This window comes from Perca fluviatilis, chromosome 6 (assembly GCF_010015445.1).
Source record: "Perca fluviatilis chromosome 6, GENO_Pfluv_1.0, whole genome shotgun sequence".
Taxonomy (NCBI): domain Eukaryota; kingdom Metazoa; phylum Chordata; class Actinopteri; order Perciformes; family Percidae; genus Perca; species Perca fluviatilis.
Genome location: NC_053117.1, coordinates 6,634,305 through 6,750,711, shown reverse-complemented (window position 1 = coordinate 6,750,711; position 116,407 = coordinate 6,634,305). Strand labels below are relative to the sequence as shown.

Below are 116,407 nucleotides of genomic sequence, written 5' to 3'. Positions count from 1 at the left end.
GGGTAAAAGCCACTATAAAAAATATGTAGACTACTTCAATTTAACATTACCCTGTGGGCTTGTGCATTAATGTGCATTTTAAAATGAACACGGATTTAAAAATGTAATCCAGTGGAATTAACTGTTACTAGCTTTTGTGGAAGTTTTGCCTCCTGGCCATGACCATATACTCACACTTTGTAAAAAAAATAAAAAATAAAAGAGACTTGTTCAATAACAAGTAATTCCCCCAAAAGGCTGAAATTAAAACAAAATAGTTACACCATTTAAATGTACACCCCAAATTTTGAAGTAACAGTAGCCTAAACATTTAACTTTGAGCTAGCTAGTTTGCAGCTTTGTTAGCTAACATTAGGTATTTCGCGCTCAGCCTACGTTTTAACATTTCATGTTAGTAGAATTTGTCTCACAATTTATTCTTTTTGTACATGTAAGTATAATTTATATGCTATTAAACTTATAAGTAAGAGGGGGGAGGGGGGGGGGCTGACTTACCAAATGGGGTTCCATGGTGTAACGTTAGCTTAGCTAAAGTTTTAAGTATTTGTTGTGAAGATGAAACTAACGTTAGCAAAGACATGCCCGCTGTGACAGCAGCCAGAGTCAGTTTCTAGGTTAAGGTAAAGTTATTGTCTTCCGTGGAAATAGAAGACTAGCTAAATACAATTGGGCACCGCCTTGTAATGACACAACTGTGTGACACTTAAACGTTCCTGTTTTTCCCTCCACAACTTGACTAATTGCTAAAATATGATGGTAACCTAACGTTACAACATTAAACAGAACAAAAAGGCCTAACCAGTAACAGTGTTGCCGAGGGGGGTGGGGTGGGGGGGTGGGGGGATTTAGCTACATTTAGCTTGATAAACGCAAATTTAGGCAATAACATTGTGAGGCAACAGTACGCGCTCTGCCAGCTCCGCACGTGGTTTAATCAACACTGTGGGGCTCCTCAGTGCATGCCGCCCAGTCAGTGGTGCTAGCTCCCCTCTGCCCAGATGTTAGTCTAAATTCACGTGGTTACCTAAGTAGCCTACAGCCCACACCGATTAAAGCAATCAGATAAAAACTAACAGGCATCCTTAGATTTACATTAAGATACTGCTCATTATCTACAGCAGGATACACAAAACACATTAGGGCTGTGAGTGGTAAGGCCACTGGGATAATTGCGTTAGGTGACAAACACAGCACTTAACCGGGTGTGAATACACACTTTGATTTACATCCACGCGACAGCCTTAAAAGACACTTGCAGAGAGGTTATCGTACGTCAGATGGACACATTATAAGCTCTTAATATTTCTATTTTAGTAAAATCATTAATGAAGTCACCCACAAATAGCCTACCATATATTAACGCATTCCAGCTGTTTGACACGCCTTAACGTTAGCTATGCAGCAGAAACTCTTGTTACTCAGTTCTGCACACAAACACATAACCTACAAAGTGGGTTAATCGACGTAACATCCACGTATGCATAGGAAAAACATTCATAATATTAAAATATAGGCTAATATTCACAATGAAAGGAGAGAACGTAGCCTACCACCCGCGACGAGGTCTTTAAATGCTTCGATATTCCTTTTCACTTCAGCGTTCCACTGCCATTGCAAAATGAAAAATAAATTATTAAAAAAAACACAAAAGTAGGCTACTTACATAGCATAATAAAATAATAATAATAGAGAGCTAAAAATGCGCCAACAAAAACTTTTCCACATATAAAAATACTCGTGCACAAAAGGGCAGAGGGGGTAAAAAGTTGCAGCCTAATGACATAACTCTGGTCTATGTCTGGTCGGGGGTGCTGGAGGTGAAGAGAGAGAGAGAGAGAGAGAGAGAGAGAGAGAAAAAAAAAAAAAAAAAAAAAAAAAAAAAAAAAAAAAAAAAAAAGGTTGTGTCTCTTGGAAGGGTTAAAGTCATCAGTAAATTATGGAGTGGAGTCCTGCCAGTTGGAGCAAGGGGTGGTGGGTGGTGATGGTGGGGGGGACACACGTCATACAATGGGGATGTGGGGGCTTAAAACTGGCCCATGTGATGCTGAGTTGAAGTGGTATTTTTTAGGTCATGAGATGATTTGAAACTGCCCTCAGGATGCCGGGGTGACATTTTGACTGATAGCTTGAATGTCACAAGAGCGATTTCTAATCAGATTCCTGTGATGTCATGCAAGGGTTTTGAAGCCATACTGTTGTGACATCATGAGGGGAAATGAGGATCAGGACCGTTTAGGTCTGAAGAAGCCCTGTATCACTCCTGCACTACATTGGGTCGGTGTGTTCAGATGAAAGGGAGCAGTGGCCCCCGCTGACCGAGTTCAGGTATAGCTCAGCTGCCTTTTATCCCAAGTGAGGGCCAGTCTTGTGCTCCACACCATCCCCAGCTACAGAAAGGGAGTTACGGAGGATAGTGAGGTAGTGAAAAGGATGAAAAATGGATGGCGGTCTAGATAAATAAAATCCCCTATAAATATAACAGTACCTGTGTACATTACATAGGGAAGAACAAGCGATAGAAACCAGTTATTTTAATTTGTGACCAACATTCAGTCATAATCATTAAACATATAAATGAAAAATAGTACAACCATTACTAACAAAAGTAGTATATGGTTGGGAATGGGCACTCCATCATACCTCTGCTTGAATACAAAATCAATTTCCTTTTTTTTTTTAATTCATATTATGAATGTAATCGAGAGTGAGGACCTGGGAAAGACCGAAGGGGATGACAATCTCAAAAATCGTGGCACCACAGAGTATTTAATAGTAGTCTTCCCTCCAAGTCGGCAGTCATTAAATTGTTATTCCACTGACCAAACAGTAGCTTGCCAGCCATCAGCCATAGCTCCATTTTGTTGTCACACTACTGCATATAAGCAGCTTTGTAAGTTACGGTGGCAAATCTAATCTAGATGCAGAAACTCCAAGGGGTCTATGCATAATAACATTTCACGCTGCTTCAATGGAGAACTGTACCGATTGTAATTTACTGTATATGACGGAGTCAGAACGAAAAAGAAACTTCTTTTGTGGTTCCACCCTCATAAGGTATGGCAGCACAATACAGTTGTGAGGATGTTGTATTAAATAACATTTTTTAGATGGGGGTTTCCAAACCACAAGGTTATCTGAGGTTTGTAGCCCGCTCTGTTTGTAGTTCTTGGTCATGAAAACATTGCGTTGTATCTCACTATGACTCCACGTACAATTACAGAAAGTACTAATACATTCCATATCAATAGGATCGCAGCATTACATTAGTCTATGCCTAAAATACTGCAAAAATACACCTCAATATGTTATGACTATTCGTAAACAATGTCGCATCAAAAGCCATTTAAACATTAAGAACTGAAATGAAAAGTAATAATAACTAGAACTGCAAGCAGTTATGACGGGGCCCAAGCCTCCGATGCCATTCGCCTCCGATGCCATTCGCCTCTGATGCCATTCGCCTCCGATGCCAGTCGTCCGCCATGCCCCGGGGAGCCGCGCCAGTTGCCCCCGATGACCCGCGAAGCTGCGCCAATGTGGGACCGGAAGCAGTACGTAGGGGGGGCAAACGTTGGTGAATGTCGAGAGGTTTGATGCACGAGGTCTGCGGTACTCTGCCGTTGCAGTTGTAGTGGTTAACAGTTCATCTCCATGCATATACAGACTACTTTTAACAATTCTCTACTATAAACAAACTTCTTAACCCCCCTGACCACAGGGGACAGCAGAGAGAAATGAGAGAGTGACTTAGAGAGTGGAGGTACCGGCAGGTGTGGTGGTTGAAAGAGCAGGGGAGGTGGTCAGGTTGTCGTAAATGGTGTCATAGGCGCCAATTGATGTTTTCCTCCGAGGGTGCTCACAGGCGCACGTGGTTAAAAAAAAAAAGTAGTCAAAAGTTGTTTGCATTTCAAAACCTTAGGAAATGGACCGGCGACCGACCGTTACCCCGCCTATTAACTTCGATAATAAAGCCGTAAAGTAGGCTTTCAACTCAGGACAGCGCCACTTCTCACAAATACAGATAGGATTGTAGATGAGAAGTTTAACTGACACGTGACCGCGATCAACTTCGTGGGAAATTAAGAATCAATGCCACCGACATAACCAATCACACTTTGACAGACTCTCCACTTAGCACCAACTGCAATGTTTAATTGCACGGTATCAGCTCATATGAATGGTGTTGATTTTGGATTGAAAAAGTGGTAATATTTGTCCACTGTGAAGGTTGTAGAAACTTTGTCAGGTGGGTTAAGAAGTTTTTTTTTTTTAAAAAAAACAAACAAAAAACCAACCAAAAAAAAAAAAAAAAAAAATTTTTTTTTTTTCATTCCCATTGCCAATATTCCATTCCATTAACATTGATTAACAGGGCAAAACACTTTTATATTGATTATAGCGCCCCCTAATGGCCGATCTTCGCCACATTTGGTACAGCGCCTCAGAACGCCATGCCGAACGAGCACCACAAATATTGTATTGATTGCTTTTACTGTGGCAGAGATATTGCAATTGCAAATTTCCCATTGAAATGCATTGAGAAAATTGGCGGGAAAACAAATAAACGTTGCTTATAGCGCCCCCTAAAGGCCGATCTTCGCCAAATTTGGTATAGAGCATCGTATTGGAATGATGAACAAGGATCTCAAGTCATTTGGTGATAACATTTAATTTGTCCGAGATATGATATGATATGTGTGTGGTAGCTAGCTAGGACAATTTGTTTTGTCGTCAAATGCGCATACTTTAACGTAGCAAAATTCCTTCAATAACTTTTTGTCAGGTCCATCTGGAGATGCTAACTACCAGGTTTCGCGGGTTGCAGGTTGCGCGCGACCTAGGGACGAGTTCGAAAAAGTTGTTTTTGCACTTTGCGCGATATTGCGAAAAAACTTTTGCGCTAAAATGGGGTTGGCCTATATCACGTAATTCAGCTTGATTCAAGGAACACGTGGATGTAAAAATTTCTAATGTGCGATGTGTAATGTGGGAGTTAAAGACCAAAAACCATTACAGCGCCACCTAGTGGTCCACATGTGTAATTTTTGGTAGGTGTGGTCCATGGCCCATTATCCATCTACGCTGTAAATTTAAAGTTGTTCACATTAGTGTAAGTGGTATATCTAGAATTGGGTCTCATTGGGTCCCATAGGCCACGCCCACTTCGACGCCTCAGTACCCCACTTTAGGGTTGGCCTCAGGATTGGCCCCTGATGGTACCCTTCAAATTTTGTATAAATCGGATGAGCCGTTCATGAGATATAAACTTTTTGTAGTTGTAGCGCCCCCTAGTGACCAATTTTCGTAAAACGCATGGGGTAACTCCAGAGGTTCATGGCAAAAAAGAATCTAAAGTTTGGGGTTGATAGCATTTAGTTTGGCTGAGATATGGCAAAGTTGGTGTTTTCATAGTTAGCTACACAAATTAGTTTGTGCGTTCTAAAGCCGTAATTTTTTGTAGCAAAAATTCCTTTTATAACTTTTGTCAGGTCCGTCTCGGTTGATGCTAGTTGCCAAGTTTCCGTGCAGATCGGTCCACGGTCTAGGAGGAGTTCGAAAAGTCGTTTTTTGATAAATCGCGATTTTTCACGCATAAAAGTCTAGGCGAAAATGGGCGTGGCCTATATCACGTGATTCAGTTGGATCCAGTGAACGCGAAGATGTATGGTTTTTGAATGTCGGGTGTACGGTGTGGGAGTTATAGGGCCAAACGCGTTTTTGTCTGCTATAGCGCCACCTAGTGGTTGAAATGGGTAAATCTTTGCGCCTGAGGTCCTTGCAGGGATTTGGACCAGTCCTGAAAATTGCAACCCCCCACCATGTACGGTTTAGGCTGCAGTCGGAGTTTTAGGCGGAGAAGAATAATGGAAAACTAGAACTGCAAGCAGTTATGACGGGGCCCAAGCCTCCGATGCCATTCCCCTCCGATGCCATTTCCCTCCGATGCCAGTCATACGTGACACCCCGGGGAGCTGCGCATGTCGCCCCCGATGACCCGCGAAGCTGTGCCAATGCGGGACCCGAAGCATTACGTAGGGGCGGCAAACGTTGGTGAATATCGAGAGGTTTGATGCACGAGGTCTGGGGTACTCTGCCGTTGCAAATGTAGTGGTTAACAGTGTCTCTCCATGCATATACAGAGTAGCTTTAACAATTCTCTACAATAAACAAACTTCTTAACCCCCCTGACCACAGGGGACAGCAGAGAGAAATGAGAGAGTGACTTCGAGGGTGGAGGTACCGGCAGGTGTGGTGGTTGAAAGAGCAGGGGAGGTGGTCAGGTTGTCGTAAATGGTGTCATAGGCGATTGATGTTTTCCTCCGAGGGTGCTCACAGGCGCACGTGGTTCAAAAAAAAAAAAAGTAGTCAAAAGTTGTTTGCATTTCAAAACCTTAGGAAATGGACAGCGGCCGACACGAAGACACGCTCCTATTAACTTGATAATAAAGCCGTAAAGTAGGCTTTCAACTCAGGACAGCGCCACTTCTCACAAATACAGATAGGATTGGAGATGAGAAGTTTAACTGACATGTAACCGCGATCACCTTCGGGGGAAATTAAGAATCAATGCCACCAACATACCCAATCACACTATGACAGACTCTCCACTTAGCACCAACTGCAATGTTTATTTGCACAGTATCAGCGCATATGAATGGTGTTGATTTTTGATTGAAAAAGTGGGAGAAAAGAGTTACATTTTGTCCTATTTTTGTGCATAACCTGTACTATGACGCTGGTTATCAACTAGTTCAGTCAACTCAGGGTTTCCCAATCCAGCGGCACGCGCGTTCACATAAAAGAGGCGGTGTTTGCGCACCACAACCAATCGCAAACATCTACCAGAGCCGCATGTTATATAAGAAGAGCAAATTATAATTCTCCATAAATATGAAGAACACAGACACGGTTTTACAGAGAAAACGCAATACAGTCGCTGCTTCCTAAAACAGGAAGGAAAGCTGGAAAAAAAAATAAATGAATAGCCGACGCTGTAGATGTTTAAATCACAACGCTTATTAATATCACTTCCCCATCAGTCAGGACCAAGATCTGACCATAATTACACTTGTGCTTTCCATAAACTGTCGTTGCTTTAGCCTATTATTTCAGTTGCAACCCTGGCAGTGGGAAGCGATCGTGAGAGCAAATAAAAAATATATAAAAACATAATTCAAACCGATGTGCGCACTGACGACACATGGCTCAAGAAGCCGATATGTAATTCCCTCCCATTAAAATATATAGGCTATATTTCATAAAAATACCAATGTTAACGGGGTTGTTGGTCTCTCAATGTTTAACTTTTATGAGCGCACCCCTCTCTCTCTCTCTCTCTCTCTCTCTCTCTCTCTCTCTGTACCGAGCTCCGCCTGATCTTCTTTAAGAACGGTGACGCCGTTATCAATCGACCTATTGATTGGTCAGTAGGCGGTGCTTTAACACCGGTTGATCTCTGATCTCCAACTTAACCTGCTCCCGACCAGGTTAGGTGTTCAGCATGAGTTACCATGGTGATTGAACCCGATAACAACTGATCCACCTTCGTAGTACAGACAATTCTGCGTTGAGCCTTAAGTTAGCTCGTTAACGCCAAATCCTGCTTCGTAGTACAGGCCTCAGGGGAGCATGCGAAAGCGAAAACCAAAACGTAATGGTAGGAGGTAAACGTCAGTAAATATTGAGAAGTGTGAGCTGCAAGGTCTTTGATACATTCCCATTGCAAATATTCCATTAACTTTGATTGACAGGGCAAAACACTTTTAGGTTGATTATAGCGCCCACTAATGGCTGGTACAGCGCCTCAGAACGCCAAGCCGAACGAGCACCACAAATTTTGTGTTGATTGCTTTTACTGTGGCAGAGATATTGCAATTGCAAATTTTCCATTGAAATGCATTGAGAAAATTGGCGGGAAACAAATAAACGTTGCTTATAGCGCCCCCTAAAGGTCGATCTTCGCCAAATTTGGTACAGAGTATCATCGTCAGATGCTGAACAAGGATCTCAAGTTATTTGCTGATAACATTTAATTTGGCCGAGATATGATATGATATGTGTGTGGTAGCTAGCTAGGACAATTTGTTTTGTCGTCAAATGCACATACTTTAACGTAGCAAAATTCCTTCAATAACTTTTTGTCAGGTCCATCTGGAGATGCTATCTACCAGGTTTCGTGCAGATCGGTCGCACGGCCTAGGACGAGTTCGAAAAAGTTGTTTTTGCACATTGCGCGATATTGCGAAAAAACCTTTGCGCGAAAATGGGGTTGGCCTATATCAGGTAATTCAGCTTGATTCAAGGAACACGTGGATGTAAAGATTTCTAATGTGCGATGTGTAATGTGGGAGTTAATGACCAAAAACCATTACAGCGCCACCTAGTGGTCCACATGTGTAATTTTTGGTAGGTGTGGTCCATGGCCCATTATCCATCTACGCTGTAAATTTAAAGTTGTTCACATTAGTGTAAGTGGTATATCTAGACATGGGTCTCATTGGGTCCCATAGGCCACGCCCACTTCGACGCCTCAGTACCCCACTATAGGGTTGGCCTCAGGATTGGCCCCTGATGGTACCCTTCAAATTTTGTATAAATCGGATGAGCTGTTCATGAGATATAAACTTTTTGTAGTTGTAGCGCACCCTAGTGACCAATTTTCGTAAAACGCATGGGGTACCTCCAGAGGGTCATGCCAAAGAAGAATCTAAAGTTTGGGGTTGATAGCATATATTTTGGCTGAGATATGGCAAAGTTGGTGTTTTCATAGTTAGCTACACAAATTAGTTTGTGCGTTATAAGCGCAATTTTTATTGTACAAAAATTCCTTTTATAACTTTTTGTCAGGTCCTTCTGGGGATGCCAGTTGCCAAGTTTCGTGCAGATCGGTCGCACGGTCTAGGAGGAGTTCGAAAAAGTAGGTTTTTGATAAATCGCGATTTTTCACGCATAAAAGTCTAGGCGGAAATGGGCGTGGCCTATATCACGTGATTCAGATGGATCCAGGGAATGCGTAGATGTATGGTTTTTGAATGTCGGGTGTACGGTGTGGGAGTTATAGGGCCAAACGCGTTTTTGTCTGCTATAGCGCCACCTAGTGGTTGAAATGGGTAAGTCTTTGCGCCTGAGGTCATTGCAGGGTTTTGGACCAGTCCTGAAAATTGCAACCCCCAACCATGTACGGTTTAGGCTGCAGTCGGAGTTTTAGGCGGAGAAGAATAATGGAAAATAATGGATAATGGAAAAAAATAAAAATCCTTAGAAAAACAATAGGGTTCCACGCTCCATTGGAGCTGTGAACCGCGATGCCTTGCATTACGCGGTTCCCATGCCCCCTCGGGCTTGGACCCCTAATAAATGGTAACACTATCTAACTTTACAGTATAATACACATTTAATAATTAGGTTATGACTCAGTTATAACACATCAAATCTTTATTTTTACACCATTGTAACACTCCATTGGAGGCTGTTTAACAAACACACAAACAAAATGCTGTAAACACAAAATGCAAACCTTAAAACATGTCTTCTGAGGTACCGGGCCGTTATACCACAATACATAGTTTAATATTTTGTTTATCTTGAGTTGTTAAAGGAACACGGCGACTTATTGGGACTGTGTCTTATTCACCGTGTCCCCCAGAGTTAGATAAGTCCATACATACCCTTCTCATCTCCGTGTGTGTCGTAACTCTGTCTGACGCCCCCACCGCTAGCCTAGCTTAGCACAGATCCTGGAGGTAACCGGCTCAATTTAGCCTACTGCTCCCAATAAGTGACAAAATAACGCCAACATGTTCCTATTTACATGTTGCGATTTGTATAGTCACAGCGTGTACAAATAACAAGGTCACATGAGACACAGCCGTCTCCACGGGGCTTATCAGGTGCTGCAAGCAAATCACTCCGCCCAAGTAGCAGAAGTAGCAGTGCTTCACCTTTCTGAGAATATAGTTCCCAGTATGTATACGGTTAGAAGATGGTGTGTCTCATGTGACCTTGTTATTTGTACACACTGTGACTATACAAATCACAACATGTAAATTGGAACATGTTGGCGTTATTTTGTCACTTATTGGGAGCAGTAGGCTAAATTGAGCCGGTTACCTCCAGGATCTGTGCTAAGCTAGGCTAGATGGAGCCGGTTACCTCCAGGATCTGTGCTAAGCTAGGCTAGCGCTGGGGGCGTCAGACAGAGTTACGACACGCACGGAGATGAGAAGGGTATGTATGGACTTATCTAACTCTGGGGGATACAGGGAATAAGACAAAGTCCCAATAAGTCGGTGGTGTTCCTTTAAAATAGATATTAAGATGCACATCGTGATGCACTGAGGAATTTTTTTCCGATAATTTAGACCATACAGTGTTAAGCACCAAATTGATACGATCAAAAATATTATTCATGGCCACGTTTCTATATGTTGAGAACAAAAACTGATACTGTTGGGTCATAATGTGGTTAAATGACAAACTCCTGCGGAGTTAAAGCTTTTAATAATTCAATGAAACACTGCTCAAGACATTACTTAAGCAAATGGATCCTCTTGTTTTGTTTAATAAATAATAGTTAAAAGTAGAATAAACCAGGTGAACATGTACCTGAAATTCTCCCGGAAACCTTCATGGTAATAAATAGCTCAAACACTCTCCATCCATCTCACTTGCATTAAAAGGAAAAGTTAGTACCAGCAGATGTGAAAGTGCATGATTGAGGACGGCTCCAGTGTCACATTCTTACACGTCGGCGTGCGGACGCCGGCGCTGCAGGCAAAAATCATCAAATTATTGCAACGAGGAGAAGGAGGAGCACAACAACAGAACAAACAGGAAGGCAAACGGAGGAATGCTTGAAAAGGAACCAGAAAAACTAGAAAGGGGAGGCAGAAGGGCGATGAGAAATACAGCGATAGCAATTTTCATCGGTAGGTCAGACTGATCTCACGAAGTGGCGTATGTATGACACGCCGATTCGTATGCCATTGTTGGCGTGTTATCAAGGCGCATACTGGCTTTTTAGCGTGTTTATCAACGCTGTTTGGCCTCCGTTGACTTACACTACCTTGCGATTGCGTGTGAATTGATGCCGCAGCGAGTAGTATGAAAGGGCGAAAATCTACGTAGGGAGTTTGGTCGGGGTGAAGGATGGGTCAAACAACACAGGACTTTCACCCAGGAGACCGGGGATTGGGTCCCGCGTGTCACGTTTCCTAAACTCAGCAACTAAGTTGCAATGAATAATTTAATAAAGATTCAAGAAAAGTAATGTAGAATCGTGTTCGTTAAAATTGAGGAGCAAGTTTTGTGAAAAAAAAAAAAAGATAATTTTTGCTTTAATTTAGGTTTTCTCGAATAGAGGTACAACTGTCCTACTGATTTAAACAAAAAAACGTACAGTACTGTATAGGCTGTTACAGCATATCCACCTGATCGACTGCCACTAGTTCCTTGACTCAGTTTGGTGTACTTATGTGCTGAAAGACAACTCCGTTGTACACGGAACTTCTGCCGCACTATACAGCTCATGCAATCTCAGTTATCATAAGGGAAGATCTTTTTTGATATACCATTGTTCCAATATCTAATATATCTTGTTTGGGTGACAAACATGCCATGGACAATCAATTACTCAACTTGATGAAGCCTGTATTAACTTAAACTTGCACAAACTTCTCACGTAACTGCTTGGGTTTGGTTTGGGCTGAATATTGAGACCGAATGATGATTGGTGAAAAATGCTGTCAGCAGCACAGCCAAAGAGAAATATAAGTTGAGATGGGTTGGGTTGGGCCTCGGTTGAGCTTGGACAGAGATGGAAATGCTTTATGGTGCGTTCCATTTACGTCGGAAGTCAGAGCTGGGAATGACGTCACACCCGATGTTGACCGCGTTCCAGTAAAAACGAGTCGGAATAACCGTTTTGTTTTTGCTCTAGCCAGGTTAGCCGTTGATAACGCATTACGCTGTTTTTTGTGCATACGGACAGAGTAACAACATGTCCACAAATAGAAAATGGACAGTAGCCTACTGTGTGTACGACTGATTTAGTGAGTCACAAATAAGACAGAAGAGCTTATTAACCGTTGATGCACAGAGCAGCCATGTTGGATTTTGAGGTTGGGGTACTGTGAGGTTCTCAGACTTTCCGACTCGGAAATCCGACTTCAGGGGGACGTTACAGTCAAAATTTCCGACTTGGAACTTCCGACTTCAAATGGAGCGCACCACTATTACTCTTGGTTCAAACTCTTTAGACTCAAAGCTCTGACCAGGTTGCTGGACATTTGACGCTTTTACTTCAACAGAGGGTATTTTATGTGCAATGGTCCATTCTTAACTGCTACATGGAGCCGCCAAATTTGTTAAATCCTGAAATGCATATACTGTACACAGGGAATGTACCAACTCCCCTTTTTTCCCCCATCACAGCACCCATCAGTGTCGTGGTGGTTTGGTCCAGTCGTCACAGAGCAGTAGTCTTTATGTCCGCACCTGGAACTTGCCAGCCTTCGTCATGTATTTGATGCCTTTGAAAGGTTTATACTTCTCACCGTACATGTCCAGTCGATTCACCTTCAGCCCTGTTGCAGGACAAAAATACAGTTTTTCTTTCAATTTAAATTTCTCAATACAAACAAGTCTGATGTGTCACTGGACAAGAGCAAACACTGGTACAACACTGAAACAAATCTGGCTTGAATGTTTGAGGATGGTGGGCGGCTGATTTATGGTGACCTTCCATACAGATTTGATTAGGCTACGACAACTACAGAGACGTCAGCATTAGGTTTCTACACCGCCTCACTTTATATCCACTCTCAGCTCAGTATTACCATTATAGCGCAAAGCATCCTTTTTGTCCTAAAAAGATAAGGCCCGGACACACCAACCCGATAATCGGCCGTCGGACAGTCTGGCGAGGTCGGTGACTCGAGTCTGTTCGGTGTGTTCCGTGCCGTCGTCCGTCGGCCTTCATTTTGGCCGACCTGACTTGCTGGGTCGAAGGGCGGGCAGTCGGACTCAATGACCAATCTGATTGGTGGAGTGCTAACTCAGAAATGGTGAGCGGGATGAGTGACGAACACCTCTCAAAATCTGACGAAAATCTTTTAAACTGACCTTTGTCGATCTGAAATGAAGACAGAGTCAGCAACCGCATGGCCTATTTCTCGCTTAAAATGTTTTCAGAAACACGTTTCAGTGAACCATTTTCGTAAAATACGAGATCGTATTTCGAACAAGCCGCCATTATTACCCACGTGAACGCGTTCGTCATTTCCGGTTTTCAATTTTTGTATTACGTCTCGCACACGCGCAGAACATACGCTCAAGTCGGCGTCGCGTCGGTGTGTTCTGAGGCACTTTTTGGACCTCGGGGAGTCCGAGATGATGTGGAGGGAATCTTTTTCCATCTAAATGACGAGTGACGAAGAGTCTTTGCATTTGTTGAAAAATAGGATGATTAGCACTGTGACTCAAATTCAATGGCAATACATGAAAAGGCACAAACTAATCACACCTGCACATTCCTAAATTGTAGTTTTTAAAAGAAAACACAGAATACTATACTAAATGCATGCTAGTAGTCATACTGCCTTCCGTGTTGTGAAATGAACTAACTCATTCTTAGAAATGCATTTTAAGATATACTGCTTTGAATATTACCTGAAATCCTGTATAGAATAATAAAATGCTAGAAAGTATGTCTATGCTAACTAAGTCACATCACTCTATGAAGATTAACATTAAAGCAAAAACCATATAATAATACATGTGAATACATTCAGTTAACAACAATGAATAAAATGAGTACTTAGGTGTAGGGCTGCACGATGTGAGGAAAATATCTAATTGCGATTATTTTTGACTGATATTACGATTGCGATGTGATCCACGATATTGGGAGGGAATTTTATTTTTGTATCATTATTTTTATTTTCCTAGAAAATATTAAATTTAAACCATTTAAATGATTATAAATGTGATTTTTTTTCAAGGATCTATACAAAACAAAGATTTTTTTCTTTAGTCTGTAGGATACAATTTGTAGGCTGGAGCACCACAATACTTAATTCAGAAGTGTTTGACACATGTTATGCCTTTAACAAACATTGCGCTCCCCCCCTTGCGATATCCCCTCCGCCCCTGTGATTTGGATATAGCAGTAGTTCATATTGCGATTTCTTTAAAATAGCGATTAATTGTGCAGCCCTACTTCTGTGTATCAAAATGTGCTTATAGAGTACAGTCATGGGAGTTGGTGTATTTATTGCATGTGGCACCATCTAGTGGCCAGTGTGCCAATGTGCTCACAGAATGTGACAGTCAGGTGGTTATCAGCTGAGCAGGCTATGTGATGAAAAGCTTCTCTCAAATGTGTGGGGGTTGAGGGCAAATTATTCTCAATGCAAAATATAGAGTGGAAATGATATCCATTAGTTAATGATTAAAATATGGATCTAATTTACTATAACAGCCTGGGAGAGTTTAGTGTGGAATGTAAGCTAGGTGTTAACAGAGAATCTCAATAATGAAAAACTAGAAATCAAGGAATTCCTGGAATGATGCAATCATGACTGCGTGAGGATGTGTGTGTGTGTGTGTGTGTGTGTGTGTGTGTGTGTGTGTGTGTGTGTGTGTGTGTACCTGAGATGGCCATCTGTTGGATCTTTAACTGGATGTTGATGGTGGGGTTCTCGTCAGGTTTGGAGGCCCCGGCCTGCAGGCTCATGGTGCCTTTCAGGCTGGGAAGCTTCTGTGGGTTGATCTTTCCAACATCCCAGCTCAACATCTAGCCCCAAAAAAAACACACAACATTAAGATGGCAATATGAGATCACTGCCACTTGGAGGAAAAAAAAAAGGTCACACCAAAACAAATGGTGGCCTCTTTGATCCTGGAGAGGGTTGGTGGACATTAACATAATTTAGGCTTTTTGAGACCTCTTCACATTATTTTTCATGCACACTTCTCTTCTTCTTACTTTAAAGTGTTCATATTATGCTCATTTTCAGGTTCAGACTTTTATTTAGAGGTTATATCAGAATAGGTTTACATGGTTTAATTTTCAAAAAACACCATATTTTTGTAGTTCTGCACATTACTGCAGCTCCTCTTTTCACCCTGTGTTGAGCTCTCTGTTTTAGCTACAGAGTGAGGCATCTCACTTCTGTACCATCTTTGTTGGGAGTCGCACATGCTCAGTAGCTAGGTAAGGACTACTAGCCAGTCAGAAGCAGAGTATGAGGGCGTGCCACGCTAGCAGCTAGGCGAGCATTATAACGTGTGTTCCAAAGTGACCATGTTTGTCTCTGAAGTAAAGGCTGGACTACAATAGAGCTGTTTGGAGCAGTTTGTGAACAGTGTTTTCTGTTGGAGATGGTAAGTCCCTTTGGGGTGGACTTTGAGCTTTTTCACTTTGTAAACCTATAACGTGCACAAAAAAAAAAAGATATATAACACAAGGAAAGGGGAAAAGCCAAAAAGCATAATATGAGCACTTTAAGGTTTATAAACACGCAAATACACTGTTTCTAAGTACCTTTGTGACTGGGTCAAAGGTGTATGTTCCCTGGGAGGGGTTGAGGTTGGCATTCAGGACGCCACGGGGCAGCTGGCTGCTGACTAGGACCGCCTCCACGGCCTTGCCCATGGTCTGTTTGGGTCCCAGAGTCAAGTCAAAACGTCCCTGCGAGCTTCCCTCTCGGAAGGTGATGTTGTGCTTGATGTACACTGGGATGGCCACCAGGCTGTAGAAGAAGCAGACCAGTGTACAACAGGAATCAAGAGTCATATGAGCCAGTGGAATCATTTTCTCTGTAAATGTTGTTACTGAATTCTTCTTTTTATATATAATTCTCCACTGGCCAAAACCTGACTTTATAAACTTCAGTTTTAGGCAACAATGCCCTTAACAACTTTTTTTTCCCCCACCTTGCCTCCGTAGAAATCAGCAGAACAATATAGACTGATGTTTTGTCTTTCCTTTTATTCCCCTTCCTCACATCAAGTTTCCCATCCATACCCACGCTGAATGGATAAAGGACAATTGAGGTTAAAGCAACTACATGCATCACTACAAACTCCCAGAAAACTGCAGGTCCACGGCAACTCTCAGTTCTTTTAAATCAAGGCTGAAGACCTTTCTTTTTGATGCTGCCTTTCTTTAAATAATTGTTAATTTCTTATACTGCACTGTAACTTTTATTCTTGTATTTTATCTCTTTTTATATTTTTTTTATTGTTTTGAACTGCTCTTTGTTTTATGTAAAGCACTTTGAATTGCCTTGTTGCTGAAATGTTCTATACAAATAAAGCTGCCTTGCATGGCAAAAATATCCAAGGCACTGTCCCAGCTCTCCTCAGGTATCTCGAACCCTAGTTCTTCTGCCAAATTTGCCTGAATTATATCCAGTGACGTATTTCTAGGGGACATAATGATATCAAGCAGGTAGGGAAATTAGACCCTTTTGGATATGTGGAAATTGCTAAATGATATCCAACCCCGTCTTTGGCTGTGATTGTGAAAACATTGAGCTCAGTTTTCGAACGCATTCCTGGATCTGGCTAAATAGTTTTGATGCACTAGCTTAAACTTATTAGCCTGGTCCTAGCAGACTCTGGTAAATTTCATTTGTACAGAGAGTCCGGCTGCTCTCCATTGACAAGTGTTAACTTCCTTGAAGGCGGGTACTCTGTTGAAGTTTAAAACTATTGGATCTGCCATAACCAATCGCTAACGCTTGGTCGTGACGTCGACTTAGCATCGCTAGCGTTCGCCTTATCCAACTCCTTCACCACTAACGGAGCGAGCTGAAAAAGTCCAACTTTTCCCGAACCCCCGTGGGGAGGAGGGCCACAACATCATGGCCACCAACACAACTCAGCAAAGATTGGTCTTGCTCGGGCTTTAACTTCTGGATATTCGGCAGCGTTTCAACAACGGACCGAATGGCTTCGCTCGCATCTTTCTTACGGAACCCTCTACCGAATCTCAACGTCATCGTTCTCATCCACTCCCTCTGTTCACCGATTGGACCGGTTAAAATTTGACCGGAGAAAACCCAAGAATATACCGCAAACCCAGACGGAGTACTGAAGGAAAATGAAAGTTGAACGGAATTACGTAGGAGGTCAGAGCCAGGCTATGAACTTATAAGAAAGGGCACTAAAATCTTTCCAGGTTCCAGGTTTTATTCTGCCAATCAACGGTGTGAAATTTAAATCCACGCAGCCGCTACGCAACTGACACGCAACAGAAATGCCACGCAGCCGGTGTGGAGCCAGCCTAAGATTGAGATAGACCTGCGTGGACTACATTCCACTGGGTCTTTACCACGCTTACGTAAAAGCTTAATGGATGCTTCGGTAAGTGTTTGAGGGAAGGTCTCTTGTTTCAGCGAATACTCAAACATTTCAAGTGGAATGGATGCTAATTTGGAAGAGAATTACCTATAAAACTCGATTGGGATACCATGTGGACCGGGGGCCTTTCCACTCTGCATCTTCTCTTTGGAATTGGTTACCTTTTCTGGGTTTTAAAGGCTGCATTACAGTAAAGTGATGTCATTTTCGGAACTTACCAGACTGTTGTAACTGTTCAATTATTTGCCTTTACCCACTTAGTCATTATATCCACATTACTGATGATTATTTATCTAAAATCTCAGTGTAAATATTTTGTGAAAGCACCAATAGTCAACACTCCAATATCATTGCATTATTGATATCGAGGTATTTGCCCTAGTAGCGGGATTTAAGTTTTTTTAAAGAACGTAGTTATTGTTGAAGTATCTTTTTCGTTGAATTAGTACACTGATTGAGATAATATCCTTCAGACAGAACACATACTGTATATTCGCAACTATTGAAAAAAACAAAAACATGGATAATATGCTTAGAGGTGTTTCAACTTCATGCCACAAACAGATTGAACTGAATGGAAAAACACTGACTTCTGAGAGCTGACGTGGTAGGAGAGCAACCGGAAGTTTCCATCGGGGGGGATGAAGGAGAGGATCCGCTCAGCTTCCCAGCGCTTGAACCGAACACACGGGTGGAAGCTGACATCATCCAGCAGACGAGGATTCTGGGAAAGAGAGGCGGTGGGCCAGGTTGGTTTGGGGGCATGTACATTTTTTTTTTTTTAAACGTGCAAACTCATACTGCAAAGATCCTTTCATTGCTTTTGCTGATGGCTTTTGTATTTCCAACTGTTTGAACAATGTTGACTTATTGTACAAAGTCAAACCCTTTCCAAAGCATTTTGGAGAAAAGCAAAAAAATAACATGATAGAAAACGCTATCAGTGGAGTCCTGTGGGGGCTCTTTACCTCTTTGAGAACATATAGTACTCATACCAGCTATACATGTAATACTTTCTAGATTTGACTTGCGAGGCGTAGAACTCTGGAAAAGAGGAGACTCACCATGAAAGAGAGAGTGAGGTCGGGCATGCCTGTCAGTTTGACACAGGCATCAATGACTCCCTGGATTTCTGCTGTAATAGTGGAGCCTGACGAGGAGGGTTGGAGGTTGATGCGAGACATTGACAGAAAGCAAAAAAAAAAACATAGAAATTAACAACCAAATCAGTGTGAAGTAAAGTAAGTAGTAAGTTTGAGTAAGGCTGCTGATAGCCATTATTTTATGCTATTTTCTCGACAAACTCCAACAATAATCAAACTGAAGGGCTTCTCCCAAACAAAACGTGTGAATGCAAACTAATGCATAGTAATATAATTAAATGACATTATCATGATAAAATTGTCCATATCTTGCAATATTTTATAATTTATCAGGCTTTATTTCTAGTTATAAGCTTCTTGTTTTTTTACTGGAAAGATTACATTTCTCCATTAAGTGATCTCTGGAACCTTAACAGAAATGTAGTCATGGCTAAATAATGGAGCAATGACACGTTTGACCAGCAGCCTGTTCAGAGAAATACCTGATTTATCGATGATAGCATCGATCTCCTCCACCACGTCAAAATAGGCCTCGTTGTTGGTGTATTTGACTCCGGTGCGTCGCCATGGCACCACTGACAGCTGGCCTGTAGGGAGCTGTTCACCAACATTGGTGCTGCCTGGAAAACAGACATTTAACCAAAAGTAAAATAACAAGCACATTTACACAAGGCCCATTTACACAGTGCACGCAAATCAGTTGTTGCAATAGCTCCTACCATAATACATAAGACTCCTGGCTGATACTGAGTCTATAGTGTTACAGTAATTTGGTAGATCTGTGACCTTATCTTAAAGTGCTCATATTATGCTTTTTGGCTTTTCCCCTTTCCTTTATTGTGTTTTATATTTATATTTATATATATATATATTTATATATATATATATATATATATATATATATATATATATATATATATATATATATATATCTTTTTTGTGCACGTTATAGGTTTACAAAGTGAAAAAGCCCAAAGTCCACCCCAAAGGGACTTACCATCTCCAACATGTGTGTCTGTCTGTCTGTCTGTCTGTCTGTCTGTCTGTCTGTATGTATGTATGTATGTATGTATGCATGCATGTGTGTATGTATGTATGTATGTATATTTTCCTATGTTTTTGTGTTTAAATGACTGATGGGAACAACAATCTTAGACATTGATCCAGTATTAAGCGAGATCGCTGCAGTTGGCAACGGCAAAACAAGCTACAATGTAAGTTAATAGGGTAACTTCCCAGCTTGTATTTACCTTCACAAAAGTGCTCGTTTTGCCACTAACAGGCTCAGATTAATATTCTAAGTGTCTGACAACATTATGGAAAGGATTAACTTGTAGGCTGTTATATTGTTGGGTAGTTTAATTTGCAAAGAAACGGGTTTGCGCATTTGCCTGGAGATGGTCTAGTACCGAAATGTTGCCTACTATTAAACTTTATATATTTTTTGCAAGTTAGACAGCGTGCGGGAGATTCTTTGCAACTTTTGACCTGCTTGTCCCCCTTCCGACGCACCTGTCTCACGTTGTAGACATGCAAAGTATTTTTCTGTACCGGGTAGCTCAATTTAAAATAGAACATCGTATTTTATAAACGACATGCATTTGCGTGGAAAAACCTTAATTTGTAAAGTAACTAAAGCTGTAACAGATGAATGTAGTGGAATAAAAAGTACAATATTTCCCTCTGAAATGTAGCAGGGTAGAAGTAGAAAGTGGCATGACAAGAAAATACTCAAGTAAAGTATAAGTACCTTAAATGTGTACTCAAAACAGTACTTGAGTAACTGTAGTTACATTCCACCTGCCAAATAGTGAAAGACAGTTTTTACAGACCCTGTGGCTAACATGTACGTGGGTCGTACCTGTGATGGTGTTGACCATCGTGCGGAGGATGGTGGGAGGCTTAATGAGCTCTTTGAGGATGTTGGACTCTGTGGCCAGCGGGAAGCCGTTGTCCAGCATCTCCTCCAGTAGTTCATAGACCACTACCACATTGTCCTTAATAGCAGCCTCTGTACACACTCCAAAATAGTCCTGAGAACAAAGAACACAGGCAGGACATGGGTATTTAAAGTCAGATGTGAGTCATTTGAACTGAAATTAAAGTGAACTGAAAAAATGCTAAGGGAGCCAGAAACCTGGAACGTGTCAACGACTCTGTGAAGGAACTCGATGACAAACAGCGGTGGCACCTCGCTCTGGATGACTGCAACAAAGTAGATGCGATGCCTGAGCACACTGATAAGGTAGTGATGCGGTGTGGGTATAACTGGTGGGACGTTCTCCGGCTCGGTGGCGCGTTCCTGTGCCTCAAAGAAGTAGTCACACACAGAGCGGCTGACCACGCTCTTCCAGTGCTTCTCCAGGAAAATGTCCCCTGAGGCGTTGATTAGGAACAGGCTGTGGATCATTTTGGCTGGAGGCTGAGAGAGTAACGAGAATAAGGAGGAAAAAACTAAGTAAAAACAGTTAAGTTCATGCCCACTATTGAAAAGACAGCCCATCCTCCTCTCACATGACACATTTCTTGGTGGATAAAAGCAGGTTTTACGCACAAACGCTGGGCGCACAATGTGCTTTCTTCAGTAGCAGAGAATGGGTCTGTGTGCTCACTGTTTAATTTGTTGAAGAGCAAGGCATTTTTTTCTTTTTGAGCGTATAAGAGATTAATTAAGCACTATACGTTAAATCCACAGCCCTCAAAAGAATACAATTTCAACCAGTGGTGGAATGTAACTGAGAACATTTACTCATATTATGCTTTTTCCCTTCCTTTATTGTGTTCTATATCTTTTTGTGCATGTTTTTTACAAAGTGAAAAAGCCCAAAGTCTCCCCAAAGGGACTTACCATCTCCAACAGAAAACACTGTTCACAAACTGCTCCAAACAGCTCTGTTGTAGTCCAGCCTTTACTTCAGAGACAAACGTCACTTTGTAACACACGTTATAATGCTCGCCTAGCTGCTAGCGTGGTACGCCCTCATACTCTGCTTCTGACTGGCTAGTAGTCCTTACCTAGGTACTATCAGTACACGCCCTCATACTCTGCTTCTGACTGGCTAGTAGTCCTTACCTAACTACTGAGCATGTGCGACTCCCAACAAAGATGGAACAGAAGTGAGATGTCTCACTCTGTAGCTAAAACAGAGAGCTGAAAAGAGGAGCTGCCGCAATGTGCAGTACAACAAAAATATGGTGTTTTCTGAAAATTAAACCACATAAACCTATTCTGATATAACCTCTAAATACAATTATGAACCTGAAAATGAGCATAATGTGAGCACTTTAAGTACAAATTTGAGGTATTTGTCCTTTACTTGTCTTTTGTTTTCAGGCCACTTTCTACCTCTACTCCGCTACATTTCAGAGAGAAATATTGTACTTTTTACTCACTACATTCATCTGACAGATTTAGTTACTAGTTACTTTGCACATTAAGATTTCTGCACACAAAACACACAAAAGTTTATAAAATATGTTTTATTATAATTAAACTACCCAACAATATAACAGCCTACAGGTCCAGCTGAAATGATTAGCAGATTAAACCCTCAGTTGATTGACAGAACTGTTTGGATCTTTTCCAGTTTCTAAAATGTGAGGATTCTTCTGCATCGACTACTTTTACTTTTAACACTTTAAGTACATTGTCCTTCTGATACTTACATACTTTTACTTAAGTAACATTTTCAATGCAGGACTTTTACTTGTGTACTTCCACCACTGATTTCAACATGATCAAATAGAACTCACGGGATGAACATACACTTTTCACGGAAACACGTGAGTGAATGGCTCCTGTGGATTCATAAAACGACTTTAAGTGCAATGGGTTCATTTAAAAGTGATGTACATTAAATGTCTTTTTTATTTTTTAAGAGGTTTGGCGCAGCGCTGTCTCCATACAGAGAGGCCACTACCCATCAGGATTTGACTTGATGCAGTACCATTAAGTTGTCTTGTTTAGTTAGCTAGCGTTAACTAGCTAGCTTGGAAATATGACACCGGAATATTCATTATTTAATGTGGCGACGCTATCGAGTTCGTACCGGATATAACTCAGCGCCATAAGAACCTGAATACATTGCGGCTACACACATAGGTCTAATTATTACTGCGATAAAACATTTAACAAAGTAACTAGCTAGCTGTTTTGATTGCATATAGCAGCTGAAGGCCTCTGTCTCCATACAAGATGCTACATCAGTCCCTCCTCCTGCCTCATACAGTCTCATGACAGGAAAAGCCCTGTCACCCGGTACAGGGGATGTAAATACTTTAAAATAACGTTGCTGTTTTGGCTGAAAAATGACCACTTGCAACTTGAGCCATTCATAAATTGCAAGTGACTTACCGAAGACAATTTGTTTTTGACGGTTTCGTCTCGCCTTTCACCCCTTTTCCCAATGAAAGATTAAGCAGCCGTCGTTGCTTCCCGTTAGGTGGAGCAGCTCTTGGTGTGAGGGAGGCTAGAGAGTACAGCCAACCAATCAGAATCCGGGGAGACTATAAAATCCCGCCTACTTAATAGAATCATTGGTCAACAATACGGAAGCTGTTGGCTCGTGACTTGGCTTTGATTGGACCATGGAGGGAGAGCTACAGTAAACACCAGTAAAACAGCCCGCTGATTGGCTTTGAGATGTAGCTAGTCTGACATTTTGTTTCCAGTATCAGATTTCATCTTGTGGATTTCCTCTCCATTCATACAAATAGATAGAGCACAGGGACATAGTTTATGTAAAACTTCACTGAGGATAATTCTGCAATGCTTAGCGCCCAAAAATATATTCCCCAGTTTGTCTGCATGCTGCTATTTTTAATATATGTTATGTACTTTGTTATGTACAAAGCAAATCTGATTTTATATTTTTTTCCCCCCCAACAATGTTAAAGTGAATTAACAAAGGCAAACATGATTATTACACAGAACACCATGGGATGCTGATGCTGGAGTCATACTTACCGGTATTTCTGCACGATACAATAACATATGTAGAGCATTTTTCTCGTTCACCACTTTTATTTAAATATAACTGTGTGCTATGAGGACAACATATAAAGACACAGTATGTAAATGAAACACGGGCCTTGTGTTCTATTCAATTTATACAACTTTTCCATGTTAAAAAAGTATTATATTTCAAAACATTCTGTAGAAACCACTGTTTTCTTTAAAGGTGCCCTGCCACACAAACCAGTTTTTACTTGCATTTTTTGAAATCTGTTAGGTCCATATGTGTTTGTGTTATGTGGTGAATGTGAAAATGAACTGTTACCTCCTCTGTCATCTCTAGCCACTGAAAAGAAATAAGCAGAGAAATCAGGCCAATTACAAAAGCTGGTCAGTCTGACGTGGTGTTGCCTGAGCTCATTACTATTCATGAGCTCGCCCAGTTGCGCTGGGTAAAGGACGCTGATAGCCAGGCTCTCATTGGCTAGGTGTTAGCCAATCAGATTCAAACAGCTTAGCTTGTTGAATATTAATGAGAACTGACAGAAATCAAGCTGAGTCGTCCTGCAGGCTTTCTATACCACGCTAGAATGGCTTGAAACAAGGTAACCAAGGCATTTTTTCCACACAAAAAATGTTACAGAGTCCATGGTAGAACTTCAGACATTACCACAAAGTAATGAAATAGGTGTGGCAGGGCACCTTTAACTTCACAGTATGTTGAATATATATACAAAACACATTGCAAATAGTGATAACATCTTTACTACAACCTGTATGTTGCATGAGCTTCACAGTCAGAATACACGGAGGAATGAAAATGAGGCGAACCATGAATAAGATGTCTAAGAATTCACAGTGTGCAGTTCCACCTTCTCTCAAGGTGCAGCTCACACCCTTGAGAAAAAGTATGAACACATGCAAACAGTGAAGGTGTGAGAACTCCTACCCTCAGTGTCAATAAGTTCAACCCTTAAAGTAAATCTCAGTGGAACAGAAGAGCCCAGACAGTGGTGTAGGTATACGCAGTGTACCCACTATAAGAAATCTCCAGGATTTCCATTTACCCACCTAAAAATGTGCTATGATACGCAACAACATAGTTTTGTGACAGAACCTTTCCTTCAGATATTTGTATTCACAAATACAGGGTTGAGTAATGCGAGACCAAACTCAACTGACACTGCAGAACATGCAGAGAGACTTCCCTGATGTGAAAGCCCCCTTACTGCTTTATATTCCCTTATATATTTGATATATATTTGTTTTCCTTCTCATATAGGCTAAATAAAGGTTTTCCCACCATAAACTGGTGCATAACAGTGTATCAGAATGCAGGAAATGGAAGTCTTTGACGCTCAAAATAACCCTGGGGGAGGACACCCAGACCCCACACCACCCAGACCCCACACTTTGATATGCCCCCCCCACCCCCTACAAAGGCCCATTCTGAGCCAGGAAAAAAATATATATATACAGTATATATTTTTTTTAATGTGGTACAGTATACCCACTACAATACATTAGACTACACCACTGAGAACGACATCAGAACAAAATACTAAACTAAGATATATACAGTATATATCCTTTAGGTGAGTGTGTATATATATATATATATATATACCCATCATGGGTACATGGTCATCAAAGGAAGGACATGGTCAGAACAATGCAAATGCTGTGGCATTTAAACGATGCCCAATTGGTACTAAGGGGCCTAAAGTGTGCCAAGAAAACATTCCCCACACCATTACACCACTTGTGCAAATTGTAGCCCCTTTTTCCTATTTTTAGTGGAGATGAGTGGTCCCCGGGGGGGTCTTCTGCTGGTGTAGCCCATCCGCCTCAAGGTTGTGCGTGTTGTGGCTTCACAAATGCTTTGCTGCATACCTCGGTTGTAACAAGTGGTTATTTGAGTCAAAGTTGATCTTCTATCAGCTGGAATCAGTCGGCCCATTCTCCTCTGACCTCTAGCATCAACAAGGCATTTTTGCCCCCCAGGACTACAGCATCCTGGATGTTTCTCCTTTTTCAGACCATTCTTTGTAAACCCTAGAAATGGTTGTGTGTGAAAATCCCAGTAACTGAGCAGATTGTGAAATACTCAGACCAGCCCGTCTGGCACTAACAACCATGCCACGCTCAAAGTTGATTAGATCACCTTTCTTTCCCATTCTGACATTCAGTTTGGAGTTCAGGAGATTGTCTAGACCTGGACCACACCCCTAAATGCATTGAAGCAGCTGCAATGTGATTGGTTGATTAGATAATTGCATTAACGAGAAATCTTACAGGTGTTCCTAATAATCTTTAAGGTGAGTGTATATGGATCAAATAATACTCTGACATTATGCGTTTATTATAGCAATTGATCTATTCTTAGTATTATTGGGGGCAGTCACCAGATGCATACTCTGTGGGGATCTCCCTTATTTAGCAGGATGAAGCAAAGTAATTATCATCCAAAATGGAAAGATGTTACTGTAAGTCCGTGACTCACTGAAATGATGTTTTTTTTTTGTTTGTTTCCACATTGTTTTAGAAGAAATGTTTTTGGAAGAAAACATTTGGTTACGCTTGGCGTAACCAAATGAAAAACACGTTGAGCTTTCACATTACGCAGATCTGACAAATGGGACCCCTGTGTGTTCAGGAATATTACGTATTGTTACAATTACAATATATTACAACGTGAGACCATATCATTCACAACCCAGCGAAATGCAACGAGGCCAAGACTGGGCATTTGGATTGTGTTGAAGATTTAGGTGGGTGAGGAGAGAACGCTTTCATTTTCACATCAATACTTTTTGACATGACATGCTTACATTCTACAGGGACATCTAGTGGCCACAAGTGCTCAAAGCAATTCCACAAAAAGTCCATTATGCTGTAAATGCTCGCCAACTATGGGGTCTTACTTACTCCTCTTCATCCCCTATGGCACATAAGGCTTCAATGAGCACTCTCCATTGCACTGGGTCCCTGGCCAGCATGTTGGGCCTCTCCCCATGACGGGTTCATCTGCTCCAGCTCTTGTGTCACAGTTCTGCGCCAGCTGGTTTTGGGCCTCCCAGGTTTTATTTTGCCAGGTGGTGTCCATCTCGACTTTTGTGATGGCGCCCTGCTCCATCCTCACGTCCTAGCCATCTCATGCGTCTGTGCGTAATCTCCTTGGTGATGCTCCGGCTTCCCGTTTTCTTGTACAGTTCATTGTTGGAGATGTTATTAGGCCAAAAGATCTGGCATATTCGTCGGAGGCATCCATTATGGAACACTTCCATTCTCCTCATGTCTGTTTTGACACTATGGGGTAAAATGTATCAGTTCGTTACTAGTGTTGTGTGGAGCTTTGTAAAACAGAATTTCTTAAAATGAAAAGTCTGGTCTTTCCCTACTCTGTTATCAGAACAAATGGCACCCTGAGCCCTTCATAACAAAGCTCAGGTAGACAGGAAGACATCCCAATCCTTGATAGTAGTGAGGGAACCTAAAAAGCTCTGCACAGCTGGATGATTTTGAGATGTTTAAATGAGCAATACAGATTTTGAATATTCACTTAAATTTCAACTTCCAACAAGAATGTGGCAGAAATAGCAGAATTTAAAGCCCCTGAAAACTATTTTCCCACTCAGCTTCTCGCCATGACAGATGGACTCCTACATTAGGAACACCATTTGAACCTAAAGCAGGAACAGTGTTAGTTATGTGACATGAGACCAGCGGTGGGAGAAGTATGTTGGGGGGGGGGGTGATGGCGCAGTGGATATGACACATGCCTTTGGTGTGAGAGATCTGGGTTCTCACATTTCCCACAATTCCCACACCTCTGACATATGTAGCAAATGTAAATCGCTTTGGATAAAAGCGTCAACTAAATGACATGTAATATAATGTAATGTAAAAGTATTCAGATCTTTTACTTGAGTAAAAGTACTAATACCATACCATAAAAATATCTGTCAAAAGTAAAAGTCCTGCATTGAAAAATGTTACTTAAGTAAAAGTATGTAAATATCAACAGGAAAATGTACTTAGTACTAAGTATTCCAAGTAAAATTACTCAATGCAGACAAATCCTCACGTTTTAGAAACTGAGAAAGAGAAAACTTTTGAAATCTTTTTTCCCGACATTTTTGTCACTTTTTCTGATATTTGCTGATTTTTTTCTTTCTTTTAGCGTTTTTTTTCTTCTTCTTTTTATCCAAGATTTTTGTCGCCTTTTTTCAATGTTCTTTTATCAGTTATTTTCTTCAAATGCTATGAAATTGAATAAAACACCCAAATTCATTGAAAGTAGTGAACTGATTAATTATTTTACTCGTAAAGAGCGTTCTAGAGAACCATCCACGTTATTTTTTTTTTTGACAATTTGGTTAAAAGAAACCAAAATTTCTGATAGAGAAACTTTATTGAAAATTGGTCAAATTTGACCCGAGGACAACAGGAGGGTTAAGCAGCAGTGTTTGAATGTAACTAAGTACATTTACTCAAGTACTGTACTTAAGTACAAATTTGAGCTACTTGTACTTTACTTGAGTCTTTTCTTTTCATGCCACTTTCTACTTCTACTCCGCTACATTTCAGAGAGAAATATTGTACTTTTTACTTCGCTACATTCATCTGTTACAGCTTTAGTTACTAGTTACTTTACACATTAAGATGTTTGCACACAAAACACATGTAGTTTATAAAATACAATGTTTTATTGTAAATTAAACTAGCCAACAATATAACAGTCTACAAGTCCAGCTGAGATGATTAGACCATTAATCACACAACCGGTTGGATCGTTTCCACTTTCTAAAATGGGAGGATTTTTCTGCATTGAGTACTTTTAATACTTTGAGTACATTTTACTGATGACACAGACTTTTTCTCAACATTTTCAATGCAGGACTTTTCCTTGCAACAGAGTACTTCTGCAGTGGGGTATTAGTACTATTACTTAAGTAAAGGATCTGAATACTTCTTCCACCACTGCTAAGCGGAGTACCTAAAGATGTTTATTTTCACACTTTGATTATTGCTTATTTAGTCACGAGTAGTAACTTTATGAAGAACGCTCAGACATTTAAATAAATGTACGCTACTTAGAATGAAGTCCTTGTTGCTCTGGACTCTGATGAAGATGTAACCTTACATGGAAACGTTAGTCACTGTTATGCACCTTAAAGAATAAAACTATAAAGTAAGAAGACATCTGTGTTGCACTGGCAATTTTTGGTTACTTTACACCGTTTTGTCCTGCATTGGTTGCACCGGATTGTTGTGGTCTGCAGACAAGTGTGTGAAGACAACTCTCTCTTTTATTGCCCTTGTAGTGCTCGACACCACTAACAATTTGTCCTGTACCTAATGTGCAAACTCTATTTAACTACTTAAATATTAAAAATTCCAGATGCAAAATAGGGTAACACTTTACTTGAAGGTATCTACATAAGAGTGACATGACAGTCATGACACATGAACCCTAACTCTAACCCTATCTGTCTATATGGTTCATTCAGTATATCCATATATATTGTTAATACACTGCATATATCTATATTATTCTTACTAGTATAATGTCACTGCTACATTGCACATATCTGTACATGTTGTTCATACATTGTTCATATTACATAGCGATATTTATTCTGCTCTTATAACACTGCACTATATTTATTGTCCTGTCTGTGCACCACCTGTCTATACTTACATATCACATTGCACTTTTCTGCTTTTTTTGCACTTCTGGTTGGACGCAAACTGCATTTGGCTGTCTTTGTACACTGCACAATGACAATAAAGTTCAATCTCATCTAATCTTGTCATGACAACAACCGAATGACACTAAAAGAAGCGTTATGTCATAAACGTTTAAGCCTTATTTATGTTTATGACACGTTCATGAGAGTGTGACGTCACTCTTACGTAGATACTTTCAAGTGAAGTGTAACCCAAAATAGTCTATTTACACAAGATGGTTTAAATTAAATGTGAATAGTTTTAAGCATGATTAAAGCATCTTTGTCCCTAAAAGGACTGGACTGAGATGATTATGATGATGGAATTGTAGAACTTGATTCAGAAACTTTAATAAGCTCAAGGAAAACATGAATGGCTCAACATAATTTATTTTCATTTTATGTTAAAATGTACAGAGTTCTTTGAAAGTACTTGCTAAGAAAGAAGGAACAAAAAAAACAAAAAAAACAGAATTAATGGAAATACATACAGGGACAGCGTAGAGTTGAGGCCGCTGAGCGCAAATCAACCTTCACTGTGTGCCCAGCTGTCACTCCTCTCTTAAATTTTGCGCTCTCTCTTAGCATACAACGCAACATGTACAATTACAAAGGATACAAAAAGGGAAGCGATATAAACAGACAGAAATATACTGAGCTCCTTTTTACATGCCTCTTAAATGTAAGGAAGTCATCCTATACACACACACAAGTAAAAAAAAACGAAAATATTTAAAAAAAAGAAAAAAATTCCAAGTGACCTTTAGATATTTGTAGTCCTTTTGTTTAAAATAGCATTGATATACTACACAAAGATAGAAAAACTCTAGAGATGAGATGGAATGGAGAGGTTAAAGGCATCTTAAAGTCACTAAAAGTGAGTGGTAATTTTTTTAAGTTTTGAATTTCTTAGTAATTATTACCCAAGAGGCGAGCTAAAAAATATGTATTGTTTTTTTTTTTTGATTTTTTTTCCTGAAACAGAAGTGAAAAAAATGACAGTACCAATATCAATGTCAGAGTTTCCTTTTATATTATAGAAAAAACATTTTCTCTACAATAGGTTTTTCTAAAGTCAAAAAGAGTCAGCTTGTGTCATAAAAGAAAGCTGCCCGGTCTGATAAAATTCCGAAAAAAAAAAAAAAAAAAAAAAAACACTAAATAAAAGTACAGAACAGAACAATACACACAAATAAAAAGTATGCAGTGTCAGGTCTGTAAGGAAAATGAAAGTTCCTCTTTTGACTTTGAATACTGGTACATGGAGCAACAAGGTCTACGGTTTCACCCCTGCCAGTTGCGCCGGCCGCAACCGACAGGATCTCAAACACTTTCTCACCTCCGACCCTGCTTTAACATGAGCGGGCCTCTACGGGAGGGCCAAACCGTGCACTAGATCAGGCATTTAGGCACACCTTTTATAAAGGCGGTCTACTGCCATATCTCTAGCCAATGGGAGTGCAGAATCTTGCAGAAATTAACAAAAAGAAATTACAGTTTTAACAGAATACACCATTCAAAAGCAGACACCTGTGGACCTCTTTGGGTCACTAACACTTAAGGAGGAGAGGTCAGCTTTAGTTAACAGACTTTCCTTAAAGCAGTGAAATGGAAATCCCACCGTTTGTTTGTTCTGCATTCCCTAAACTGCAAAAAAAAAAAAAAAAAAAAAAGAAAAAAGGCTGACATAGTACACTGTCTGTCGGTGGTGTGTGGACAAGAACAGCTGAATGTTGTACCGAGCTAGCCACCAATTGGCGACAGCTAGCCGTGTGTGTGTGTGTGTGTGTGTGTGTGTGTGTGTGTGTGTGTGTGTGTGTGTGCTGGATATTGGGAAGTACCAGAATATTTACATCTAAATTGTTTTGGAGTGGCGGAAAACTGGAAAAAAATAATGCTACTTGTTTCATTCATGGACATTTGATAGACCGTAACGCGGCAGTAACTCGTCTCTTCTGTGCCTTTTGTTGTTTTTGTTTTTTTTTGGTTACAACAAGGTCCGCTCGGGGGAAGACGGAGACTGTGAAAACGGCTCGACACCTTCAACACCGGAGGCCCCGCTCCTATGCTTTTAACTGGAAACAGGTGAAAAGCTGTCGGACAGACTGGCCCGCAGAGAAGTTTGGGGATTTCTGAGAGAGCAAGAGGGTGCATCACCGGTTCAGAATGGCACACGTATAAAGACCAAAGCATATAAGAGGTCGGGCTGCACACGAGTATTACAAAATAAAATAAAAACAATCAACAAAAAAAAACAAAAAAAACAACCAACAACAAAAATAAGACCCAACATTATGTTTAACAAAAAAAACAAAAAAAAACGAGAGTCCGCCTACAATGTTTCATTGTCTCTTTTTTTTTCCAAGGTAAGGCTTCCTATATCAATGAAAAGATTGTGTGCATGGTTGAATATATTCAGGTAACCACTGGTTTTCATACGCAGTCTGACTAAGCGAGGTACTCCTGTGTTGTCCTTCTCTGTGTGTCTTCCTCGTCTTTCTTGTCCTCCCCTGGAGGAGACCCCCCCCCCCGCCCCGGGCCCGTGTGAAATCACGCCACGGAGGACCGCGCAGGCCTGGCCAGAAGCTGCAGCGGCACGGCAGAGGTCCATGCGCACGCCGGAACCCGGAACCCCCCCGCCGGCTTGCTCCCTCACACAGCCAGCTGGGAGGGGGAGAAACGAGCCCAAACCAAAAAGGGACGAAACGACAACGTAGAAAAACGGGAAACCCAAAGACCCCTCTGTCTCCGACCACCTGCACTCGCTGGCGCCTGCCGTGGCGCTGGAGGGGGGGTGCACGGGAGTAATGGACATTTAGAGTACAGCGAGTATCGGCTCTGGCCTCATGTCTCCTAGTCTCATTTCTTGGCCGCTCATCTGCTCATGTACGGCGACTGCTTGGGGACACCCGCGTAGCTGTGGTGGGAGGGGCCAGTGTACATCATGTTGCCGTGGTGATTGGGCTGCATAGGCTGCTGCGGGTAACCCTGCCCTCCCATCATGCCCATCTGCATCTGCATGGGGTACTGAGCTGGCTGATTCATGTAAGGGGGATTGCCGTGGTAACCGCTGTTCATCATGGGCTGGGGCATTCGGTAGCCAGCGGACATGGCGTTGAGGGGCGTCATGTTCATGGAGTTGTACGGCGCCGGCGTGGGCATGAGGTTTGGCATCATGCCGCGCTGCACGGCCAGGGTGCGCGGCGTGCCCTGCATGGCCACGGCCCCCGAGCTGCGGCCGTAGAGCTGCTGCTGGTGCGGGGCCGGGGCCAGCTGCTGGGTGGCCTTGGACCGGATGGATATGTGGCCTTTGACCGTCGCCATCTGGCCCTGTAGCCGCTGCGTGTGCGGCGGGGGTCCCAGGCCGATGTTTGCGGTGGGCATGTTGCACTGCAGCTGCAGGGAGCCCAGGTTCATGGAGCCAGAGCTCAGGTTAGGAGGCGGGGTCATAGTGGGCTGGCCCTGAGAGAGGGGGGCGTGGGGGGAAGGGGCCAGCCCGGGGTTGGAGAGAGAAACACTGGTGGCGTAGGAGGTGACAGAGGCTGAATGAGAGTAGGGCATGGCATGGGGGTCCATGATGGTGTTGGTGAGCTGCTGGAGTTTGGCCAGGCTGAAGGTTGCCGAGGGCTGGGGGTAGCCCCCTGTGCCAAAGTCCTGACCCATGCGCTCATACAGGGTGCGGCCCCCTCCTCCGCCTCCACTCTCAGGGATCTCCATGATCATGGGTGTGGAGGCGAAGCCATTTCCCATACTACACTGCGACAGGGCCTGCTGCTGCTGCTGCTGCTGCGGCGGTGGGGGTGGGGCCGACGGTGGAGGCTGGGGGTTTGGGGCTTGTTGCTGCTGAGGAACCTTTTTTTGGGACTGCTGCTGCTGCTGGTTGGTGCTGGGAGGCCTCTCGATCACACCGCAGCTCTGAGGTGACTTAATGCCACAGCTGGGGGTGTTGGACGGCTGTGGCGGTGGCGGGGCTGGGGCACAGCGCCGCCTACGTTACTGGCGCCGGGTCCGCTGTTGGGCCCCGATCCCGTTTGCTGGATGAGGCTGCAGCTGCCCATCGCTAGTTGGGATCCTCCTGTTCCTGTGGAAGATGTGAGGCTGGCGGCTGGCACAAAGGAGCAGCTGTTGGACTGGGACGAGGACGGAGGGGCTGAGCTCGAAGACGACGAGGCTGACGACGAGGAAGCCGTGGACGCTCCGCCAACGACAGCGGCCGACATCCCCCCTCCGTTCCCGCCGCTCCCGGTTCCGTTCCCCCCTCCGCCCATGGTCGAGTCGTAGCTGCTGGGGTTGTCGTAGTTCTCGGTGGTGCTCTCTATGCTGCCCAGGTCGCTGAAGCCGCTGTCGACCACCTGCTGCGAGTGGTCCGACACGGACGGCACGTCCATCATCGGCGACGTCTCCATGCTCTGCTGGGAGGGGGCGGACAGAGAACTGGGATGCTCTGGCGTGATCTGGGTGTACCCGCCTCCGGCACCTCCGCCGCTGCCCACTGCCCCTGTGGGGCCCGGCGTCCCTCCCCTCTGCCCTGCCGGTGTCGCGTCCATGATGCCCGAGGGCAACCCGGGACTGTTCACCGAGCGCACGGATTGACTGGGCAGGGGCGGCACCGGGGGATTAGGAAGGGGGCTGCTGTGCTGGGAGGCCCCGCAGTCCTCCACCAGGGCCAGAGCCTCCTCCTCGGCCTCCCCCGCGTGGCTGTAACTCTGCAGGGTGCGGCAGGCGGCCAGGGTCTCCTCGCAGTCCTGGTAGGCGCCGTGGTGCGGCTGGGGTTCCGTCTCCTCGTCCTGGGCTTCCCCCTGGGTCAGGGACTGGACGGCCTGCATGGTCTCAAGGTCCAGCTCGTTGGAGTGGTGATGGGGGTGGTGTGGGTGATGGTGGCCCAGCTCCTCTTTGAAGTCCGAGTGCTGGTGGGGGTGGGCGTGCGGATGTGCGTGCTGGGGCTCCATCAGCAGCGTGACGTCCTTATCGTCTGGGTGCAGAGACTGGAGCTCCATGGGCTCCGAGGGAACAGACATGGCCGTGACCGTTTCCACCGCCGCGGCGGCTGCGGCCGACTCCTCCTGCTCGCGCCGCCGCCGCTCTTCCTGCTGCGGGTCGGCCGAGGAGGGCCGACACTTGTTCTCCTGCGCCGCCTCCTCCTCAGCCTCCTCCTCCTCCTCTTCTTCCTCCTCCTGTTTGCTGACATAGTCCCGGGCCACGCTGTTCTCCATGTCTAAAAAAGCCTCTCCGCCTTGGGGTTCTTCTTTGACGGGGGGAGAGCTTGCACGGGAGGCAGGCTCCTCCTCCTCCTCGTCATCATCCTCTTCGTCTTCAGAGTCCTGACCTTTTCTCTTCTTGCCGCCGTTGCTCTTGTCCTCCAAGTGTCCGTCCCCTTCGTCGTCCGCGTCGTGGTCTTCACTGCGCCTGCTTCCCGATCCTGGTGGGACTGCCGGTCGCCTGTTGTTGATGCTCCCGCCGACACTGCCACATCCCTCTTCCTCCCTCTCCTCGTCGTCATCGTCCTCTTCCCTGTCGCCCATATCTGTGTCCTGAGGCCGGGGCGGTCGGGCCCGGGGCCCTGAGGTGGAAGAGGAGGACGAAGGGGGCAGCAGCAGGGTACGGGACGGTGGGCGGCTGGGTTTGTCTTCCTCCCAGGCCCTTCCAGGCTCCTCGTCCTCTTCCTCCTCGGGCTCAGAGGTGGGAGGGGGTTTGGGGGCAGGCTGTGGCGGCTGGAGGAGGGCGCGGTTCTTGGGCGGTCTCCCTCGCCTCCTGGGCACCTTCTGCTCAACAGGCTTAGGGAGATAGTCATCTTCTTCGTCAGAGTCTTTCGGCTTGCAGTCTCGGTCAACGCTGGTTCTGCAGACTCGCTTGCTGTTGCGGTCGTCCGTCTGGAGCAGCTGAGGATCCTTGTCCAGCTGCTGCTCCAACAGTCTCTGTCTTTCCTGCTCCTGCCGCTCCGCCTCCTCCTGGGCCCGCTGCAGGTACCAGCTCCGGGGCTTGCGGCCAGGCTTCATCTTGATTTTAGGGGGTGGCGGATCCTTTGGGCCTGGCTATCTGCGGCTGGTCCACCACCAGGGGGTTTTCCAGGTCCTTGTTGCTTCCAGTGCAGGGGTTTGCGGCTCTTTCCCTTTGGCCAGCCTTTCTTCTTCTTGACCGGGACCTCGGGGTTGGCCGCTAGGCTCTCGGATGGAGTTGCTGGCAGAGCAGCCACGGGCTTCAGCACGGGCGTTAGCTCTAAAGGAGGCAAGAAGATAAGCCAGTGTTAGACAACGCTGCACACGTACCTCTGTATGCACGCACACACGCACACACGCACACACACACACAAATCCTGCCCCAAGTTTGGCATCGAAACCCTGCCTGCTCACCGTCTTCCTCTGAATCTGTGAGGTTGGAGTGCCGGCCCCTTTTGGGCGCTGGGTCAGACAACCTCAGAGCAGAGCGGGCCGGGGGGTAGCGGTGTAGTGGGTGGCCCAGGGGCGTCTCCTCCTCCAGCCTGGGCATAGGCCTCTCCGAGTCGGAGTCGACAAAGGGCTCGTCCAACACTTCGGTGGTCTCAGAAATCGTCTCGGTCACCACGCTGCTGTGAGGGTGGCTCCGCTGGCGAAAGCGACGCTTCCTCAGTGGCTTCTGGGTAGAAACAGGATGGGTTATTAAGTGTGCCTTTTGGAAATTTTGCTTAAAATTATACTACAGACTTCAACGACCCGGACTGAATGAAATCAAGAAGATTAAATGGCATGGACATCAATCCAGTTCTAAATACAACTGAATGCTTATTAATTTTTAAATTAGGCAATGAATCCATCTTAATTCTGAGATTTTAACATTTACATTACATAAACGGTTGACACTGTTAGTTTCTTACCTTGCATTTAAGCCCCATGGCAGGCTTGGTAAGGATGGGTGGGGAGCATGCCCTCCTCTCTTCATTATCTTCGTCATCGTCATCATCCTCCTCTTCTTCACTGCTTTCACTGAAGCAGCTCTTCCTGACAGGCAGAGACTCATTCAACCTGGAAACCACAGATAGCTGCGCCAGCCCCTCTCCGGGCCCTTCCATCAATCTGGGTTTAGGGCCTCTCTTTTTCCTTGGGGGCCGCCCTCTTCGTGTAGGGGTTATGGAGGGGTGCCTGGCCATGTCCAGGGAGTGAAAGGCTGTGGATTCTGCATGTCTGTCCAAGGAGAAAAGGGAGGGGGGGCTGCAGGCGGAGCCCGTGGTTTTTCCTCCTTCCGTTCTCTCCTCGTCATCCTCGTCCTCCACGGGGCGGATCTTGGGTGGCCGTCCCACCCGCGTGTTGTCTTTCACCTTGCCCCAAGGCCAGTTTTTGGGTGGGCGCCCTCGCGGTCGGCGTTCTCCATTTGTTGGGGGAGGGGGACGCGGTGGCTCTGGGACAGAGGGTGGACAGCGAATGGGAGGCGAAGTTGGAGAGCTTTGGCTAATGGGAAACCCCAGGAAGCTCTTTCTTTCCTCTTCTACCTCCTCGTCCTCGTCCCTCTTCTTCCCTTGGCGCATGTGCCAGGACATTGGCGGGACCCTGTGACTTGGTTTGATCTATTTACAGAGAAAAAAATTAAAATAAAAAAATCATCAACAAGAATGTACAACAACTTCCGACATCAATCCATTATTTCCACAGCAAATCCAAATTCAAAAGAAGGTACCTCCTTGCGGTTGTCTTCCTCTGGTTCTTCGTCCTCCTCATCGTCGTCGTTGTCATCCGCGTCGGCATCAGAGACCACCGTGTTGGTTACAATGACGGGAGTCCAGCGGAGGCACTCGGGGTCGACGTCCAGCTGCCGCGGCCGGGCGTTGAGACGAGCCATGTGGTTAGACACCAACTTCTCCCTTCGCACCAGGACCAGCCTGACAAAACCACAGCAACAAACAAACCGGAGCGTTAGAACTCTGCACGCATGCATGCGGTGCTCACCGTTTTGAGATTGAACGTGTCCCAGAACTTGCTTGAGACAGACATGTTTCCGCGGGCTACAATCTAGTGCCCATTTCGCCTTCGGTTTATACATGGCATCATCTGCAAGTTATATTGCTTATTATCATAAAAGCGGCATGTATACATCATTATATGTTTGAAAATGTATTGTTTAGAAAGTTAGGTCTTTTAAAAGTTAGCTAATGTGGTTGACTATATTCTCTGCTATTTAGTACTGTAAAAATTTGAGCTGTTTGTTATATATAGCAAACTGTTTTGCTTTGTGTTTACACTTTCCTAGTGCAAGATGTCATGTAGCTCTTAAGCTAAGCTTTGTGTGTCATATTGCATAGCGATGCAGCATTTGCATATCCTTTTTGTTCTTTGTCCACAGTTTTACACTTAAACCTTAAAATGCCAAAATCAACACATGAGCCCGTTCCTTGGAGCTGGATTAGGAGAGGGTTTAGCTGTCTGTTTAGCTGAGTATATGTTCGTGGGCACAACACTTAGTGAGGAAAGAATGATCCCACTGGCTAGCTAAATACTGCTGCTCTGCACTGACCACTACTCTGGGCCAGGCTTCTTTTATGTAATTTAAACTTTATGGCTTTAAAAAGGTTAACAAGATGCACAAAAACATCCCAAAACGTGTGAGGTTTTGAATATACAAAAAGTTTTGAACGATAAAAAGGAGAATAATTAAATTAGATTCGATATCAGTAACAATTCAGATTGAATTAAATTGACTGAAGAATGCAGGAAAGTAAGTGTTTGGTGCTCCAAATTTTCCCGGGGTGACTACCCCCAGACATAATGTGAATCTGACCTGTCTCCTCGCTGCTCCAGCATGTTGAGGCTGTGCAGGGTGGTGGTGATGTCCTGCGGGCAGATGCCAGTCAGTTTGCTAAGCTGTCGTATGGTGATCTGCCGATCGCGGACCTCGTGGAGACACTCCAGCACCACGCTGCGCCAGTAGGCCATGTAGGACAGTCGGCCTAGGTCCGACAGAGGCTTCTCTGGAGATCCCGGCTGGCCCTCGCGCTTGGACAATAAGTAGCCTACAGGGAGGGAGCAACAAGAAGACATCTTGAGCCTCAAAAAGTTGTACACCACAGAATTTTTCCAACGTATTCATCGATCATAAAAAGGAGCATTGGATACATTTCTTAGTTATTTGTGTGGTTCGAGGCTGAAGCCCTTACTGAAGTCGATGAGAAAGCGTCCGTAGCCCCTGCGCTGGTACTGTGGAAGAATCATGATGCATGACACGTTGTATTTCTGTTGACAGTGCTTCTCCTGGAGAAGAGGGAGAGACAGACACATTCCGCCATTAGTAAAAAAAAAAAAAGACATTAATGGAAACCACGTCACAGAAGCAGGCCTGTGTGGGTGTACAGCAGGGTGTTGATGGTGCTGCGTCCGCTCACTAACTGCTGTGTTTTGGCAGCGAGGCGGCAAGTTAATGGGAGCACCTGCGACCGCAAACTCCACAGAGAGGGGCAACGGAGGTCACAGTGTTTATCTGGGACACAACACGAGCATTTGTATATCTGTAGGAATGCACCTGTGCCGAGTGATGCCATGGCATTTCAGTTTCATTTAATTTTTTGTATATCAGTCTCTCTATTTTGGTTCATGTAGAATTCTTGGTAAGTTTGAGGAGGGTGGTTATGATTTACAGAGGTACGTATTCCTGGAAAATGGAGGCACGATGGCATTGTGGACACTGAAAATAAAAAAATTCTGAGTGAATATAACTTCGCCAAGAGGGACTAACTTTTTCTGGCGCCAATCTGATCATGGTGCTGCCCTACCGGCATTTGTCAAATAGTGTGATGAAAATGTTGTAGACCTAAATGTGGTGAAAACTAAAGAATTAATAATTGACTTCAGAAAATGCAGTGTCGAACCGGAAGCGAGCATGATGTACAAATCGTACAAGAATACAAATAATTTAGCAACAGCGTTTGGTTCGCAGCTGAAATTCAACGAGAACACAGAGGGCTAGATTTACTAACACTAGCGCAGTTTGCGCTGCGTCCGTTTATGAGAGTTCGGTAATAGAGCACGCTATGCTTCCACATTTTGCGTAGTATTTATCAACCCTGACATCCATCAGGCAATCAGCGTCTTTCTCCGCCCACTAGACCGTAAATTGCGCTGTAGCAAAGCGGTACTGGTGCTATGATACGGCTGAGTGCAGACTGCGATATCCCCACTGCTGATGCTATGACTGTTTGAAATGATCCTGATGCCAATATTTGTAATGTAGCGAGGAGTTTAACAACTGGTGGAATGGGATGTGAACGCTGAGTGGGAGATTCAATGTCATCTTTGATTTCTTCCAGTAACTCTAATATTGCATGGCTGCTTGATCTGTAACGCTAAATGATGTTGTGTTCACTGACAAAGTGTGATTCTGTGTTCAAACTATTTTCAGCCTCGCCTATGTCTTTGTCTTGCTCAAATTACTGTTGCCATTTCACCAGCGGCACAAAGGTCTACGAGGAAACTCGATTGCGGCTGGTTTAAAGAGGCGGAAAATTTCCCCCGCAGAATAGAGGCGCGCTCTTACTGACAGTCTTTGTAAATACCACGGAATATATAATTAGGTGCACTTTGCGCTTATCCTCCCACCTTTTTGGGTGGAACTCCCAACTTCCCCACGACCCTCCCACGAACGCATATTGAAAGCGCAACTTGTCTCTTCTCGCTCATGTGGCAGACAATCTGCGATTCTACCCAAGTGCGCCCTGTTTGTAAATAGCCCGCATCGGTTACGTCCGTCTTTGCGACCAATTAGCGCCTGGAAACAGGCGCAAACGGCTTGATAAATCTAGCCCAGAGTGCACAGTCAAGCGGGGACAGTTCACAATTCATTTGCTAAGGAAGCTGAACTCCCTTCGGTGTTTTTATGCAACTTTATTGAGAGTTTAACATTTTCATTTGTGTGCCGGTTTAATGGGTTGTCTGTGAAGGGCAAAAACTGTCTGAAAAATATTGCAACGGTCTGCTCCAAGATCACTGGAGTCCAGCAGAAAGACCTCCGCTCTCTGTGAAGAAACAAGTGGTTCGGAAAGCTAAAAAAATAACATGCACTTTTTAGTGAATATTTAGTTATGCCGTCAGGCTCGCGCTATTATGTGCATGCACAGAAAACTAATCGGTACGTGAATTCTTTTATTCCTTCAGCTATCAGGCTACTGAACACAACCCGCTGATCTTGATCTATGCGCTTGTTGTCACTGGCATGTTGATGTGGATTAGAGATGTTCCGATACCAGTATGGGAAAAGCCTCCAGTGAGTACTGGAGTCTATGCAACGATCCAATACCATGTAATTTAGCCTAGAAGAAAATGTACTTTAAAGTAGTTTATTGATGTTCTTTTTCCATTATGACTGACTGTCAAACTGGATAATAAAAGAAAGCTCTGTGGCGTTCATTGTTCATGTTTCACAAAGAGTTTAAACTGAGTCAGGCCATACAACAAAGACAGCAATCATAACACATCCATACAGGGATAGTAGTACACAGCTGTTAAAATATAGTATAATATACGTTTTTCTGTTTGTTTTTTTAACACTGGTATCGGATTGGTACTCTGTATCTGCCAATAAGCAAGTTCAGGTATCAGAAGCGATATCGGGAAGGAAATGTGGTATCGGACCATCTCTAATGGTGGATGCTGATGTTGATTGTTGTCGTTACTTACAGTACCAGTCAGAGGTTTGGACACACTTTCTCATTCAAGTGAATGGGAAAGTGTGTCCAAACTTTTGACTGGTACTGAATGTTACATACTTATGTATTTACATGGACGGGATAGACTGTAAAAATGAATTGCCACTTGGGCAAGTATTCTGAATCGGAATCCAGCACCAAGGATGAGGCTGGCAGCCTGGTGGCTAGGGCTGAAACGATTCCTCGAATAACTCGAATAATTCGATTACAAAAAATCCTCGGTGCAAAATGACTTGCCTCGAAGCTTCGTTAAATCAATGTTACCAACGTTGTATCGCTGACGGACGGTGTTTCCGCACGGAGCATTATTACTGTCGCACAGACGCGGCTCAGTCTGCTGCTGGCGACACATGCCAGAGCGTAAATAGCGAGGGGCTAGAGACAGGCTGGAGAAAACGACAGAAAGTGTCCAAAGTTTGGAATCAGTTCAAACGTAATTAAAACTAAAACTCTGTACAGTGTGTCTACTGCAAAATCAAACTAGCTTACCACGATAATAGCACGACGTCAGTGCTTTAGCATCTCAACAGAAAACATGGAGTCTAACTCATCCATTCCACGAAGTGGACCCAACAAAAGTAAATAACAGTTGTATAGACGACTACCAAAATCAAAGACATGAAAATACTTAGTGGTGACTACAATTTGATCTAAAGAGCTGACGCGTTGACTATCCCTTCGGAAAAACAGCTGATTGTTGCGCATCTCTCTCTCTCTCTGTCTCTCTCTCTCTACGGAGAAACAGCTGATCAACGACCTAATAGCACAAGTGTAACAGAGCTGTGTGACATTATAATCAAATATATAAATGAAAATCGGTTGAGTATAACTAATATTTACATATAGGGCTACTGTATATACAGATCAGTCTCAGGTTGAAAATTGTAGTTCTGAAAGTTAAGTTGCACACCTTAATGTAATGTTTGTGTATGTTTAATGTATGCCTTAGTTTGAGGTTGAAAAAAAAAAAAATCTTTAAAAACAATGTAATATAGCACTTATATGCACTTAATATGTTTAGTTTTTTGAGAGATGATATTGTAAGCAATGTAGGCAATACAAATGTAGTTTCTTTCCGAAAATGTAGCTTTTTTCCATAGTTTTTGTTGTTGAAAAACGCAAAAAAAAATTATCCGATTAATCGATTAATCCATCGATAAAGTGCTAGATTAATCGATTACAAAAAGAATCGATAGCTGCAGCCCTACTGGTGGCCCTACCTTGGAGAAGTAGCCGACGAGGTGGCAACCTTTGCCGTCGTTCTGGGTCAGGACGTAGAAAAGGAAGGGCTCCACGTCGTAGTAGAGGGTCTTGTGGTCCAGGAACAGCTTGGCCAGCAGACACAGGTTCTGACAGTAGATTGTGCTCACATTCCCATCAACCTGTTGTGGGATTAGTGAAGCAACACATCAGTACAACACGATGACACAACGTTCTCCTAAACGACTACCATTCGGTCGCAGACACACCGCTGCCCACAAGTACATGTCTGAGCTGCCGTTAGTGGGCTGTGGGACGAGGTAAAGGTGAATGGAGTAGACATTAAGTGTCAGGCAATGAGCTCAGCCGGGTCTCTGGAGACCCTGACGGATAGAGAGGCTGGAGGACAGAAACAAAGAGCTGCGAAGAGAAAGAGGAGGAGGGAGGCTGAGGTTGGCAGCTCGCCAGTTATCTCTGCTCTCCTCCGAGCGAGGATGGACTGCAGAGCAGGGGAAAAAAGGAGCTGCAGCGGCCGTGGCCTGCAGACAACAATCCACCGACTCTATCTGCTGCTGCGCTAGGAGACCCAGAAGAAGAGATTAACTGTAAATTGGTAATTAGGAATTCTTCTAATAATAACAGTGACTTTCCCTGATGGCATGAACAAAGGAATATTCCACTATGGGAGGGAGGGATGTTAATTAATCGCCATTAGGAACTGGACTGATCAACATACTTTGTATTTATAAAGTTGGTTGGGAGAGTATTGGTGCCCTGTGCATGGGATTAATCTCTGACCTACAGTCTGAAATAAAAAATATACACGGAAGCATGGAATACATTTTTAAGAAAGGACTCATTGGTCTCCGTGACTGTCTGAGGGGACTAGACTTAGAACACTAGATGATGACGTCACTTTTTACTGGTCCCTATACATAGTTTTTTTTTTTTTTAAATGTCGAAAAGAAAAAAGGCCAAAACATCAAATCTAGCTTTCAAAAAATAATTTTTTTTTTAAGTCAAAAACCTTGAATGCATCAAAAGCGTAAGAAAAATGTCAAATAAAAACACCAAAAGCGTCAAGCACCAACTCAATCCCCATTCAAACCAAGTCATTAAGCTTTCTCTGACGTCGGCAAGACAACGATAACGTTATTTAGGATACGATGAAGCCCGAACGGGCAAGCAGGTGGTTATATCGACTTGCCCGACATGGCGTTTTACTTGCCCCGGGCCAACGGGAAACCCTTACTGTTGCACCCTGCCATCTTTAGGAACAGTTCCTCACCTCGTATACAGAGACATCGTCCTTCCTGTAGATCTCGTTAGCAGGGGGGTGGAACCAGTTGCACTTCTTCATGTGCTGGTAGAGGATGCTGCGACTCTTCATGTAGCGCAGGCAGAACTCACATAAGTAGAGCTTGGGTAGTCTGGAAAGGGAAAAGGAAGAGTAGTGCAGTGAAAGACACGTGAGAAAGTGTAGTTTGACGGCGGAAAAAAGGGTCCGTGCGCCGGTGTCTTCATTAATCATAGGTGTGTTTTGGGCGTAACATGCAATAAACCAATCAGAGATCATCTCCCGTTCCCTTTAAAAGCCAGGCGCGTTTGGACCTTGGCACATTGCTATTACGATGGCGGATTTGCACTGTAATATTTTTATCTGTAATCTTTTGCATGTTTGTGTGCTGCTGCGCTTCCCTGTGTGTGTTTGTGTGTGTGTGTGTATGTGTGTGTGTGTGTGTTTGTAACAAGCATAGTGTGCGCGCGCTGTGCATAAGCCTAGGCGCATTTTACTAATGCGCTGTTAAAATAACAATGAAATGCTGTGTTGTTGACTTTAGACCAGGTTTTTGTTGGTCAACGGCGCGATCACTTCCCGCTGCCTCAAGTTAGCAATACACCCAGAATGCACCTGAACACATCTCCCTGTAAGACCATGGTGCATGGGTGCAAAGATGGGCGCAGGTGCATTTGCTATTTAAACGGCGCGGGCGCTGGACGGGAAACTGACAACTGCGTCGGTCTTAAACTAGCGAAGACACTTGCGTCGGAAGAATGGTCGCAGCTAGGGGCTGGAATGAATAGTCGAGAAATTGATTTGTGGATAGACAGAACGTTTATTGGCAAACATTTTGACAATTCTTTCAAATGTTCACTGGTTCGAGCTTTCTAAGATGCGATTATTTGCTGGTTTCTTAGTCTTTTATGAAAGTTAATTTAACATCTTTAGGTTTTGGGCTGTTAGTCAGACAAAACAATTGATTGATTATGGAGCCAGAGTGTTCTTATTTTCAAGTCAGACAAAACCAGCAATATGAATATGTCAACTTGGGCTTTGGGAGATTGTGATGGGCGTTTTTATGGACCAAGCGATTAATTGAGACTATAATTGTTAATTGCTTTTCACAGCTCTTGTTTTGAAAGAAGCAAACAACTCTGCAATGCCTGAGCCATCTGGGAACCAATAGGATTTGAACAGCAGCACATTTGGTAAGAATAGTAGGGCTGATTTTATTCAACAGTTCCGTAAATAAAAATGAATACACCCTCAGCAAATCAGAATCAAATTGCCTCCATGGCTCTGGCTGGTTACCTGCCAAAGTAGGTGGTAATGTAAACAACCTTATAATTGCCCTCCATTACGCTGGTGGTAATTGCTATGCCTACAAGCAGGACTGTGAGCTAAGTGCATTATGCTGTTGTGCTTCATTATGAGCATTAGCTTACCTGCTGTACTCCTGGGGGTAGGGAGAGGAATACCACGTCTGGATTTCAAACTTGCCAAATTCGATAACTGACGGACAGCGCATCTGAGGGTCCGGTGGACCCGTCACCCCGACTTTCTGTTTAGGTGAGCAACAAAGAAGAAGGAAGAAAGAGAGGGAGAGACATGCAGGGTCAGTGGCTGGTAGATCACGGGGCGAGTACACCGATTACACACCAGGACCTGCCAGCTTAGTAGGGGTGTGAATCACACACGTTATCACGATACAATATTGGGTGTCATCTGTAACACAGGCAAACCAGGGGAGCCAAGATGAAAGCAAACGTTACAGCTTAAACGATTAATACCATTAAGTCATAGACCAAAACCCGCTTCGGCTTACTTTGGGATTCTCAGGGAGACCGGGCTACCTGCTAGTATGACGAAGTGGAGCTGTATCTATCATGTACTTGACTCCACTGCTACTCGACCTAGATAATCACAATTGCCTTTTTTAAAAAAAAATATTTTTTTTTTTACACGCATCATGAAAGCTTAGTACTCTGCCTGCATCAAACACTTTAACACTGGTTTGAACATTCCAGGCAGGATCTGGGTAGTGTTAATTTTGTCACCTATTTTTAATTTAGTCTTAGTCTTAGTCTTGTGCCAAACATTTTTGTTAGTCAAGTTTTAGTCGACTAAAAGTCTCGTCATTTTAGTCTAGTTTTAGTCAAAAGAGAACTCAAGGTATCTTAGTCGAGTTTTAGTCGACTAAAAGTCTCGCCATTTTAGTCAAGTTTTAGTCAAAACATTTTAGTCTTTTTTTTAAATAAATTATTTCTGATAACCATTTCAGTCAAATAGTTATAAAAATAAATAAATTATATAAAGTTATATAAATATTGAGCCTCTTCCTTATTTCACCAGTAAACGACAAAAACAACCACTGCATTGGAAAAGGATATTTTACAATAAAATAAATGCAGCACGAAACTGGCGAGGCGTATTTCAAGTGAACGCAACATATGTGTTGTTTTTCAGACAACGGCAGCTACAGACTGTCGTACGTCTCGTGTTGGAATCCTACACAGTGAAATAGAGACAAACCTTTACACCGTTTAGCTGTCTGCATTGTAACCCTTTTATATATGTCAATGATTGTAACCGTGTTTACTCCAACTGCTAGCTAACGGTAGGCTAACGTTACCTGCTGCCAAGTGTAGTGTTAACTAGCGCCCCGTGCAGCGATGTTTCGGTTGACTCTAACGTCCGTTTAGGAGCATCAGAGAGAAGCGCAGGCATTTAAGTGGCACCAAAATCTGCGTTGCTATTCGGTCCGGTAGATAACAGTTGTTAGGGCACCTGTCGGTGCCGTAGCACCGGGTCTCGGTAACTGCTGAATATTCTATCTCATGATGAAAAAGTAGAGACGATTGTAGACGAAAATGAAGAGAGATTTTATCTTAGTTTTATTTTATGCAAAACATTTTAGTCTCGTCTTTTTTCGTCAACAATAATGCATGTTAATTTAGTCTTAGTCAGCGTTTTTGGACATTGGCGCAGTCTCGTCATCGTCTCGTCTTAGTCATGGAAAAAAAGGTCGTTGACGAACATATTTAGTCTCGTCTCGTCTGACGAAATTAACACTAGATCTGGGATAGTGTTTTAATATGACTCCCATGACGCTGGACCAAACAGCCGCTCTCTGGTTAACCTACCTTCCTACTCATTGCCAGGTGCACCTTCTCCGTGACATTGACCAAGGAGAGAGGGAACTTTTTCTGTTACAGCTTTCCGACCGGGGTCAGAAAGCACAGGGGAGACACGGTACTCGCTCTGAAGCTAACCCCTGTCACTCTCTCACTCGCTCTACCACGCAGCACACAAGTATAAATGCTCACCACTGCAAAGGCCACTTAAGAAGGCTACGGTGTAGGTCTAACATCAACCATTGTGGTTGAAATGGCTTTTTATTCATGTGTAAGGTAAACTGGTTTTGAATGATCACTAGTCTTTTGACAAACTCTGGATTGATGCAGGTTTCATGCAGGTTGTATAAACCTGCATGAAACCATTGTATCCATTGTGTATCCATGTATCCATTGTACATAAAAAAAATTAAATAAAAAAAATCACACACACCGGTGGCAGTTAAACTTGAAAGCGTCTGCTCTGTAGCATTTATTCTCTTCTACTGTGCGTTACTTACTCGGAAAGTTCAGTGGAAAGAGAACTGGAGGTGGCCACTTTGTAATACAGAGAACTTTGTTTCGATGCATAAGCAACAATTTTCTGAGGCAGCGAATGACAAATCAGTTCTACACCATTTTCACCCTCAGTCTACAATTTGCAAATAACTAACATCAGGGCTGGATCATTTTTAAAACGGGAAGAACATTAAAGCACTGCCTATGCATCACAATAACAGCTGGTAGTACAGTCTGTTAGCAAACCATCTAGCTAGAAACCCCTATTCGAGTCTGATAAAAGTATTGGGAAAAGAATCGATGCATGAAGATAAGAGTAGAAGGAGTGTAAACAAAGCGCTGTGTCAGAGAAGATGGCGACGCCTACCCAGAACGCGATGTACCATGACGTAGTTGCCCCTTCTCTATTCGCTCCCGACAAACATAGGATGTCCTTTGACACCATCGCTAACTTTACGTGCCTAACCGAGACGTGGCCGAGGCCTCGTGCACTCCGCCCCGTTGGGCCTCCAGGGGGTGATTACACCGACCAGCCACCAGCCCTTTCGACCATGGGAGCATCACAAGCAGAACGTGAAATTCCATGTTGTCCAACGACAACACTGTACCTTCATTACCATAAGTGAAGTTTTTGTCCCTCAATTACCCCTTATTATTTGCATCTATTGGTCATTTAAAACCAAACCTTTGATCTGCACTCATCATCCTACGCTGCCCCGTGTGCCCTGCTTCTATGTTAATAGCTGATTTTGATATACATGCTGCAGTCGGCAGCAGCTCCTTGGAAATTCAATTATTAATAAAAATACAATAGACTAACAGCTCATTGACCCTTTCCACCCACAAACGTGCCTACATCCTACGGACCTCGTCTGGGAGAAAGCCTTGATATTTTTACGAGCTAGGTGGCGTTGACTCTTTCTGACCACATTCTCATCGCCATTGACATCCAGCTCCCTCCGCTGCACACCGTGGGTTTACATAACATCATGTCCAATGACTCCAGCCTGGCGGCCACAGTCATAGCCTCATACAGCTCCTCCCAGGTCCCCCAGCTGATCCCGTCTCCCTCTACAATGTGGCCCCCCTCTTCAGGTCGGTCCTCCCTTCCCATCGTCCCATCTCTGTTCCTTCAACAAAATGTTTAAGACATTTCATATCCGTCTTGTCTGTGTACCTGCAGCGCCAGCTCCTGGATGTGTCTGAACAGTTCAATGTCTTTTTCCGTCAGGTTCTCGTGGCCGGGCAGTTTCTCATCTTCGTCACGCCAGTCGCTGCCTTCCTGATTGTCTGGGGATTTAAACACAAGAGGCGACATTGATGCAAATCTAGTGAGAAGGCTTGCTAGACAGAGTGCCAAGATGTGTGCTGTCGGAGCTTTTAACAATTGTGCCACTAGCAGCCACTAGCAGGCAGACATTGAGGCATTTATACATGGTCAGTTTTCTTAAAATAAACTGATAATCAAACAATATTTTCTTTTTAAAGTAGAGAGAATTTAGCTATTTTACCACAGGGGATGACTTGAAAGACCAACATGCAGGTCAAGTATATCATCAATGAGTCACAAGTCATTTGCCACCTTGCTCTGTTGTTAGTACACTCTCTGCTCTGACTAAACTGTGCAACTGGGGTTAGCTCAAAGTTATCACACACGAGACATGGAGTTCTCAGAGAATGTTTCCTACTTCATTTGGGGTTTCCATGTTAACCGGTGAAGTTGAACATACTACCTACTAGGGACGCCACGGCGAGGACATTTTCCCACCAGGCAATATACTTGCGACAACGCCGGTGTCACCGATTACGCCGCAAACCGCACCGCGGCTGTGTCTGGCGTCTCCGGAAGCGCCCCGAAACTTCCGCCTGGCACCCATGTTAACCATAGTATATTAAGATGATGTTAACCTATTGGGCTGTTCAGACCATAGCGGCGCTGAGCTCCACGGCAGGCTCTCTTCTACTGTGCGTTACTTACTCGGAAAGTTCATTGGAAAGAGAACTGGAGGTGGCCACTTTGTATTACAAAGCACTTTCTATCGATGCATAAGCAACAATTTTCTGAGGCAACGAATGACAAATCAGTTCTACACCATTTTCACCCTCAGTCTACAATTTGCAAATAACTAACATCAGGGCTGGATCATTTTTAAAACGGGAAGAATATTAAAGCACTGCCTATGTATCACAATAACAGCTGGTAGTACAGACTCTGTTAGCAAGCCATCTAGCTGACAACCCCTAATCGAGTCTGATAAAAGTATTGGGAAAAGATGCACGAAGATAAGAGTATGCGTTTTAATCTCATGATGCTGATGGCTCATCAAAGTGCAAATATTACCAATTTATGCTGTGGACGTTTTTGAGATGTTAAAATCCATAGCCTACTTTTCATGTTTTCGCAGTCACTTCATTAATAAGTTTTGTTGCTGCACTGTTACAAATTAGTTTTAGGTCTCGTTCACTACACACAATACAGTACATTCACATCTTTTTATGTACGGTAGTTACATTGCAATTCCAAAGCTATTCATGATATCCCTGTCAAGAACATTACCTTATTACATTACCTTTATAAGTATAATAATACAGTTTTTGGTCAGTTTACAGTAACACATTCTAAGCTTCCAATCTTGTACCCTTTTGTAATAATAATAATAATAATACTTACAATAATGGAAAAACTTGATTCTTTTAGTCAACTGGACCAGTAAAAATCTAATATCTTGCATCAACCAGAGGTGTTCATCTGCAGACCAAAAGTCATCCCACAATGGTAAAGTGAAGTGCTGTGTGTATAGGCAGAAAAATACAGCTACTCCTTACCTCCTCTGTCATCTCCTTCTCCTTTGCGACTGGCCTTCTTTCGGATGCGGCACTGCTGTGAATAGTCCACTACTTCCTGCCGGGCCTTGCGGCCCTCAGGCGACGGCGTGAAGAACTTTGTGAGGGCGTCGATGAGGCCCTTTGTCTTGTTGTTGAAGCGCAGGCTGCCCTGTGACGTGTCGTCGTCATCGTCCCGCATCGAAAAAAGCAGCCGGTCGTCACCAGGGTAACCCTCGCAGGAGGAGCTGGAGGATGAGTTGGCCGAGGCAGAGCGCTTCCGTCGACCACGCCCGCCCAGCTTCTTGAAGGGCCGCCCCGGCCTGCGGAGGGAAAGGAGTCTGTTTAAAAGTCTGCTTATCGGGCACCTGGGTAGCCTGGTAAAGCACGCGTCCATATACTAGAGCTGTCAATCTTCCTCTATAATACCATTCGAATTTCATCTGTTATTTGTTTTAATATTTGAATATTTAATGCTCAAATGCAGCCTGTTAATAATATGTACTACACTACTCAGGCTTATGCATTGTCAATGCCACTATAAGCATGTGGTTCTTGTTACACGTTCTGTCCACTAGAGGGACTTCCAACATCAGCCTGGCCTTGAAGGGGATCTATGTCACGGTGCATTGCATTTCTGGCACGGCGCTCTCTTTACACTTTCCACCACGAACACACAGCGACAAACCAAAATCAACAGAGAACTCCGTAATGAAACATGCTCTAACAAGGGTAGTGAAGCGGCTCTGTTGTAAAGGCTAACGGTGCTCCGTTAGCACAATGACATCATGTTAGAAAGCACAGCCAAAACGATGTGTCATAAACCAAGTAACCATAGTTTTAGCCACGATGTTAACGGCATTAATAACTAAGCCAAAAGGTGCTGTCACTACTATTTTAGTGATTCATAAACAACCTGTTTTTTGCAGATTGTCACGTTACTTAGAATACAGCTAACTGTGAGAGCTGTAGGGCAGCTAACATTAACTTTAGCGGTCTCCACTAAGCTCCCAGCTAAGCTAACGTTACTATAACGTGCGACGCAGTTAGGAAACAAGAACAACTAACTAATGATAACGTAAGCATGGCTCGGTGGATGTCGATTTTAAAGTCATGTAAAACCATTTCCTGTCCTCCTGATTTCCAGCCACAGCCTGTAACCCCCCCCGTACTGACATTATAGCTCCGTGATCTTAAGACCTCACAATGCCTTGTGTTTCTCACTCCCGCTAACCTATTATTCATCAGACGTGACATGACAAAAGCATTTCGTTTTCACGTGCGGGTAGGCCAAGGTGAGAAGAGGGAGATTAGCTGACGTTAGCCAACGTATTTATAAAAATAAAAAAAAGAAATGACATTCAAATAGTAATTTCAGCATTCGAATAGTATTGACTTTTTTACTATTCAAATTATATTCGACTTTCGGAATTCGTTCCAACAGCCCTACAATAGAGGTTTACTCCTCAACGCAGCGGAGATTGGCATGGGGTACTTTCCATAAAATCATCTCAATACAAATCAAACCAGCTATTAAGTTAACTGAAATAAAACCATGCCAATCTCTAGGTATGGTGAAGGGTATGTGATGATGGGGGGGTATTTTAAATCCAAAGGCCAAGGGAACTTTATCAGGATGCATAGTATCCTGGATCCATGAAAGAATTGGCCTTTAAAAATAAAAATCTGCCTACCTCGATTTGAATTTAACATAGGGGTGAGTATCCTTATGCCCCCTGTATTTTAAGGAAGAACATTTATTTATTTACAATACATTATTCATTCACAAAGAAAATTGGTGTCCTTAAAGGTCGGATTTTTCCTCATTTTTTTAATTAAGGCATTAAGATCAATTTCAAAAAAGATGATTTTTTTTATTCCTCTTTTTAGACAACTTTAGAATGGGTTCATAAACTTATAAGCACCACTGTATCAGTAAGAAATTAAATAGAAAAGGGCAATGGCCATAAAAGAAAAAAAATTGCTGTAAGCTCATTTTAGTAGGAGAGTAGGCGTTGTGGCTGTTGTGGTGAAGCAGATACATGGCATGTTGCTGCAGCTCTCTACTGGGCTAACACGGTCTTCAGACGACATCAGCTGAAGGCATTCCTTTACCTGTTCTTGGGCCGGCCCAGCGGCGCGTTGTAGCGCCGTTTGATTTGTGCTGCCTTTTCGTGTAAAAGCTTCTTTCCCTTTTTCCTGGGTTGGCAGATTTGACAAATCCACATGCCTGGGAGAGAAAGAGCAAAAGCGCAGGTTCACATACCCTGAGGTGGATAAGACAAGACAGGCTTCAGTGCAGATACCAACACGCTCGGGGACATATCGAATACATTAGCACTTAGCGGTGAAGACGACTATAACGGTCGCATACTGTAGGGTGGTCAATGTGTGAGCTTTGTGTATTATTTCAGTTGAATCCACGGGAGGCTGTAAATGACCAACGAAGCGGTAAGGTGATGAGTTAAAGTAGCAGTCCTGTTTACTTACCTTTTGGCATCCGCGTGAGGGGAGGATCACAGCACTCCATGTGGAAGCCCCGGTCACAGGAGTCACAGAACAACATGTTGTCCTGAACAGTACATACACACACACACAGTATGGATGATTATCAATTATTTAGATTAGGGCTGTGCAAACAATCATATTTTCGTCACGATTTTGGCTCCTAACGATCACAAAAAAAACTATGTATTTTGCACATTACATTTTGCAAGGAAACTGTTTATTAGGGGCCGAGCAGCGAAGCCAACATAATTGTCATTATTTTATTTTTCATTATTGAGCAGCCCTACTTTAGATGTGTCTCAGACAAGGTTTAGTCTCAGTGACCCAATTTAATAGGGAGGCATTGTACATGATAAACGTACAGTACCAGTCAAAACTTTCCCATTCACTTGAATGAGAAAGTGAAACCTTTGACTGGTACTGTACATGAAAGCTAGAACAAGACATTTTATTTGTTTTGTTAAAGGACTATTCCGGCACAAAATGAACCTAGGGGTTAATAACCTATGTGTACCGAATCGATCGTTCTCTGGGATCTGTTTTCATGCTAATCAAATGTGTCTCTATAGAAATATCAATTAACCCTGTGCCCCGACTACTAGCGTTAGCACCTAATCACCGGTTTGCGGTAGCTTTCAAGCTACAGACACATTCGATTAGCATGAAAACAGATCCCAGAGAACGGTCGACTCGGTACACATGGTATTAACCCCTAGTGTCATTTTGCTCCGGAATTGTCCTTTAAATCAAATATGTGTCAACCATTTCCAATAAGATGGATGTGATGCGCTTTGTTTGAGGATACATTTATTGGAGGGCTGACCAAAGCTCCTGAGCTCATTCTAATGAAACAGATTTCCACGTATGCGCAAAAGTGCATTAAAAAAAACTTTGTTTAATTACTATGAATTTGCCATTTAAAGTCGGACAGTACTTTGAAAAATATCCACGATTGGTTTGAGCAACTTCTTTTTTTCCAGTTTATTCTCCGTCCCCAAAGATGAATTTTTGTCAGTGTGCGTCTTGGCAGTATGTTGTGCATTTTGTCTCACCGTCAAACCTCTCTACAAACGTTTGAATAACAATGATTCCTCGCTTGACAAGTAGGCGAAAAAAGAAGATTGAAATCATGCCGGTACTGACTAAAATAGCTCAATCCCAGGACCACAGATATGTCTATCAGCATCTCTATCTGGTACTTAAGCAGGGAAAGAGAGCACTCACAGACACTGTTAGGCTGCCAGGCCTCCATATTCGCTCATCCACTCACCGCATTCTTTCCTTGATCCTGACAGCTGCTGCAAGTCTTGCATTCGATGCACTGCCACCACAGAGCCTTGACTCGCGCTGTGAGCTCTGGGGAGAACTTGAGACAGGACGGGTGGCCTGCAGGTAGATAGACATGCATACACAAACGACAGCGTCAACGTCACAGGCTCTTTTGCCGCCGCTGACTGACAGCTGTGACCCACTTGCATCATCGCAGGTTGAAAAAGAAGAGGAAAAAAAAGAACTCCTTTTGGAATTGAAAGCCCTTACTGAATCAAACCTGGCTGCAAAGAGAGTGTTCAAACATAAATGACAATCTGTCAGAGCTGTGCTTTTGCTGTTTTGAAGAGTAGCTGTAGAGTAGATGGTCTTGTCTGGGACATAAACCCACTGAGGAAAGAGGAGGAACATAATCTGTCCTCTGCTTTCACTAAGCTGGAGGAAAACCATAATTATATCCAAACTTTCTCGGAAAACGCAGGCCGGTGCCAGTCTCTGTCAGTTATTGTGTCCGTCAAACTCAAGTTTAAGCATGAGATCCTGGACCCCCAAAAAAAAAAAAAATGGGCAGAGGTAAAAGAAAAATAACCAAAATAACACAACAGAACAACTCTAGAAGGTAAGTGTGCTCACAGCTTTAAAATAGCAATTGAACAATTAGAAATGTTTGAAATACTGAAAAACAAAATGAAGGGGTAGTTACATTTGACTAATGGAATTAGTCAAAGAAGACGAAATAATAGCTAATGGAATTATCAGTCAGTTGAAATGTCAGTGGACACATAACCACTGTAAGCAGTTGAAGGGGCAGTTGGATAGGAAGATGAAAGTAATTGAAATTTCAGTAAAAGAAGAAGCACCAGAAATAGTTGAAGTGTGTGTCTGAACATAGCTACGTGCAGCTTCCTAAAATGACACTCACAGTAATCTTTTTCCAGCTCCAGGATGGTGTGCCTGGCATTGTGCTTGTATTGGTTTTAACACTACAAATGCATTTTTTAAAAAAAGAGATTATTTTTTAGAGACTACAGATTTGTGACTACATGATAGAGACAGAGCGCATCGCGTCATAATCTGAAAGCCACACCCACCGGGGTAGGGACAATTCTCCGCTCTCCATTGACTTCTATTGAATGAGGGTTCCTCCATGTCAATTTCGTCTGCTAACAAACAACAGAAAAATGCCTAAAAGCTGCTGTGTGGTGATATTTACTACCAACAATGTAAAGAACCCATAACTTCAGTTTGTATAAGCTGCCGACCCGGAAAACTGAGTTTTTATGAAGACAACAGTGGAAACAGACGTGAGGAATCAGCAGGAAGATGGATCCTGACACTACGCTAACGTTATGTCTGACATTACGTGTGTTCGCTTAACTTACAGACAGACAGTTAGGCTAAAACTGACATTTGAGTATCTGTCATAAAAGCTCAGTTCTTCGGGTCGGCAGTTTATAAAAACTTTCATGTCATGGGTTACACGTAATGTCGGACATAACGTTAGCGTAGTGTCAGGATCCCACAGTCTTCCCATCTTCCTGCTAATTCCTCACGTCTGTTTCCACTTTTGTCTTCATAAAAGCTCAGTTTTTCGGGTCGGCAGCTTATACAAACTTAAGTTATGGGTTCTTTACATTGTTGGTAGTAAATATCACCCCACAGCAGCTTTTAGGCATTTTTCTGTCGTTTGCTAGCAGATGAAATTGACATGGAGGAACCCTCACTCAATAGAAGTCAATGCAGAGCGGAGAGTTCTTCCCCGCCCCCGCCATAAATGCACGCTCCCTCTCTATAACTGCGTGTATTCTAACCAATCACACTTCCAACCAATCTATACTTTGCAAACCGCTGATTGGATCCTTTTCCTCTGTGGTTCCTAGGACAGTTTAACCAAGTCACAGACTGAAATGGTGCTAGGATCTGGGGTCCTACTGGTCACAGAGCAGCACTCACTCACCACTATTGCCACAGTCGGCGCAGGAGATGAGCTCCTCGGGCCTCTTATCGCGATTCTGCTCCTTGGTGCCCAGGCAGAAGCTGCAGATGGGGATGGGCTCTGCCACCGGCTGGCAGACGGACAGAAGAGAAAGAGAGGGGAGGGGGGAGGGGGGGGGGGGGAGTTGAGAACGTCAGACAACTTAACCGCTTAATTGTACAAGTCAAAACAACAAAGTGGCCATGCCAAAACTGTAATATTTAGCCACGCTAAATGGCATGGCTCTATGGATGACAATGTCAGTTTGTAAAGATATTCCATGGTTCCCAGATGATGAATCCTAATGACATTTTTTTTGAGTTTTTCTGTAGCACCACTATGAGGTTGATGTTTAGGGTTTAAAATTAAAGGTTTCGACAAATATTGTATATTGCCATGGCATTTTGGACATACATTTACGTCCCCCTCAGGATGAAATGTAATAACTTTGGTGGTCCCTTAACCGTTCACCTAGCGCGTCAAATTTTTTATTTGTAATAAAGGTTTACAAAAGCGCGCCCATCCAGACAATAAATACTAGGTGCTGGACAGAAGAACAAGTTAAAGATGGAAACAGAGTCCGCACACTAGATGCTCCCATGAACATATATTTATTTAAATCGCCACCTTGACGCTCGAAGGCACTTCCCGACTCCGCATATTTATTTTAGCGTCAGAACACTACCAAATATTTACAACCCATTCTTTAAAATGACATTTTGCCAACAAAGTTCTGTACAAAATTCTAACACTGTGTTATCTATTATTTAAAAAAAAGGTAGAGTACTGTGTAACCCTTTTCACATGGTGATTTTGAAATTCTTCCATTCGTAGTGCAGCACACATCTAGAGTCTGGGGGGAGTTGAGACCGTCAGTCAACTTAACAGCTTAATTGTACAAGTGAAAACAACAAAGTGGCCCTGCCACAGTGAATGACTGTTGCTGTGTGCATTAACAAGCCAACAGCGGACTGGAGAACTACAGTGAAAACCACAGAGCATGTGGATCTGTGAACAGAGAGTTTAGGATAATGACGAGCGTGAGAGCTACACGGTGACGAGGGAGCGTGTATAATTTAAGTGGCGTGTCACGTTAGAGGCTGCCACCGTGTGTCAATGTCTCTGCCGACTTCTGTGTTGTGTGATCAAAAGCTATTCTCGGTGTATCTTTGGTTGGACTGGCTGGGGAGTTTAATTCCACTGCAACACGTCCCATTTGACACTTATTCTGGAACATGGCATCAGACATTCATTCCTGGTGTAGTGCTGCATAAATCTTTTAGTCTGTCCTAGGGCTGGGCAACATATCGATATTATATCGATATCGTGATAGGAGAGTAGATATCGTTTTGGATATTGTAATATGCAGGGTTCACACGCATTTTAACCAATGCTTTTCCATGACTATGTGTTCCTGAAAATGTCAGTCGACATTATATAATAAGAATAAAAATCTGTGTTAAAGTTTACCCTCAGAGGTTTAACTATAAAATGAATGACTAGTTATGTGGTTCATAGTGGGATTCATAATATCGCTCCCCGAATAGAACGTTGAGGTTAAGATGATGTGAAAATACATTTATTAATGACATGTAATTATGCTGTGTTAAAAGAAATTCCATGATTTTTCCAAAACTTTTGGGCACCACCTAAATCAAGTGAATGTAAAATCAAATCGGGAGCATCAAAACTAACTAAATTGCTTTTCTCAGGGTGCCCGGATAGCTCAGTTGGTAGAGTGGGCGCCCACATATAAAAGGTTTACTCCTTGACGCAGCGGGCCTGGATTCGACTCCGACCTGCGGCCCTTTGCTGCATGTCATTCCCCCCCCCCCTCTCTCTCTCTCTCCCCTTTCAGGTCTTCAGCTGTCCTGTCAAAATAAAAGCCGAAAATGCCCCAAAAATGATCTTTAATGACTTTTTTCAGAACTAATGGCTGTAGCTGGTCTCTTGTCAACCCTACAATATCATCGCAATATCGACATCGAGGTATTTGGTCAAGGATGTCGTGATATTTGACTTTCTTGAGATCGCCCCGGCCCTAGTCTGTCCCCGAAAACACAAACCATGCCAGCAGGTGTGTACTCAGTGACACAGAACAAACACATTCTCGGATATGCACACAAGCGCAGGACTAAGCCAGGTTTGTGTCCAGGCAAACAGAAGGCAGGATAAGACTTAATATGTTGTTAGGCATCAAATAGGACGAGTGTGTCCAATAAAGTTGAAAAATCACATCCCTGAAGCACTGCAGGTGCACTTCACACGCACAAACACAAGAGGGAGGGGCCACGGGTTGACTCTCCTTGAAAGTTTCCGGGACGCCCTGAGGGGAAGTGGTGGCTTACTGCTACCTCAGAGTACACCACAAGTCATTTTCAGCAACACATTCGGTCTACTGCCGAATATACAGCATATAAAAGTTAAGTCAAATTTGTATTTACGGTTGCAATTTCAACAGAAAAATCTGGGCTGTGATATTGACAGTTGACATACATGTACTCTACACAAATTAATTTTGGTAGGAGGATCTTGCATTGTGCTTTTAAAATTCTGTAACAGTGTTGTACTGGGATTCAAGGTGCCTATAAAACTCCTTTTGACCATTTTGGATTCTATTGTTCAACACCACAAAAAAGCAGTGGGTGGAGTTAGGATTTTCTGACCAAAACCGCTTGTTAAAAAGGTGCGACGAGATCTTGTCCCGCGAGATTAAATACGTTACAATATTTCGTCGAGGTTAAAAGTTGTCTTGTGATATCAATACTAGGGGTGGCGGAAAAAAATCGATAGTATCGCAATATTTTCTGTGGCAATACTGTATCGATACACAGGCGCCAAGTATCGATCTTTTAAGATATATGGACTGTTTATGTTACTCAGCATTAATGGGCCACCTCTTTCTGAATTGCCCTATAACCAAGCCTTGGAGTTATTTTTTCCAAAAGCCAAGAAAAATCAAATGCACACAGCAAGGCTGCCAACTTGAGGCAAAGATGCAATTAGTTTCATTATGAATGGTTTCATACTATAGCCTACTTTGGGTTTTGGTTTCTGAACTGAAACTGAAAATATGCCTCATTGTGTGTGAATAGAGGTGAATAAATATATTTGTTTGTGTTGCAGCGAAGTGTCAGTTCCGTTTAAAATGTAAAACATTTGGCGGCGGGGCGCGGGACTGGGTGGGGGGGTTCCGACAGATCTGCCCCCACTGCTAAAAAAAAATCCTAAAGGAAACACTGCAGACCGGTGTTCTCTTTTGCCCTGGTAACTGACTGACTGGCACAAGACAAAAGCGTTCATATGCCCTGGTGACTGACTGACAGGCTGAGGTTGTAGGGCAAGCCAAGGGAACTTTGTTTCTATAGCACCTTTTAGCAACAAGGCAACTTAAAGTGCTTTACATTAAACATTAAAGAGCAATTAAAAACGGTCATGAAAATAAAACAGGCTAAAAAAAGAAAGATACAAATACAAGAATAAAAGTTATAGTGCAGTGTAAGAAATGAATAATTATTTGATTTGATAAGTTGTAGGGACGGGTTTGGGAGGAGAGAGGGGCGCTGCAGTTATTAGGCTAGGTCTGAAGAGGTTAGAAATACAGGAGAGAAGCCATTTGAAATTTCACAGTGCTCATTTTTCAGTCATTTTGTGACTTTAGATTCAATTAAATTTCATCAATCTAAAAGTTCTTTAAAATAGTGTTAAAATCTCGTTCTTGTGAACCCAATCTCGTGTCTCGCCACACCCCTACCGCCTGATCACACTAAAAAGCAAAAACCAAATCTCTTCAAATTTAAAAAACGCAAAATAACCGGTAACCAGCAACTTGTTTCGTCACTGGTACAACCAGTTGTTTTCTGAAGTCACATACTGGGTTGAATCACAAAGATCATCGGGTTAAATACCCCCTTCTGTATCGGTTCAACCGAGGCAAAGCCAATTCGGTTGCAAAAACAATGTCATGAAGACAAATAGCAAACAAATCTGATGTAAGCATATTAAAAAGTACCAATCAAGAGCAAACTACAGGACCATTTCCAACTAGGAACTGAATATTGTCCCCACCAAGTAGAGAATGTTCATCAGGGAAAAATCTAACTGTGGCACTGGATGAGTAGCGAAGTCTGTAGGGAGTTACGTTGGGAACCGGAGGGTCGCCGGTTCAAGTCCCCGTACAGACTGAAGTACAGAGTGTGGACTGGTAGCTGGAGACATCGTTTTGGGCACTGCAAAGTTGCTCTTGAGCAAGGCACCAAAACTGTCCAGCAGTCGCAGCGCACTCACTCCGAAATTTCTCCATTTGTGCACGTATAGGACCTGAGCGTGTGTGTGTATTTCAGGCCTGTGTGTAGTGTGTTCTAACAACAAAGTGAAAATATTTTGAACGAATTTCAATAAAAAAAAAAAAAGTCGAAATAAATTAAAGTGACACTCTGAAGGAGCTACAAGGCTTCATGGTAGACACTGGGAATGTCCCAGGTTGTTACATTGCATTCACGTTTCCTTCATCACTGCTTAGAAGGGCTTCCGGTTCGAGCAAGGAGATATCAAATAAGAGACTTGGGAAGCAGCCAACGTGCATATGACATCTGTGCCCCGACTGCTTCCACATCCTCTGCTTTATGTTAGAGCAGCAAAGAGGAAGCCTCTGTTGAAAACAACTCACATGACATCTGGGCTGTTGTTTGCCAGCAGGCACGTGGGAGACTCTGAGACTAAGTGAAAGAAGGTTCTATGATCTGATGCCACCAAAGTGGAGCCGTTTGGCCATTAAACAAAACTTGTATGTGTAAGAACAACAAAACCCTGCATGGATGGTAGCGTTGTGCTGTGGGGATGCTTCGCTGCAGCACGCCACCAAAGCCTTAAAACAACAATGTCCTGGAGTGGACGAGTCACAGTCCAAACCTCAATCCAATTCTGAACTTGTGGCAGGACTTGAAAATTGCTGTTCACTCCCATAGGTGCTTAAAGGAATATTTCACCGCTGGAAAGCTGAATATATCTTTAAATTGGGTCACTTATGTAGTAGAAATGTGAAAAATAATTGAAATTGGTGCCTTCTAGGCCGAGAAAAGCCAGAAAATGTGTTTTGGTCTTATATGGATGAAAAACACCAAATCCCAGAATGCACCTGCTTCGTTGCTTTGAGACCACTCCCAAGCCACGCCTACCACTTGACAGACCGACAGAGGCATTCAACTCAACTCCAGCGTGTTTTATTGTCATTTCAACCATATACACGAAACAACGTTTCATCGTGACTCAAGTGGTGTTACACATTTAACATATATAAAAACGACATTATATAAAAACGACATACGAAACAGGCTACATTTAGTACACACACTTTATAGGCTCCGTATAGGCTCCGTAAAGTTCAGCTAACGCATCCTAGCATTAGCGCTTGGTGGGCTGTAAACACCGAGCATAAACACAGCCGTGAATTAGTGTGTAATGTAGAATGGTCGGCATTTAACAGTCACAAACTCCACCAGCAGATAGCAGTTAAATGGATACAAATCACCACATTTCTGCACCACTTGCGTGTTAACAGGCCCACCTCTTTTACCCGGCGACAGAGCATCTCTAGCTCGGAGGGCTAGCAGGCCTGGTAGCTGGACAGTCCGGTACACTATTCAGGCATGTTTCCACAACAAAAACACAACAGTCTCTGAACTCACGTTGGGAGTGTCGTTGAAGTTGGATGTAGTCCAGTTTGTGGTCTAAATGAGCGGACACTTGCAAGCAGGATCCGTAAAGTTCAGCTAACGCATACTAGCATTGGTGTACCTAAACACGGAGTATAAACACAGGCGTGAATTAGCGTGGAATGTCGAATGGTCGGCATTTAACAGTCACAAGCTCCATCAGCAGTTAGCAGTAGCTAGTTGGATTTTATTTCTACGCCAGTCCACCTCCACGGGCCGGCGAGAGCAGCCTGGTAGCTGGATAGTCCCGGTTCCGGTACACTGTTGTTCAGGCATGTTTCCACAACAACAAAAACACCTTCCACCTAGCCGATGAGGATGCCCCCTAGCCGGCTAGCGGCATTGAGCGACACCGCTGGTCTCCGTGCAGGCGAAGCTCACGTAGTGTGCCGAGTATTACGTCTGTAATAACGTTTCCTCCATATTCTCCGATCTGTACCGATGTATCCCGGTGGTACACATGTCCGGTAGTTTGAATGCAGATAATTGTTGTAAATGTTTTCTGCTGAAAACCGAAAGCCTGTTTAGCGAAGATTCAAGATGGCTGACAGTCGTTTTCATTCGGAATACCTCGGCCAGACTTCGGCAGTCCAACCCCTGTGGCGTGTTGAAAACATACGGAAGTAGATCCTACTACTGGCTGTAGTCCGTTTGCCTGTAACGCAAAATCTTCCAATGACGCAAAAATCGTCATTTTACGTCATCGGAAGATTTTTTCCAGGCCCCAAATGCAGAAATCTCTCGTCTCAGGGGGACATGAGGGAGGGAGGCACGGTCATTCAGAAATACTATCGGGTTTCTACTGATACAAAGCTGAATGCTAAATCGGTGAAGTATCCCTTTAATTCAGATTAGCCTAACCATCAGAGATTGTTTTGCACTTTGACACTCTTTTTCGGTTCATCACGATCCAAAAAGCCTAATTATCTTACTAATTATTCAAAGTTAGAACACAATAAACCATTAAGAAATGCCCAGGGGACAGACGGATGCTTTTACAGACACAATGAAGCTACACCTTTTGTGAAACGAGACACGGCAACAGACACAGCAACATTGCCAGGTTCACGTACCTGAGTGAAGGAATGGTTATCATTACTCACACTTATAGGATGTGCTTTCAATATTATGAAGCAACTTAACAGACCTGTAACGCACACTACCTTTACCAAGCATATGCTTTCTGTTGAGCTGTTGATTCAATTAATCCAACCGATTTATGAAGCTGTAGTTTGTGCCGGTACCTGACCATTGGTAGCTAGTAATGTTCACTCAGCGCTTTGTTTTCTTGTTAAACTGTGTGTACAATGAGCGGTGACGTTAAATCGCCCTACGGTACCGTCTATTTGCTGGATGGTTTCAAGGTAACGGTCGGTAGCTAACATTAGCTAAGCACGGATATAAAAATGTTGTTTATTGTTAGATTTTTTTCCTCAACATACCCTCATACTGGCATAACGTCTATCACTTACTATGAATTTACAGGATAGCTGGCAAAAATAACTAAAACATTTAAAAAGGAAGTCTATTCCCAAGCACACCTCTGGTGACCACACAGGATACACTATGAGAAGATACTAATCTGCATATTTTACATAATTGTAAAATTTCAAACTTTGAAGAAAGCACACACCTAAGGTCATAACGTTTACTTCAACTCTCAGGGGAAAATCCAATCATTCATTTTAAAATAGGAAAAACAACAACATGACATTCACTGAAGATGGTGTTAACAAGGTTTTCTTCAGGACAACAGGGAGTAGGTTTATATGCACACTGATATTCAATTTTTCCAAATACGACAATATTCTGAATTTGATACAGGTCATGTAAACAGCATATTCCGTTTGGATATTCCAAATTTAGCATTTTCAAATTAGGACGTGGGATATGCCGGTATTATTCGGGTTTTAGCAGCATTCTTTGGACATGCATACAGCTCATTCGGAACGTGCGTCTCAATCAGGGTTTTTACCGCAGTTTGAGACCGTTTACAGCCTGTTTACGGCTTATGGTCAGCTTTGTGCGTTGCTATGGTTGTTGTACACAAACCAACTAGCCAACAGTTTGGAAGGTTGGGGTAGAGATGCATGCCCAAAAGAAAAGTCCACATCTCTGGTTGGAAGGAGAAACACACCTATTTTTAAAACATTATGAAAAGACTTGGATATCAACATGTTTTTGGATATTTGGATATGCCCAAACATCGTAACACCGACCTTTTTTTAAGAAGGTTGGTCAAAGGAATGAAAGAAAAGAAGGAGAAGAGAAAGAAAGAAGAAACTTTTAGTCTCATCCAATCGTACAGTACAACGTAGTGAAATTCAATTCGACATGCGGCCGGAGGAGCCGGGGCTTGAACTGCCAATCTTGTGATTGGAGGACAACCCGCTCTACGTCTGAGCAACAGCCACCCCACAATGAAAGAGGGTCAAACAAGTCCGCCACCGGTGGAAAACTTAGAACAAATATCCTATTTTGCACAGCTGCATGTAAATGCTATTATAAATTGGATATATGCACTTTATTAGCCATGTAAACAGCTTAGTCAGAATATTGTCTTTCTGTGGAATAAGGGCAAAAAAAAAAAAAAAAAGAGATATTTTGTGCATGTAAATGTAGCGTGAACGCACATAGCTGCAGTGAGCTGGGCAGGCAGCAGGTCCGGGCACGGAGCAGACAGGGACAAGAGCTTGATTTATTGGGTTCATTTCCTTCTGACTCAGGCTCCTTCCAACACCCCCCATACTCTCTACCCACCCACCTAACAGCACAGGGACAGAGAGAGCAAGAGATACAAAAGGTGTATGGAGTGGAGTGAGGGAGTAGGGGAAGAAAGAGGTAAAGAAAGAGGGGAAGGGTGTAAAGAAGGAGTAGCGAAGAGAGAGAGGCAGATAAGCACAGACGAGCTAGGTGCACAGAGGACGATGGAGTCTTCCTTGAGGATAAATGTATAAGCACTAGTTCTCTGTTTCTGAAACCATTTTACATTTTCACAGGTAAAAGTATATAAAATGGGGATCATCTACCGGATTGTACTGCAAGACTCCAAAACAAATCATTAATAATGACCTGAATGCGTGATGAGAATAGCTATATTCGGGGCTGCAAAACAAACCAACAAAGTCACTGGAGAGAAATGGAAGTCAGCAGCAAGAAGAAAGAAAAAAAGAGGAGAGAGCGAGGACATAAATAAGAATCCAGAGGGCAGGAGAGTGAAGGAAATGGAAAGTGTAAAGAAAGAGAGAAAATCTGCGGCAGCAGTCTGAGCAGCCTGCGTGCGACCAACACCTCAATCATTCCTGACGCTTAACCCCTTCCCCGCTGGAGGAGGTCAACTGCTCCCGCTCGGCCCGCGAGCGCTCGGGTAAACACGAGCCAAGAGCACGCGAATCGCCTTTCACAGATACGCACGTTACAGTGAGGCTTCAGTTACTGGCTGCCACTGTAAATTAATCCCCAACAGATACTAAAGAAATGAAACGCTAATCCTCCCTCCACGACAGGGATGTTGGAACAGTGAAACACGATCCTCAAATTCCCCCTGAGAGCCGGTTTTCCGCCCCCTTTCAGCCTTTTTCTACCTCGGCCAGCATTGACTGCCAGGATTGCTTTTACACGACAACATCGTACTAGAAATTTCTTACATCGACTGACTGTTGAGACTCACGGTTGTCTTTTGACTTATGGTGTGTGTGTGTGTGTCTATTTTTAGCCTGTGTGTTCATGCTTTGGCATGTGCTCTTCTCCCCCCCCCAACGTCAGGAGTGCTCAGGAACAAAACATTGCTTTGGGCCAAAAAGACACGCCTTGTGGCAACTGTTAGCAACTAGCCGCATTGACTGGGTGGACTTGAAATGCCATGAAAACATGTCTTACGAGTTCCTCTTTAAATAACCGCCTACACACAGATGGACAGGTGAAGGTACCCTAGTCTGACCCAGCTGCCACACCCACTCATGCTTTATGGCTCACTTAAGCACAACACTGAGCTCCAGTGTCAGCCTAGTTCTTCGTTTTGTTTTCATACGGCAAAATGAATACCCGAGGGCTGAGGCAACATGCAGCACAGTCTGAGACCTTGTGCATAGAGATAATAGGTTACAGAAAACAACTAGGGGTGGCCTGGTTTCCCCTCTATTAAAAGGCTTCTGTTATCCAAAGACAGAGGACAGGAGAGTGAGACAGGAAGGAGAGAACAATGGAGGAAGGACGAAAGGAGCGGGAGAAATGGAGGAGGAGGAGGGGAGAAGGGATGAAAGGCAATGGGAGAAAAGAGGAAAGAGGGAAAATGCGCCGCTGTTGTCCTTGTCTCGTCTCAAGTCAAGGATCTCATTAACATGGGAGCCCAATCTCGGCATCCCCCACCACCACCACCACCACCACCACCACCACACTTCCCTTATGGCCGCCCCCCCACCTCCAACACAAACTCATTGATCACCGTTACGGGACACACCGTGCAAGCAGAGACAACACAAACACATTTGCACTTGTAGTCGTTAGATGGCACTAAGCACAAACCGTCACGAGACACACCTCAACTCGCCACGGCGCATTTTCATACAGGAGGACACAAAACATGTATGCGCGGATGTTTAAAAGGACAAATCTGGCGCAAAACGAACATAGGGGTTAATAACATGTGTACCGAGTCGACCGTTCTCTGGGAATGGGACCAGTTTTATCGCAAACCGCTAATTAGCTCATAACGCTAGTTGTCGGGGCACGCGTAAAGTAAAAAGAAATCACTATTTCTACACCACTAACAAGGCTCAAATAGCACCACACTTCCACGGTAGCATAATGAGGGTCCCTATATGTAAACAGAAGCATTGAGAACTTTGTAAGTGTACAGACAGTTTATTAAAAAGATAGTTTAGAAAGACAGTACCGTTCACGTATACAGGCGGGCGCCATCTTGGGGAAACAGTCACGACCAGTCGAACGCCGAACGCTGTGTTTGAGCTACGTTACTGGTTGCACGGCGTTCGTCGTTCGACTGGTCGTGACTGTTTACATGTAGGGACCCTCATTATGCTACCGTGGAAGTGTGGTGCTATTTTGAGCCTTGTTAGTGGTATAGAAATAGCGATTTCTTTTTAACTTTACCCGTGCCCCGACGACTAGCGTTATAAGCCAATTAGCGGTTTGCGATAAAACTGGTCACATTCGATTAGCATGAAAAACATATCCCAGAGAACGGTGAACACAGTACACACATGTCATTAACCCCTAGGTTCATTTTGCGCCAGATTTGTCCTTTAAGTGACATCAGTTGACAGGTAGAAGATCTGAAATCCCTGTAGCCTCGCTGGCCGGGGAATGACTTGAAAGTGGCTGGTCTACATTTGAATGTGACATCTACAACAGCCCGAGGAAGACCGTGTGTTGTGCCAACGTGTGCTCCCTTTCAGCCAAGCATCACCCTCCATTAACGTCGAGGTTAGCCAGGGAGCACAAAGCTAAATCACTGCATCAAACGGAGCGGGGCTGGCCGGGCTCCAGCCGTCACTTCCACAGCTGCTCAACACATTGGCTCTATTTGAGGGGCGGTGAGGTTAGCCATACGCGAGGCCTCACACAGCTACACTTCCCGTGCCAAATGCCATTCACATCACAGTCACTGGTGAGCTTGAGGTAAGTGCTCCCCCATGGGCGCTGACACTACTGCTGCTAATGCTGTTTGGATGGGCTCATGGCTCGCAGCGTCTGTTCCTGGTTGTTGTTCTGCAGCCAATAGGGTCAAACTGGAACACCTTCACTGAAATAGGCAAATGATGGCTGGTGCTAAGACTACACACAGTATAAAAACACACTGGCCGGCATGTATTTTGTGATAAGGTAGACAGAGAGCCAGTGTATTCCTTTAGGATTTTTTTAGCAGTGGGGGCAGGTCTGTCTGACGTTTTAGGTGGAGCTGTTCTTTTAATAGTCGACTCAGAAGAAAGCGAACGTTTTGACAATAAACTCCATCAACACAACAGTATGTGGAGTTAAACTGGACGGGCCCAATAACCTCTGAATAGTTCTACTTGTTGTTAAATTGCAATGTGAGCGGCAGGACAATTTAAAAGTGGCAGAAATTTGCCATGGTAGGCCGCCGCTACAAAATCAACAGAGGAAGCACAGAGAGCTCACTATGGACAGTTTTTAATCATAATTATTTTCAAAAAGACATACAGTACAGGCCAAAAGTTTGAACACACTTTCTCATTCAATGCGTTTCCTTTTTATTTTCATGACTATTTACATTGTAGATTCTCACTGAAGGCATCAAAACTGTGAATGAACACATATGGAATTATGTACTTAACAAAAAACGTAAAAACGTAAAAAAGTGAAACTGAAAACATGTCTTATATTTTAGATTCTCCAAAGTAGCCACCCTTCGCTTTTTTATTAATAAGGGACAAAATTCCACTAATTAACCCTGACAAAGCACACCTGTGAAGTGAAAACCATTTCAGGTGACTACCTCATGAAGCTCATTGAGAGAACACCAAGGGTTTGCAGAGTTATCAAAAAAAAGCAAAGGGTGGCTACTTTGAAGAATCTAAAATATAAGACATGTTTTCAGTTATTTCACACTTTTTTGTTAAGTACATAATTCCATATGTGTTCATTCATAGTTTTGATGCCTTCAGTGAGAATCTACAATGTAAATAGTCATGAAAATAAAGAAACACATTGAATGAGAAGGTGTGTCCAAACTTTTGGCCTGTACTGTAGTCTAGATGAAAAGTAAAAAAAAATAAAATAAAATAAATTGGAGTGTCACAAGCCCCGCGAAATGACTCGTTTCAATATCAGAATCCGGTGCGCCTGCTCTATGGGTCGCACAGTGCAAAGTAGTGCCGATCATCCGGGTCCTTTTTGGCGATGATGGCTTTACGTGCCACTGAGCAATGACAGGGCTCCACCTCGAACACTGTATCCAGTTTTTATAATACAGTGCTCAGCATAAGTGTAAAGAGAAAGAAAGAAAAAAATCATCTTTTGGAATAATAAAAAATTAGGAAAAATCCAACCTTTAAGGACACCAATTTTCTTTGTGAATGAATAATGTATCGTGAATAAACAAATGTTCTTCCTTAAAATACAGGGGGCATAAGTCAGTACACCCCTATGTTAAATTCCCATAGAGGCAGGCAGCTTTTTATTTTTAAAGGCCAATATATATATTTCATGGATCCAGGATACTATGCATCCTGATAAAGTTCCCTTGGCCTCTGGAATTAAAATAGCCCCCCCCCCCACATCATCACATACCCTTCACCATACCTAGAGACTGGCATGGGGTACTTTCCAAAAGATCATCTCTCAATGCAAATCAAACCAGCTATTAGGCTAACTGAAATAAAACCATGCCAATCTCTAGGTATTAAGATCAATTTCCTAAAGATGATTTTTTATTCCTCTTGTTAGTCAACTTTAGCATGGGTGTATTTACTTATGCTGAGCACTGTACATCCATGACTGTCTTGAGTAACTCGAGGACACCGTTTCTGGAAACAGTTTAAATGTCATTTTTAACTACTATGAGCACCATACTCTGATACAAAAAAATACACACAGATAACACACGTGGAAAGATACCCCTTAGGGGAAAAAAAGAAAATATGTCCAGCACGTTTTGTGTGAACTCACCCTTTAAATAAATGAATGCTCTTTAGTTTTTCCATTTCTCTGCTGGTGTGTCCCGCTAAATGTCAAACAAGAAGTGGGTCTGTGGTAGCAGCGCAGCATGAGGTTAAAGCTGGTGCCATCAGAGAGTGGAACAAGCGCTTTCAACTTTGGGGGACTAATAATGGGTCAACTGAGGCCAGGGCTCTGGCAGAATGGAAACAACAGATGCCTGACAAGAAAATGGAGGCCGAAATAAAGAATTTCTACACGCTTCACCTCCTACTCGAAAAAAAAGAAATTGGATCAGTCCAAAATCTGAAATTCGAGTTGACAATAGGGAGTCAAGGGAGACCATTTCATTGCGCACAACTTTTCCCCAGCATTTCTGTGGCGTGGTGCGAACCCTGAGAATGTTTCCATCCATCCTGCGAACACACAAAATCATCTCCTGTGATGGCCACATGATGGGGGATGGAAAGGGAAGGGAAGAGAAAAGAAAAAGAGAAAAAGAGAGAGAGAGAGAGAGAGAGAGAGAGAGAGAGAGAGAGAGAGAGAGAGAGAGAGAGAGAAGCAGGTTGCACCCGAGGCACATAATCGATGTCGGAGGGCATTTTGTATTCACGGTCACCTGAGTGACGATACATGATGTCTTCACCTTGAGCCAACACAAGCGGAGGTAATGTGTGTGATGGGAGAGAGACAGGTGGGGGGTTGATCGGAAAGTGGAATAAATAGATCCACGATGGTTCATAATAAGCTAATGTAGCAGCTCCACAACCATTACCAGCAAAGCAACCATTAGCTGCAGAATGCTAGCCTGTTACGGGGTCAGTGGGACGTTTTGGAGGGAACTCACAGCAACCACAACACCGTGCGCAAGCAGAAAGTGTGACCGTGCGTGGATGTTGTTCCACGAGCCACTTTTTTCACACGTCCTCGCCGTGACACCGCACGCCGACATCGAGAACTCTGGTTCACCCCGGGGGGGGGGGGGGGGGGCAACCGCGGGGCAGGGAGACTGCTCTTGCCTATTATGATGGGATGAACATCATACTCACACACACAACTATATAACCACACGGGATACACACACACACACACACACAAAGGCTCAGCATCATCCCATCCAATCTAATGGCCGTAGCCTCATACTGCTAACGGGTGCTTAGGGAGGCAATGAGGTTTGCCATCTATATATCCGTGACCCCTGGTTGACTTCACTCCCCCATTCACCTCCCCCTTCATGACCTGGCAATGGCACCCTATTAGGGTGAGACAAAAATAGGGTCTGGGATCCTGTTTGAATGGAGCGCTCTGACACAAACATCAGCATGTTGAGTACACAAATCTCCCCGCAAATGGGGTCAAAGCCAGTGCTTGGCCATTTGTTTTGATTTTCCTCCCCCCTGTGCCTTCACTTGTACTCTCTCTCTCCCCCTTTCCTTGGGAAATCATAACCGTTAGCAATCATGCGGGGCAATACCGCAATGATGCACCGTTGGAAGAGTAGGGGAACGGAGGAGAGTGATCGTCTACCGCGCACAGCTTCTATCTCTTTGATGCATAATGCCACTTGGCACAGGCACAGGCTAACACATACATCAAGAACAAGCCAACAGTCACTCGGAAAACACACATGATTGAGCAGCAATAAGGTTGCATCCTCCGGAGAGATATATGAAAGCAACATCACAACAAGAAGCGGGGAGGAAGAGTAAACACAATGTCAATTTTCTCACTGCTGCAGCGGTTTTTCCATGCCACATCTAGCCTGAAAATGAGTGACTCACAAACAACAAAATCTCCCTATTCATGTCCACACGTTTAATTCATAATCTTTGACTGATTAAAAAAAAAAAAATTCACCGATGCAACAGGGTGCTAAAATTCACTCTCTGCCAATATTTAGTTTGAATTTGACTGATATTTACTGGTGCAATGTTACATAAAAAAAAAAAAAAAAAAAAAAAAAGAGGAATTAAAATCGTGTAAAAACATTGTTTTCACACTGAGGTGTGCATTACTTTGAGTTTTCATTTGGCGCCGTGAGGCAGAGTGGCAGGCCATTCAGCAGCTGAGTCAGAGAGGAAGAGGAGGTTGATATCTGTTCGTCTTCAGAGTTGGCCATCTGCAGCCAAGCAGGTCACTGTGTTAGGCAGACCTCATGTGACTCCAGCCTGCTCTCTAGGATAATCCTAGTGTGTGTGTGTGTGTGTGTGTGTGTGTGTGTGTGTGTGTGTGTGTGTGTGTGTGTGTGTGTGTGTGTGTGTGTGTGTGTGTGTGTGTGTGTGTGTGTGTGTGTGTGTGTGTGTGTGTGTGTGTGTCTTTACCAGGAGCTTCTGCACCCACACCGGGGCCTAAAGCCAGGAGCCAGTCAAAACAGTGTTTAGAGCTGATCTAGTGCCCTGCAGACCTACCAGCTGTCTGATAACCTAAGTGACATTTGAGCCAATGATGGGCCACGAGAGTGGCGGATAGTAGTGTGTAGCTCCAACGGGTTTATTTACACGCTGGTTGTTAGAATACACGTTTTTTTCCGTCCGCAGGCCTCTGAAGCAGAGGATTTAGGACATGTCAACTGGTGTGGGTGTGTGGTCTCGTGCCAGAATGCACTCAGTTTGTGTTTATGTCTGTGTGCACGTTCTGTGTTTCTCCCTTTGCATGCTTCTATATGCAAGCGTGTGTGTGTACACATGTCCCTGGCCCTTAGAAGTAGAGGTTAGCAGCCGGCTGCTCTCTCTGATCAGGTTACAAAAGTGGGTGTGTTTCCTCTCTCGTCTGTCGCCTGCATGTCTGCCTCTCCCTCTCTCTCTCTCTAACTCATTCTGTCTCTCTCGCTTTCTTCTCCCTCTACATCTCTGCCTCCCTTTCTGGTTACAGAGGCCTGTAGCTTGCGTCATCCAGGCCTCTTCCTTTGGCAACACTACAGACCACCTCTCTCACTTGTCTGGGTTCCTCCCCATGCCTCTCTTCCTTTCTTTCTTCCACCCACCCATCCACTGACAGGGAGCAGCTATGCAGCTGGTCCACACTCCCTACACTAGGCTGAGAGCCATATGACTCTCTCCCCTGACCTCCTCCTCTGCTGAAAACCGGCCCACCAGCCGCCCACCCAGCATCACTCTAGTATTCTACTCTAGTAGCCTGGACCAATGGCACCCAACACACACTGATAACGTATTAAACACAGAGCGAGATGCAGACTCCAGTTTTTGGAAAAGATCCTCACTCTGGTATCTGTCTGATCTTACACACAATGCTCAACCCTTCTCAGCCACTTCTAAAATGACTTTGCCACGCGCTATCTGGTGTAAACCACTACACCATAGCCTGGATGAAAACGCACAAATAAAATTCACACAGTCAAAGTCTATACTGTGATGTAGTAAATTACAGGCCTGTAGGCCATGACCAATTTAAACATGGTCTTGGGTATTTTGCCAGCTGATACATCCGGACACAACTGGGTGTGCAGCAGCTATTATGTAAGTAGAATGAATGTTGTGTGGATTGCAAAAAGACCACGAGAGGGTGTTTTCACACTCACTTGGGGAGCACATCACATTTCTTGTCACAATTGCCACAACTACAGTTGTTTCAACAGGATATCCGTGAGCTTATCACACATATCAGACCAAAGTGCTTTACACCCATTTATCTTTTTACAAGCGTAATGTATACATACACTAAAACATTTGCTATCAACAGTTATCAGCAACACCCAAATGATAATTATTATATCTATTTCACCTACCGATAATGCCCATAACGAATGTGACCAGGTGTTTACTATTTCATGCATTTTATCACTGTGTGTAAGTTTGAGGTGCGTGCATACATCTTCACATGCATGTTTGAGGCACATGTAGATGGAGAGACATTACCTTGTCTTTCTCATGGGGCAGCAAGCGGACAGGTGGTAGCGATTCCAGAGACACCGTCCCAGTGCCGTCATCCAGGGAGCTGCTGCGGCTGATGAGCTGGAACAGAGGACCCTGCTTGGCCACGCGTCCATGAGCCACGGCCCTCTTCAGGGCCACCCTCAGCTGCTGGTGGAAGAGGCCGGGCCCCATGGAGCCGCTGCCCGACAAGTAGGCTGCCACATCAGCCTGGCACTTGAGAAAGCGCTCAATGTTCTTTAAGCTGGAGCCGCCGGGCTCATGGAGCCCCTCCAGCGCCCGTTTGATCAACTTGTTCCAGTCGAGTCCCGGTTTCTTCCCCGAATGGGAGTGAGAGCTGCTGCTGCTGCTGCCGCCGCCTCCTCCTCCTCCTCCTCCTCCTCCTCCTCCTCCACCACCACTTCCTCCCCTCCTCCTCCTCCTCCACTTCCACCTCCTCCTCCACCACCACTTCCACCTCCTACTCCAGAGCTGCCACTACCTTTGGGCTTGGGCAGAGCCAAGCGCCCTGGGTTGTCAGGGTCCTTGTAGGAGTTTAGACCTTTGTTGGTGACCTTGAGGATGGTACCATCCTTGACGCTGAGCTCTAACTGCTCCAGAACCGTTTTGCGGTCCAGACCATGGGACATGGAGACCGCATTGCAAATGCGCTCCTCTGATGGTCTCTGCTTTTGCTTCTTCACCTTCTTGATGGCCTCTAGGATCCATTGGGTGTACATTGGGTTGGCCAGTTTCACCATGGCTGCGGTCTGGGTGGGCACGGGGGCCCTGAGGCCTTACCGCAATGACCACACACACAAAAAGGGACTGTAAGCCAAGGAAACACCTGGCCTGCGCCGTAGCGCCGCCTCCTGTTCTTTGCCCCCTGCCTGCGTATTATCCCTTGTCCTGGGGTCGCACAGAGAGTCCCTCAGAAGCTGAGTATGAGCAGCACGGTAATGAGCAGCTGACCATAGCACAAACCCCCTGAGCCAACACTCCACCTGGTAAAATGCAGTCCACCCACCACCCACTCCCAGCCAGGTGAAGGTCCCTGGCGAGAAGCAGGGGGAGTGGAGGAAGTAGCAGGTCTGTTCTCAACTTAAACTCCCAATGCACACAACGTAGGGTAGAGTAGATGTTGACAATAACAAGGGCCTTCAAAAAAATAAGGCGTTTCCCACTTTGCCTGTCGCAAAGTACCTATACACGGACAATAAAAACTGCTCAGTCAGTTTCCTGCCACTGGCAAACTAGCCAATTCTCAATGCGAGTTGTGAACGACGATCATGGTCTCCAAGAAATTTGTGTTTCAATGATTATGGTGAGGGCAACACAGTAAATGTTTTCTGAAGATTATAACATTCCACAAGATGGTGACTTTTTTTTATCCTGCACCCACGTGTCCTCGTCTTTACTTTGCTCTCGCTGTCTTTTACTCTTCCAGCAGTCTGAGCTTCACAGCTCTGGGACGGAAGAGATATCTCACCCCAGGGAGCAACCACAACTGATCACCTGCCTATTGCGCTTCGGTAGCTGACATAGCCTGCACAGAAAAAGAAAATAACACACAGAGAATCAAAGGTTAGGAAAGCCTCGCAGAAAACAAGTGACACCTGTTGATAAAGTAGGAAAAAAATATTGCAACAAAGTTAAGTATAAGTAAAGGATGAGTTTGAATGAGAAAACAACATTGACACACCATAACTGTGCCTTCACACAGATGTATAAACAAAGCCATGCATGCCCTCAGAAAGCACTATGAGGTTTGACAATGCACTACTAACAAACTGGAAATTAGAATAAAAAGAGGAATCACTTAACAACAACCATACACTTCTCATATTACATAGATATACACAGCCAGAATAGTACAAAACAAACCGGTAACTTAACCTCTAACGATTACTAGAAATTGCACAGGTGTCTCATATAATGGTGAAAATGAGGCGGGATAAAAGGGTAAACAACATCTTCCTAAAAACTACACCAGCAAGTTGCCCATTGGGCTCGTTGGGTTGCTAAGGTAAACATGATGCAGTCAAAACACAGACTGTTAGCAAACATTAGCTGAGAGGCTAGCTAAAAATCAAAGCTTGGTCAATTGCCGCATTGCCAAACTGTTTCCTGCGGTGCTGTTTACTCTCACTGATATGATATTGGGCAGCTAAGTATCTGACAACAAGCCTTCCCGCTAACTGCTGTTGTTTAGCAAGCTAACGTTAGAAGCTAGCTCGCTAACCAACGAGCTAACGTTACAATTATGTTACTAATGTTGCTCGCTAACCTGAAACGTAAACAGCATGAAACGAGGGGTTAGCCAGCGCTTCAGCTAAAAAAAACTAAAAAAAAACGTTTCACCCTTCGACCGATATTCCAGACAATATTAACCGACACACCGCAGCAAACCCAGCAAATAATACCATTTTGAATGTCATTCAGATATTAACGTGAGATCGCGGCCTTGTAAAAAGGCACAATGCAACTTGCAGACGGCCATCTCGGCTAGCGGGCAAGTGCAAAAAAAATAAGAAATCATAGCCGCGGATTCTGCAGTATTACATGTTGTACGGGCCTCCTTCTCAGCCTTTGGTATGGGCGAGGAGCTTCTGCCTGCTTAGACGCGTACCTACGAGCGGTCCCCACCTCGCTGACTTCCTCCCTCGAACCAACCGCCCTCCCACGTAACGCTACAGCCCCGCGGTTCGGTGAAGACAAGGCCGCTGGAGCGGAGTAGCTAGGCCTCGGCTCCCCCCCTCCGTATCCCCCACCCACCTCCGCGATCACCATCCCTTTCGTACCCCTCTCTCCCCCTACCTCTCGCGGTTCCCCAGAAAGCCCGAGCTGGTTCGGTTCTGGTTTCCGAGAGGGAAGCTCGGGTAAAGGAGACCGTGTACAAAAATCTCACGGTTCCCCCATCCGGCTTCCGCTGCTACTCACCGGGATTTCGTGTCGAGCCGCCGAGGAGAAGGTGCCAAAACAGTGCGAAACGGAGACAACAACAAGCCTAAAAAATGCAGCCAAAGACCAGGGGTTCTAGAGCCGACGCCATCTTTGAGTGAAACAGGAGCACGGCTGGTGGGGGAGGGGGGAACACAGCGAACCGTCAGGCAGGGCCAAGGGACCGTCTGCATAGTGCGAGGCGAAGATCCAGGGGAAGAAAAATCCACTGCAAGGCGCGGGGGGGGGGGCGGCGTTGTGCTGTTGCTATGAGAGGGGTGTGGATATTGCTTGAGCACATGAAATGGAAGAAAGGGACAGATGGTGGTGGTGTTGGTGGAAGGAAGGAAAAAAATAAAAAGAGAGGATAGGTGTTCTCGTATTCTCTGCTGTACTACATCTAGGGTGAGATTCAAGGGAGCGTCTGCATTTTGCCCTACAGTTAAAAAAATAAATAAATCAAAGCCAATGAGCATGCCTTAACGTTAGAGGGTATTTAAAGATCAAAGTGAGACACCCCTCCACACTGCAGTCTATTGTAGCAGCTGTGTGTTTTTTTTTTAAGATAAAGATGGGAAGAGAGCCACACATATCCAGTCCCCAGAGATGATCAGATGTTGCAGTGTGTTGCTATCTGGAGTATTACAGTAAACGATAAAGAATGTGATTATCTGTCTATGCAGAGTAGTCTTCTAATGCATTGCTCGTCAGACTGTGAAACAGAGTATTATCTTTTCGAAAATTATTATGTAAACTGTCTGCAGCCGAGCCACGCTGTTAAATTTTATCAAATGACAGCTGAGTTTAAGACATTTTCCTTCTAGTTTATGTTTCGAGAAAGGAGGTTTTTTTTTTTTTTTTTTTTACAGCTCTTGGTGCAACATAAATGATGGCATCTGGTGACAAATGAAGCAAAATAATGTAAAGGCATCACATTTAAATCTGCACTGTGCTCAACTGAAAAGTATTTTGCACTTAATATAAGCGACATACGTTAGGGATACTTTTAGGCCTAATATGTTGCAGAATATTAAAAAAACTACACGCAGAGTTCTGCACAAGGATTGATAAATGATCACACGTTGTCCCGTAATTTATGAATCTGCCTTAGGGAAATTTTGAGCAGCTTAAGTACAGCCTTCTTTTCCGAAGAAAAACAATCAATATAGGAAAACGGATTTTGCAGCTTCAATTTCATGATCATAGTGATACAGAGGCACTCGTGTTGGAAATCTGGCAGCAATCTTCCTTTTCTATTACAGGCTAATGCTGAAAGCTCCCTGGGTGGAAATTAAATTATCTGCAGCTTTGTGTAAAATGATGTGTACAGCAGTCCTCAGAGACGGATTATAGAGTGTCTTATAGGGAGCAATTAGACCTGAGGTTTTCCCATGTTAGAGGTGTCTTGTGAGAGGGTGAACTGCTGTCAGCACAGTGGTGATCAAATAAAATCGGTAAGGTCACACTTTACTCACTGTTTATCTTGCGCTTCTTCAGGGACAGATACATCACATACCAACGACAGGGCACTAATTATAATTAACGGCAGTGTTATTACACAGATAAATAGTGTGAAGCGTTAACACATGAATGGCTATTAGTAGGCCTCCTGAGGACTCACATATTACATTAGTGTGTACAGTAGGCCAGCAAACAGATGGACAATACTCAGGAGAAGCTTGCAGCGCATCTATCGTTCCCGGCCATGAATAAATAATACTGCGTTGCCATGATCTACAGCAGAGGCCATGTTCACCAACACACAACAAGAGAAACAAACTAACCGGGGTGGGGCGCGAGGGTGGAGGAGTAGGGAGTCATTTCACTGTAATTGTGATAAGATCATATTGATTTTCAGTCAGAAAAATGAAGGTAGAGGCACAACTTGAAGACTTTTACTTATTCCAAATGAGTGCTGTCAACTTCTACAGTAATTGGAGGAATTCACTTCATCTTAATGGAGTTAACTCTCCTTTTTTTTTGATGTTACAAATTGTTATGGGATAATTATTAATTGTGCACAATATAACAGTCATGTATGCTGCAAAAAAGAATATTCAAACATAGACTAGTGGACCTTTTCAGGTACCACTGCTACACTGCATGAAGGAGAATCTCACATATCAATTCCTGTTTTAAAACATCGGTCCCCCAAATATGAACACTTTCTGATCATCTATATAGTTAAAAAAGAAAAAGAAAAATGTGCATTGGGAAATACATGTTGCCGTCACCCACAAATGGATGTTTTGGTATGAGACCCTTGGCTGGTATTCTGTCTTTGGTGGAGAAAAGGAGACAAGTAATCCTTAGCTTCCTTTCATCCCCTTAATCCCTCCTTTTTTAAAATTCTATTCTCTAAGCATCCACCTGCTAGGGGCTCAGAGCCCCCAGCACCAGTGTCCACCTGCCCCCTGCAACCCTCCCCTCCCCTCTCCGCACACACACACACACACACACACACACACACACACACACACACCCCGTCCACCTGATGCACAGCAACACCTCCTGCTCTCCCGGCCTGCTGACTCTTACTTTGCTTCACTTCTTCTTGCCTCCGGTTTAAAAGCTGGACCTTTGCCAAGCCGAATAAACTTACGGCATTTCTTTCGGTCTAAAAAAACATTTCATGCTACAATTACCATGCTTGTTCAATTGTTGTTGCTGTTGTGGTTTTGTAACCACATTTTTAATTTTGAGCGAACACTTTTTTTACACAGCCTATAAATAGTTTTTGCTGTTGTTTTTATTTTAAATCCTTTAGTAGTTACATGTCAGATCCCCTACTGCGAAGTGTACTTAAAATATGATGCGATCTATTGCCTGTTTAGATTCAGTAAATGAGGATTTTGACATATTGTTTTCAGCTGAGGGGACATATTCCAAGTAAACAAAGCCTCTTGACACATAGCTTATTCAATATTAACCCATTCTGGATCCTTGGCAGCTTTGGCTACTTCCGTCTTGTGGAAAAGGCAGGTGTATGTATAGGGTGAAATGAGGGGAACATAAAAATAAGACATTATCTAATGAAAGTCTGGAAGTGAAAGGCAAAAATGAAAATCCATCCTCTCCAGCTGATGCCTTTTACTTTGTCAACAAAATAAGGAAATATGAATTTTGAGTGCAGCTGTGAGTAAGTAGCGGTCAATCTGTGCCACCACCCGTGCAGCATACATTTCTGAGTTCCTGTTTTTTTAGGAGATGACTGGAGTGCTGCGCTCAGATAGCCAGGCAGCGTCCAGGACTGCTTTTTTTTGTCCGTGTGAAACTAGCAAGCTTCCTGCTGTGGGTGGCGGGCTGCCAAGTCCCCAAACCCCAACCCAACCACCCCCGCCCCAACCCAAACTCCAACTCCAAACCCCTCCCATCCTGAAAAGCGCTGAAACATACAACGGAAATTTCCAGGGCCTGTCCGCCCAAGAGCGTGCCCCCACCCGTCCAGTGACCCCCACCGCCATCCAAACCCCTCCTCCCACCCTCCCTCCCTCCCAGTGGCCCCTGCTCCCTCCCCTGCCTTGAATCCAAAGGGACAGAGAGCAGCTGGAAGGTGAAGTGCAGCTTGTCTGCGCTGAGCTGAAAGTCCTGCCAGACACCTCTCGTGCTCCCTCCAACTTCTCCTGTCTGAAATCTCTCTGAAAACACCACCCTCCGTCACTTGAACCCAGAAGTGCTTAAGAGTGCCACAGAGTACACTTGTACACCAGACATAAGCGGTGGAAAGAAAGGGTGGGAAATGCGGAGAACTACTCTGTTTGACAAATCAATTGTCCTGCTGTGGTTAGCAGTCGTCTGAAGTGTACGTACATTTCAAGCGGGGGCCTCTGACAAGGCCATTAAGATGCACAAATAGCTCTGACTTTAACACAATTAAGTACAGCAGAGGAGGGACAAGTCACGGTGATCAATAGTGCTGAAGCGGAAAAACCCTTGACGCGTTCATTTTTTAGTTCTCTTAGTTTTAAAGGCATGATTCACAAGGTGGCCCTAATTAATCACGTAGTCTCTTCGAGTTCAAGACCTGAGGGCAAGAAACTTTCATAGCCAGAAAAATCATGCAACCAGCATACAACAATACATACAATGTCTAAATCCAGACAACAACGAGCAAGCAACATATGATTAATAAAAATACATTTTAAGAGTCCTAAAAAACATCAGATAGTAACATTTTAAAATTGAGGGCAGTGTGCAGTTCATTACATCTTAAAGGTCCCATGACATGCTGCTTTTTGGATGCTTTTATATAGGCCTTAGTGGTCCCCTAATACTGTATCTGAAGTCTCTTTTATATAGACCTTAGTGGTCCCCTAATACTGTATCTGAAGTCTCTTTTATATAGGCCTTAGTGGTCCCCTAATACTGTATCTGAAGTCTCTTTTATATAGGCCTTAGTGGTCCCCTAATACTGTATCTGAAGTCTCTTTTATATAGACCTTAGTGGTCCCCTAATACTGTACCTGAAGTCTCTTTTATATAGACCTTAGTGGTCCTCTAATACTGTATCTGAAGTCTCTTTTATATAGACCTTAGTGGTCCTCTACTGTATCTGAAGTCTCTTTTATATAGGCCTTAGTGGTCCCCTAATACTGTATCTGAAGTCTCTTTTATATAGGCCTTAGTGGTCCCCTAATACTGTATTTGAAGTCTCTTTTATATAAGCCTTAGTGGTCCCCTAATACTGTATCTGAAGTCTCTTTTATATAGGCCTTAGTGGTCCCCTAATACTGTATCTGAAGTCTCTTTTATATAGGCCTTAGTGGTCCCCTAATACTGTATCTGAAGTCTCTTTTATATAGACCTTAGTGGTCCCCTAATACTGTATCTGAAGTCTCTTTCCCGAAATTCAGCCTTGGTGCAGAATTACAGCCACTAGAGCCAAAAGGATCAATAAAGAGAAGTCTCTCTCTCATGGGCGGGCCAAATTTTCTAGGCAGGCAAAGCAGAGAAAGGGGAGGTAACCTTTCTCCTTATGACCTCATAAGGACAAGATTCCTCATCGGCCCATCTGAGCTTTCATTTTCTCAAAGGCAGAGCAGGATACCCAGGGCTCGGTTTACACCTATCACCATTTCTAGCCACTGGGGGACCATAGGCAGGCTGGGGGAACGCATATTAATGTTACAAAATCTCATAAAGTGACATTTTCAAGCCATGGGACCTTTACAGGTGCATAGCACGTAGAGGTAGTAGTAGTAGGAATATCCAATGCTCTCTTTTTTTTGTTTTTCCATTTGCAAAAGTTGTGGACAGTTCCTGGTACTTTTTGAAGTGCAGACATAAAAGTTGACTGAACAATGTTTTACCTTTTTACCTTGTTTCTCGATTTTACCAATCTTTATGCTAAGTGAAGCTAACAGGCTGTTAGCTCCTGCTAAATATATACCGTGCACACATGAGAGTGATATCAACCTTGTTATCGAACTCTCAGCAAGAAAGAAAGAAAGAAAGAAAGAAAGTGTATTTTTCTAAATTACAAACTAATCCTTTTAAAGCTGTTTTTTTTTAAACCGTAAAACTATTGTTCAGTCATCAGCACCTCTAAAGCTAACTAATTAACATGTTATATCTCATTTGTTTGTTTTTTCCCATATAAAAGCTGGAGTGTAAAAACAACAATTTGCTGTTTTACAGAGGATTGTGCACTGTATAATTTTTTGGCTGGCACCAGTAAATTCCTGGAGTCTCTGCTGGTTGCCTGGCAACTGGTCCTAGCCAAGAATAGTCTGATACACAACCCCTAATCAAAAATCAAATTTGTTGTTTGTTCACACTTTTTGTATGGTTTATAATCAAGATATATTGTGTTAATGTAATTAGTGAGATCTGGTGGCGCTGGTAAGTGGGTTCTGTTACCTTTGGACAGAGCCAGGTTAGCTGTTTCCAGTCTTTATGCTAAGCCAAACTAACCGGCTGCTGGCTCCAGCACAGGCACGGCGCTACACCGGGGCTAGGGGATTCCATAGCCCCAGTTTGGTTTTCTTTAATTTGTATTGGTGTGTAAAAAGTTGTTAAAAGTTATTAACCAGCCATTCTGTTACCAATCCAATCCCTGGCTGCATGCTTGTGTCGTATGACCTGTGTGTGTATGTGTGTGTGTGTGTCTATTTGTGTGTGTGGGCTGGGGGGGTGTCAGGTGTGTGCTTGCGCACGTCAGGCTATGTTATGTCTACAAGTTGTTTTTGTTTGCAATAGAAATATAATCGCTAAGATTGTGATGATAGCCAGTTCGTTTTACACCATGTGTGCACAGTTGACAAGGATAGGGTGAATGCACTTCTTGTTGTGGCTTCACTGTGGATATTATTCTTTCATTTCTGAGGTTGTGTTAGACATTTAATCCGTAAGATTACAGCACGACGCATGTTGTCGGCCTACAAGTTATTTTTGTTTGCAATAGAAAAATAAACTAACTGTACAATCTTTGTTATTATGTTTTCTATTGCAAACAAGCATAGGCTAAATGCATTGCATTTTGGATATTAATAATTGAATTTCTGATAGCCATTTCATCCGAAACATTATTACCAATGCACAGTTGTCTGATTAAGCCTATGGAGTGTGCACGTCTTGTTGTCGTCACATTTTGGATGTATTGTTGTTATTAATAGTGGCCTCATTGGCGCTTCACCTTTGCACGTGAAAAACATTTTTGTCATTGCCTTGTGGTCACTTGTATTAGACTTACAGCTATTTTGTTGAATATTCTTTGGCCTAGTTCAATTTAAAAACATTCATATCACGTGCTGTGTGCCATATCTGCTTTTTTTGTTGTTGAAAAAACGAGAAGTTCCTTATAGAGTAACTCTGAAGACTTGAAAATTGACTATTTTCTTAACACAACACGTATTGTTCAAACTCCCCAATAGCACTGGCAGAGAGAAAAGTCTGGCGCCGGCCATGCTCCAGCAACATATTTACTGCACAGACATGAGAGTGGTGTCAATCTCATCTAACTCATGGCAGAAAAAAAAATGTGAAAGTGTATTATTTCCCAATTCTATAATAAAAAACCTAGTTAGAGTTCAAGTTTCAAGCTTTGAAGTTGTATATTATATTTGTATATACAGTAATGGCAGAATAGTCAGAGACACAGATGGATGTAGAGCAGGGGTGTCAAACATACGGCCCGTGGGCCAGAACCCGCCTGCCAAAGGGTCCAATCAGGCCCACTGAATGACTTTGCAAAGTGTGACAATAATAAATTCCAATTCCAAATTTACCACTTTAATCTCAGAGAATATCTAAATTCTTTTCCCATAAATCTACCACTTTAATCTTAGAAATTATAGTTTTTCTCTGAATATTACCCCTCTCTCCTGGGTCCGTAACATAATTGTTTTTTTATACAAAGGCCTTAGAACGCTGTCGTAGTACAAGCAACTTGCGTTTGCCAACATCAAGCTGACAAGATACTCTGTGGCAGATAAAGTTTCTGATCTTTTCTGGAAATTTACTGGTCTGGCCCACTTGAGATCAAATTAGTGCTATGTGGCCCATGAACTAAAATTAGTTTGACTACCCTGATGTAGAGGATACCATGAACTTGGTCTTATCTGAGCCTGGGTCGGTTGGGACCAATGGCATATAGAATGGTATCATCTGCATAAAAAGGAATGTTGAATTTACTTATTGGGAAGAATAATGTTACTTATGTATAATGGAAATAGAAATGGACCAAGAATAGACATTTGCAGTAACTTGTCACTGATGACAAAAAGGCTTTGAATTATCAGCCACTTTAGCTCCTAATAAAAGGTAAGCATGGGACCAATTGAGTGGGACATCATCTAGACATAAACAGTTTGGAGTTTCGGAGAATACACATATTCACTTTCGTACTGAGAGTTATAGGAGAAGAGTGATGCCACTCTTGTCTGTATGCTAAATATGAAGCTACTACCAGTTAGCTTAGCTTAACACAAAGACTGGAAACAGAGGGAAACATAGGTAACAAGGTAACAAATTCCGCCTACCAGCTCCTCTACAGCTCACTAATTAACATGTTATAGCTTGTTTGTTTAATCTGTACACAAACAAAACGTAAAAAAATGTCCTGCACATAACCTCCCGCAAAACCCCAAATTGTTATTTTTACACCACTGTTTTTGTACACAAACAAGACATAACGCATTAATTAGTGAGCTTTACAGGTGCTAAAGGCTGTTTTTTTACCCTTAGACTGTTTCCATTTTTAACGCTAAGCTAAGCTAAGTTAAACTAAGCTAAGCTAAGCTAACTGTATCCTGGCTCTAGCTTCATATTTAGCACACAAACATAAGCATCACATCAATCCTCTCATTTAACTCCTGGCATGGAAAGAGAAAAAGCGTATTTCGCAAAATGCTAAACTTTTTCTTTAAGTATAGGGTATGGCTGAATATGTGATCTTTTTCCAATTCATTTTTCCAGGTTCACTCCTTTTCCTCTCTTCCTGCCTTCAATACAGCCCCACTTTTTTCGTAGGCCTGATCACATCTCATGCAACACTAGCCATTGCTTTGCCTTATTATTCACCAATGCTGTGTATGGCAGCCTGGCAGTCTTCCTCTGGTTATACCCCAAGGCACTACCAGCAGCGGTTTTAGGCAACAACAAAAAAAACACACGCCAACAAACCAGACAAGTCAAGACAGTATGGAAACAGGGAGTGCACACACAATGGAAATACTGTGTTTGATACAATGAAAGTGGAAAGATGGGAAGGAGGATAATTAAAAGACATTTTTTTAGTTTCTATTAGTACCAGAGGTTTGTTGTGTACACCCTGCTTAAACAGCATCAAAGCGCTTTTCCTTGTGAAAAAGTTGATCTATGACTACACAACTGCACCACAGCAACCATGTAACATGATGCCTTGTTTGGCTGTATATCCAGACCTCCCACATTACAGGCTCCTTCCCAAGTCCAAGCCTCAGAAGAGTCTTGGAGTATGGCTGCTCTGCAGTGTTTGCAGAGCAGAATGCACCACAGAAAACAATGCAGCCTCCAGGATTCTCTCATTCACACATTCCTGTGGACCTGGTGGTGGTGGAGGGGACTTTAACCTCTGGAGCTCAGCAGGCTTTGTCTATTTCTCCCCCACCCCGCTACCTCCTTCTCCACCCCTCCCAACCACAGGCCACCCCCACCTTTTTTTTTTTTTACCAAGGGCTCACTTACAGAGCAAGCTTTTTTTCTCACACCAGACACAGAACATGAAGACCTTCTTAATCAATTCCATTGAGAGTCAGGAGCGAGATTTATGTCAAAAGGATATGTTGGTTAATGGCCGAGTGAATGCAAATGATGTGATTGTGAGCCATGCAATATATATTAAATGCCGCTCCGTTCACATTCATTTATATTAATGATACCACTTTTAGATTACTGCAGAGCAATGGGGGCAAGAAAGTATACATTCCCATGAATGATGAGCCCTCCACGGTCATCATAAATTGCATTACAGAGGCACTAATGATCTGTGTTGTTATTATGTAAACTGTGGTAAATCAGTTATTCATTCAATATGGACTCTAATTGAATAATTAAATTCTTGTCTGTGTTAAGATATGCGTGTTTGTCTCCCCCGTGCGCTACAGAGAGGCAACAGATGGAGCATGTTATGTAATCATATAATCATGTAAATTACCATCACAGATAATCCTGAGAAACGTGTAACAAAGTGACATGCTTATACATATCACACTCAAGGTGATAAATACCTTCAGTCCCGTGGAATAACAGTATCTAGCCCAGGTGACAATGATGGAGGGCTTGCTGTGTTTTTCATATGGAGAAAGACAACGCAAGCTGCTGCTGAGAGGGATGATAACATCACGTCTCATCCATCCAGGTTTTCCACGTACACATTCCCTGGCTGGAAACAGGCATCTACGAATGGAGTGGAGGGTAAACTCGTAGCAAATTGGTTTTCAGGCTTTTTATATTTTTATACAGTTCAATCACTTTATTGGCTGACATAAATAAATAAAGGGAATATATAACTTGGAGAGGCGTGATTGGGAGGAATGGCCTCCCTGATCTACACCAGAGTGATTGTTTGTTGTTGGACTTCTGTGCTAGTCATGGATTGTCTATAACAAACACCATGTTCGAACATAGGGATGCTCATAAGTGTACCTGGTACCAGAGCACCCTAGGCCAAAGGTCAATGATCGATTTTATAATCGTTTCATCTGATCTGAGGCCGTATCTTTTGGACACTCGGGTGAAGAGAGGGGCAGAGCTGTCAACCGATCACCACCTGGTGGTGAGTTGGGTCAGGGGGTGGGGGAAGACTCTGGACAAACCTGGTAAGCCCAAACGGGTAGTGCGGGTAAATTGGGAATGTCTGGAGGAGGCCCCTGTCCGACAGACTTTCAACTCGCACCTCCGGCGGAGCTTTTGGTGCATCCCTGTGGAGGCTGGGGGCATTGAACCCGAGTGGACAATGTTCAAAGTTTCCATTGCTGATGCTGCGGCGAGGAGCTGTGGTCTCAGGGTCTTAGGTGCCTCAAGGGGCGGTAACCCACGAACACCATGGTGGACACCGGTGGTCAGGGAAGCCGTCCGACTGAAGAAGGAGTATTTCCGGGATATGTTATCCCAGAGGACTCTGGAGGCAGTTGCAGGGTACCGAAGGGCCCGAAGGGCTGCAGCCTCTGTCGTGAAAGAGGCAAAGCAGCGAGTGTGGGAGAAGTTTGGAGAAGACATGGAGAAGGACTTTCGGTCGGCACCAAAGTGCTTCTGGAAAACTGTTCGCCACATCAGGAGGGGGAAGCGGGGAACCATCCAAGCTGTGTACAGTAAGGAAGGGACACTGTTGACCTCAACTGAGGAGGTAATAGGGCGGTGGAAGGAGCACTTTGAGGAACTCCTGAATCCGACTAATACGCCCTCTATGTTAGAGGCAGAGCTGGAGGATGACGGGGGATTGTCGTCAATTTCCCAGGCGGAAGTCACTGATGTAGTCAAACAACTCCACAGTGGCAAAGCCCCACAGCAGCCCAATATACACCGTGGCATTTTATTACTTAAATTTACATACTTTGGGCACCCCAAAAGCTCAGTTGGTAGAGCGGGCGCCCATATATAGAGGTTTAGTCCTCGATGCAGCGGGCCCGGTTTTGACTCCGACCTGTGGCCCTTTGCTGCATGCTATTCCCCCTTCTGTCTCCCGTTTCATTTCTTCAGCTGTCCTGTCAAAAAAGGCCTAAAAATGCCCAAAAACTATACACATATATATATATATATATATATATATATATATATATATATGTTGTGTTTGTGTGTGTGTGTGTAAATAATAAAAACAAATTATATTTAGCCAATATTTTGTCTTTCATGGTTCCCAGAAGATGAATCCTACTGACTTTGGTGATCTCCTGACTGTTCCTCTAGTGCCACCATGAGGTTGACATCCGTAGTTTTAAGTGTATTGTCTAGACAGCTATTGGATATATTGCCACTAAATTTAGTGCACACATTCATGTCCCCCTTAGGACGACTTGGAATAACAATTTCTTAACTTTTCATCTAGCACCATTATCGGGTCAAAATTCTGTGTAATGTTTTCAATCTTTGGTTCAAACTAATGACATTTTCATCCTCAGCTGGGTTTAATGCTAAGTAGCAAATGTTAGCATGCCAAAATGCTAAACTAAGATTTGATTTGATTGACCTTATTGTCCACCTCTATGGAATTTGTCTCTGACTTCTTCCAAGTACATTAATTCAATTCAATTCAATTCAATTTTATATAAAGTATCAAATCATAACAAGAGTTATCTCAAGACACTTTACGGATAGAGTAGGTCTAGACCACACTCTATAATTTACAAAGAACCAACAATTCCAGTAATTCCCCCAAGAGCAAGCATTTAGTGCAACAGTGGAGAGGAAAAACTCCCTTTAAGGAAGAAACCTGGGACAGACCCAGGCTCTTGGTAGGCGGTGTCTGACGGGGCCGGTTGCGGGGGGTGATGAACAGTGGCAATAATAGTCATAATAAAGATAATGGAACAGAGACTAGAAATAGTAGTTGTAGTAGTTCATGGCATAGCAGGGCACTGCAGAGCGTTACAGGATGTAGCAAGGCACAGCAGAGCATACATCAAAGATACATACAATACACATAACACAACACACCATAACACATACAAATATACAGTATACAATAGTGCAAATAGACAGGTAGGAGCAAAAACGTTATATAAATAATAAAAGAGAGATCTTATGAAATGCACTCATTCTGTGTTCAATGCCTGTATGGCATAGGGAATGGTGAACATGGTAAACATTATACCTGCTAAACATCAGCATGTTAACATTGTCATCATGAGAATGTTAGTACGCTGATGTTAACACAAATTGAACTGAACAAAAATAGATCAAATCAGCAAAGTGATGTGTGAACTGCCACCGCCTAAGTCCTGCCTTACATAGCCGCTAGCCTGGCTGTAGATTTGTTATATTTCTTTTTCTATTTTTTGAATTTGTTTACTGCACACTAGCCTTTTAAGCTAAGCCTCAAGATATGAGGGTCATCCCTATGTCCTCTCAGCCCTATGTTCCCTCATTTCTATGAATTTCCCCCCATCAAAATTAGGCCCTATGTTCCCTCGTGTTTTTCCTCCAAATTAGGCACTATGTTTCCCCAAGGATTTTCCCCCAGATTAGGCCCTGTGTTCCCTCAGCCCTATGTTCCCTCAAAGATTTCCCCCCAGATTAGGCCCTATGTTCCCTCAGCCCTATGTTCCCTCATTTCTATTAAATTTCCCCCACATCATTGCTGCAGTAATACTGCTCATCTTGGTTTAGTGGTTAGGGCTACGGTTAGGGCTGAGGGAAAATAGGGCTGAGGGAACATATGGCTAAGGGAACATAGGACTGAGGGAACATGGCAGAGGGAACACAGGGCTGAGGGAACATGGCAGAGGGAACACAGGGCTGAGGGAACATATGGCTGAGAGAACACAGGGCTTAGGGAACATAGGGTTGAGGGAACACAGGGCTGAGGGAACATGGCTGACGGAACGTAGGGCTGAGGGAACATAGACAGGCTCCCAAGATATGCCACCCTGTGTTTCTCTGCACACTAAGTATCTTTTTTTCACCACTACATCACTGTTTATTTCTCTACATATGAAAATAAAGTCAAAATGTAAAAGCAAGACTGTAACTTTCAGGTCTAACCATTAAGACAGGAGCAAGTAACAGCCAGTCCACACAGTGGCTGCCAACCACACAGCTTCAAGTGCCAGACAGTGAACTTCCCACTTTGAGGTCACCAGACCAAGTAACTCAACTTAACCCCGCCGTGGCAGACACTCCAGCCTGGCCCCCGAGGGCTGGGAGTCCTTCCCTGACCCAAAGAATCAAAACATCCCCTTTTAATGCAGCGGGGGCCTGGAAGTCATCACTGATACTGGCAACACACAGGGAGATCCGAGGTCATCAATAATGACTCCATTTACTTAACACGACCCAAACACCTGCTCATTTATCATGGCTGACACATGTCAGCCTGGCCCATTGCTCACAGAGGAGTTAGCCAGGCACTGCAGATCTTGATCAGGTCAGCTCCGGCTCTCAGAGGCGCTTTAGTGAGTAGATTGATGGACAGAAAACGCACAGAGCTAAGTGCAAATAGTAACACAGTAATGCTTTAACCGTGACGGTCTTTTTATTGCAAAATCCTGGACGCCGCCAAAGTGTGTGCATGGATGTTAGGAATTCAAAATACCTCGATTGTACTCGGTAGATCAAGTATTACTGCTTGTGGTTGCATTTGGCAGGCAATTTGTGCAATGATTATTTTAACATGTCTAGGATTCTGTCCCATAAAAATGTCACATGTCAGTCAGTCACTACATCACAGGAAAAAACTACTGAACTGCCACTGCTATCTCCACTATATTTATGAATGGGTGACAAATTAAAAGATAACCTGAATAAATAAGTGACGAAACATTAGTAGTGCAGGTGATTCCATCCAGGGAACGAAGGTTCAGTGAATGGTTTTATGACCCATGGAAGATCATTTAGAGACAGTTCTCCACCACAATCACCACAATACCAAAAGAAGGGAGCATATTTTGCAAGAATGGTTTTCGTCCCTGCAGTAAAGTTGTACACATGTGGAGAATCTATAACAAGAAGCATTGAAAGTGCTCTGGAGGCTCGCAGTGGCCTGACACTTGATTACAAATGTTGTTTGTTCTTTCTTTTCTCACCCAACTGTACTTTATAGGTGAAATGTCACGTTAAACATGTCTCATTTACAGTTTGCGAACCTAAGTACCTCAGGTAGGGAGATCCACATCTTTTTTTGAGAGGTGCACGTCAGGCTACGGCGTGGGGTCCGGCGTAGACGCAGAGGGGTCTGCGGGGGTACGCTGTTGATTTGACGCAGAAGCATAAAACGGCCTTTATAGGGTGCGAGTAAATCCATGATGTAGGTAGGAGCAAGGCCATGTATGGCTTTAAAAGTAATTAGTAAAGGTTTAAAATCAATTTTAATTCTCTTAGAATATGTTAAAAGTCTGGCAGCCGAGCTGTGGACAAGCTGGAGACGGGAGATGGCCTTTCGGCTGAGCCCTGAATACAGGGAATTACAATAATCCAGCGGTGACGAGATAAAAGCAGGGATGACTTTTTAAGGGTCTGCTTGAGATAAAACAAATGTTTGTCTTTTGCAATATTCCTAAGTTGGAGAAAGCACAATTGTACTACCTTGGTGATTTATGTGTCCAAACAAAGCTCAGAGTCAAAGATCACACTCAATTTGCTGGCGGAATGCTTGACATTGGAGGACATATTAAAAAGATTACTTTTCAAGTCAAAGGTTAGGTTTGGGGTGGCCCGAATAAAAGGACCTCAGATTTTTATGACAGAGACAAGCCATCACATGAGAAAATGTGTCTGTGTCACTACCAGTAAGCGGAGCATAAAATTGCATGTGGTTCACATAACAGTAATATTATACCTACAGATAATCTGACCCAAAAGAAGCATACACATAAAAAGAAAAATAGTATCGGTCCAAGAATTGACCCCTGGGGAACACCACATGAGAGGGGGACTGGGGATGAGGAGAATTCTCGAAAGATCTGTCAGAGAGAGCGAAACCAGACAAGGACAGTGTCCTTAATACCAACACAGTTTTTAAAGCGATTTATAAGGATATCGAACATCATATGAGCAAACTCAAATCAAGCTAAAATCGAATTGATGTCCCAGAATCAGCGGCCAGCAGTAAATCATTGGTAACCTTAATAAGAGCTGTTTTTGGCGCTGGGCATGTAATCCTGACTGATATTGCTAAAAATATATTCCTGTTATTCATGTGATTACTTCAAGGCAACAGACCTTTCTAAACATTTTAATTGAAAAAAGGTTTTAGTGTAGGCTTCTCCAGGAAAGGACAGTAATGGAACAGAGCCAGAAGACAACGAGCAGTTGATAATAGAGAGAATTTGTGGGCCAAAAGTCTGAAATAACTCTTTCAGAGATCTAGTGGGGACAGTGTGTAATTGGCAGGTGGAGGAATTTAAGCAGGGGATTAACTCCTCTAATTCTAGCAATGACATTTGCTTGAAATGAAACATACCGTTCTGGCAGTGTTTAGTGCAGATGAGGAGATTTTCTGGTCACAGGTGTGATATAGCCTACATCTATCTATATCTATTTTATTTAAGAAATGGCGGAGAAAATGCTCACATATCTCAGGGGATGCTTCCATATGCTGGCTAGGAAAAGGGTTTACCACTGCGTCGATTGCCTTAAAATAAAACCCTGGGGTTGTGGCAGCTACTAGCGATCAAATTGGGAAAATAAGAATACCTTAGTTCTTTAACTGCAGGCTGATGGGCCAACATCAAGCTTTTCAGCGTATCAAGAGATACCTTGAGTTTGTCTTTCTTCCATCTTCGCTCAGCTCTCCTACATTGCCTCTTTAAATCCCTTGTATAGACAGTATGTAGTCACTATAAAGGAGATCTTCAACTGTAGATTTACGTTATATTTTGTTACATCTTCACGCTCGCTGATGCGACGGATGGTTTTGAAGTCACATGGGAATACATGCACAGTTAACATAACTGGGGGTCACTAGCCATTTAGTGAAGATGACTGAATTACAAATAATATATTGTCTAACTCATCTCCCATCTTTTCTATCCATGAAGATAGTTTTCGGGTTTATTTTCTCAGGTTTGAAATATATGCCTCTAAGACATTCTGCTGCCAACTCAATACACAGGAGGTGAGCGGAATTTCATTTCTGGTTCTCACAGCATTGGACGTGATTGATGGAGCTGTAGGTGTAAAGTCAGAGGATCACCAAAGTCATCAGGATTCATCCTCTGGGGACCCTGAATGTCTGTGCAATCCTTCATAGCAATCCATTCAAGAAGTGCTGTGATTGTGAACAAACTGTGGACGGACCGACATTCAGCAGAATAATTATTAGTGAAAGTTGTATTTTTGCTACCCTCTATTCCTGTTGATTTGTACGTGAATGCATATCCTTTAAATACATGTGTCTTGTGAAAATCTGGTTTATGAGTGCACCATTTATATTTTTTTCTTTAGTTTATAGATCTTCTGAAGCTAAATCTCTGAGGCCCCTTTGCAGAACAAGTACTAGCTGCCTTCAGTAGCCATCGGCTCGATGCTCACACTGTTGAACACAGAGTTGAAGATGGAGCTTCCCTTCAGGGATTTCTTCAAGAAACAGCAGTAGTTCTTGTCTTCCAGTTACAATGGCAGGCTGCCTCCTTCCTCTGGAGACATAATGTTGACGATGTCAGCTCAGTTAACTCCTCCGCGCAGGACTAGAATGTCTTGGATGGACAAGATTTGGATATCAGTGAGGACTGATGATTTAGGCCTGCAGTGGAGGCGTTTTTTTTATTCTTCTTTTCTCCCCCATTCTTGTGTCTACTAAATATCACAAAAAAAGGGAGTGGGCCTGGAACCTTTCCCAGCATGCAACAGGCAGAAGGGAGAGAAACAACCTGGACAGGTCAGTAGTCAAGCACACAGTTACACAACACGCAGACAGAAAGGGACAGCTCACATCCATGCCTAGAAGGAATGCATGTTTCAGGAATGTGGCGAAAACTCATAAACACGGAGAAAATATGAATTCACAGAGACCAGTTTTGAACTCAGCAGGACATTCTTCATGTGAGGCAGGAGCATAAACTTTGAAGACGAAAAAAAATATATCAACATGATCAAAAAATACACACTCTGGAGGACTGTAATAACCAGTTATGTACCAATATACAAGCAATTGTGGCCACATGCAATTTCTGTCAATCTGACAATTGTGATGTCCATTGGATCAGAGTACTGTCACTTGCCTGCCTGTTCTGCCAATTTCCCCAGCACTTGTCACATGACCAATTAAGATTTTCCATGGTGACTATCCAAAATTCTGATACCATGGAGCCATCACTGGAAAAAAAATTTTTATTAGCTTTTCCACCTTTAATTTTTGACAGGACACCTAGGTGAGAAAGGGGGAAGACATGCAGGAAATCGTCACAGGTCGGATCCGAACCCTGGACCTCTGCGTCGAGGCGTAAACCTCTCAGTACATGTGCGCCTGCTCTACCAACTTTTATTCAGCTGTAAACTGTGAGCATTCATGCAAATAAACTCTCTCATCCTTAGAACGTTTGGTAACACTTTACTTTAAGTTTTCTACATAAGAGTGACATGACACTGTCATGAATACATGACACTCACATGACACTGTCATGACACAGTCATGACACATGAACCCTGACCCTAACCCTAACCCTCTAACCCTAACCCTCTTACTTCTTAAAGCACTTTTAAACATAGCACTTATTAACTCTGAATGGTATGTGTATGGATATTTTTAACCTGAAGAGCAAGTAACGCAGACGGTATTTAATTTATAATTTTTTTATTTAAATAACATGGTTTTAAGATTGTAATAGAGTTTATTTTATATTGGGACACCAGGCTTTTTATAATTTTTTGTATTACATGACTATATATATGTTTGTAGGCATGTGGGTGTTTTTATTCTATTTTTTTATTATTACTTTTTAATATTATTTTTTTACCTTGATATTTCTCTTGGAGAGACACCGGAGTAGTTGTGGAGTTGACCTTTTATTTAAAGTTTTAAATTCCCGCTGTCCTTCCTTTCCAGTGGTTCTTTTAACCTCCTTTTAATATCTGGCCGTTTTTTTTTAAAAACAGCCCCGTCTTCTTTTTTATTAAACCGAACCTGTTTTTTTTAAGGAGTTTTTATAAAGTGTTTTATTCACCCCAGTGGTCCCCTTGTACCCATTCTGGGTGCTGCGTTTGAACCCAAACCTAACCATAACGTGTCATGACAAAACCGAATGACACTTACTAAAAAAGAGTTATGTCATAAACATTTATGACTTGTTTATAATGTTTTATGACACGTCAGTCTTATGTAGAAAAGTTAACGTAAAGTGTAACCGAACGTTTTAGAGAATATTTTAGTTTTTTTTTACTCAAAATTCATGATATTGTCCAGTAAAATCCTCCTACCACCAAACAGTTTTGATAAATTCAAGCACCTGTGCCACTTAAGTCCTTATTACCATAAATCATGTGTTGACACTGACAGGATGTTACTCGTCTCCTCCTCGTCTGGCCTCCAGACAAAGCCGAAACCCGGAGACAGTGACAGCACTTTATTAAAAACCACTATATACATTCAGATGTAAGATGAGAGCACTCTCAGTATCACATACAGTATCTATAGGAAATAAAGAAAGCTATCAAGAAACTGTCACCCAATCTCACCCAAAAGAAAGAATCTCTTTTGCACATAAACTGTGTCATTTTACATCTGATGATCTTAAAGGTCCCATGGCATGAAAATTTCACTTTATGAGGTTTTTTAACATGAATGCGTTCCCCCAGCCTGCCTATGGTCCCCCAGTGGCTAGAAATGGTGATAGGTGTAAACCGAGCCCTGGGTATCCTGCTCTGCCTTTGAGAAAATGAAAGCTCAGATGGGCCGATCTGGAAGGTTACCTCCCCTTTCTCTGCTTTGCCCGCCCAGAGAATTTGGCCCCCCCATGAGAGAGAGACATCATGGCTTTCAAACGAGCAAAGTGGCAGTTGGTCAAGGCCACACCCCCACCCTCCACCATGCCCCCCCCTCTCTCCTCCTCAATAGCTACAGACACAGAAATGGCACATCCTAAGGAAAGCTCATTGTGGGACTGGCTCTAGTGGCTGTAATTCTGCACCAAGGCTGAATTTTGGGAAAGAGACTTCAGATACAGTATTAGGGGACCACTAAGGTCTATATAAAAGAGACTTCAGATACAGTATTAGGGGACCACTAAGGTCTATATAGAAGAGACTTCAGATACAGTATTAGGGGACCACTAAGGTCTATATAAAAGAGACTTCAGATACAGTATTAGGGGACCACTAAGGTCTATATAAAAGAGACTTCAGATACAGTATTAGGGGACCACTAAGGTCTATATAAAAGAGACTTCAGATACAGTATTAGGGGACCACTAAGGCCTATATAAAAGAGACTTCAGATACAGTATTAGGGGACCACTAAGGTCTATATAGAAGAGACTTCAGATACAGTATTAGGGGACCACTAAGGTCTATATAAAAGAGACTTCAGATACAGTATTAGGGGACCACTAAGGTCTATATAAAAGAGACTTCAGATACAGTATTAGGGGACCACTAAGGTCTATATAGAAGAGACTTCAGATACAGTATTAGGGGACCACTAAGGTCTATATAGAAGAGACTTCAGATACAGTATTAGGGGACCACTAAGGTCTATATAAAAGAGACTTCAGATACAGTATTAGGGGACCACTAAGGCCTATATAAAAGAGACTTCAGATACAGTATTAGGGGACCACTAAGGTCTATATAGAAGAGACTTCAGATACAGTATTAGGGGACCACTAAGGCCTATATAAAAGAGACTTACAGATACAGTATTAGGGGACCACTAAGGTCTATATAAAAGAGACTTCAGATACAGTATTAGGGGACCACTAAGGTCTATATAGAAGAGACTTCAGATACAGTATTAGGGGACCACTAAGGTCTATATAAAAGAGACTTCAGATACAGTATTAGGGGACCACTAAGGTCTATATAAAAGAGACTTCAGATACAGTATTAGGGGACCACTAAGGTCTATATAGAAGAGACTTCAGATACAGTATTAGGGGACCACTAAGGTCTATATAGAAGAGACTTAAGATACAGTATTAGGGGACCACTAAGGTCTATATAAAAGAGACTTCAGATACAGTATTAGGGGACCACTAAGGCCTATATAAAAGAGACTTCAGATACAGTATTAGGGGACCACTAAGGTCTATATAAAAGAGACTTCAGATACAGTATTAGGGGACCACTAAGGTCTATATAGAAGAGACTTCAGATACAGTATTAGGGGACCACTAAGGCCTATATTCAATTCAATTTCAATTCAATTTTATTTATACTATCAAATCATAAGAGTTATCTTGAGACACTTTACAGATAGAGTAGGTCTAGACCACACTCTATAATTTACAAAGCCCCAACAATTACAGTAATTCCCTCAAGAGCAAGCATTAGCAGTGGCTGTTGCAACAGTGGCGAGGAAAAACTCCCTTTTAGGAAGAAACCTCGGCAGACCAAGACTCTTGGTAGGTGGTGTCTGACGGTGCCAGTTGGGGATGTGATGAACAGTGGCAATAATAGTCATAATAAAGATAATGGAACAGTGACTACAAAGTAGTCGTTGTAGTTCATGTCATAGCCGGGCACAGCAGGGCGTTACGGGATGTAGCGTGGCACAGCAGAGCGTGGGTGAATGCAGTGGACGCGGCAGGACGCGGCAGGACGCAGCAGGACGCGGCCGGACATTGCAGGGAATCGCAGACAGGCTTCAAAATTAACTTTTTTGTCTACCAGCCAAATGGCTAGTAAATGTTCAAATATTTCCAGCCACTCAATAGATTACCATTTGGTTTTTTGGCTGGTGAGTGATGCAAATCTACCAGCCACTTGCATATTTCACCAGCATTTGGCTGGTAAACGGTGCTAATTTTGAACCCTGATCGCAGAGCATAGCTCTGTGAAGAAGAAACATAAGGACTCCGGGGAGTAAACTCCCCAGAGCTAGGTTAGTAACAAACATTTCTGGGACAAGGATGCACATAAAAGGAAACAAGTGAAAACAGAGATGAGAGAGAGCAGCTCAGTGTGTCATAAGAAGGAAGGAACTTCCCCGGCAGTCTAGAATTATAATAGCATAACTAAGAGAGGCAGGTTAGAGAGAGGTGCCGGATCGGGCTAGAACTCTCCCCAACCGGATCGGGCTGTACTGGCCTGCCTCCCTCTAATAAAAACATCCAAAGAGCACCATGTCATGGGACCTTTAAATGACCTGTAACAGCAAACCAGACTAACACTGAAAATAACGCTATTTTTATATAGTTTGTAGTTATGCCTCTGCCCGGTCCGATTTTTCCCACAAAATGATTTTCGGCAGGTAGACGGCGATACAGAGCACACATTCTGACGGGTCACAGATTTCGGCGTAACACTGGAAAAGCCTGATGTTAGTGAGTATCCAGCCAGGTAAAAGGTAACAGGAGATTTCTTTATATATGTTATTTTATAAGTTATCTGCTGCAGTTATAAATATGTTATATAATAGTGAACTGATAATAGTGAATAGTTAAATTTTACTCCATTGATTTGCTGGTCCAGTCAGAGAGACTGAGGGAGAGGGGATGACAGAACACACACACACACGTAGGATGGCTTCATTCTCTGCTGAGGGCGCCATTATCCCACTATATCTTTTCATAGAAAATATTTGTTTGCTGCTGTATTAATGTTCTGAATGTCATCCCTTTGTAAAAGCTTTTCAAAAGCAATTCAAAGCTCTTTACAAAGACATTGAAGGTCCTGTATTAGATGCCACAGAAAATGCCCATGAAGCCAACTTCAACAAGCCTGTCTTTTATATAGAGGTTGCCATTTTATATATATTTTATATAGAGATTGCCACTTTATATATATATTTTATATAGAGGTTGCCACTTGAAAAAGCAACATATTGTACACTTGCCCAGCGTCTTGCAGTAAGGTTTAACCCTCTCTAACGTTTCATGACCTTGTCCTCTACTGGCAATCTTCAGAGTTTAATTAGATGAGAAACTAAAGCATGGAATTTAGATATGTGCGTCATCATGCTAGAAAACTAATGAAATGATGCGCAGAGTTTGAAAAGAAGTAGCACTTGCCCACTACAAAATGATTGATGGCTAAAATGGTTCCAGTAGAGCAGGGGTGTTCAACTCAACTTCACTAAGGGCCACACTGGAAATGAGAATCACAATAAGGGCCAGACACGTATGGTTTACTGACATGCTTTTATTTTACAGAGAAAGTCAAAGTGTTTTATTGCATGTCTCGTATAGCTTTCTCACATACAGCTTGGTCAACACAAAAAGTCAGTTTTTTTTTAAAGTTTCTTAGCCGTAATAGAATTTAGCAAAACATGAAAAACAAAGATCACATTTTTAAAAGCAGGCTCCTACACAGCATAGCAACCTGTTTCACAGCCTGAATATGGAAACTCTCTGGTTGTGTGTGTGTATGGGGGGATTTCTGAGGCTCAAAGTCCGCAAATCTGTCAAAATCATCTTTAAGTGTCACATAATTACAGTGTGACTTGACTTTTTTGATGCTGTGCACAACTAGGCGGGCCAATATTAGTTGTGAACCTAAATTGATATGTGGGCCGGATCAACATTTGCAAGGGGCCAGATTGAGTTTGACACACGTGGAGTAGAGCAATAGCATTGCAATAGTGTGCAATGTGCACTGCCTACCGTGTACATGAGAAACACAGACTTGTTCCCCAAAGAACTGTCGAATTTTTTAAACCAAACACTTAAAAAAAACAAAAAAACTTTACATCTTGTGGCCTTGCATGCTGCATGTAGAGGCAGCTGTTGGAAGCAGGTCTGAGAGCAAGTCACAGCTGTAGCATGGGGGACAGAAAACCAAAACTGAGAGTAGCTAGAGGGGTCTCTTGCTGTTGTCCTGCCTTTTGTTTTGTTGCCCTCCATCCTGCTGTCTTCAGCTCCGTAGGAGAGCTGTGCCGGGATTAGAGAGCGCGCCTCGGAGCACCAATAATAGAGGGCTCACAGCATCGAGCACAGAAGAGACTGAGGCGCCGGGACAACTTAATTCCATTCAGCTACTAATTAACTAATTGAAAGACGAAAGTCTCTAAATCTGGAAGTACAAATAACTGATTGTGCCTTTGTGTCTGTACAGAAAGTGCTCATCCGTTTTAAAATGAGGCGTAAAATCAAGTGTACAGTGAGTGTGAAATTGCGTGGCTCAGCCCCATATTTGTCAATGAGTTCAATGCTCTCTTACCAATGACTGCAACAAGAGCCCATAAAGACCTGATTTATTGTGGCCTCTTTAAACTCTTTTTGTGCGTGAGCAGGAGTCGGTAGGTGGTGATTCCAGCCCATAAGGTCAATCACATAAAGCTGTAAACTGAGACGTAGCCCACATTCATAAGGGCACGGAGTAGAGGAAGACAGGGAGGAGAGGGGAAAAAGATATAGAGCAAGGGGAGCTTCAGTGGAAAGAAATGGACTCCATTTTTGTAAGTCCTCCTCTCCAGCTGTCAGCCCGCTGCCTGTCCCATGGGGGGTTGCCACGGTGACTGGAGGCCACATGTCTTTTGGGGGGCTTCATTTTTGGTCAAAGGACCCCATTGTTCTTGGGTTAAGCAGTCTTCACTACGCCCGTCTGCCAGGGACAGGGGTTTCAGCTACACACCCCCACACACACAGAAAACACACCCCACACCCACTTGTATAGAGGTGCAGCAGTTTGGCTGTTCTCACACACACACACACACACACACACACACACACACACACACACACACACACACACACACACACACACACACAATAAAACAGCCTATTCACAAAGACGCTCCCAGTTACAAGTTTTATGAACAGACAGAAGAAAAGCCACGAAATAGGCACATTATGTTATGAAAAAAAATAAAAAACAGGAAACACACAAGCCTTGATGGGATTCTTGTTCAGCCCCTTTGACACAAATGAACGTGCTTATAGTAAATGATTTGCTCTCCTGACCATAACCGGCAGTTCCCGTGACTTCTTTCATCTCCTCATAGTTGATCAAGTTGACGGATGAATACCTGGCGACTGCAACTTCCCAGGCCCTCCACCAGATGGCACAATAGCACCACGAGGAGGGAGCTATAAGAGCGGCTATATGACCGTGTGCATCGGCCTTCCAGTGGGAATACAGAAGAGACCTTGGCACACACTGAGCCAGAAAACCTCTGGCGTCCTTCAGCCAAGTGACTCTGACTCGATGTAAAAGGGGCGAGTCAATTACCCAGTGATGGATAGATTACAGCCATGCATCATTCTGGGAGCCAATTTTCCTATGTGAACTGAATTTGAAACTCAATTTAGTTACTGTTCGCTCCGTTCTTCTCTGACAGACGGACGATTTCAATCTCTTGACTGCTGGAATCTGAGGTTAGAGGTCAATTGACTTCCAGACATTTGGCTGCGTGCAAAATGTCGATCAGAATGGTCATTTATGTAGCGATTCAATCACTTTATGACAAAAAAGGTCCTGGCTGATGTGAAAGAAAAGCTGCCGTACTTGATCTGAAGTGACCACACAGCTGGATAATCACATTTGCGGAGATAGTGACTCTTTTATTAGCTGGATGAATTCCTTTCCAATGGAGTCTAAATCAGCCGTTTAAATGAACACAATTTGATCAAACGATGTGTCTTTACTTGCAACCCAAGCATTTAATCACAATCAGAGTCTAGACATTTAGACATTCCAGAGAACTCATTAAGAACACACACACACTTCTTTCTAATTTGGTGCAAAATTGAAGACAATTTTAATCGGACTTGCTATTACTATTAATTATTGACGACAGATAGAATTAAAACAATCCATTAAAAGCTCAGATAATGCAATGAACCGGGGACCTCTTCTGGACATTTTCCTGAATGTCAACAGTTTGGATCACTTGGGAGGAGGGGTTAAAAAAAGAAAAACAAGTTAGCAACCACAAATAAACAGAATTGTTCGAGCCTATAAATTAGATTTCTATGTGTAAGCCACATTTTCTCCCTCCATTACTATTCCATTATTATTACCCCCTCCTCCTGGCCAGCCTTGCTTGACAGATGGTGAATGCAGCACGGCCATCTTCTCGGCACAAAGCGTAGATATTGACTTGGAGATGCTCGATCCAATGACTTTGGAGAGCGCGTCTGAAGATGCACGGTGATTACCAGCTGAGTGGTTGGATATTGATTGGATGGTGGTCTGCAGAGATGATTGGGCTCAGTGTATTGACTGGCTTGGTTAGCGGAGGGGAAACCGGCTACAAATTACCGGTCAGCTCTAATAATTCAGAGACCAAAGGCATCGACATTTTAGCCAATATAAAACAATCTGCCTGTTCTTTGGGAAATCATTCCATTTAATATTAAAGTGCTCATATTATGCTTTTTGGCGTTTTTTTTCCTTTGTGTTATATATCTTTTTTGTGCATGTAATAGGCATCCAAAGTGAAAAAGCCCAAAGTCCCCGCCCCCCCAAAGGGACTTACCATCTCCAACAGAAAACACTGTTCACCAACTGCTCCAAACAGCTCTACTGTAGTCCAGCCTTTACTTCAGAGACAAACGTGGTCACTTTGGAACACACGTTATAATGCTCGCCTAGCTGCTAGCCTGGCACGCCCTCATACTCTGCTTCTGACTGGCTAGTAGTCCTTACCTAGCTACTGTCTGGGCACGCCCTCATACTCTGCTTCTGACTGGCTAATAGTCCTTACCTAGCTACTGAGCATGTGCGACTCCCAACAAAGACGGAACAGAAGTGAGATGCCTCACTCTGTAGCTAAAACAGAGAGCTCAACACACAGGGTGAAAAGAGGAGCTGCAGCAATGTGCAGCACAACAAAAAGATGGCGTTTTTTGAAAACTAAACCACGTTAACCTATTCTGATATAACCTCTAAATACAATTATGAACCTGAAAATGAGCATAATATGAGCACTTTAAGAAAACAGGGTAGGTATGTATGAAGGTGCGATGAATGCATTAGTTATCCCATTTAATCTCAGTTCATGTCGTCAGGTTACAGTCTCATGAAGCGCTGTCTTGTGTCTCCTCGGGGAGAGGAAGTTTGACAGGTGGAGCCGCAGAGAGCCGCCGGCCGCGGGTCTTCCTGCGCGCCTCCGAGTTGGACTCGGGGGAGGTCCAAGGCAGCCAGGCGAGACCCGCACTGTTGCTGCTTTCCTCTGCACTGCACTTGTTCCTCAGGCTGCGGCGTACTGAGCGCTGCCCTCTAGTGGCGACAGGCCGGAACACATCCTCAAAATTAAAGTCAGCTTGCCACGGGGCGAGGTCCACACCGGCTACCCCCCCCACCTCCTGGCTATCCGAGCTTGGCATGATGTTTTCCTGCTGGCTAGCTGCTTGGTCTGCCCGTCCCTTCGCCTCCACTTCATGGCTGGTTGGGTGCTCCTCTGCCCGGTGCCCCTGCTCCTGTAGCACTGAGCGGTTTACCGAGCTCCTCCTGCCCCGCTTGGCTTTTCTCTGTGCCGGCAGACTCAAAGTGAAAGCCAAAGGTGGGCAGTCGGAGGAGGGTGCGTCCAGACTGCCATGGCATTGTAATTTCCCATCGGAGTCTGTGCAGTGTGTACCGGCAGAGGTCTGGGCAATATCTTCAGCGTTGACTTGTCCCCGTTCAGGTTCGGTGGGGTTCAGAGGGGTTGCCCTTGATGCCTGGAGGTTTGTAGTGGTTTGGTCTTCACTGGACTCCTCTGTCTTTACTCCAGTCTGGTCCACAGTCTCCTCACAGAACAGGCTATCAGCAGCAACACCGACCTTCCTTTTCTGCAGCGCTCTCCCTCTGGCCCTCGGCCCTGCCGGCCCCCTGCCGTCCCCCGTGGGGCTTTCTAAAACGGAGTTGGGAGATGTGACAGAATCTTCTGAAGGATCTTTTAAGGCATTAGTCACAGTAAGGTGACCGATCGCTTGAGCGTCGCTGGCCATCTCAGGGTTCAAGTGGGTCTCGTGATTTGGGCCTGTTGGAAGACATGAGGACAAAAATATATCAGGGAAATTAATTTGTACCAATAGCTGCTGCCCTCCAAAAGTTCCAACCTTTCCAGGAATCAAAAATAAATTTAGTGATTTTGAAAGGTCGTACGTTATGGGGAAAAAAAAAAAGAATATTTTTTTCCACCCAACAGCATAGAAGCCAAACCCGTGATTAATGTTTACTTACTACTACTAGAAGCTGAAGTTATTGCCTGCGTGTTTTACCTGTGCAGCTGGTAGAGAGAGTGTGCCGCGCTGCTGGAGACTGGCTGGTGAGGGACAACGTCTCAGTGATGGGACTCAGGTTGGGGTTCTTGGAGGCGAACGCCCGCGAGCCGTACAGGGAGCGGTCCACGCCCCTGCTCCACCGCCGGGTCGCCGTGGAGGTCATCTGTGGAAAGACATCAGGACGGTTTGGACGGACATGTCAATGCCAATTGAAACTTGTATGTAGGTTACGGTGGATCATTGTGTAGGCGCTATGTCAGAGGCTGGGGATTACTGAATTAATAATATAATAATAATAATAATAATAATAATAATAATAATTTAGACAACTCAGGAGAAATGTCCTGTAAACACACACAAAAAAAAAAATACTACATTAAAATGAAAACAGTTATCACAAAACATCTGATCATACAGGTTATTGTTAAAGCATTCTCCACAGGTCCTGGGGCGATTTTACATTGATATTTACATCGTTATTGGAGCGTATATTAAAACAAAGAACTACAACAAAGCCGTCAGACGAGCCAGACACTACTAGCTCAGTAAACAGACTGCTGTAATGGGAGCTTCAAAGTCATTAGGTGCATAAGGGAATGGACTGCCAACTACAAAGCAGCTGCTGTACTGTTGTACTGGATAAACCTCCATAGAGCTGCAAAGATTCATCTTTTAATCGATTAGTTGTCAACTATTAAATCAATTGCTGACTATTTTGATAATGGATAATAGTTTTGAGTTATTTTTTTTTTATGAAAAACAAGAACAAGTTCTCTGATTCCAGCTTGCTGAATGTGAACCTTTTCTAGTTTTCTTCACACCTGTTAAAGTAAAATTAATATATACACGAGTTGTGGACTAAACAAGTCATTTGAGGACGCCATCTTGGGCTTTGGAAAACACCGATTGACATTTTATACAGTAGACTATATAAGTAATCTATTAGACAAAAAAATTAATAGACAATAAAAAATAATTGCAAGTTGCAGCCCTAGACTTCCATCAGGAGCGATGCGTGTAGTGAGTGAGAAGCACAGCTCTTGCGGCTCTTCATTTGTTGTACTCGTATGGATTATCCTATTAATTTGGTCCGAATGTGCTTAAACGATAAGTCTGGCGATATTCTATATTTTTCCTATTATCAACAAATAGCCTACCATGAAAACGCTAAAACCAACAATAAATGGATTGTGCGTGTATCCAAGGCCTCATCTTATTCCTCTGTGCCGTAGAGCTCCATTGTGTTAACCGACAAATTCAAGTTTATTTTTTATATTGTTAAACAGCTTTGAGTGGAAAATGCAAAAGGTGCTGAGAACTAAACATCTGTACCGCAACGTCTAATGTCATTTTCTTTTAGTTAAATTTTATTTTGTAAAAGTTGTATCAAAAGCGGTATCATTCAGGAACTGGTATCAAAGACAAGGCATCGGCACTGGGACACACACGCCATCAGCTCCATGACTGCCTCCCAGACAGACATTTCTGCAGATCCAATAGTGGAGCGGTGTAAAGAGAAATCCAACTCCTCCAACTCACCTTCATCTTCCCAGCGGCCGACTTAGCAGCTGATCGCGCCGACCTCTTCCCAGGCTCGCTCTCCTCTGGCTGCTGGGGGACCACAGTGTTGGCATTAGGATACACTTCATACACCGTCTCTCTGCCACACACACACTTAAAGTGGATATCCTCAGATGTGGTTCAGTTCAGATGCAGTGGAATTAAACAGAAGATTGGATAAGAGCATGTAATGGTGCCTAAATTATTAAAATGATGTCTTGTTTGGTAAAGGGAGATTTCTACAAGTGAGATCAAACTGAAAGCAGTTTGTGGTAATAGCAGACCTTTCTCTTTAGACTGCCGGAGTGAGCTGGAGCCTCACCGCTGGATGCATGCTCTGGTCCTGGCTGCTGTGGAAGAGATTTATTTATGACATTTTCGGTGTTTGACATGGAATTCTAGCAGTATGGAAAGCTGTAGAGGATAGTAATAATCCGGTCATAGATCTTGTGAACCCCCCAATGACCTATCCAAGAAAGTAGATAAAAGCCCTGGAGCTGTAAGGATGGCAGACCTTTTTCTTCCTTCGGTTTCTAGATTGGGCCGGAGCTTCCACACCCGCTTCATGTTGCTTCTCAGGCAAGGATGTAGGCTCATCCAGGGCATCCATCTGGGAGGTGGTGCTGGGCTTAGTCTCAGACTCTGGGGGAAATTGACAGTATTTCAGCTAAAATGACACCTGTTGAGACGGTCAGCTGTAGGTAATATTAATAATGTGGGTTAGCATGGTTAATGATAAACAGAGACCAAGCATACATTTCCCAGGACTTTGATACAGCTGAATCCGAATATCAAAAGGTTCTGCACTGTCTTGGATACTTGCAAACATTGGTTTAAAATTTGCCTGATATTTCCATTTTTCTACACTGGACTGGCAATTGGCTTGCTTTCAATGATAAACCTGAGCTGTTTGAGCTACACACAAATAAAAACATACATTTTTTTTCTGTTAAGTCTTATAGCTTGACACTTTTAAATGTGTCAGGAGACAGGAGAAGGTGGAGAACAGGAAAGACGAAGACAAAGTTGAGTGGCAATGAAAGGAAAGAATGGTGAAGCATGACGGTAGCTCACCTGTCAGAATCTGTGAGAGAGACTCCTCACTGAAGGCAGTGTTTAAATTCAACGGCCGAGGGTCCCACGTACATTCTGAAAATGCAAATTAAAAATGCTGTTTATCATTTAAACAGAGTCTGACTGCATTCTACTAGAGACAATACATTACAACTCTCAGGGTAAATAAACTGGAATGACGAACCTGTATCTCTCGTCACCGCCGAGTCAATCTCCTCCATCGAAGGGAAAACAATCTAGGACAACAAAATAAAGAACAATGTTGGTCAATGCTGACTGTATCATGTACAATCCAGAACAGATAGTGGGGCATATCCTGGTTCTTGTAAGTAATATACAATTACCAAAACATAACTCACACAAGTGACCGCTTCAGACTTTTATCCAGTTATTATTTACAAGTATAATCTAAAATATATCTTGTCTACCTTTCCATCCTTCTCTTCACCGTCCTCTCCCACAGACGGCATTCTGCGGTTGCGGGGCATTGCAAGTGTAGGTGAGGCACCAAACCCAGAGGGGCTGCTGGGATCTGGCTGAGCTCGCGGCGTTTGGGATTCACTCCTCTGCGGCGTCTTCAGCACTGGGCGCGGCTGTAAGCTCCCGCCTGGTGTGGGTGCCCGGCCCGGCGTGCCCCCCTTCTGTAGCGGTGTGCTGGGGGGCAGGTTCTTATCAAAGAACTCAGGAGAGAGCGGACCTCCAAAGCGCACCCTCTTTTTTGTTTTCTTAGCCGTGGACGTCCCGGTGGAGTCATCCTCTCCTGCAAAGACGCACATAAGCCATTTACCTTTTGTTGCCCCCATTGCACAATGTATGCAGAGGCAGAAAGTAAAGCTTTGCTATAAACTCTTGACTTTTTATTAATATTTGGTAAAACTCTAAATTGTCTCTTACAGGACGATTACAAATTTATTTATGGTTCAGGGTACTTGCAAAAACAGTAATTAATCTATGCGAAGATATTTCGTATGACATACCTACATTTTATAACTCAACTTATTGATAGTAATAAACTGTATGTATAATTTAACTGTAACGGAGATATAAATACTACCTACTTATCATTAAGTAAATCTTGTTTCTACACATTTGACAAGTTGCAGCTTTTCCCACCACTTAAAAAAAAAAAAAACTAGGTCACTAGGTCATGTCTGTGGTATCACTATTGGGACAAGTGAATTTGCTAATCCAAGTACAGGTCTTTCGAGTGATGGCGGCTGATCCCTACATTGCACAACTGTTGCACATTGATGTTCTATTTGATACCAACGCTGGCAGTGAGAACCATTAAGACTCCCCTTGTAACTAAAGAAACACACTTTAACTAAAATACACGTGGTGTTCTCCAACAAAAAAAACTCAAAAGCTGTTGATTAACATGAATTTCCTCTCTCCTGGTACGCGGCCTGGATACACCGCATCAAGCTTAGCTCTTCGAGCGCTCCATTTACCTCGGAACTCGGAAGCTGAATGCCGTCACACCCGAGTTGAATGCGTTCCATTCACTGTCAGATTTCATCGTTTTCATTAGCCTAGCCAGGTTAGCCATTGTTATACTGCAATACCAGTTTATAACAATGCATTACGCTGTTTTTGTACATACAAACAGGGTAACCGGCAATTTCCATTGGATGCGGAACGTCGACGGAGTCATTAGGTTGCCATTAAAGTCAATGTGTGTATTTCCACAGACTGCGGAACATCTGCGTCCCTACTCCATCCCAGTTCCGTCAGTCCGCAGCCCTCCAGAGCAGATAAGCAGAGCTTCTATTTTAGATGGACGCCGGAGAGCTCCGCAGCAATTCAGCACACGGCAGATAGTGCGGGACAGGAAGTCAAGCCCAGAAACAAAATAAATATCCGGTTAATTTTCAAAATAAACACCTTGAAAACACAGCTCAGAGCTGTTTCCCCTCTACTCCTCTGGATGGAAACTAACGGTTGTTGGTTTTGTGGTTCTATTCTACGTGAATTCGCGAGAACTTGTGGGTCCTCGTGACTACATCTGTCAGTCATGGCCGCAGCCGTTCCGCAACAAATCCGGACCTGGTGGGTATTGACGGACGGCGGAGCACGCAGCAGACACGCAGCGGAGACGGTCCGCAGCCGTTACGCATGCTGTGGAAATGAGGAGTAACAACATTGTCCACAGATAAAATATGGACAGCGCTGCGCATACGACTGACTTCGTGAACAAATAACACAGAAGTGCTTATAACTGTGTGTTCCTACAGCTTTCACAACTGATGCACGGAGCCGCCATGTTGGATTTTTAGCTTGGGGTACTCGGTGGTTGCCGAGTTGCGAGTACAAATGGAACACACGATAAGCATACCAAGCCTCAAAGGCCGGGCTGAACCAAGATAAAAGGCCAGTTCTTCTTGCATGGCCACTGGAGCTCTGTGTGTGTTTACCTGTGGGCTTCATCTCCAGCAAAGAGGGGACAGAGAGGATGTGGAAGGGGGATGACGATCCTGCAGCTGGTGAAGCAGCTGCAGCATCATCATCATCGGGTGGTGGTCGGCCGAGGCTCTGGAGTTCAAAGAGACTGTCCTGTTGAGAGAGAACACATGAGCCCACCCCCCTTCTGTTACACTGTAGTTCAAAGAGCAGCAGTAGCTTAACACCACAAACACAGCTTCGATAATGCCATAGAAAAGCGGATCAGAAAACTGGGGCTGTGAGATGAAAGTAAGAACATGAATGTAGGAGTGGAAATAACACTCCAAACCACAGAGGCTATTCAAAACTGTCATAGTAACATTTCTAAAAATGGTGATTTCTGCCTTGCTGCCTGCATGACCAGACAGGTTGAGGACTTTAAAACAAAGACAGCACTTGACAGTAGGTCTGCCTTGTTATAGGGCAGGGCGATATGGCCTAAAAATAAAATCCCCGATTAAAAAAAATAAAATATGATTTAAGATTTAAATAGATTTTTTTCTCCCCCTACTTAAAATCAATCTGCAGATGAAAAAAAAAAAAAGTGTTCCACACCCACACACGAGATACAGCTGTTTTCACACAGCCTACAGGTAATTCACTTCTCGTTCCTCGCTAAAAGTTCAAATCATTTTAACGTTATTGCGCAACCTTGCCCCTATTTTCACCTGTTGCTGAGTAACGTACATTAACATCCCATGGTCTCTTGAACGTAGCATATCTGTAGCAAGGTCCTTCGTAGTAACTAGCGGTAAAAACAAACGTCGAAGAGGAGCTCCGTGCTAAAGAGCGGTGATTGCTAGTTGTTTAGGCCGCTACAGACCTCCGTCACAGCTCGGTCGTATCAGCAGCATTTAGCAGATGTGTCGAGCTGCAATCGAGTTCCTCAACACGGCCTCTGGTGCCCCGCATGGTGCTCCTTCAGGTCAGCGGTAGCTGGTGGTTCAGTTATCCCAGAATAGGGGACTCTCAGCCGGGGACAGAGCACCGCGAGCTGCCGGTCATTTTGGTGGAGATTACGGATAAGTAAGTAATGAATCGACTATTTATTATTTATTTATCCCAGAGGGGAGCGTAAGCGGATGTTAAGGAGAAAGGGAGGATTTCATTTCGTTTAAATGAAAGGATTTTCATTTAAACAAAATCAACGTTAACTACACATTCCAGTTAATCGATAAAATCGATTTATCGCCCAGCCCTACCTTGTTATCTCCTGCTCTGTGGCTGAAGTTGTGAAGCATAGGATTACTGCTTGGCACCATGTTGCAACGGAAGCGTGCTATACTGAGCCTGTGGGCAACGGCCATTACACTTTTCATTCAGAAAATTGTATGCTTGGCTGGTTAACATTTGAAATGTCACTTCACTTTAAAAAGAGTTCTGCTTGAATGAATCTGGTTGTGCTGTCAATTACACATCATCTCTTTACTGGTTTCAGCTGTGTTTTTTAATGGGTTTTTTTCAATGTGGAAAATGGTATAGATGTTCTGCTACTCAAATGGCTTTATCACATTATTCCTTCCTAACTTTTGTGTGTGTTGCAGTCTGGATTAAGACCTCACCTGTTGGTTCTTAGCAGGGGAACAGCCTTGGAGCTCAAGAGCAGTGTGAAGGGTTGGGGATATAAGCACGGCTTTGGCCTCTTCCACGGTCTCAGTGGATGGCAGAGGTCCTCGTGTCACTGGTTCTTCTTCCTCCTGTGGATATTAGGGGTGGGAAAAAAAAAAAATTATAGTCGCATAAATATTTTCTGTTTATACGGTACTGCTGACGGCGACTACATCATATCTGTTTCCAGCAAAACAGACAGAAAGCAGAAATGCAGAAAATCCATGTTCTGTACTGAAATTTGATGTGCGTTTTTTTTTTTTTTTTTTAGAAAAGTCTCATGATATATTTTCTCTAGAAGTGTATTATTCAACTTCAGTTTTGGTTAAAGAAGGAAGAGAAAATCGCAATACCATGGGATAGCAATAAATGAAAATAACACAAATCGAATGGGCACCCATGTATTGTGAAAGAATATAATCGGGACAAAAGCATATTGTCCCAGCTCTAGTGGATATGATTAAGGAACTCCCACGGTTTCATTCTGCTGCACAGCATTACAACAGCAAGAACACTACTACCACGGATAGAGGAATTGCAGATTTACCAAACTGCTGTTTTTGTGCTTAGAATGATACAGAAAACTTAAAATATGATATTGCACCTTACAGAATACAAGTAAAAGCTCAGAGTAAGACAAACAGATGCAATGATAAATAAATAAACCTCACCCAGCACTAAAATCAAACTTGTTTTGCTTAAGAGATCTTGTTCTCTTTTTGGATATGCTTGTATTTAAAAAGGCCCTGTGCTGCACTGAGATCTACCAGTGCATATAGGAGTTAAAAATAATCAGCAGATTCAATGGAAGCCAAGTACGGAGAGGGAAAACCTTTTAGTTAAATTATTGAAAGCAGTCAAAAGTAAACAGGGTCAGGGTGAGTGTACCTCCTGCTCCTTCAGACTGAAGTTGGAGATAGGAGTGCTGCCCTCTCTAATCTCAACCTCACACCCTTCCCGGGGGCCCAGGCGCCGCCTCTTGCTGGGTACGGACGTCATCATTGGTGGGTAGTTCTCCTTCCCTCCATTATGGCTGTGCCCATCTGGAAGAAAAAGAAAAAAAGCCTGAAATTATGCATTATATAAACATACAAAAACAAATGGGACTTTGGGGCACCTCAGTTAAGATAAAACATCACATATCAAATATAAACATAAAAATCATTAAAAAATAAATAAATAAAAACTTCTTGAAAAACAACTTGATCAAAGGAATCGAGATAAAGTCTCACTTCAGCAACAAACATCTCAGAAACTGGGCCATTTAACAAGCTGACCAAGCTCAGAAGGAATGACTGCTGTAAGAGGTTGTCAGGTTTACACTGTGCTATGCATTAATCCACTGCTTTTGAACAGTGCCTCCAGACATCATAAAGAAATCCTACTGGCATAGACCCTTGGTGAGGAATGAAACTATTAATCCTGGGGCAATGAGGCAGCCTCACCAGACAGATAATCTCTTGTCTTGATGCATCCTCCAGCGTTGTCGTCCTGCCTTGGCATCGGATCACAGACCTCACTCTCTTCCACATCCATCAGGCTCTGGAAGGAGGCCATCTTCTGCCTCAGCGTGGAGGCGACCCGGGGAAAGGGGCTACCTCTGACAAGCTGAGAGTTGAGACAGCAAACACAAACATATCTGCTCAGCGATGCAGTTTGACAGGCCACAGACTTCTGAAATTACAGAAGTGGTATTACTGAGAGGCAGCACATCTATCACATACTCCTTCCACACGCACACAATCCAGGAATATTACTTTTACAGGTTTATTGAGCTATGCATTATCCAACTAACAGTAAGTCTCATGCTTCAGAAGATTCTGTCATTTACTATTCATAACAAGAGTAAAAGAATACTTTCCTTCAAGCTAAATTGGACCCCAAACTGATCCTTCTTGTATCAAACTCACCACCTGCAGACCTAAGAATTGGTAGCTTACCCGTCGGAAAAATGTGCCACAAGTCCATAGAAACTTCTTAAACCCCTTCTGCAGCATAATGCAATGCTCTGCTGTCCATTATTTGCTCACTGTGGTCCAAACATGCATCAATTTGCCAACATGCAGCGAAATGCATAGCTTTCATTTACATCCTTAGCACAAACCATTTGTGCTTGTGAGCAGACCCGTGCCATTGGCTTAAGCTTTTTAGTGCCCACCTCCTGTCCTTCATTGGGCAGAAACATGCCATCTTAATGATAAGCAATGAGTGAGCAGGATAGAAAATCTTATGGAAGCTGTGTATTTAAAAAACATTTGTTGTCCGATCTGGGTTCAGGGGGCAGAAACTGTCACCTCATTCAAGAATGAACTTAAAACTCTCCTATTTGATAAAGCTTATAGTTAGGGAGTGAGGAGTTGCAGTGTTCACCTAACTGGCCCAACTGCTTCTCTTCATAATTGTTAGATTAATAATACATAACAAAGTAGAGGGAGGCAGGCCAGCCAAGCCAGATCCGGCAGGGGGAGAGTTCTAAGCCCGAAAGGCTACCTCTCCTTATGACCTGTCTCTCTTAGTTACCTGTTATAGTTACGCTGTTATAGTCCTAGACTGCGGGGGACTTCCTTCCTTTGACACACTGAGCTGCTCTCTCCTCTCCCTTTCTATTACTGTTTCTATTACTGTTACTATTACTATTACCATTTGTGTGCCGCCCGTCCCAGAAATGCTTGTTACTAATCCTAGCTTCTGGGGAGTTTACTCCCCGGAGTCCTTTGCTTTTTTCCCCAGCGTATTTCCTTGGAGAACGTTGGCACCAAGACCTTGTTTGCAGCTGTCGCGCCGTGGTCCTGCTGCACTCCCTGCTGAGCTCAGCGATGCCCTGCAATGTCATGCTGCGTCCTGCTGAACCCTGCAGCTTCCCGCTACATCCAGTCACTGTTCCATTATTAATGTGACTACTATCGCCACTGTTCATCACACCCACCCGCTGCGTCAGACACCGCCTACCAAGAGCGCCTGGGTCTGTCCGAGGTTTCTTCCCAAGAGGGAGTTTTTCCTCGCCACTGTCGCACTGCTTGCTCTTGAGGGAATTACTGGAATTGTTGGGGCTTTGTAAATTATAGAGTGTGGTCTAGACCTACTCTATCTGTAAAGTGTCTCGAGATAACTTATGTTATGATTTGATACTATAAATAAAATTGAATTGAATATAGATTTTAGCTTAATTCATGTGCATAGCACAAAAGCATTGTGTTTCTCAACTGATCATAACTGAGAATATATGCTGATGTTAACAATTGGGTTGGGTACTGAACTCTATTGTTAAGGGTACTGACCAAATTACATCGTCAGTACTGACTCACGTTAAATCAAATCTTGGTACCTGAGGCGTGTAAGAGGGAGAGAAACTACGTTGTCTCTGCAACTTGTTCAAGTCATAGTGAGTCAGCGCAATGCCAATAGAGCGCGTGCAGTCACGGTGTGTGGGGGTGTGTGTGTGTGGTTACACTTCCTCTATGACCAGCACAACAGCGTTTTCTACGGCTTCGTGATAGGACCGACAGGCTGGGGGTTATAGGGAAGGGTCATATTATAGAGGAATGCCTTTATTTATCCCACGAGGGGAAATTCACAATTTTCACTCTGTTAGTACAGTTGCAATCACATTGAACAAAGGCCTGAATTGCAAACATGCTCAGGACCTATACATGCTAAACACACTAATTGAGAGATGTCCGAGTGAGGGGGCTGCTCCTTGGAGGAGCGCCCCGAGCAGTTGGGGGTTTGGTGCCTTGCTCAAAAACACCTTGGCAGTGCCCAGGAGGTGAACTGGCACCTCTCCAATGGACTGAGCTACTGCCACCCATACCCTAATACTCTATACATCCTACATTATTTTATCTGTAGAATGTCTTGTTTGGAAATTTATTCTTTTCTTTCTTTTAGATATTTTAAAAATATTTATTCATTGGAAAATTTGTGGCAAGCATGTACAGCCATCTTTATCTTTATTTTATTGGTGGGTTCCTTTTACAAGCCTTCTGGGGGGTTTTCTTTCCACCTTTTTTATGTAATGATATAGGTTTTATTTAAAAATGTTAAGCACAAAATGTTTTAAGTAAATAGAGGATTCAGACAGACATAATGGAATTCAAGGACTTTCAAGTAATTTTTCAAGCACTACTTTTAAATTTTCAAGGTCTTCCTTGAGCATACAGTCATAAATTATGGTGGTATATTTGTGCCACATTCCTGAGTTAGCAAAGGGAGAATTAGAGCACAGAAAAGCAAACAAATCTGTTCTGTGCTTAATAAATTATTCAGTAGCACTAAGATCAAAAAGTGGCTGATGGTCAGCCACTGTGGTACATAGGCATATGCCGATCACCTGGCGGCACATGGCGCTCACTACCGCGGCATTTGCCGGTGGTCTACGCCACTGCGACCGCAGCATAAACCGATGACCCTGGCGGCACTGGCCACTCACTACACCGACCTGTGCCGCTCGTCAAACTGTTTAACGGCAGGTGGACGCGGTAACGTTAGGCAAACGGTCAGTGACAAACCGTTAAGCAATTTCATACAAGTTACCACGGCCACCTGCCGTTCAACAGTGTATAAAGCCAGAAGTAATGCTTGTATAATTGCAATGACGAAGTAGTGGTCATAGAATTAGAAGACGGGAAGGGTCCATTCTGCCCCCCACTTTACGCTCCTGCCGCAACGACTGATTTGGCGTTCCAGCTGGTGTGATCCCTTCGCAAGATGGTCTTTAGTATTGTTATTAACGCGTGTTACAGACAGAGTAGGCCTGGGCAAAAAAATCGATTAAATGAATTAATTCAAATTTTCTGTTGCCGATAAAAAAAAAAAATAAGTAAATCAAGTTTTTGTGTAATGGCGCATTTTTGGCTCCCCGGAGCTTCCGTAGCATTAGTTTCACATAGCAGTATGGCAAGCGACAACAACAACATCATAGCACACATGAAACAGCAAGTGACAACATGGCTACCGGTGAGAGTGGGAAGAAAAAAAGAAAGGAATAAAATCATCTGTTGTGAGACACAAACAACATGGCAGCGACAGGGACTAAAATTAATTATTTTCTTAACCAGTCGTTTCATTACTTACTTATCCGTAATCTCCGCCGAAATGACCGGTAGCTCGCGGTGCACTGTCCCCGGCTGACAGTCACCTATTCTGGGATAACTGAACAACCAGCTACAGCTGACCTGAAGGAGCACCATGCGGGACACCAGAGGCCGTGTTGAGGAACTCTGGCTCGCGGCTCAACATATAAAATGCAGTACTAAATGCGTATAAAAAAAAAGGAGGAGGAAAAAAAACACCAAAAGGAGGGCTTTTTTTTTAGGTATACAACATTTTTATATCAAGAGACCATGGGATGTTAACGTACGTTACTCAGCAACAGATGGAAATAGGGGCAAGGTTGCGCAATAACGTTAAAATGATTTGAACTTTTAGCGAGGAACGAGAAGTGAATTACCTGTAGGCCTATGTCTCACATATGTCTATGCTTCATCTCACGCATCTGTTTTGTTGTTGTTGAATATATAGCCCCCCAAAAAAACAAAACTGGTAGGGAAAACACTCAAACCAATTTTTATTTCCACAAAATTGGCATGAATAAACATAATGGTATACATGCCCCATGTGTGTGTGTATGAGTCAAAACAAAATAAAACTGGTTTTGAACAATTTCTTTGTCATCTGCAGATTGATTTTAAGTAGAGGGAGGAAAAAAAAAATCGATTTAAATCGGAAGTTTTTTTTTTTTTGGCCATATCGCCCAGCCCTAAAACAGAGGGGAAGCCAGAACACAATTCACAGTAAATGTTTATTTAATAGTTTTTAAATTAAAAAAAGCTTTAGTCTCAATATCTGACGGTATACCTGCTAGGGCTGGAGGTAAACGATTATTTATTAAACGATTATTTTATCGAATAGTCGACTAATCTAACGACTAATTGGACGATTAATCTAACGTTTATTTTTCTGTTGCTGGATTAATAAAAAACATAATGTATCAAATAAGTACCAAAAAAAAAAATCTTAATATACTTTATTAAACAGTTTTGCACAGCAAAAAATCTTCTGCTTTTCACAAAATTAAATAAATAATTATTTTACTGTTATACAAAATGAAAGGCCGGCCCGTTTACTCTTTTACAGTACAAACATAACGCTCTCATAACTCTAAAAAATTAATAAGTTGTAGTGCAAAAAAATACCGTGCAGTGCAGTATAGACATTCCTGAGAGTGTTTAACACAATATAAAATTCCTGTTTTCAGTTTTACAGTCCCAACATAAATCTCTCCTGTACAAAGCTACCGCAATTTGTTTGCTACCGTCAGCTAGATCAAGCAGCTGTGCACTTTGGTGGTGCAAGGCTAACCAACGCATCCTAGCTCTCTGTGCAGTTTGTTCGTGCTAGGTTAGTAGCTAACGTTAGCTACTATAGATAGCTGTGTTCTGCAGCTGTGTTCTGCAGCCGTACGCTAGCTACGATTCAAGCCAACATTAGATGATAACTAACGTTAGCTAAACACAGCTGTCTAGGCGCCACTTTCCATTGATACTATCTAGCACCAGCCTAGCACGAACAAACTGCACGGAGAGCTAAGATAGTTAGCTAGCACCACCGAAGTGCGCAGAG

At 43.4% G+C, this 116,407-nt stretch overlaps 3 protein-coding genes across 7 annotated transcripts in view; all 3 read right to left on the bottom strand.

The window, feature by feature from the left end:
* Positions 1-12,402: 12,402 nt before the first annotated feature.
* On the bottom strand, positions 12,403-22,933 carry ap3m2 (adaptor related protein complex 3 subunit mu 2). The gene is made up of 9 exons (XM_039803943.1): positions 22,825-22,933; positions 20,608-20,892; positions 20,332-20,503; positions 18,953-19,090; positions 18,432-18,517; positions 17,958-18,091; positions 15,545-15,752; positions 14,650-14,794; positions 12,403-12,584 (listed from the first exon to the last, which is right to left on the bottom strand). Exons 2-9 carry the CDS (start codon positions 20,878-20,880, stop codon positions 12,484-12,486), a joined length of 1,257 nt encoding a protein of 418 aa, XP_039659877.1. The 5' UTR covers positions 20,881-20,892; positions 22,825-22,933; the 3' UTR covers positions 12,403-12,483.
* Positions 22,934-31,827: 8,894 nt separating this feature from the next.
* Positions 31,828-75,848, bottom strand: kat6a (K(lysine) acetyltransferase 6A). The gene is given in 20 exon segments (XM_039803461.1): positions 31,828-33,127; positions 33,130-35,178; positions 35,181-35,372; positions 35,507-35,768; positions 36,007-36,693; positions 36,804-37,005; positions 37,902-38,133; positions 38,278-38,371; positions 42,039-42,200; positions 43,307-43,448; positions 44,746-44,861; positions 48,110-48,222; positions 49,759-50,078; positions 51,871-51,985; positions 52,246-52,327; positions 53,534-53,649; positions 55,490-55,598; positions 72,735-73,157; positions 73,160-74,274; positions 75,669-75,848. Coding segments are annotated over 19 exon segments (6,843 nt in total). The 5' UTR covers positions 73,490-74,274; positions 75,669-75,848; the 3' UTR covers positions 31,828-32,030.
* A 25,885-nt stretch (positions 75,849-101,733) lies between these two features.
* The window catches only part of cdca2 (cell division cycle associated 2), a 17,388-nt gene continuing 2,714 nt past the window's right edge, over positions 101,734-116,407 (bottom strand). Inside the window, exons 1-13 of one of the 5 annotated variants that reach the window (XM_039804234.1) lie at positions 111,727-111,934; positions 111,232-111,394; positions 110,675-110,829; positions 109,741-109,875; positions 108,151-108,289; positions 106,165-106,496; positions 105,921-105,972; positions 105,737-105,811; positions 105,177-105,304; positions 104,947-105,012; positions 104,642-104,713; positions 103,100-103,265; positions 101,734-102,858 (exon numbers count right to left, since the gene is read on the bottom strand). In XM_039804234.1, coding sequence (XP_039660168.1) covers positions 101,915-102,858; positions 103,100-103,265; positions 104,642-104,713; positions 104,947-105,012; positions 105,177-105,304; positions 105,737-105,811; positions 105,921-105,972; positions 106,165-106,496; positions 108,151-108,289; positions 109,741-109,875; positions 110,675-110,829; positions 111,232-111,394; positions 111,727-111,783 — 2,484 coding nt within the window. In that variant the 5' untranslated portion in view covers positions 111,784-111,934 and the 3' untranslated portion in view covers positions 101,734-101,914. Of the gene's footprint in view, positions 102,859-103,099; positions 103,266-104,641; positions 104,714-104,946; positions 105,013-105,176; positions 105,305-105,736; positions 105,812-105,920; positions 105,973-106,164; positions 106,497-108,150; positions 108,290-109,740; positions 109,876-110,674; positions 110,830-111,231; positions 111,395-111,726; positions 111,935-116,407 lie in introns of those variants that run through there. The other 4 variants (XM_039804233.1, XM_039804232.1, XM_039804230.1 and 1 more) reach the window with 4 other exon arrangements.

Coding starts and splice junctions, on each gene's coding strand:
- ap3m2 (XM_039803943.1), bottom strand. CDS start 20,880: ATGATCCACAGCCTGTTCCTAATCAACGCCTCAGGGGACATTTTCCTG. Junction 18,518..18,952: donor TGCTATCATCGATAAATCAG/GTATTTCTCTGA, acceptor CCTCCTCGTCAG/GCTCCACTATTACAGCAGAA. Junction 15,753..17,957: donor TACCACGTCAGCTCTCAGAA/GTCAGTGTTTTT, acceptor CTTCTTCTACAG/CCTGGTGGCCATCCCAGTGT.